At 38.4% G+C, this 144,179-nt stretch overlaps 1 protein-coding gene and 1 pseudogene across 4 annotated transcripts; one reads left to right on the forward strand and one right to left on the reverse strand.

The window, feature by feature from the left end:
* Window positions 1-12,141: 12,141 nt before the first annotated feature.
* Window positions 12,142-64,948, reverse strand: PLPPR4 (phospholipid phosphatase related 4). Of its 4 annotated transcripts, XM_002715841.6 has the most exons (7): window positions 64,591-64,948; window positions 39,629-39,814; window positions 31,603-31,732; window positions 28,770-28,965; window positions 19,424-19,481; window positions 18,539-18,712; window positions 12,142-15,978 (listed from the first exon to the last, which is right to left on the reverse strand). In XM_002715841.6, the coding sequence occupies exons 1-7, from the start codon at window positions 64,810-64,812 to the stop codon at window positions 14,656-14,658; spliced, it is 2,289 nt and encodes a 762-aa protein (XP_002715887.1). In that variant the 5' UTR covers window positions 64,813-64,948; the 3' UTR covers window positions 12,142-14,655. The 4 variants fall into 4 exon arrangements, with proteins under 4 accessions (XP_002715887.1, XP_017201546.1, XP_089193159.1 ...); XM_017346057.4 differs by lacking the exon at window positions 18,539-18,712; XM_089337033.1 differs by lacking the exons at window positions 28,770-28,965; window positions 31,603-31,732 and having other exon boundaries at window positions 64,591-64,775.
* A 333-nt stretch (window positions 64,949-65,281) lies between these two features.
* On the forward strand, window positions 65,282-70,758 carry LOC100356122 (adenylate kinase isoenzyme 6 pseudogene; annotated as a pseudogene).
* The last annotated feature ends 73,421 nt before the right edge of the window (window positions 70,759-144,179 follow it).

Raw genomic sequence — 144,179 nt, forward strand, 5'->3', positions numbered from 1 at the left:
CAGCCCAGATTATTATATCCTGCAAAGCTCTCATTTGTGAATGAAGGTGAAATAAAGACCTTTCATAGCAAACAGAAATTGAAAGAATTTGTCGCCACTCGTCAATCCCTGTAAAAGATGCTTAAAGATGTGTTACACACAGAAACACAGTCATCAATATGAAAGAAGGTAAAGGAAGAAAATCTCACAGCAAAAGATCACATGATGGTCAAAGCATATATTAGAAAATATCTTTGGGAAATGGCAGGGCAAAGTTACCACTTATCAATAGTCACATTGAATGTTAATGGCCTGAACTGTCCAGTTAAAAGACACAGATTGGCTGATTGGATTAAGGAACAAAACCCATCTATTTGCTGCTTACAAGAAACACATCTTTCCAACAAAGAAGCATGCAGACTGAAAGTGAAAGGCTGGAAAAAGATATTCCATGCCAACAGAAATGAAAAAAGAGTGGACGTAGCCATATTAATATCAGACAACATAAACTTTAACACAAAAACTGTTAAGAGAGACAAAGAGGGACACTATATAATGATTAAGGGATCAATTCAACAGGAAGATATAACAATTATCAATGTATATGCACCTAACTACAGGGCACCAGTTTATCTAAAAGATTTGTTAACGGACTTAAAGGGAGACTTAGACCAAATACAGTACTGGGGGACTTCAATACTCCACTCTCAGAAATAGGCAGATCAACAGGACAGAAGATCAAAAAGGATTCAGTAGATTTAAATGACACTATAGCCGAAATGGATCTAACATATATCTACAGAACTTTCAATCCTACAGCTAAAGCATTTACATTCTTCTCAGCAGTACATGGAACCTACTCTAGGATTGACCACATACTAGGCCATAAAGCAAGTCTCAGCAAATTCAAGAGAATTAGAATCATACCATGCAGCTTCTCAGACCATAAAGGAATGAAGTTGGAAATTAGCAAGTCAGGAATCCCTAGAGCATATGCAAACACATGGAGATTGAACAACATGCTCCTGAATGAACAATGGGTCATAGAAGAAATTAAAAGAGAAATCAAAAAAATTTTCTGGAAGTAAATGAGGATAACAACACAACATACCAAAACTTATAGGACGCAGCAAAAGCAGTGTTAAGAGGAAAGTTTATATCAATCGGTGCCTACATCAAGAAATTGGAAAGGCACCAAATAGATGAGATTTCAATTCACCTCAAGGGTCTAGAAAATCTACAGCAAACCAGACCCAAATCTAGTAGGAAAAGAGAAATAATTAAAATCAGAGAAGAAATTAACAGGATTGATTCAAGAAAAACATTACAAAAATCAGCCAAATGAGGAACTGTTTTTTTAAAAAATAAACAAAATCGACACCCCATTGGCCCAACTAACTAAGAAAAGAAAAGACCCAATCAATAAAATCAGAGATGAAAAAGGAAATGTAACAACAGACACCACAGAAATAAAAAGAATCATCAGAAATTACTACAAGGACTTGCATGCCAGCAAACAGGGAAATCTATCAGAAATAGATAGATTCCTGGACACATGCAACCTACCTAAATTGAACCAGGAAGACATCGAAAACCTAAACAGACCCATACCTGAGACAGAAAATGAAACAGTAATAAAGGCCCTCCCAACAAAGAAAAGCCCAGGACCAGATGGATTCACTGCTGAATTCTACCAGACATTTAAAGAAGAACTGACTCCAATTCTTCTCAAACTATTCAGAACAATCGAAAAAGAGGGAGTCCTCCCTAATCTTTCTATGAAGCCAGCATCACCTTAATTCCTAAGCTGGAAAAAGATGCAGCATTGAAAGAGAATTACAGACCAATATCCCTGATGAACATAGATGCAAAAATCCTCAATAAAATTCTCTCCAATAGAATGCAACAACACAGCAGAAAGATCATCCACCCAGACCAAGTGGGATTTATCCCTGGTATGCAGGGATGGTTTAATGTGTGCAAAGCAATCAATGTGATACACCACATTAACAGACTGCAGAAGAAAAACCATATGATTATCTCAATAGACGCCGAGAAAGCATTTGATAAAATACAACACCCGTTCATGATGAAAACTCTAAGCAAACTGGGTTTGGAAGGAACATTCCTCAATAAAATCAAAGCAATCTATGAAAAACCCACAGCCAACATCCTATTGAATGGGGAAAAGTTGGAAGCATTTCCACTGAGATCTGGTACAAGACAGGGATGCCCACTCTCACCACTGCTATTCAATATAGTTCTGGAAGTTCTAGCCAGAGCTATTAGGCAAGAAAAAGAAATTAAAGGGATACAAATTGGGAAGGAAGAACTCAAACTATCCCTCTTTGCAGATGATATGTTTCTTTACTTAGGGACCCAAAAAACTCTACTAAGAGATTATTGGAACTCATAGAAGATTTTGGCAAAGTAGCAGGGTATAAAATCAATGCACAAAAATCAACAGCCTTTGTATACACAGACAATGCCACGGCTGAGAAAGAACTTCTAAGATCAATCCCACTCACAATAGCTACAAAAACAATCAAATACCTTGGAATAAACTTAACAAAAGATGTTAAGGATCTCTAAGATGAAAATTACGAAACCTTAAAGAAAGAAATAGAAGAGGATACCAAGAAATGGAAACCTCTTCCATGCTCATGGATTGGAAGAATCAATATCATCAAAATGTCCATTCTCCCAAAAGCAATTTATAGATTCAATGCAATACCAATCAAGATACTGAAGACCTTCTTCTCAGATCTGGAAAAAATGATGCTGAAATTCATTTGGAGACACGGGAGACCTCGAATAGCTAAAGCAATCTTGTACAACAAAAACAAAGCTGGAGGCATCACAATACCAGATTTCAGGACATACTGCAGGGCAGTTGTAATCAAAATAGCATGGTACTGGTACAGAAACAGATGGAAGGACCAATGGAATAGAATAGAAACACCAGAAATCAATCCAAACATCTACAGCCAACTCATATGTGATCAAGGATCCAAAACCAATCCCTGGAGTTAGGACAGTCTGTTCAATAAATGGTGCTGGGAAATTTGTATCTCCATGTGCAGAATCATGAAGCAAGACCCCCACCTTTCACCTTACACAAAAATTCATTCAACATGGATTAAAGACTTAAATCTACGACCTGACACCATCAAATTATTAGAGAGCATTGGAAAAACCCTGCAACATATAGGTACCGGCAATGACTTCTTGGAAAACACCCCAGAAGCACAGGCAGTCAAAGCCAAAATTAACATTTGGGATTGCATCAAATTGAGAAGTTTCTGTACTGCAAAAGAAACAGTCAGGAAAGTGAAGAGGCAACTGACAGAATGGAAAAATATATTTGCAAACTATGCAACTGATAAAGGGTTGATAACCAGAATGTACAAAGAAATCAAGAAACTCCACAACAACAAAACAAACAATCCACTTAAGAGATGGGCCAAGGACCTCAATAGACATTTTTCAAAAGAGGAAATCCAAATGGCCAACAGGCACATGAAAAAATGTTCAAGATCACTAGCAATCAGGGAAATGCAAATCAAAACCACAATGAGGTTCCACCTCACCCTGGTTAGAATGGCTCACATTCAGAAATATACCAACAATAGATGCTGGAGCGGAGGTGGGGAAAAAGGGACACTAACCCACTGTTGGTGGGAATGCCAATTGGTTAAGCCACTATGGAAGTCAGTCTGGAGATTCCTCAGAAATCTGAATATAATCCTACCATACAAGCCAGCCATCCCACTCCTTGGAATTTACCCAAAGGAAATTAAATTGGCAAACAAACAAGCTGTCTGCACATTAATGTTTATTGCAGCTCAATTCACAATAGCTAAGACCTGGAATCAACCTAAATGTCCATCAACAGTAGACTGGATAAAGAAATTATGGGACATGTACTCTATAGAATACTATACAGCAGTCAAAAACAATGAAACCTGGTCATTTGCAACTAAATGGAAGAATCTGGAAAACATCATGCTAAGTGAAATAAGCCAGTCCCAAAGGGACAAATATCATATGTTGTCCCTGATTGGTGACAACTAACCGAGCACCAAAAAGGAAACCTTTTGAAGTGAAAGGGACACTGTGAGAAACAGTGACTTGATCAGCTCTTGTCCTGACTGTTGATGTACAATTTAATACTTTACCCCTTTTAGTATTTTTTTTGTTCTAGTTAATACTATTGGTTGAATGCTGTAATCAAAACACATTTATTCTTAGGTGTTGAAATTTAACTGAAAAGTGATCCATGTTAAATATAAGAGTAGGTATAAGAGAGGGAGGAGATGTGCAATTTGGGACATGCTCAATCGGACTTGCCCCAAATGGTGGAGTTAGAAACGTGCCAGGGGATTCCAATTCAATATCATCAAGGTGGCATGTACCAATGCCATCTCACTAGTCCCAGTGATCAATTTCTGTTCACAATTGATCACATTGATAGGTCTAAGAGTCAAAGGGATCACACAAACAAGACTAGTGTCTGCGAATACTAACTGATAGAATAAAAAAGGGAGAGAATGATCCAACATGGTAAGTGGGATACACAGCAGACTCTTAGAATGGCAGATGTCCTAAACAGCACTCTGGCCTCAGAATCAGCCCTTAAAGCATTCTGATCTGGCTGAAGAGCCCATGAGAGTATTTTAGGTATGGAAAGCCAAGACACTCTGGCAAAACAAACAAAGAAACAAACAAAAAACCGAAATGAAAGATCTCTGCAAGTGAGATCCCAGTAGAAAGAACTGGACATCAAAGAAGGAAGTACCTTTCTCTGAAGGGAGGAGAGAACTTCCACTTTGACTATGACCTTGTCTAAATAAGTTCGATGTCGGTGAACTCAAGAGGCTTCCATAGTCTTGGCAACTCATGACTAGAGCCTTGGGAGATTTCTGATGCCATAAACAAGAGCGTGAAATTGTTAAGTCAACAACAGGAGTCACTGTGTACTTACTCCTTATGTGGGATATCTGTCCTTTATATGTTGTCCAATGTGAATTAATGCTATAACCAGTACTCAAACAGTATATTATACTTTATTTTTTGTGTGGGTGCAAACTGATGAAATTTTTACTTAATATATACTAAAGCGATCTTATGTGTATAAAGATAATTGAAAATGAATCTTGATGTGAATCGAATGGGAGAGGGAGTGGGAGATGGGAGGGGTGCGGGTGGGAGGGAAGTTATGGGGGGGGAAGCCATTGCAATCCATAAACTGTACTTTGGAAATTTATATTTACCAAATAAAAGTTTTTTTTTTTTTTTTGACAGGCAGAGTGAACAGTGAGAGAGAGAGAGAGAGTGAGAGAGAGAAAGGGGCCGGCGCCGCGGCTCACTAGGCTAATCCTCCGCCTAGCGGCGCCGGCACACCGGGTTTTAGTCCCGGTCGGGGCGCCGGATTCTGTCCCGGTTGCCCCTCTTCCAGGCCAGCCCTCTGCTGTGGCCAGGGAGTGCAGTGGAGGATGGCCCAGGTGCTTGGGCCCTGCACCCCATGGGAGACCAGGAAAAGCACCTGGCTCCTGGCTCCTGCCATCGGATCAGCGCGGTGCGCCGGCCGCAGCGCGCCGGCCGCGGCGGCCATTGGAGGGTGAACCAACGGCAATGGAAGACCTTTCTCTCTGTCTCTCTCTCTCTCACTGTCCACTCTGCCTGTCAAAAATAAAAAAAAATAAAAAAAAAAAAAAAGAGAGAGAGAAAGGTCTTCCTTTTTGCCGTTGGTTCACCCTCCAATGGCCGCCATGGCTGGTGCGCTGTGGCCAGCACAGTGCGCTGATCCGAAGGTAGGAGCCAGGTGCTTCTCCTGGTCTCCCATGGGATGCAGGGCCCAAGCACTTGGGCCATCCTCCACTGCCTTCCCTGGCCACAGCAGAGAGCTGGCCTGGAAGAGGGGCAACCGGGACAGAATCCTGCGCCCCAACCGGGACTAGAACCCGGTGTGCCAGCGCCGCAAGGTGGAGGATTAGCCTAGTGAGCCGCGGCGCTGGCCAAATAAAAGTTTTTTAAAAAATAACAGTTGAGGGTTACATTTAGAATCTTAATAATATTAATTTATAATCTTAATTAATTCTGACAATAAAACAATAAATGAGGAATATTCAGCAACAGTCGCTGTCTTGGTGATGTCAGTTCAGGATTGCAGCCAGTATCCTCCATGTCCTCATTACTCTTTATAGGGGTGCCGTTCTCCATGTTTCACATGTTGACCTTCTCTGTGCAGGATCTGAAGGCAAGGCTACTTCTGGAGCAGATGAATCCAGGGCTAGCCTTAGGAAAGGTCAGATAATAGCTGTTGTACTAGTTTGCTAGGGCTACTATAAGTAACCACTGGGCGCTTTGAAACTATAAGACTTCCGGAGGTTAGATATTCAATTAATCAGGGTGTTATCTGAGCTGTTTCCTTCTGATGGTTGCAGAGTACACTGTTCCAAGCCCCTCTGTTTGGTTTGTAGATAACAGTCTTCTCTCTGCTTCTTCCCTGTATGAATTTGTTTCCATATTTTCTCTACTTATAAGCACACTAATTATGTAGGATTAGGGTCTACCTCAATTTAAGTTGATTATCTATATAAAAACCCTATCTCCAAGCATGGTCATATTCTGAAGTACAGGGAGATAGGACTTCAACACATTGGGAGCAGACAATTTAATTAATGAGCAATATTATCAAATGGATACATAGAATTGCATGTATTCAGGCACAGGGAAGAAAGGCGTATTCAACTTGAATGTAGACATGCTTAATATTCTGGGGTCTAGAATATCATTTAGCAATACTCTAAATCACTCTTTTAGCCTTAGTAGTGTAATGCTAGGGCGCTGTTGCTAGTTCCTTCAGCTTTTACTCTCTCTTATTGTTTGTCTTGACTGTGCTCACAGCTCTATATATAGTTCTTTCATCCAAAACCTCTTCAGTTACTCCCTTTAAGGATCAAAAAGTCATTCAATCCCTGCTGATATCATCACTGATATATTCCTATGTACCCAGTATCCTTGAAATCTGTTGTTCTACATTTCTTTTACATTATGTGATGATTTAAGGATATTCCTATGGCTATTCACTTGCCATTCACTTACCTGAGTCCTGATGGAATCTATACTGAATTGAAAAGTTAATCTTTGAAGACTAATTGTAAACTCGAAGACATTTTTAGGCAGCATCAAAACAGTCATGGAAAATGAAGGGAAAGTTATGCATATTTTCTACCAACTTTCTGAAGCCTTCTCATACTGTACTAACTTGGCTTTTCACTTCCACAGCCAATTTTCTAATAGTGTAACAGGAAATATTTATTGCTTCTTAATATCTACTCTAATCCTTTGTATTTGCAGCAATAATAGAAGGTCTGCCCTAATTACTTGACTGTGGTAACTATAATAAGTTTATGATGTGTTATTTTTCTAAGATATTCACTAAAGTTTTCAGAGATGTTCATATTTAAAGAACTATGATGATGCTGTGATGATTCTGAATTTACCAACCCATGAATAGCCTCATTTCAGACAGAAATTCCTATCTTTAAGTTTCAAAGGTTAAGCTGTATATAAGAGAGGCTCACCATTTCAATGTTTGTGACACATCTGTGCTTTGAGACTATGCACACTAAGTGAACTTTCATGTTTATCTTTTTCCTCCTCATTAGTTTGTGAGTCTTATGATGGAGAAAAACTGTCTTATTCATACTTATCAAATTGAGGTGCAGTGCCTGGTTGGAAACTGATGATGGAGGACTAAAAACAGAACATTTCAGAAAAGGTGCCTCACCAGTGTGTTGTGTGGGTAGCAGAAGTCCCTGCTATGTCCTGCAGGTAAATAGAGAAGAGCCAATTTGAGGGCTGGTGAGTCTGCCACAGGGCATCTGTGGAAAGAGATGAATGTGGTGTTCTCACAGCAGCATAGACTTATCTGGAGTAAGATGAAAGATGAGATTGAGATACAATGAAATGGCAACTCCAGGGTAATCACAGGAATCCAAAATACTGAGTGAAGAGACCCCACTTTTTCGTGGCTGCCCACTGCAGCAGCAGTGCCTTCAGCACACAGGGCATTTCATGGAAGCAAGCGAAGGCTCAGAACAAAATCAAGGCTCAGCAGAAGGACTGGTCACTTTCATCTGGGCACACTGGCTTTGTCTGGTTCCAAGAAGCCTTTATCCAAGACTGTCTTGTTAAAAAGGAATTGATATGCCTTTAGTTGGCAATTTTATTAACTAACATATCCCCTTTCCCATGGACACTGGATGCTTCAAAGAAGGCTGAGAGTAATATTGGGGGAAAAGTATTACCCATGTGTATATAGGGTATGAATTTTGGCTTTGTTTCATGTATCTTGAAGAATTTAAGTTTAGCATTCCTATAACTTGGGCATATATTTAAAGATACCTAGTTTTTAACAAAGTCGATGGGAATTAATAGAATTATACTCTGGAAGATTATGGTTTAAAAACACATACTGACTTTTCTTCCCAAATAAAGTGACATAGTTACATTGGGGATCTTTGAAAATCCATTTCTTATCACTGTGAAAGGACATTGGAAAATTTTAAATCTAGCAGATGTTTAGGACATAGACATATTGGATGTGATTAATAAGTATGAGTTGTATAACTAAAATTATTGTTTTGATGTCTCACTAATAATAGAACTGACTGATTAATTGACACATTAGCCTTTCTTGGATTTCACGGGTAATATGTTAAAGTAAATATGTCAGCTGCAGTCTTTTCTCAGTAGATCATTTGCTCAGATTGAGTTCACTGTACATTCTATCTTAAAGATAATATCACTGACTTTTGGAATTGACTAATAGGAAACTTCTATCTGCCTGAGGAGAGAGCTAGATACTCATACTGAGGTTTTAATGATTTCATAAAATGAATTTCCCTTTGTCAGTCCAGGAGTTTTGAAGGAGATCCAATTTACTGTGTGTTTTTAAGAACTTCACTCTATAGCAGAAATGGAAGCCCCAGGCCTGGATAAGACTCTCGGGAGTTGATGGGGTAGCAAAGGGTGACAGCAGTGGTATTAGAGAAAAAGGATCAGACTTGGTGTATGTTTTGTTGGTGTACCTGATAAAACATGGTTTGGGAGTAAATGAAGAGGTAAGGGATGGATTAAGCATATGATTTAGTATTTTTCTTGTTATTTGTAGTAGAAGGGTAGAAAGTTTGCTGTTACAAAGAGGGAAAAATTCAGGAATAGAGAGCAGAAAAGGTTATTTGAAAATATTAAATTTGAGATAATTATAGATATGAAGGAGAGATAAGGCTAGCAGGCACTTGTATGTTTGAGTCTAGAGTTCTAGGGAGAGATGAGGACCAGAGGTGAAAAAGTCGCATAATCCTGCCCAATAATATGACTAACGTTTACATTCTGCTAACTAAAGTCACATGGTATTTTAAACACTTTACCTGTGCTTATTCATTTAATCCCATTAAAATCTTAATTTATTATCCCCATTGTACAGCAAGAAAATGGGGCACACCAGAGACTCTTTCAATACTCTGTAATTCTAAGAAATATTATATCTTTGTCAGACTTTGGGTGGGAAAAATAAATCAGAAGTTACGACAGATTCAAAGAAATCACATACCTGACTTTGAATCCTGAATGACTGACTATGCAGAACATTTTGTGAGTTTTTTTGTTGTTGTTGTTTCTGTTGTTGTATTAAGTGACAGAATAAGATGATACAGAGATTACTGTGGAGGTGGGAACATTCGAAAAAACAACTGTTGCTAAATCATCTGTTTTGTGAGAAGACAGCTTGTTCCAAGAAATCTGGCTTAGCCTATGCCAGCACTCTAAAAAGATGCTTCAAAAAGAAAAACAAGAAAATACAAGTAATTCAAATTTGACTTCAGTGTCTTAGAGTGGATTTTTTAAAAAATTTTGAAACTGCAGGGCACAAACAAATGGGCAACCATTTCTTTCTCTTCAAAATCCCCTCAGACATTCTATAGTTTATTTATTTTAATAATTTTGTATTCTCTCACAAAAAATAGAATATTTTGTACACATTCAATTATTCTAATATTTCTTGGATGTTTATTGTGCTAGGTGCTACTAATAAAAAGTTCACAATTTAGAGTGAAGTAAACTTTAAATGCCTCATTTATCAAACTAATAATAAAAGGAATATGAAAAAAGTTCATGTAACTAAAATGTAAGTTTATTTTTATGCAAATAATTTAAAATCCATGCTTGACTTTTTTCATATGCATTTTACACAAACATTTTGGATATTTGCATCCATGTATTTCAGAATTACTTGCACCAAAATATACTTATCATTTTATTTCATTTTTCAAGAAACTTTGAAGTACTCTTGTACAAACTGTATGATTTTCTTTGATCACGCAGAACAAAGGTCTATAACTATTCTTAAAAAGGAGAGATTAGATTAATCCTTGAAAAATATTGAGAAATATGTTGACTAAGGGGTCATAAGAGTCATACATACACTCACTCAATCATCATTCATTTGAAAATATTTATTGAGGTTTCTACATTTTCCTTTTAGAGTAAACTCTCAATTCTTTTGGTTTCTTTCAATTATATTATTTTAATTAAATTATTCTCTGAATCATGTACAAATGTCCATCTTCATTTCAACCTGTAATTTGAAATGAGCCAGATATCAAGTAAAGACTTGAGCTATAAAAGACAGAAACAATATGGCCTCTGATGGCTTCTTATATATGTAACCAAGAATCTACTCACTTGACGCCTCATGAGAAAAGTACTATGATCAGGTATACAGAATACAGATTACCTATTATGATTTGTTATGTGGTAAAATGGTTAATATAGGTTGTTAGTAACCCCAATCAGCATGTTTCTTTTAACTTTGTGGTCAAATATGACACCACAAATTAGTTATTTTAGATAGCAAATTATTTCCTATTTTCTCATCAGTAGTCTTTTTCTCACTGGATAAAATATATAATGCTAGTTTAGAACTGACCTTAGATATTTTCAAAGTGATTATATGGCTGAATGTTCTCAGCTTAGAGTTGAAAAAAATCAGGACACAAAGAGGCATAATATTGCATGTTAGCCACTATAAGATGCATATTTTTTCATATATTGATTTCTTTAAAGCCAGAATATTTCTTACAGTTAATGGCATCTTACAGTCCAGGCAATCATCATGATTTAGTTGCCTGAACTTGTGCATGAACTGTGCATGAGCTTGGTGTTTATTGAACAATTGTAACCTCAAGTTTCATTCAATGAACCAGTAAAAGAGCGGAGCATATATAATTATACTCATATAAAAACCACTGCTTTTCTAATGTACGGATGAATATTGATGATAAAAACTTTGTATTGATGCTTTCTGACAAAAAATGATTGGTAGTACAACTCATAATCAGCATCAGTAGTGTCAAAGAAAATTCTGGAATTAATACTGAAGGAATCTTTGAAGAAAATCTGCAACATCAGTGTCATGGTGGCATATAGGGTGATAGTGTCTGGGGAAGTGCATGTATCGACTACTCTTAGTCAACAAATGATTCCTATAACTTGATCCTGACTCTTTCACATTTTTAAGTATACTATAGCCTTCATATGTGAAAAGAATATTTGTCTACGGGCTGGCTCTGTGGCGTAGTGGCAAAGCCACTGTCTGCAGTGCCGGCATCCCACATGGGTGCCAGTTTGAGTCCCAGCTGCTCCACTTCTGATCTAGCTCTCTGCTATGGCCTAGGAAGGCAGTAGAAGATGGCCCAAATCCTTGGGCCACTGCACCTGCATAGGAGACCCGGAGGAAGCTCCTGGCTCCTGGATTTGGATCGGCCCAGCTCTGGCCATTGCAGTCATCTGGGAAGTGAACCAGCAGATGGAACACCTCTCTCTCTGCCTCTGCCTCTCTGTAATTCTGTCTTCCAAATAAATAAATTAAATTTTAAAAAAGGAATATATGCCTAAGTGTAAAACAGATCTTTCAATAAACATAAAACACAAATTATAAATAAAAAGGAAACTTGTCATATTCAAAACTTTCTTAGTACAACCTTCCTTCTAAATAATTGATTTTATCAATTATAATTTGTTTTTATTTCAACACTTTTTATATCATCCAGGCTATTTTCCACCCATACTTTAAAGTAAAAACTCAAATATTGATTTGATGAAGAAATCTAATCTTTATTTCTATGATGTTAGCACAATATACTCACACAATAGCTTTAATCTGTACTTAACAAAATACATTTATAGCACTTTACAAACTTTATCAGTTTGGAAAACATTGCATAACATTTTATTAAACACAATACTTTTTATATATTATATATATATTTTCCATAATTTTATTTACTTTAAAAAGATAATTAACTCTCTTTATTCAATACTTGGTTTTGTCAATAAAGCACAGCCTAACAAAGGAAGAAGTGCTCCCATTAGCAAATAAGATAAATAGAACACTAAGAAGAGATACCACCTGTTAGTCTGAATTATTTAAATTAAGGTACCAGTGGAATGTAAACAAATTTTTTTGTAATTTTTTTACAAAAGATGTATTATCAAATATACATGCAGAGGTCTGAGTTCTAGTGTCTATCATGATATTTCCTTAACAATGTGGTACAATTTGTTAAGTCATTAAAAACTGTAGCCTTTGGCACTTTGAGTAGAAAAAGAATATATCAATATTTACGTAAAGAAAAAAAACCTCAATGACTAGAGAAGTATTTTAAAATCTGTTGTTAAGAAATAGGAAAGATTAGTAAATATCACACTGCACCGGAAATGCTGCAGCTTTTTGTTTTTTCCTTCCGAGTACTAAAACCAGCCGTGGTGTCACGATGGTGGCGGTGCTTAGAAGTGGGGAAGGCAACATTTCACTCCCACTTCTCTCTCTGAGAAGGAAATTGCCAGAAGGGATATCAGTTGAGTCTGTATTTTATTGCCAGAGTTTACAATTCTGCTGGTTTCAGCTGAATTCTGAATGCCTTAGGAGGTTGATTGCTCTTAAGAAGCTCTGCCCTTTTCGTATAGAAACTAATAATGATGTGATACTAGCTGTCTCTAAGCAGCTCCATCTGTTCTCATTGAAAACTGGAACTTAGATACACCAGGTCTGTTGTTTCCTAGTGTTATCACCTTGGCAATCATCAAGTGTATATTAATAGTCTTTAGAAATGGAGTAAAAAAGGCTTAATACCAAATGCCAAGAACCGAGTATTTCTTCATACTTTAAATATGTAAGTCAGAAAACACTTCAAAATGTTTTGTTTCTATGTCCTTATTATTGACAGCATTGGTTTCCTTTGATTTAGGCTCAAGGCTTAATTCAAGATAGGTAGCGAAAAATGTTGTTTGCATGTTAAGCACTAAAACTGTGCCTATTCAGATTTTTTGAAGAAATACATTCTTATTTTATACTGCAAGATATTTTTGCTTACCAATTTGCATTTTTTCTGATCTTCCTGTTGATGTTCAATTAGCAAAAATATTTGGTACAAAAAGGCTAAAACACCCTGGGATTTTAATTTACTGTTTTATAGTTAATAATCTGGAACCAAATAGAATTTTTGGATTACTTGTTATGATGGCAACCTAAGTTGGCTTGTTAGAGACATCTAAAGTTAGACTTAACCAACATTTCTGGCAATGTAATCCACAATGTCAAGTTTTGGCTCAGATTTCTCATTTATAAATTCACAGCAGCATATTTTGCTCAAGGAATGTCAATTGTAATTTTTGCTTTTGAAATAGGAGAACATATATATATATATATATAACCAATTTTAAATCTGTAAAAAAAGAAGTCATAAAAATGCAAAGTATGTTCAGAACAATTTCAAAAGATTCTCTAAAACAATAGATATTTTAAATTAGGCAAATATACTCACTAAAACAGATTCTTTATTAGCAGTACTGATATTTAAATAAAAAGTAAGCAGCAGAATAACTATGCAGGAAAGTACTAGTTATTTCCTTTCACTGAAAATACTCCTACATGATTTCTGATGTTGAAGAAAGCATAATTTTGAAGAAATGCACATGAACCCTTTCATCTCTTGACTGTGACAGAGCCACTAGGAGGAAGCTGCGGGGTGTCCTATTCTAACACAAAGTAGCCAGTATCTTCTTAATAAAGTAGTATTTCTTCAACAAGGAATTGCACACCACTACTTCACAGCTAAATAGAGTTTGAGAGTTTACATGGTACATGTACTATAATAATCAGCACCACCCATACTGAGCTTTTGGTGCAGATTCTGCAAAATGAATATATAATACTGCATGGCCTCTGCTGCAGGGAAAACCTGTGTTCTGGATTCCTACAGCTAGTACTAAAGAAAATTCCCCAAAGTTGGCACATTCAGAAAGTAAAACCGTATACACTGAAGGAAATCACTTTTTTGGATACTGTCCTCTGCAAAACCTTTTGAGTTTGATGACAGGTCTTAAGAAAACACATGATCACACTGGTTAGGTTCTTGCATTGTGCTTTTCCCTCCCCTTGGTAAAATCTACAAGTTCAGCCTAGTAGACCTCAAGAGTTAGAGTGCAGGGCTGATGGTGGACGATCCGGTGTGGTGAGAAGGCTTCCCAGTTGTCTGCAGCAGAGCGCAGGTAGGATCCACACACGGTGTCTGGGAGTGACCCAAAGCACTGAAGGGTCATCATCGCTCAATCCTTATACGCCCGAGTCGGGGAGGTTCCTTTGTAGAAGATATTTCTAGTGTTTTCAGGGCTGTTGCTTCTTTCAGGGATTAAGATGATGTTGCCCTTTCTCCGCAGGGTGGAGTCGCGTGAAGAAGAAATGGACAGTGTCTCTGAGCCAATTTCACTGCCCTCCACTGGGGTGACACGGATAGTGGTGATGCCATGGTGGTGATGCTCGTTAGTGTCAATGTTGCTTCTCTTCCGATCTCCGGAACCGAAACTGTCTTTCAGGGACTCGCAGCTCTCAGAGTCCCTGTTGAGGTCGTTGAGCTCGTAGGTTTGGCGAAGGCTGCTCTTCTCGGGGGCCTTCCATTTCCAGGAGCCACTGCCTTCGCCTTCGGTGGATGGAATCTGTATGATGGGCCTATTGTTCTCCGGGTGCGCCTCGACCCTCACGATCCCGCTGGGTTCGTGATCTGTCAGGGTTTTGTAGCGGATGGAGCCAGTGCAGGAGACCGTGCTGCCTTCCGTGTTCTTGGGGCTGCTCTGCAGGACTCCCTGCTGCTTGGACATGGCTATGACTTGCATGATGCGGGGCTGGCTGTTGCTCCTGTTGCAGGCCACAGTCTTCTCAGCAGCTTTCAGCCACTTGGCCCTAGCAGAACTGCTCTTGGGGGAGGTGCTTATGTTCTCCTGGGTCTCCTCGGGGATGTGCACCAACTGGGAGGACCCGGGGCGGGACTGGATGGATACCCTCGGCCCTCCCGGCATGCTGTTGTTGCAGGTGGGCACGGTGCCAGACTGGATCTTGAGGTACTGATTGGCAGGCCCGTGATGGTCTCCATTCACCCCCACCCTTGGCTCTGAGCTTGACCTCATTTCGATGGATCTGGGTGGAGACTGTCCGGGCTCATTCTCCATAACTTGCAGGGACAACTTGCGGCTTTCATTCTTGTTCTTCCACTGGGTGAGGAGCTGCTTGGATCGAGCGGAATCCATGGAAGCGTGAATGGTTGCGTTTCTCCTCACCGGGTCTTCCACTGAGGGAGTGTTGGCTCTCGGCAGGGTGTTGCTGAAGGTGACCATGTTCTCCTTCCCCATGGGGCTCCGTGGGGTGATGATCTCCACATCAGCGTTGGCCCTCTTGAGGTTTGTCAGGGAGCTCGCATCTCTGTGGTTTCTGTTGAGGATGCCCTCTGTGTGAGCAATTCCATCACTGCTGCTACCGTTTTTAGCTGATAAAACTCGGCTGGGGTCTTGATTGAGATCTGTCAGAGACCTGAGGGCTTCTCTGTGCTGAAACATGCTCTCTTCACTAGGCAGAAAATTCCCCACAGCATACAGGCCCTAGTGTTCAAGAGAGAGGGATAGGTACGTCATGTCCTGCAAGGCAGAGTTACTAACAGGTTCCCTCCAGTACCCACTGTAGTGCATAAGTAAGGCTTGTGCTCCCTATACACTAACACAAATAACACAAACCAAAAAGTACAATTACTGCGGGAAATAGCAAGTTAAAGCATAACTCATTGAACTAACGGTTCAGGACCACAAGACTCCACTTCTTTCCCCATTCCACAAAAACGTTTGCCAGTCTTATCCTGCACATACTTTCAGAAGAAAAGGCAGACAGTAAGAGAAATAAGGAGATTTTCTGCTTTTTAAAGCAATTCCTTTTTCTGAATTTAGGAACTTTTTGTTGAGTGACACCTCAAATGGCTTAAATGACTTATGTTTCCTTTCATTTTCAATCATGTATTATGACGGAAAGCAGAAGAAGTGCAGAATAAAGAACAATGGATTATCCATAAAACATGCTATCAGGTTCTAAAATGCGGTCAGAGACACATATTATCACAACTCAACTCACACTGGACATAGTATTGCTTATTCAGCATTGGACAGGGTGCTCTTGGAAGAAGGGGCAGAACCCAACAGACTAGGGATCACATTCTCCCTTGATTCAAACTTCGTCTTAAATTGGGAAATAGTGTTTGAGACAGATTTGATTTAATCTTGTCTTCATACTCTTTTAATATCTTGTTTGTGTTAGATTTGGGAAGCAACAACTTGGAAAAGGCTGGCGCTCGGACTGAAACTCATTACCCTTTTTTCACAAAGAAGAACTGATAACTGCTGGAGTTTTCAGTTTCTGGGATGCTTAAGCCAAAGATGAGATAAGGCAACAGAGATCTATTTGATTTCAGTGGATGGTAGCCACTGTCTTTTTGATTAAAAAATAAAGGAATGTCATAAATTTGACATTTTATAAAATGGTTAATAATAGACAGCAGCATTAGCTTAAAACTGATAAATTTCCAATTTCTGGGCATAGAATTCAAACAAGAGTAGAAAAAAAGGCAAGCTCCTGGCCCTCAGCTACTTTAATTCCTTTTTAAATAATATCTGTCTAAGCTCCGACCTTCAGAATTCAGCAGCATGAGCAGTTTCTACCTAATGTTTATTAATAATTGCACTTAAATTTTTAAATTTAGAAAATGTTTCCACTAAACTATAAGCTCTGCTGTATTGTTCAATATTCAGTGCCCAGAACTGTGATGTGCTCCTCCTTTACTAACAAGATCATGTGAGAATAAAATTTAAATGGCAATCTAGAGTGTGCTGATTTATAAAAAGAATATTAAATTGCTGCACACTTCAGTACTTTTACCATTTTTTGTAGTTACTTTCTTGTATACCTTTCCAAATACACTAAGGCCACATGATTAATATATACAGCTACGATTTTTATTTCTGTCAGCTTCTCTCAGTTTCCTTCATTATTGCCTTTTCCTCTACAGGCTATTTGCATATTGGTGTTCCCTAGTTCCTTTTCATTCTTAGGACTTTGAAGTTTTAAATACCGCAAATGACAACAATTATATACCACCAATATTATCCATGGTTTGAAAATCTATTTCTCCAGTAGTGATTGCTCTTTTGAACTCCAGACAACTGCAGATCGATTCAGCCCATTTCTGTTAACCAACATTCTTCCTCTGTCATTTACCTGGTTGGCTAATAGAGTCACCATCTTAATGGTTTTTCAGGCTAGAAACGTGGACATTATCTACATTATCTTTTATGTCTCCTGTTCCCTCACCTTCTACTTGCACATGCTGTTTCACATGTCTATCACTTTGCATGGGTGGTTTCCTTTAGAAAGTCCTCCCTCCTTTGTTTCCTTAAGAGACTTTCATATTTAAGCACAAACTTTACTGCCATGAAGTGTTCTCTAAACCCTTACGCAGATTGCTATTGCTAAAGAATTTTGTTCAAACTTTATATTAGTTAACATATTGTAACTATTTTTTTTAGTCTTTACATTGTACGCTTCTAAAGATGTATCTTATTTCACTGTTTTAATATTTGCCATAGTACCTGGCAAAGAGTAGATACTGAATGAAAGCAAAATGGACAAGTGAATGCATGCATGACAAAATGAAATAGACATCCTCAGGTTCCTTATACAGAGTATGTTTCTCTTGGGAGGAGATCAGGTATTAAAATAGAGTACTGTTAAAAATTAAATATTAATTGGATCATAATTACATTCATATCATTATTACAGTTGTGTTGTTGGGAAAGTTCACTTTTACTAACCTACCTTCACTAAGATACTCTTTCCTCACCTATAAAATTATAAAGTAGTAATACTTTTCTCTCTCTACCCCAAGTTATTGTAAAGAATAAATGTAATAATTTTTCTCAAATCATATTTCCAGTACATAATAAGAGTTCAATAAATTATTTTATTGAAGTTTCATATGAATTTTGTCTGAAAATAAAGATGATGCCAGAGATTTTCTCATGAAAAGAAAACATATTGCAGGTAAATTACTTTAGTGCAAAACGGTCTATGCATGCTTTCCATTTATGATTTATCAAATGATAATAATGAACTATTTACCAAGTATAGTGCAATTCCTCCTCCTATTAAAAAGCCACAATAAACATCCACTGGATGGTTCTTATACTGAGTTATCCGTGTTAGCCCGCAGATGATTCCACAGATGATAAATGTGAAGACCAAGAGGGGTTTCAGAAGCTTAGAGGAATCCGTTAATGTGGAATTGAAGTACATCTTAAAAATGAAAGAGGTGGCTTAAGTATGTTAGAATGGTCATTTTTATTAGTAAATTATAATCAAATAAAAAGTTAAACTCAGAAGCTTGATATGATTCACATCCATTTTACTTTATTCCCTCTGCTATGTCTGTGTTTGTCCTTGCCATGAAAGGTGTCTCATTTAATCACATGACTGCTTGAGAAACTTTGAAGCAGTTGAATTATTCAGATAACTGTTTAACCTCCATGTTACCTGAAACATAACTTCAGCCCATTTTTCTCACAAAAAGACTTCATTGACTATTGCGCTAACCAGAGCAGTGACTATTCATTGTAAAACACTTATCAAATTTATGACTTAGTACTCACCATTGTTGCACAGATACTAAGAGAAGTGTGTGTGTGTCTGTGTGAACTTAGAAGTCTTTCAGTTTAAATATTTGTAACATTGATGTATTCCACAATACTCTCCCAGAAATATATTACATTAAAAGGATAGTATGCTAAGTAAAAGTATCATGCATTGCAGAAATATTCTTTTACTGCATTGTATTTTATAAAAGTGTTTGATTTCTGCTTTTGATGGCATTGTATTGAAGGACTGAATTGCTAAAATTTACTTTCTGCTATTGCACAGTGATATATTCTAATTAGTTACCTGTAGACAACACCTATTCCTCTAATTTTCTACTGGATACAGCTTCCTGGAAAAGAACCAGTTACTTACCGAAACATACACAGCTGCAAAGGCAGCGAGGGTCGCATGTTGAGAAGGGAATGATTTTCTGCGAAAGAAAGACAGTCAAATTATGCCTTTTAGTTCAGATACTCTGTTAGTAATCATCTCAAGAATACTGGATGATTAAAGTGTTCACCTTAAAAGCCACAAGACAATGAGCAATAACTTTAATTTCTGTTTAGTTTTCTGGGTAATGATTTGAGTGATAGAATAACACTGCTAATCACCATTACTGTTAAAGAATAGTAGTAGTGAACTTGTGCAGTACAAATAAGTGCAAAATTCACAAGGGACTATTTGGTTACACCATTGGAATGATTATTGAAGCAAAAACTGGAAAATATTATAGTTCTTCCTTGCTACTAGCATTATGTCCATTTAAAGTGAAAGTTAATAAAACCTGGGGGTTTGGGGCTGGTATTGTGGTGCAGCAAGTTAACTGCTGTTTTGATGCCAATATCCCATATCAGAGCACCAATTGGAGTCCTGGCTGCTCTGCTTCTGGTCCAGCTCCCTGCTAATGTACCTGGGAAGGCCATGAGGATGGCTCAAGCACTACCACCCATGTGAGAGACCTTGATGGATTTCCAAGTTCCTGGCTTCAGCTTGGCCCAACCCTGGCTATTGCAGCCATTTGAGAAGTGGACCCACAAATAGATGATCTCTCACTCTACCAATCTACCTCTCTCTTTTTCAAACAAATAAAATAAATCTTTAAAATATTATGGTTTTAAAGATTTAAATTTTTCCTGTCATCCTAAGTATATGGTTTCAGCTACATAGAAATTTTAAGACAAACTTATTTTCTCACAGCAGTGGATGCAAATGCTTTTGTATACTCTAAAAAGCACAAGGAAAGTTCAATTTCAGCAAAAATTTTTTTCTGCATATGCCACCTTAAAATAATTATCAGCTTAAGAGTCACTGAGCATTTAATTCAAATTTAAAGAGCAGGTTTAGTAGCTGGCACTGTGGCATAGCAAGTAAAGCTGTCTGCAGTTCTGGCATCCCATATGACAACGGTTCGAGTCTTGGCTACTCCACTTCCAATCCAGCTCTCTTCTAGGACCTGGGAAAGCAGAGGAAGATGGCCCAGGTCCTTGGGCCCCTGCACCCACATGGGAGACCCAGAGGAAGCTCTTGGTTCCTGGCTTCAGATCGGCACAACACGGGCAGTTGAGGCCATTTAGGGAGTGAACCAGCAGATAGAAGACCTCTCTCTCTCTCTCTCTCTCTCTCTGCCTCTCCTTTTCTCTTGTGTAACTCTGGATTCAAATAAATAAATAAATCTTTTTTAAAAAAATCGTGTTTAGAGGGCCAGAGCTATGTTGCAGTAGGCTAAGCTTTCACCTGTGGCGCCAGCATCCCATATGGGTGCCAGCTGCTCCTCTTCTGATCTAGCTCTCTGCTTATTGTCCAGGAAAGCAGTAGGAGATGGCCCAAGTGCTTGGGTCCCTGAACTCATGTGGGATCCAGAAGAAGTTCCTGGCTCCTGGGATCCCATTGCACATCTTGAGCTGTTGCGGCCATTTGGAAAGTGAACCAGCAGATAGAAGATCTCTCTTTTTGTGTTTCTTACTCCATAACTCTACCTCCCAAATACATAAATAAATCTTAAGAAAATAAAATAAAAAGCAGGTTTAGAGGGCTGGAACATGAGATAAGGGTAGAGAAACAAAAAATGACAGATTATAAGAAAGATATTTCTTTGAGTTGACTAAAAATTGGAAAAAAAATAAAATTCACTCACATTAGTTCCCTTCTAACTATCTGGTATCATGCTAAAGAGTTTCAGCTTTCAGTGGAGACATGATAATGTAATAGAGTAAGAAATAATAGAGTACTAAGAAAGAATATAGAACATATGTCTTGAATATGGGACCCAAATTGTTGAATGACCCAATGATCCATGGGAAGCTGATTGTGTATGACATCAGCTATTATTTCTTCAAGTGAATCAAGTAACTTATTTTTGACTTGCTAATAGATTTTGCAAACTCCCTGAATGACAAATCCAATTCTTAGAATTATCATTTGTTGATTTTTATTCTTAGTAACTTTTTTTTATTTTTTCATGTATTATTTCTGCCACAGATGTTTATTTTTACTTCATTAATTGAAAATTGTAACTCAATGATAGTTTCTTTATCTCTTATTTTCTAAAGTAAAAGATAGAAGCTATATAGATGTTCTGAGTTCATTATTAAAAATAATAGTAGTATGCAACTCAAGATATTATCCTTTCTCAAATTCTGCCAAAAGGAAAATTCACATTCTTTTGACAAAACCTGGAGTATGGATAGAGGTATGATAGGTGTTAACCTTCCATTTAAGCCAGTACAAGACACATATTGACTGTAAGCCATGACTGACTACACATATTCCAAAGTAACCCCACAGTTGTAACCAAAAAACATATTGAATGCAGTATAGCATAGATCACAAAACATCAGTGGATGGGGGCAAGTGCTGTGATGTAGTGGGTTAAGCCACTTTGTGGATGCCTGCATCCTATATCAGAGAGCCTGGTAACAGCTACCCCTGTCGCTGCCTTTAATCTAACTTCTTGCTAAGGCACAGGGGAGGCAGCAGATAATGGCTCAAGTATGTGCATGCCTGCTACCCATGTGGAGAACCTTAAGTGGATTCCTGACTACTGACTTCAGCATGGCACAACTCCAAATACAGCAGGCATTTGGGGAGTGAACCAGCAAATAGAAGATTTCCATAACTCTGTCTGTCTGTCTCTCTTTCAGTCTTTCTGCTTTTCTAATAAAAAATTTGTAAAATGAACATAAATATGAGTGGAGTCTGCTGATGTGAGGACTAATAATAAGAAGGCAAAGCTGAAATTTGGAGACAGAGATAATTTGGAATGAGCTATCAATGGTTTCTAAGATATAGTCACTTACGAAATCACTGAATTGAGGAAGCAAGAAAAAGGAAGACATCATGACGCTCCCAAAACAAAATGACACTCCAATACAAGATTATGAAGATGATGAGATAGAAGAAATGCAATAAATGGAACTCCAAAAATTTATGATAAGAATATTAAAAATAATCAAAAACAAATGCATGAACTATTGAAATCCATGCAGGACATGACAGACAATCTCTCTTGTGAAAATGAAATCTAAAGGAGGGAAAAAAATGAAATGAGGAATTTAGTAGAACATGAAATAGAGATATTGAAGATAAATAAAAATGAAATGAAGAATTCAATGAAACAAATGAAAAACACATTAGAGAGCCTTAAAAAAGAATCAGTGAGATAGAAGAGAGACTGTTGGACTTAGAAGACAGAGCACAGGAAAGTATACAGAAAAACCAAAGAAAAGAAGAGGAAATTAGACATCTAAAAAATATTGTTGGGAATCTACAGGATACCATTAAAGAACCCAACATTCATGTTCTAGGAGTTCCTGAAGGCATGCAGAGAAAGGAGTAGAAGGCCTTTTTAGTGAGATACTAGAAGAAAACTTCCCGGGTTTGGAGAAAGAAAGAGACATCCAAGTACAGGAAGCACATAGAACCCCCAATAAGCATGACCAGAAGAGATCCTCACCACGACACATTGTAATCAAGCTCACCACAGTGAAACAGAAAGAAAAGATTCTAAAATGTGCAAGAGAGAAACATCAGATTACTCTCAGAGGATCTCCAATTAGACTCACAGCAGTCTTCTCATCAGAAGCTCTACAGGCTAGGAGGGAATGGCGAGATATAGCCCAAGTACTAAGAGAAAAAAACTGCCAACCCAGAATATTATATCCTGCAAATCTCTCATTTGTGAATGAAGGGGAAATAAAGACCTTTCATAGCAAACAGAAATTGAAAGCATTTGTCACCACTCATCGAGCTCTGCAAAAGATGCTTCAAGATGTGCTACACTTAGAAACACAGAAACACGGCCATCAATATGAAAGAAGGTAAAGGAAGAAAATCCCTCAGTAAAAGATCATGAGAAGTTCAAAGCATATATTAGAAATATCTTTGGGAAATGGCAGGGCAAATTCACTACTTATCAAGTCACATTGAATGATAACGGCCTCAACTCTGCAGTTAAAAGGCACAGACTGGCTGAATGGATTAAGGAACAAAACCCATCTATTTGCTGCTTACAAGAAACACATCTTTCAAACAAAAGTGCATGCAGACTGAAAGTGAAAGGTTGGAAAAAGATATTCCATGCCAACAGAAACCAAAAAGGAGCTGGTGTAGCCATCTTATTATCAGACAAAATAAACTTTAACACAAAAATTGTTATGAGAGACAAAGAGGGGCACTATACAATGATTAAGGGATAAATTCAACAGGAAGATATAACTATTATAAAAGTATATGCACCTAATTACAGGGCACCTAGCTATTTAAAAGATATATTAAGGAACTTAAAGGGAGATTTAGACTCCAATACAATAGTATTGGCGTACCTCAATACTCCACTTCCAACAATGGACAGATCAACCAGATAGAAGATCAACAAGGAAACTGCAGATTTAATCAACACTGTCGCTCAAATGGATCTAACAGATATCTACAGAACTTTTCATCCTACACAAAAAGAATTTACATTCTTCTCAGCAGTGCATGAAACCTACTCAAGGATTGACCACATATTAGGCCATAAAGCAAGTCTCAGCAAATTCAAAAGAACTCAATCATACCATGCAGCTTCTCAGACCACAGTGGAATGAAGCTGGAAATTAGCAACTCAGGAATCCCTAGAGCATATGCAAACACATGGAGACAGAACAACATGCTCCTGAATGAACACTGGGCCATAGAAGAAATCAAAAGAGAAATCAAAGATTTTCTGGAAGTAAATGAAGATAACAACACGATATATCAAACTTACGGGATACAGCAAAAGCAGTGTTAAGAGGAAATTTTATAGTGATAGGTGCCTGCATCAAAAAACTAGGAAGGCACCAAACAAATGAGCTATCAATGCATCTCAAATATCTAGAAAAACTTAAGCAAACCAAATCCAAAACTAGCAGGGGAAGAGAAATAATTAAAATTTAAAATTAGAGAAGAAATCAATAGAATTGAATTGAAAAAAAAAAAAAACACGATGAAAGATCAGCAAAATGAAGAGATGGATGTTGAAAAAAAAATTGACATCCCATTGGCCCAACTAACTAAAAAAAGGAAAGAAAAGACCCCATTCAATAAAATCAGAGATGAAAAAGGGAATGTAACAACAGACACCACAGAAATAAAAAAGAGTTATCAGAAGACACTACACAGAGTTGTATGAAAACATATTGCGAAATTATCAGAACTGGATAGATTCCTGGACACATACAACCTACCTAAATTGAACCATGAAGACAGAAAACTGAAACAGACCCATAGCCGAGTCAGAAATTGAATCAGTAATGAAGGCCCTCCCAACAAAGAAAAGCCCAAGACAGTATGGATTCATTGCTGAATTCTACCAGACGTTTGAGGAACTAACTCCAGTTCTTCTCAAACTATTCAGAACAACACATCAGAAAGATCATCCACCCAGACCAAGTGGGATTTATCCCTAATATGCAGAGATGGTTCAACGTTCACAAATCAATCAATGTGATACACCACATTAACAAACTTCAGAAGAAAAACCACATGATTATCTCAATAGATGCAGAGAATGCATTTGATAGAATATAGCACCCTTTCATGATGAAAACTCTAAGCAAATTGGGTACAGGAGGAACATTTCTCATACAATCAAAGCAAGTTATGAAAAACTCACGGCCAGCATACTATTGAATGCAGAAAGTTGGAAGCATTTCCACTGAGATCTGTTACTAACAGGGATGCCCATCTCACCAATGCTATTCAATATAGTACTGGAAGTTTTAGCCAGAGCCATTAGGCAAGAAAAAAAATTAAAGGGATGCAAATTGGGAAGGCAGAAGTCAAACTATCCCTCTTTGCAGAGGATATGATTCTTTATTTAGGGGATCCAAAGAACTCTACTAAGAGACTATTGGAACTCATAGATTTTGGCTAGTAGCAAGACATAAAATCAATGCACAAAATCAACAGCCTTTGTAAACACAGGCAATGCCACGGCTGAGGAAGAACTGCTAAGATCAATCCCATTCACAATAGCTACAAAAATAATCAAATACCTTGGAATAAACTTAACCAAGGACATCAAAGATCTCTATGATGAAAATTACAAAATCTTAAAGAAAGAAATAGAAGAGGATACAAAAATGGAAAAATCTTCCATGCTCATGGATTGGAAGAATCAACATCATCAAAATGTGTATTCTCCAAAAGCAATTTATACATTCAATGCGATACCAATCAAGATATCAAAGACATTCTTCACAGATCTAGAAAAAAATGATGCCGAAATTCATATGGAGGCACAGGAGACCTCGAATAGCTAAAGCAATCTTGTACAACAAAAACAAAGCTGGAGGCATCACAATACCAGATTTCAGGACATACTACAGGACAGTTATAATCAAAACATCATGGTACTGGTACAGAAACAGATGGATAGACCAATGGAACAGAATAGAAACACCAGAAATCAATCCAAACATCTATAGCCAACTTATATTTGATCAAGGATCTAAAACCAATCCCTGGAGCAAGGACACTCTATTCAACAAATGGTGCTGGGAAAACTGGATTTCCACACGCAGAAGCATGAAGCAAGACCCCTACCTTTCACCTTACACAAAAATCCACCCAACACGGATTAAAGATCTAAGTGTACGACCAGACACCATCAAATTATTAGAGAACATCAGAGAAACCCAGCAAAATATAGGCACAGGCAAAGACATTTTGGAAAAGACCCCAGAGGCACAGGCAGTCAAAGCCAAAATTAACTATTGGGATTATATCAAATTAAGAAGTTTCTGTACTGCAAAAGAAACAGTCAGGAAAGTGAAGAGGCTGCTGACAGAATGGGAAAAAATATTTGCAAACTATGCAACAGATAAAGGATTAATAACCAGAATCTACAATGAGATCAAGAAACTCCACAACAACAAAACAAACAACACGCTTAAGAGATGGGCCAAGGACCTAAATAAACATTTTTCAAAAGAGGAAATCCAAATGGCCAACAGAGACGTGAAAAAATGTTCAGGATCACTAGACATAAGGGAAATGCAAATCAAAACCACAATGAGGTTTCACCTCACCCCAGTGAGAATGGCTCACATCCAGAAATGTACCAACAACAGATGTAGGCAAGGATTTGGGGAAAAATGGACACTAACTCACTGTTGGTGGGATTGCAAACTGGTAAAGCCATTACTGAAGTCAGTCTGGAGATTTTTCAGAAACCTGAATATAGCTCTACCACATGACCCAGCCATCCCATTTCTTGGAATTTACCCAAAGGTAATTAAATTGGCAAATAAAAGAGCTGTCTGTACCTCAGTGTTTATTGCAGCGTAATTCATAATAGCTAATACCTGGAATCAACCTAAATGTCCATCAACAGAAGAGTGGATAAAGAAATTATGAGATATGTACTCTATCGGATACTATACAGCAGTAAAAAGAGTGAAATCCAGTCATTTGCAACAAAATGGAGGAATCTGGAAAACATCATGCTGAGTGAATTAAGCCAGTCCCAAAGGGACAAATATCATATGTTCTCCCTGATCGCTGACAACTAACTCAGCACCTAAAACAAAAACTGTAGAAGTGAAATGGACACTATGAGAAATAATGACTTGATCAGCCCTTGTCTTGACTGTCAAGGAACAACTTACTATTTTATTCCTTTTGGTATTTTTTTGTTCCACTCGATACCATTGGTTGAATTCTTTAATTAACAAACAATTAATCTTAGGCATTTAGAATTAATTGAAAAGTGATCCCTGTTAAATATAAGAGTGGGAATAAGAGAGGGAGGAGATGTACAGTTCGGCACATGCTCACTCGGGCTTACCCTTAATGGTAGAGCTAGAAATATGCCAGGGGATTCCAGTTCAATTCCCTCAAGGTGGCACGCACCAATGCCATCTCACTAGTCAAAGTGATCAGTTTCAGTTCATAAATGACCATAATGATAGGATTAAGTGTCAAATGGTTCATAAACAAGACTAGTGTCTGCTGATAATGGCTAATGTAATTAAAAAGGAGAACGATCCAACATGGGAAGCGGGATACACAGCAGACTCATAGAATGGCAGATGTCCTAAACAGCACTCTAGCCTCAGAATCAGCCCTTTGGGCATTTGGATCTGGCTAAAAAGTCCATGAGAGTTTTGCAGGCATGGAAAGCCAAGACACTCTGGCAAAAAATGACCTAAATGAAAGATCTCTGTGGGTGAAATCCCAGAGGAAAAAAAGGGGCCATCAAAGAAGTACTTTTGGGCCGGCGCCGCGGCTCACTAGGCTAATCCTCCGCCTAGCGGCGCCGGCACACCGGGTTCTAGTCCCGGTCGGGGCGCCGGATTCTGTCCCGGTTGCCCCTCTTCCAGGCCAGCCCTCTGCTGTGGCCAGGGAGTGCAGTGGAGGATGGCCCAGGTGCTTGGGCCCTGCACCCCATGGGAGACCAGGAAAAGCACCTGGCTCCTGGCTCCTGCCATCGGATCAGCGCGGTGCGCCGGCCGCAGCGCGCCGGCCGCGGCGGCCATTGGAGGGTGAACCAACGGCAAAGGAAGACCTTTCTCTCTGTCTCTCTCTCTCACTGTCCACTCTGCCTGTCAAAAAAAAAAAGAAGTACTTTTGTCTGAAGGGAGGTGAGAACTTCCATTTTGATCATGGGCTTGTCTAAATAAGATTGGAGTTTGTGAAATCAAGAGGCTTCCATCACCTTGGCAGCTCATGACAAGAGCCTTGGGTGATTACTGACGACATATATAAGAATGTCAAATGTTAAATCAACAACAGGAGTCATTGTGCACCTACTCCCCATGTAGGATCTCTGTCCTTAATGTGTAGTACTATGTGAATTAACGGTAAAACTACTACTCAAACAGTACTCTATACTTTGTGTGTCTGTGTGGGTACAGTCTGTTGAAATCTTTACTTAGTATATACTAAGTTGATCTTCTGTATATAAAGATAATTGAAAATGAATCTTGATATGAATGGGATGGGAGAGGGAGTGGGGGATGGGGTGGTTGTCGGTGGGAGGCAGGTTATGGGGGGAAAAGCCGTTATAATCCGAAAGTTGTACTTTGGAAATTTATATTTATTAAATAAAAGTTGAAAAAAAAGAAATCACTGAATTGAAAAAAAATGAAATAAATCTACATCATTATGACTGAAAAAGGGTTGAATAAGATGATATACTCTAGCCATTACTGAATAGGGAAGACACTGGACATGTTTCTAGATTTCAGTTTCTAACCTGCCACTGTTGATCACTGTAAGGTCAGATCCAGAACAAATATCTTCCACAATGTAGGAATTCTCTTTGCAAGACACATTGAGAGAGGTATAGTTTGGCTTGCACACAGTCAGAAAGTATGGTGCCTGATATCCTGTGGACAGTTGTATTATATCTGTAATGAGAGCTGTAGAGCATAGTCCAAATACATGAACACCTACAAGCAAAATGAAAGAAATTGTTACCAAGTTGGTCGTTAATGCTGTAGCATCAGCATCAAAAACATTCATCACATGTTAACAGGACAACCCTAAAATTTGTTGTGATTAATTTCTTAAAGAGTTAATTTCAGGAAGACAATATAAAAATATCTCTGAATTTCCAAATATATATTTAAGACCAAAGAAAGGGCTATATCTGCAAAGTGGGAATGTGGGGCATATTTGGTTAAAAAGGGCCAGAGGCCAGCACTATGGCCTAGTGGGTATAGCTGCTATCTGCAGTGCCAGCATACCATATGGGTGCTGGTTTGAGTCTCAGCTGCTCCACTTCCAATCCAGCTCTCTGCTTTGGCCTGGGAAAGCAGTACAATATGGCCCAAGTCCTTGGGCCCTACACCCATGTGGGAGACCTGGAAGAAGGTCCAGGCTCCTGGCTTTGGATAGATGCAGCTTCAGCCATTGCGGCCAATTGGGGAGTGAACCAGCAAATGGAAGATCTCTCTCTCTCTCTCTCTCTCTCTCCCCCCCCCCCCACTGCTCTGTAACTCTACCTTTCAAATAAATAAATCTAAAAAAAAAAGAAAGAAGAAGGTCCAGTTCTTAACATGGTTAACCATTGATCACAATTGGTCAGATACCTTAAGGTGGCCAATTCCATGACTGGAGAGGAGTTAGTTGGAAATGGAGGAAAATTTCAAATGATTTAAAAATGCTTAACATGTTAAATTGTCAGAACTCTTTCTACCTTTGGCCTGCTGTCTAACTCTAGCCACACTTACTAGCTGTGGATGCTAATCAAAAGAAGAGGGCAGGCAAACCCTGTTATGGAATCAATGATTATATTTTGGTTACATGGCAACGGGATCCTGCCTGAATGTTTGCAACTAAAAGATCATGTTCTTACATAAGGAGATTTCAAGAAGCTCATGGAAAAAAATGGATCTAAAACTTTTGAAACTAATGCATAAGTTTTTCATAGTATGTACTTTCCATGAAATTGTGAAGCTCTATCTTTCCTCCTCATCCAAATTCTTTTTATTCTTTCCTGGAACAAGTGTTAGACCATAAAATCACAAACTCTGAGGTACACCAGTCCACAGAAACTCCATGTTTTTTTGCAGCTGCTTGCTTGGTCTGTCCTTGGAAATGCAGCTTTCTGCTCACATACACATAATCTAGACAATGTCCATACCTGTCATGCTGTTTTAACACCCTGGATTCATTCTCACTTGATAATCTGGACTATAATTCATTAGTTTCTCATAGAAATCATTATGAAAGGCAGCTGGGTAATTCTTCACTTGATTCCTCTAGACCAAGTGTAGGGGGAAACACATTACCCTGCTTTGGAGTCTCGTTCTCTGCTTATTGTCAGCTAATCACCACTCGGCCATTCCCTTCCCCAACACATCTGGGATCCAGGACATAGAAATTTTATTTCTACATTCTCATTCCTAGAGCATGGAAGGCCTTGGCAAAGAGTTCAAATGAGAGGAGAAACCCACCTGTTTTTTAGTTTGGAAAATGATAATCTCCAGGCCTACAGAAAGTGGGAATTGTTGGCAGCTGACTCTGAAGCATTGTTCCCTAGGCTGGAACAATTCATTTCTACAGTTTGGTGGCATTTCAGAGAGCGTGCATGTCCCTTATGTCCACAACATTGCGTTATATTAAGGAATATTTTCTACGAGATCAGCTAAATATCTATATTTTCATTTCCTTGCTTCAGTTTGTGATCTTAATATGGGGGTCTATTTTCATGCTTTCTTGATATGGTGCTAAAAATAATCACTGGAGCAGATTTTAGGGCATGATTTAGATCAGGTTTTTCCTTTTGTGGGAATTTTGTATATAATTATTTACTAGGTATTAAATGAAGGTACTTATTCTTTTGGGCTGACATGTCATAGATAAAAAATAACTCTATTCTGACTTATTTGAAATGAATATCAGGTGTTCAGATTGTTGCACTGTATAGTGGGTGACTAACTCAAAACCAGTAAATAAGTAAAATAACTTGTGATTCAAACAGCATTATAATATTCCTATGCTAGCCAAACAGAAGAAGGCTGTGAAACTGATTTAATCCAAATGCTTTTCAGGCAAGCTTATAGATTTTCTACAGATGTCATAAAAATTAGGGAGAGTGTGAGGGGCTATAGCCTTAGAAAAATAGCCACTACACAGTGCTGGCTGGTGACATTTGCATGTACAATAACTTCTGGGTAAAGACACTCCAGGACATTTGAAGTGGAATCATTGTTGTGCCTAAAGTAATTTCTAAAGCACTGTCCATTCGTATTGGCCTGCTGACCTTCATTTTTCATTTTAAAAAGCTGAACACAGATGTGGTAAAACCTTTTAAAGTAATGCTTTAACCAAAGCTAAGACAAAAACAAAAATACTGAAATACATAGCTTGTTCACTTTCAGAACAAGTACCATAACAAAATAACACATTGCAGATACAAAGCCCAAATTTTGGTATTTTTAATGTTTCTTGGGTTATGTAAAACTCATCATGTACCAAAATTGTACTTTTAAATTATAGCTTCAAACACTTGAAATCTGTAATTAAATAAAACATTTCTATTTAAAAAGACAATTCCTTTCTCTGTGGTTTCCCACACCCACCAACGAATCTGACGGCTCTTCTAAGGAAAGAGTTGAAGTTGCAGCCTCCAGCGTTAATGTTAGGCTCCAGTCCAACCCCGTTTCTTCTTTTGGACAGGCAACAGTAGAGAATTCCTTCCCCTACCATGATCTGCAAAGCAAAGGGCATTCAGGCAAAAGAGTGGGTGTACCTGTTATACCAATGGGTAAAAGGGAGAAAGGGAGTCACATATCATCTCAACACATTGCTAATTCAGCAAATATATTATTCTTAAAAGATTTAGAGGTGAAGATACATCATGAGTATCTGAATGAGCTGTGAGAAGTAAGCATTCAGGACACTCTAAACAGATTTTGTTGGATCTTCTGTACTCCTGCCTGCCTATCAAAGGTGTGAGAGCATCCTGGTGTTTCAATATGACTGTAGCACTCAGGCCTTTGGTCCTCTGTCCAACAACATCCAGTGACATCTAACTGATTAGTCACACAGTGACTGCTTCTGCCTTAGCTCTTACAGTCTTAGCATTTCATTCCTAAACCTGTGAAACTAAGATGACTGGGAGGGTGTCAAAAAACAAGCACCAAAGTTAAGATCAAGAACCCTTTCTAGAAGATTAGGTCCCTAAAACACTTTGGTACTGAGTATAAGGATCATTCCATAGAAAGCATGCATGAAGGTGTAAATTTGCTATCTAGAGTGTATCTATACAATTAAAATTTCTATGAGAATGGAGACATGTTTTACATTGTCTATTACGGTTTCTACTACCTACAAAGTGAGTCCTCGAAATGTAGCTACTGCAAATGAGGGGCTGGATTTTAAATTTTATTTCACTACATTATATGAATTTTTTCATTAAATTATATTTAAAAAGATATTCTGTGTCTAGCTAGTGGCTATCTTTTTTGAGAATGCAGATCACAGAGAATTTGGGCAAGCAGGGTGGTATTTCTTAGAGACAAGGTATTGAGACAGTGTATTCACAATGGGCACAGAACGATACTGTGATTATCAGGATTGTCTCAGTTATGGAACAATAAACTTTGCTGTGGGATTTTTGGACAAATGGGGTAAGTGAAGTTAACACTGTTCAGGCATCATTTGCTTCAAGAGTTTTTCCTTCAATTCTTTTAGTGCACTCTAAACTGAATTGTGTCCACTTCATGTGGCTCTTTTAAAAATCTCCCATTCACCCCTCTATAGCAGCTTCATTGAAGTGAACTTTCATTTTTCATTTGATGGAGTCTCACTAGGCTAGGACTATCTCGAAAGAAGAAGTATTTCTTATTTACCTTTTTTCCTCTCACATTAATGACACGATTTATCCTTCACATGTGAGAAAATATTCTACTATTTGCATAAATTCTCTGACTAGCACAATGCCTGGCATTGTGAGATTAATGTCTGTGAACATGTGGAATTCATGTTTGCTAAATACCCTGGGTCTTGGAGTTATTATTTGTAAGGTGGCCATCATTCTGTAAAACACAAGCATGATTTGAATTTATGACTTATTTATGTAAAAACTTTTCAAGTATTTCAGATTATTGAACCTAAAAGGTTGTTGTGAAATTATATCATGATTGACAAAAATGTTTGAAATTGAGAAAAGTAAGGTTACATGATATCTAACAGTTACTCAGATACCAGTGGCCGTGTCACCATATATATTATAACCATAATGAGGACTGAAATAGCCTCTGAGTTCTCACTACTAATGTGACATTTATTTTATGAAATGTTTAAAATTGTAGTGTTTTGCATAATAACGGCAAGCCTTTGGCATTCTTCTTAGAATGTCCAAATTTTTATTTAGTTCTTAGGTAATGTGGTGTATGTACAACAATAGAGAATCTTAATTTATATAAAAATTAAAGAACTGGTTCTCTTAGTGGAACTCTGCCAATAGCTATACATGTGGATAACTTATGCAGGAGAAAGTCCTTCAAAATGCATTAGTAAAGAAATAATCAAAGGAATTTATTCCAAATCAGTGAACATGGAGTTAACCATTTACACTTCTTTTAAAATATCATCTTACATTAGCACTTCAAGTTAGACATGGAAATGCAATAGGTCCTATGCCCTGTATAGATAGATGGGACACAACATGTCACTCACACTGCACAATGTAATAGCTATTTCAAATTTTCAAAAAAATTAACCACTTACTACAAAGTACATCGTTGTGCAACTATAAGAGATTTATTTCATTTTTACTTATTCAATAACAGTTCTATTTTTCTCTTTTAATTTATTTGTATAAGAATTCACTTTTTCCCATGAATAATAAATTATGTAATAATTTATTTGTACAGTTCTCTTAGAGAAATGTGTCTTACAATACAACTTAATAGTCATTATCTCAAATGACATTCACATTTATGGAGTTTCATTTGATTTGTTTAACATGCTTAAAACTCGTATGTTAAGAGCATGTCAACACTATTTGGCTTGATTATGTAATATGGATAGAGGTTTCTTCTCAGTATTTTGACATCACCCAACTGTCCCTTTCACTAAGGGACGTGTTAATTTTCTCCTTATACTTCTATTCATTTAATATTGGTCTGTATGTCATTGCATGAATTTTCAAAATGATTCAATTGGGCTTAAAGACCAAATTCTCCTCAGAGTAAGGGAGAATGCCTCTTGACGTGTTTCCAGATCTTCTGTTTATCTCTGCCTTCTGAATGGCACACACATTGAGGAGCCAAGATTTAAGTTTTGACAACAAAATTATTTGTTGCTTTTGTCATTTGAAAACAGAAAATAGTTTGTGACAAGTGTTTTTTACAATACTCTTTTTTTGTTATACCCAAGCCTGAGAAAAACCAATACAAGTTTTTTGTTGTATCAAATATTATTGGCAGATTTAGGGAACAATTTCTTTGCTGACTCTGTTTTTGGGGATAAGTCAAGGGAAAATATGTTGCTTCTTATCACATGGCCACTGGCCTTGGAACAGTCACCATATGGAGAACTCAGAATCCAAAATATCTCCTTTGTAATACAAAGCAGAACAACAGAAGCATTGTAATATTTCTCATAGTGTTTTCAATGTTTAAACATTCAGTGAATGTCTTTTGGAAGTTCTAACAGGTTTAATATTCTACATTTTGGTTGTACAGTCTCCTAAAGCTAAGACTAACTTCTGGGAATGACAATTAAATTCCAATAGAAATCTCCTATAAAATTAGATGCAGTCACCTTTTAACAATATATAATAACAATTTTATTTCCAGGGAAGGAAAAATTACATATTTTTTCTATTTATGTAGACTTCATGAAGATTTATGATAAATCCAGATATTCTGTGTTGTTTTCTCTGAGGAATAATCTCAGAAGACCTAAACAAAATGCTTATTTTATATATTCTAAAATAAAGGAAAATTAGATATTAAGAAAGAAATTTCCAATGTAAGGACAATTTTAGAGAAACAAGAATACATATTTCATAGACATGAAAAGCATTTTTACAGTTTCACAGACAATAAAAAATCTCTCAAAGCATTAAAAACATGTAAAAAAAAAAAGTGCAAAATGTTTTGTATTTAAGTGCCGGCCTAAGTATCAGAGGATCTTCCATTTGTTCATGTGAAGGTCCTTTTATAGACTGTTGCTGCTATGGGCTTTTCCTCCATGAGAATGGACAGGTGAAACCCGTCTCCTCAGGCAATCTGCCCTAAAACCACTTCCAAACAAAGGACTCCTTCTACTTCTCTACCATCTTTAGCACCGCACATTGGGAATAGGTTTATGCAACCATAAAACCAACAACAACAAAGTGTCATGCATGAAAGTCAGAGACTAGAATCTGATATTTTCACTTTGGGAAAGTGGTAAAAGGAGTTAGAGCAGTGATTTACATAGTAAGATTAGAGCTGGAGTTATGATCCTTGAGAAGGATGACCACAGACCCTACAGAATCAATGTTGAAAAAAATCTGCTTGGGGAGAAGGCCTTAGAATCACAGAGAAAAATAAAATTAGAATGAAGTCTAGCGATATGGTGTGTGTTTGGAGAGAAAGGTGGGAAAACCAACATTTGGTATCAGCAAAATCAAGATGTGTCTCACTATCAAGGTGTTTGTCCCAAACCTAAGAAGGCAATATGATAGCAAAGAATTGCTGACATTGAAGTACCCTGCAGCTGTAAGAGGTAGGGGAGAAATTAGGGGTCCAGGGTACACATTGTTTCTTAATTTGCTTCACTTCCCATTAGAAGGCATGCAGAAGGTATAGAGACTCTACAAATAATGCAGAATTGAGTGGGGCCGCTGTGGAAGGAGTTGGCATGAGCTCCGCAGGCAAGTTTGGTGGAAGGTAGCCTTGTTGGATTTCTGTCTTTCCTTTCTTAGGGCTCAAGGAAGAGAGCTTCAATTCTGATTCTCCCAGAAAGCGTCCCCAAACTGCAAATTAGAATTTATTTTTGAAAGACAGGGAGTCAATAGAAGCAAGAACTCAGAGATGAAGCTAAGGTCATTGTCCCCAGGATATCTAACAGTGTCAGCAAAGGAACAACATGAGATAAATGGTGCTGACAGGGAGTGTCACAATTAGAATTGCTTTCGTAAGAGCTTGATAAGATACTCTAGGGAAGAAAGAGTTCTGGATATATAAAAAGCAAATTATTTAAATGATTGTACATCAACTCAGTCTTCTCAGAAAAATCATGAACATTTATGAAGTGTTTTATTTAAAATGCATCACTTACGATAAATTTTGGCACTTTATGACAACTAAAAAAAATGCTTTCCTGTGTGATAGATTTTTTAAAGATCTATTTATGAGTCTGGTGTTGTGGCATAGCAGGCTAAGCCTCTGCTTACACCACTGGCATCCCATATGAACACCAGTTCAAGACCTGGCTGCTCCACTTCCAATCCAGCTCCCTGCTAATGCACCTGAGAAATCAGCGGAAGATGGCCAAAGTGACTGGGCCCCTGCACCCACAGAGAAAACCCAAAAGAAGCTCCTGGCTCCTGGCTTTGGACTGGCCAAGGCCCTGTAGTTACAGCCATTTAGGGAGTGAACCAGCAGATGAAAGAGCTTTCTCCTCTCTTCCTCCTCCTTCTTCTCTCTTTCTCTCCCTGCTCTGTAATTCTGCCTTTTATAAAAAAGAGATTTATTTATTTATTTATTTATTTGAAAGTCAGAGTTGAGAGAGAGAGAGAGAGACAGAGACAGAGAGATGGAGAGATCTTCTATCCACTAGTTTGTTCCCCAGAGTGCCACCGGGAAACTGGAAACCAGGAGTTTCATCCAGGTCTCCCATGTGGGTAACAAGGGCCGAAACAATTGCACCATCTTCTGCTGCTTTTTCCATAGCATTATCAGGGAGTTGGATCAGAAGTGGAGCAGCTGGGACATGGACCAGTGTCCACATGGATTGCTGGTGTTGCAGGCAATGGCTTTACCTGCTATACAGCAATGCTAGCACCTGATGTGATAGATTCAAAGCTTATACAAAAATACTGCAAAAAGTTTGTGGAGAAGCAGACTTAAACAGCACAATTACTATAGAAAAAGTATTTTAAACTCCAAATTATTTTTCACAATATGCTTTTTTCATGAACCCTTTGAAGACCCTTTATATTCTTTATGCTTTGGTCAAATGTTTTTGTTTTAGAAAATGACAGAAAAATGCTGTTACTCTGAACAATACTAATGTTTTATTAGTCTCAGAGTCACAGCTATTTCCAAGTATATCATTTGTTGTTTTAATTACTTGAATAATGCAGTTCAAATAATTCATTACTTTACAGTCACTTGACATATTCTAAATATGGTAAAGTTTGTGGAAAGTTAAGTTTCAATTTTATTTTCTAATAATATTTTATGAGATTTATTCATGGTATAAATAGCGTGTTGATATTTAATATTGGGAAAATTTTATAAAAGTTCATACCAATGTAAAAGTATAGGGTTTATTTATTTATTTATTTATTTATTTTTTATTTTTTGACAGGCAGAGTGGACAGTGAGAGAGAGACAGAGAGAAAGGTCCTCCAATGGCTGGCGTGGCTGGCGCGCTGCGGCCGGCGTACCACACTGATCCGAAGGCAGGAGCCAGGTGCTTATTCTGGTCTCCCATGGGGTGCAGGGCCCAAGCACTTGGGCCATCCTCCACTGCACTCCCTGGCCACAGCAGAGAGCTGGCCTGGAAGAGGGGCAACCGGGACAGAATCCGGTGCTCTGACCGGGACTAGAACTCAGTGTGCCGGCGCCGCAGGTGGAGGATTAGCCTATTGAGCCACGGCATGGGCAAAGTATAAGGTTTAGAAACTCCTGAGTTTGGCCCCTGCCCAGGTCCAGTCTTTGCAGGAAGGCATTTGGAGAGTGAAGCAGAGGATGGGACCTTTTTGTCTATGTCTCTTTCTTTCTTTCTCTGTGAAATAATTTTTTAAAAATAAAATTTAAAAAAGTTAGAACTGTTGAAGTATTAAATATGAATAGGTCAATTTATTAGAGTATCTTGCAAAAACTCCATTTAAATAAAGTTTTCCATTTAAGAACCGCATCCTCTGACATTCACAAACATACTAAAAGCAAAGCAAGTGTTCCTACTGGTAGAAATGAATAGTATTACTTTCTTTTTTGACAGGCAGAGTGGACAGTGAGAGAGAGAGAGACAGAGAGAAAGGTCTTCCTTTGCGGTTGGTTCACCCTCCAATGGATGCTGCGGCCAGGTACTTATCCTGGTCTCCCATGGGGTGCAGGGCCCAAGCACCTGGGCCATCCTCCACTGCACTCCCTGGCCACAGCAGAGAGCTGGCCTGGAAGAGGGGCAACCGGACAGAATCCGGCACCCCGACCGGGACTAGAACCTGGTGTGCCGGCACCGCAAGGTGGAGGATTAGCCTAGTGAGCCGCGGCGCCAGCTAGTATTATTTTTGAAACATGGTCTTGGCCGGCACCGTGGCTCACTAGACTAATCCTCCACATGTGGTATCGGCACCCCGGGGTTCTAGTCCCAGTTGGGGTGCTGGGTACTAGTCCTGGTTGTTCCTCTTCCAGTCCAGCTCTCTGCTGTGGCCTGGGAGGGCAGCGGAGGATGGCCCAAGTACTTGGGTCCCTGCACCCACATGGGAGACCGGGAAGAAGTACCTGACTTCTGGCTTCGGATTGGTGTAGCGCCGGCCATAGCGGCCACTAGGGGAGTGAACCAATGGAAGGAAGACCTTTCTCTCTGTCTCTCTCTCACTGTCTATAACTCTGTCTCCCTCTCTCTCACTGTCTAACTCTGCCTGGCAAAAAAGAAAAAGAAAAAGAAAAAGAAACATGGTCTTGTCCTTTAGGGAATATTCTGGTGGCATAAGACATTGTGGAACTGCTTGTGTAATCTTATTTAGAAATGGATATATCTAAAATTGTGCTATTCAACAATGTGATTAACATGGAGGAAAAAACTAGGTTTTTAATTCAGTTCTAGTAGATTTGGGCATTTCTTTGCATGCATATTTTAAAGTGAAAATGCCTATTTTGCATCTAAAGCATATTATTTGTGTGTCTGTGTATGTGGCTGTATGCTAGCAATGCTACTTTTGAGTTTTTTATAATTACTGCTACTTAGTGCTCATAATCAATAAGAAATGCTGATTAAAAGATGCTGATATATAAAAAAACTGCAAATGTTATAACAATGTAGTTTTGAGAAGTCCATTGGCTATAGAATTGTTTTCCCACTAATTTTCCAGACTTCAGATACCAAATGAGCACAAGAAAAAAAATTTAAGTAGGAAGTGTATCACAAATGACATGTTAACCATTCTGAAAGAATTGTGCAGTTACAAAATTTTTCATAGTGATTTATGAAAGTTAACATTAGGAATCCATCATTTTTGAAATCAAATAAGCTTTAACTTTTAATGGCAATAATTTGTTACTATTTCCAAATAATGTTCCTAAAGTCTCTTTAAGACATGGTCTTCATGGTCCAACACTTAGAATTGATGTTTGATTTGTTTTTCACCCACTTATTACATAAACATGTTATGTTTCGTTTTGTGGGATTGACAAGTGCTATGTAGAGGGACATTCTTACCGTAATTGCTGGTCCAGCAAAAGCCAAGCTAAGCAACATGAGGAATGGAATTGCCTCCTGGGTTGGCTCAATGTATGGCATGCTGAGACTCCGGTCATAGCAGCTAAATCCAGAATGCACAGGTTTGAAGACATCCGTGAGTTCAAGGAAGTACAGGCTAACCACCGATGATGCCAATATAGGTAACTGAGAAGGAGGGACATAAAAGATCAATGGTTTCTTACATACAGGACATCCAAATAATCAGTATATTGTAAAATACAAAACTGGTGAGGTCATATGGCTTTCTTGACACCTCAAAGATGCTTTTTCACTGCTATTACTACTACCACTACTACTACTACTACTGCTACTGTGACCTTGGAAATGTTTCTCTTAATCTCAGTTTTCCTATGTGTGAAATAGGTATATTGAAAGTATCTGTCATCACTGGAAAGTTGAAAGTTTTAAATGAGGTTACTGCAAGAAAACCTCAACACTGGAACAAAAAGCGGATTATAAGTGTTAGTGCTATTGTTAGTCTTTTAATTAGCAAAAATAATATACCCATAAACTGTTAGCTTTTTCATAAAGCCTTACATGATAATCTCTTCTAGGAGTTGTCTCCTCACTCTTAATTCCCTAGCACATTGCTCTTTGTTTTACACATTGCTCTTTGTTGTAGATATCTACTGTAGTAAATAGTTAGATTTTACTTACTTCCCAGACTAAAATTTTACTTATTCCTATTTTTCCACTCATACTATACATCATAGGGGAAGTCATTGTGGTACAGCTGGTTGTCACTGTATGGGACCCCTGTATCCTCTACCAGAATGCTTGGTTTGGGTCCCAGCTCCTTCACTCCCAATTCAGCTTCTTGCCAATATGCTTGGGAGGTAGGAATGAAGGCCGACTACTTGCATTTCTGTTATACAAGTGGGAAGCCTGAATGGAGTTCCTGGTTCCTGGCTTTGACTTGGCCCAACACTGTTGTGGATATCTGGGACATGAAGTAGCAGATGTAAGATATCTCTCTGTCTCTCTCTCTCTGTTGCTCTAACTTTCAATTAGATGAAAAGAAATAAATCTTTAAAAAATATATAACATAGTGACTATTGAATCCATATGCATATTGTATAAAGTTCTATCAAAAGCACAATTAATTAAAATATATTTAACTACAAAATAATTTTGATATCTGTACATATTTGTTTCATGATATACAAAGCCCATCAACATTTTAAAGACCACTTGTGGTTTGTGTGTGTAAACATCATCTGAAAGATAATAATTCCTGTCACTAATGTTGTACATGTTAGTCCTTACAGACATTAGCCTTATTGAAACTGATAATACATTCTCAGTTACTTCACTTATCCATCCATGTATTAATGTCTTCTATACTTTTATAGAAGCATATTTCAGTCCCACTGTAGGTGGAAATGCAAACTAATAAAGCCACTATGGAAGTCAGTTTGGAGATTCCTCAGAAACCTGAATATAGCCCTACCATATGACCCAGCCATCCCACTCCTTGGAATTTACCCAAAGGAGAAATTAAATTGGCAAAAAAAAAAAAAAAAGAGCTGTCTGCAACTCAATGTTTATTGCAGCTCAACTCACAAAACCTAAGACATGGAATCAACCTAAGTGCCCAACAACAGAAGACTGGATAAAGAAATTAGGGGATATGTACTCTATAGAATACTATACAGCCAGCGCCGCAGCTCAATAGGCTAATCCTCCACCTGCAGCGCCAGCACTCCAGGTTCCAGTCCCGGTCAGGGCGCCAGATTCTGTCCTGGTTGCCCCTCTTCCAGGCCAGCTCTCTGCTGTGGCCCGGGAGTGCAGTGGAGGATGGCCCAAGTCCTTGGGCCCTGCAGCTGCCTGGGAGACCAGGAGAAGCACCTGGCTCCTGGCTTCAGATCAGCATGGTGTGCCGGCCGCGGCAGCCATTGGAGGGTGAACCAACGGCAAAAGGAAGACCTTTCTCCTTTCTCTCCGTCTTTCTCTCTCACTGTCCACTCTGCCTGTCCAAAAAAAAAAAAAAAAAAAAAAAAAGAATACTATACAGCAGTAAAAAAAAAAAAAAGGAAATCCGGTCATTTGCAACAAAATGGAGGAATCTGGAAAACATCATGCTGAGTGAAAGTGAATTAAGCCAGTCCCAAAGGGACAAATATCATATGTTCTCCCTGATTGCTGACAACTAACTGAGCACCTAAAAGGAAACCTGTTGAAGTGAAATGGACACTATGAGAAACAATGACTTGATCAGCCCTTGTCCTGGCTGTCGAGGAACAACTTACTATTTTATTCCTTTTAGTATTTTTTTTTTCTACTTAATACCATTGGTTGAATTCTTTAATTAACACACAATTATTCTTAGATGTTTAAATTTAACTGAAAAGTGATCCCTGTTAAATATAAGAGTGGGAATAAGAGAGGGAGGAGATGTACCATTCAGCACATGATCAATCAGACTTACCCCCCCTAATGGTAGAGTTAGAAATGTGCCAGGGGATTCCAATTCAATCCCATCAAGGTGGCATGTACCAATGCCATCTCACTAGTCCAAGTGATCAATTTCTGTTCATAATTGACCATAATGATAGGATTAAGTGTCAAAGGGATCACATAAACAAGACTAGTTCTGCTAATACTAACTGATAGAATTAAAAAGGAGAGAATGATCCAACATGGAAGCAGGATACACAGCAGACTCATAGAATGGCAGATGTCCTAAACAGCACTCTGGCCTCAGAATCAGCCCTTTAGTCATTCAGATATGGCTAAAAAGCCCATGAAGAGTTTCTCAGGCATGGAAAGCCAAGACACTCTGGAAAAAAACAAAAAAGCCTAAATGAAAGATCTCTGTGAGTGAGATCCAAGAGGAAAGAATGGGCAATCAAAGAAGGAGGTACCTTTCTCTGAAGGGAGGAGAGAACTTCCACTTTGACTATGACCTTGTGTAAATAAGATGGGAGTTGGCAAACTCAAGAGGCTTCCATCGCCTTGGCAGCTCATGACAAGAGCCTTGGGTGATTACAGACGCCATAAATAAGAGTGTCAATTGTTAAGTCAACAACAGGAGTCATTGTGCACCTACTCCCCATGTATGATCTCTGCCTTAATGTGTTGTACTATGTGAACTAACGGTAAAACTACTACTCAAACAGTATTTTACACTTTGTGTGTTTGTGTGGGTGCAGTATGTTGAAATCTTTACTTAGTATATACTAAGTTGATCTTCTGTATATAAAGATAATTGAAAATGAATCTTGATATGAATGGGATGGGAAAAGTATTGGGAGATGGGATGGTTGCAGGTGGGAAGGAGGTTATGGGGGGAAAAGCTGTTATAATCCAAAAGTTGTACTTTGGAAATTTATATTTATTAAATAAAAGTTAAAAATAGAAAAAAATTCTTCCTTTTTAATGTTTGTTTCTATCTTTTTTTTTAAAAAAAGCAGACATTGCTTTAAAAATCAATTCTGATGATTAAAAGGAGTTTTTGAAAAAATTATTCAGAAAATAAGTAACTTTATATATTGTTTTCTTATGTTGGATTTTATTACTCCAGTGTTGTAAATTAAATGACAATATCTATTTTTAACATAATTGCTTTCAAAGATACCTTTCATCTTTTGAATTACTTAATAACATAAAACTTTTGGAGTATAAGAAATTTAAAAGATGTGCTAATTTGGGCACATGTATAGAATCGATATACACATAGTAACACTACACAGACTTATTTGGATTGGATTTAAAGTAAAATTTTGAACATGAGATTTTAAAAAGTCTTTAAAGACAGGCACTGGAAATTGTTTTCTCTAGTTATGATGTAAACAAGAATGCATCAATACAGGGGAGGGAAATAAATTACCTGAAGATTAGGAAATGGGTTGTTAAAAAGAAAGGTTTGATTCCCATATTATTAATATTTGCTAAAGAACTAGTGAGGGAAAATAATAAATCAATTTTTAAAAAAAGTAAATTATAACTCTTTTAGAGGACAGGAGTAAAAAGAAACATCTCAAAAAAATCACATTTGCTAGATACTATTGATTTTTCTGATGCCAATTTAAAAAAAAGAAATCTATACTATGTATCCATTTTAGCATGGTAATAACAGGAAAAAGCTTTACTTCTTTCTTTACTTTGTTGTGAGCTTTTGTAGTTGTTGCTGGGGCAGGAACAAAGCTATTTCTCTTTTATTTTCAAAGTCTATGACTTCAGAATTTACCTCAAAGATAATCTGGTTGTTCTTGTCTTTGGCCATTTCACTTCTGAAAGCTCCATGTTGATTATTTTCCTTTATACTATTGTTCATTTAACAATGATAAGATATAAGAATCTTCAAAAACTTTGTGGAAAATGGAATTAAGAGAAAAAATTACCTTGGTTTGGAAAATAAATGCTTGAAATCCATGCATATGAGGAGTCATCAAAAAGTTCGTGAAAGTGTGTGATTAGAAAGAATTATGCATGGGTTAAAGAACTTTTCGGAACCAAAATAATATCATTCTTTTTAAGCATTTTTTTATTTTATTTTATTTATTTGACAGGCAGAGTGGACAGTGAGAGAGACAGAGAGAAAGGTCTTCCTTTTGCCGTTGGTTCACCCTCCAATGGCTGCCGCGGCCTGCGCGCTGCGGTGGGCACACTGCATTGATCCGAAGGCAGGAGCCTCCTGGTCTTCCAGGCGGGTGCAGGGCCCAAGCACTTGGGCCATCCTCCACTGCACTCCCTGGCCACAGCAGAGAGCTGGCCTGGAAGAGGGGCAACCAGGACAGAATCCGGCGCCCCGACCGGGACTAGAACCCGGTGTGCTGGCACCGCAGGTGGAGGATTAGCCTAGTGAGCCGCGGCGCTGGCCTTAAGCATTTTTATGAGCTTGTAATACTTTTACAGCTTTACCAAGCACAGTACAGTATTTCAATAGATGCATACATTGTAAACTGACCAAATCAGGCAAGCTGTATCCCTTCCTTCATATTTGGAGCCTATCAACTCCTCTCTTTGCTTCTTTATATAGTATATGATTCATTAATATGAATTGTAGTTACCCTATTATGTTGTGGAATACTAGTGAACAGAAAGAACTATTCATATAGAAAGCAGATAAAAAGTATGATCACATGGGAGAAAAAAAAAAAAGATTCAGTCAAAGAGGTAGACTTGGGACCAAAGATCACAGAGAATTGACATCCTTGGTAGAAGTTAAGATTGGAGAATTTTGCAGGATTTAAGCAGAAGTACAATATGATATTAATAAATACATTGTAGAAAAATTGGACGATTGGAGCAATTATAGTGGGTTGGATTATTGCATGTTGGAAGCAGAAGCAGGGTGAAAATTTGGAAGACTCTCTAAAACTCAACAAATATTTATTGAATGTCTAGTAGTTGTTAAGTACTTTTCTATGAGTTAGCAATCAACAGTAAACCAGAGAAAATCTTTTTTGCTCATGGATCTTACATTCTAGAAGATGCATGAAGTGTCACATGAAGGAAATCAGACAAGATAAGAGATGACTTTTAACAGGGAATTAAGGTGAAGAGTACTTGACACATTCTGGATATGGTTTTGGAGATAGAAATGATAGGGCTCATAATGGGTTGATCACCGAAGAAGAGAAAACAGTAAAGGTTTATTTCAAGGATAGAGGTTTGAGCAGTTTTTCAATTTGCTGGGAAGGAAAAAGCTAGGAGAAGCCTGGATAGGAAGAATGCAAGGTTTTGTTTTAGAAGTATTGAAGTCAAAGATGTCTCATAGTTATTAAACTGTAACTGTCAAGAAGAGATTAAGATGTTGGTCTAGAACTGAAAACAGAGTCCAGATTTGGATGTTTGAAGCTACAAGTCATTGGTGCAGGATAATTTAAACAGCCACAGTCCCAATTTTTGCAAGCAACACTTGCACAAGAGATGGTAACATATGCAGATTAGCTACAATAAACCTTAAAATATGGATTTTAAAAATACAGTAACATGTGTAGTGTCCTTAAAAGAAAGAATAGGACAAGTTGAGTCTGTAATGTTATTCAAAGTCTAGAAATCGAAGCTAGTTTTCATGCATAAAAGGATGCAGCTTATATGATAGCTAGGTGCACAAATTAAAACAGGCAGTGTGATTGATAGAAACCAATGTGGCCTGAGAATCAAGAGAATCTGCTTTTCTCTTCCTCTACTCTGCTACTCTCCAGGATTTAGGCAAATCACTTAATTTTTCTTGGTCTCATTCATTATTAGTGAAATGAGGACTACTGCCATCAAATTCTAAAATTCTACTTGTGCTACCATGCCTGAAGAAACATTTCTCAATTATGTCATACTGCCACTGTCCTTTGTAAAGGAAGGTTTTTCTGTTTCTATTATTTTCACAATTTATTTCATTCTCCAAAGTGTTTCCAGGCGAATTTTCTTAGAATTCACATCTGATAGTGCATTTAATTGGCCCTGCTAATAACAAAATGGAGTATAAATTTTTCACAATGAGGTTAGAGGATTATCATAATATGTTCTCATTCTGTCTTTCTTGTTTAATTTACTTTATAGCTACTGTCAACTCTCCCAATCCATAAATGTAGCCCATGTTCTGTTTATACTTAGATCCCCAAAATGGGTTCTTGTTTCCACTTTACATTGGTTATATTTTCACATGTGTTACCTATAAAAAATTGTCCTTATCCTTTCAGGTTGAGATCACATAGGTTGTTGTCCCTGAAACATTTCCAATGCTGTCCATTCAGAACTGAAAACCCTGCGTCTCCTATTTCACACTTACTTTAAAGAAGGATCTCTGTCTGTCTTTGGTGGAAGTTTTCTTGGATAATACCAGCTGTGAAATCTTTGCAACTCACATAATGCTTTAAATGTTTTAAATGTCCAGTAAACGTTCTCTGAATTTAATTGAAAGAAATCTGCAAGCTACTAGTAAATGAACTAAGAACCTAGAAAATTTACATAGTATATCTTCAAAACTTAAGTGCCCAATATTGAGCTTAACTTAATAGGTTGTTACTCTCCATACTTACCTTGTAGTATCTATTTGTATCACCGCTTACAGATGAAAACATTTTGGTAATGATAGGTTACATAAATTGTGTAACAGTCACAAAACAGGTAAGTAGTAACAGCCAGATTCAGGAGCTGAAGTCCAGGAACCATGCTCTAAACTGCTTCACCCATGGGTCTCAACCTGATTTCTCCCTCTACACTGATAGCTACAGTGCAATGACTGCAATCCTAAGTGGGAACAGGGTGTTGAGGAGATAACCACAGTCTGAAGAAGGCCATCCTCATCAAAATTGGAAAACAGGAAGTCAAATTACTCATGTTTGCAGATGACATGATGCTCTGCATGGAAAAACCTAAAGACTCAACCAACAAGCTGTTAGAAGTGATAAACTGATTTTGTGAAGTTTCAGGTTACAAAATAAGCTTCTTTATACACTAATGATGAGCTCACTGAAAGAGAATTCTCATTCAAAATAGCCACAAAAATAAAATATTTAGGAATAAAGTTAACCAAGGAACTGCAAAATCTCTACATTGAAAATTATCAAACATTGATGAAATAAACCAACAAGGACACACAACAAAATGGAAAGATATTCCTTCCTCATAGATGGAAGAATCAATATCATTAAAATGTCTATACAACCTAAAGTGATCTATAGATTCAATGCAATCTCTATCAAAACATCAGTGGCATTCTTTACAGAACTAGAAAAAAAATCATAAAATACACAGGGAACCACAAAAGACCCAGACTAGCCACAGTAATCCCAAGCAAAAAATATCAAGCTGGAGGCATCACAATACCTGACTCCAAAACATAATACAAAGCTATAGTAAATAAAATAGCATTGTAGTGGCATAAAACCAACACATAGATCAATGGAATAGAATAGAAAACCCAGAAATTAATCCAAATGATTTTTGACATAAGTGCTCAGAGGATATATTGGAGATTATCAAATGTGCTGCTAAAACAGGATGCATATATGTAGAAGAATGAAATTAGATCCATACTTCTTACCATATATAAAAGTCAACCCAAGATGGATAAAAGGCTTAAATTTAAGACCTGAAGTTGTAGGAAGAAAATATGGGGCAAACAATCCAAGAAATTGGTTTAAGGGATTATTTCTTGGACAAGACAAATAGAGCACAGACACCTAATACCCAGAATACTTCAGAAACTCAAAAACTTGAACAAAAAACAACCAATCCAGTTTAAAAATGTGCAAAGGACATCAGTAAACAATTCCAAAAAGAAGAAATACTAAAGGTCAACTAATACATGAAAAAAAAATGTTCTACATGGCTAGCAATCAGGGAAGTGCTACTCAAAACCACAGTGAGATTTCAGCTCACCCCTGTCGGAAGAGCTAAAATCCAATCCAAAATATAGAGAGTAGCAAATGCTGGCAAGGATGTGGAGAAAAGGGAACACTTACACATAGTTGGTGGGAATGTCAATTAGTAAAGCCCCTGGGAAAACAGTTTGGAGATTTCCTAAAAATTACAAGTAGTCTTGCCATATAATCAGTAATCCAATTACCAGATATGTACCCCAAAGATGTTAACATACTGTAGCAAAGAAAAACCTGCAACACCATGTTTATCACACCATTGTTTACAATAGCCAAAATATGGAATTACCAAAGTGTCCATCATCAAGTGAATGGATAAAGAAAATGTGGTATATATACACAATTGAATATTATTCAGCTATAAAAAATGAAATTCTACTATTTGCATCAAAATGGACACAATTGGAGGATATCTTGTGAAGTGCAATAAATTAGATATAGCTAAATACTGCATTTTACCCTTACATATGGGAGCCAAAATTTAAAAAAAAGAAAAGAAAAAGAAATCAAAACCATAAAAAGGAAACAAATGCCTGTGTGTATCAGCATTTCTGCAAATATGGTTTCATAAAACTTCATATTATACCTTTATCAAATCAATGGTTAAGAATGATATTCTATCATAGTTTATGCATGATTAAAGTTACTGTATGTGGGAGAAATGGTCAGTTTCCTGTTTAATAATTGCTTATATTCCTTGCCTACAGTCACACTAAACTAGGGTCTTTTTGCTTTTTACTTGTTAAACCTCTTATTTGATAATGCATTGTCATTTTTCTGTAATGTAAATTTAAAATATGTTATCTCAAAAACTTAATAAAGTAAACACAGACAGGGGGAGAAAGGAAGGTTGGGAGAGACAGAGAGCAGGAGCAGGGGAGGGAATATAATTATCTTAAAATTGTATCTACAAATTATTTTGAATCTGTTAAAAACTGGTTAAAAAAAATTTTTTTTGACAGGCAGAGTGGACAGTGAGAGAGAGAGAGAGACAGAGAGAAAGGTCTTCCTTTGCCGTTGGTTCACCCTCCAATGGCCGCCGCGGCCGGCGCGCTGTGGCCGGCGCACCGCGCTGATCCAATGGCAGGAGCCAGGAGCCAAGTGCTTTTCCTGGTCTCCCATGGGGTGCAGGGCCCAAGCACCTGGGCCATCCTCCACTGCACTCCGGGGCCACAGCAGAGAGCTGGCCTGGAAGAGGGGCAACCGGGACAGAATCCAGCACCCCGACCGGGACTAGAACCCGGTGTGCCGGCGCCGCTAGGCGGAGGATTAGCCTATTGAGCCGCGGCGCCGGCCAAAACTGGTTAAAATTTTAAAAATAAAAAATAAAAGTTCAGGACATGGAAACAAAACTAAACTAAAATAACAAATGCCTTAAATTGTATTGTGCAAGCAGGACTTTGTAAAGTATATGAAAAACAGAAGGAGAGAGAGAGAGAGAGAGAGAGAGAGAGAGAGAGAGAGAAAGCAATAGGCCATGCTGGTGCTCTTAACTTTTACACACTTCATCTACTGACTTCTTCATCATCACCTTATTACCTGTTAAAAGAAAGACTGAGACTAATTAAATTTTACAATATACTTCATGAAAAGACATTCTAGAACCAATCAGCATTCAAGAAGAAGCATGATTCAGAATATCCTATCCCAGCAAATGTACAGGTTAAATTTATAGCCAGAGAAAAGGAAGTGATACACTGAAACTATGATTGGCTACAACCAGCATTTGACTTGCATGGTCGTGTTTTGGTAACTTTCAGTATACAACTGGCTGAAGCTCATCTGTTGTGACTGACAGAGACTATTGCTTGATTGTGGAGGATATATTCTTAGGTTACAAGTTGTATACACATCAGGCTAAGGTACAGTCCACCATATTCAGAGGCCACTTTTGGTCAAGTTTATTATTCAAGAAAGATGGTTGGTTTATGTCAATTTTATTTGGTTCAACATACACAAACATGAAAACTAGTTCCTTAGTTCAAATCTAAGATCTCTCTTTTCTAGAATTTATTCAGATTTCAGTTACTGAAAGTAGTATTTATTGACCAACAATTTATACCTGAAAAGAAGAGAACATTTATTGGGTTTGTATTTAGACATTTCCGAGTGTCTATTACAAATCTCACAACCTTCTGTGGAGTTTAAGATAAAACTGCTGCCTTGGAGAAGTTGAGTAGCACGAGGGACTTCTAAGTGACAAGGCCAGTAATTGAAACCTGGTCCATTAAATCCCTAGAAGCACACACCCTGCTGCTTCTCTGCCACATGTCGCCATCTGGCACTGGTCTATTACTTTTCAGGAAAGAATAGCCCCAAGCTTTGCTGAAAATGCCAGCCTACAGGATGGAAAAATAGAGATGCTTGTGTGTGCAAGGGGTGTAAGTGACACTAAGAGGCATGGGACATCAAGAACTTTTAAATCATTCTGTTATTGATCCGGTATTCCAAAGTTGTAAATGTTCTTTCCTGTGCAGTTTCTCCAAATTCAACTTCTATTTTTATTTGAGAGAGGAAGAGGGAGGGGGAGTGAGAGGGTTCCTACCCACCGGTTCACTCATCAAATGCTTCACAGGTAGCATCCATCACTACTGTCTCTCAGTGTCCCCATTACTGGGAAGCTGGAGTAATTTGAAGCCTTATCTTATTTTTACTAATATCTTAAGAACATTTAATTCTATTGTGGACATGGTCTCCCTTCCCTTCATTTTTATCTTCCCTAGTGGATGATTTCTAATGTAAAATAGCATAAATTGGGCACATTTAAGGCTCCAATGTTTCCCTGCCTTTAGTGCTTCCTCGGGTCTTTCTCTGACTGCACAGTGATATCCAGATGAATGTCTTGATCACAGTAATTGTCATAACAGGTGGCAGTTGTTCCTTTACTATTCTCCCCTGTTCAACAATAAGATCTCTAAGAGTAGAGAGAAACTGTCTTATTCTCTTTATTCCTGATGTACTGGATGTCCTCTAAGTACTAAAAATGAACACATATATTGATGAGTTGAATAGAGATGTCAAATTTTTAGAGAGTTCTTGTAGTTTAAAGAAAAATTACCCAGTTAAAAGCATAGTAAATTATGTTTTTGCAAAAGTGAAAGAAAAAAAGAAGGAAGAAAGAAGGGAAGGAAGGAAGGAGGATTGAGGGAGGGAAGCATGGTTATCTTCTTGGAATTGTTCCTATAAAATACATGAAATCTGTTCCTTTTATATTAATACAAATTTTTGAGAAGTAAAAAGAAAGCAAAAAAGTATAGTCATTATGTATAGTTTTAAAAATCTGCAGTTAAAAGATACTCATTTGTTTCTATCACAAGAAAATATTTCTTGTTTTGAATTTCTAGAATTCTATTGAACATAAAAACATAAAAAAACGCTGGCGCCACGGCTCACTAGGCTAATCCTCCGCCTTACAGCGCTGGCACACCGGGTTCTAGTCCCGGTCGGGGTGCTAGATTCTGTCCCGGTTGCCCCTCTTCCAGGCCAACTCTCTGCTGTGGCCAGGGAGTGCAGTGGAGGGTGGCCCAAGTGCTTGGGCCCTGCACCCCATGGGAGACCAGGATAAGTACCTGGCTCCTGCCATCAGATCAGTGTGGTGCGCCTGCTGCAGTGCGCCGGCCGCAGCGGCCATTGGAGGGTGAACCAACGGCAAAGGAAGACCTTTCTCTCTGTCTCTCTCTCTCTCTCTCACTGTCCACTCTGCCTGTCAAAAAAATAAAAATAAATAAAAAAAATTAAAAAAAACAACATAAAAAAACTTAAATAGGATCCTCTAAATGGCAATGGTAATCAATAGAGAAAAGCTTCTAGATCAAAATATATGATACATCTAACAGGAAAACCCTATTCTTCTATGTCTACACAACTGTAAAATGACCAATTAAATCATTCAATGATCTGATAGTAAAGTCTAAGGTAATGATAGGTAGCTGTTTTTTTTTTTTTTAACCTGAATATTGATCTGGCATTAGGCTTAGGGTGGTAGGCTTTGCAGTCATCAGCCTTAACCTCAAGTACTGAAAATGTGTTCCTCTTACATAATTAGGCAGTGAATTGTATGCATTGCTGTGGAGAGTATTTTGTTTTTTAAACCAAATTGGAGACTAAAACCTGAGGCTGGGGACCTGTATTTCAATGACTGAATAAATTACTTTCAAACCCTGTCTTCCAAGTGTACTTTCTGTTGCTTTACAACATAAAATTGACTTTTACAAATATGGGTTCTAATAGTAATTTAATGTTACTAATGTTTGCAGGGTACTGTGTAAAGGAATTTACACATTTGAACTCATTTTCACATTACTCTTTCTTTGAAGAAGGCACCATTACTATCAGTGTCTTTCAGGTGACAGAACAGAGGTGCAGAGAAATTTCCTGATTCATATAGAATGTCAGCTGACTCCTGAGTTCATATTTGTAATCTTTTTATATACTGGATTTTCCTAGAAATCTCTACCACTGATCTATGCCTTCCCAAAGCCATTGAAAAACTGCAAAAATAAATAAATAAGGAGACTAACTTGCTTTATGCAAGAGTACTTCAAAACCTCATGGAAAAATGCTTAAAGTAAGTTTATTCCAGCACAAAAAAATTTTCAAATCTGTGCACAATTTTATTAAAGTATGGAATTGTTCATGAAATGTTTTCAAGACTCCTTGTGAATGACATTCTACCCTTTATACTTAATGACATTTTGCGTGTATTTTTTCCATGACTTCATATACTCTAGATAACATTTTGAGAAGTTGAAATTTTAACATAGAGAAGGCAAGTAGATATTCACCAGAATAAGTCTAAAAAGGAAATACCCAGTACTCTTCAATGCAATATATTTACTATTAAATAATAGGAATAAAGGAAAAGTATCATTAAAATAATATGAAGTGAATGAGAATTAAAATTTCTGTATTTTTGATATTATGGCATAAAGGAAGCAAAGCCCTGTCTTTGATATATAAAAGTGATATATAATCTTAAATTTTTATACATTGGAACAGCTGAATTATTGACCTTTAGTGCTTTGAAATTAATTACCTATATATCATTTACTAAAATGGAGTATCAGTTAATCACTGTCATTTTACTTTAGCAGTAGGAAAATCCTATTATGCAGTTATTAGTCTATTTATTTAACAAACCCCTATTGAATGTCTGCTATGTACTTGATAAATTTTACTTGACCTATTAATTATCCAGAGAAGGGATTTCTCTTGGATGCACACTATTAGTGTTCTTTCAAAATTAAGATTTTCCTGTGTCACCAAAGGTCTTACTAAAGGTGTTTATCCTTAAAAGGGATTGTTGCACAAGAAAGAGAAATTGAAATTCAATTATGGGGCACTGATAATGCATCTTTTATTTTCCAATGCCCTAAAGCTATACTGAATATGATTAGGCAGGGTGATATTGTGTGTTTCACTGTGAGTTACATCAAAAAATCAGATGAACAATCTATACAAACAAAATGAATGTAGCATGGGATATAAACACATCTGTTGAAAAATTCTGAAAATTGTTACTAAAGACAGAAGAAAAAATCTAAAGACTGATGAATTGCTTGAACAACACAGACAACCTGGGAAGCAGATAGGTTGGACCAAAAGTAAATGTCATTTCGATGCCCTTAAAGTAACTTGGACTTTAACCTGGTATCATGTAAAAGTCTGTAGCAGGTGGCTCCATATAATAGAGGAGTAGGCAATGCTATCACTGATGGATTGTTTCAACCAAACTCCCTGCCCATTTCAAGGAATCACCAACATTAGAGCTTCATTTAAGCTCTGGCCATATGCCAAGCTTTGAACAGCCTGTGATTTTAGCAACCCAACCATCAGGTACTTGGAGCTAAGCAGTCCTCTGTTGCTGTTGCAGAGGGGAAGTTTCTAGCTTACTCCCCAAGCTCAGGCTCTGCCCCTCTGTTAGAGTAAATGGCTGCTGCCTAGATTGGTGGCTGCTGTCTTCTCTGTCATTCTTTAACAAGGCCTGGAAAATGAAGAAACAAAATAGCCACGCAAGGAACCGAGGCATAGCTTACTGAAGTCTTTGTGTTTTGGGGATCTTCTCCTATGAGATTCCTATAGAGCCCTCTCCATTTCTCTTTTGCTCTGACCACTGCAATATTTAGGAAAGTTGCAGGGGTAGAGGTGGAGTCAAGAGACAGAACTTATTAAATCAGGTGGGCAATAGGACAGGCATCTTCTAAGGAACAAGCACTTGGCCCTTCTGGGTTATTTTGGAGCATTTATCTGGGCACTGAATGCTTACCAGTTTCTCTAAGAACTGTAAAGAAACTTAGCCTCCAGTATTAGCCACAGAAGACTGAGACCAAGGCCAAAGCCAAAGCTGAAATTCAGTCAAGGCTCTATCTCCCTATTTATATCACTTGTCCAGATGTATTAACCAACCCAACAATTAACGAATTGCAAATGCTTTAGGACTCCACAATCTGCTCCTTGCTGTTTGCATTGTTCCAGAAGCTGGAGTTTAAAACTGAAGGAATTCTTTCTTAATTATTTCCTATTCCAATCATCTATAAAGTCACTAAGACCAATATTATCCATGAAATGATCACATAGTCTGAAACTTAACTATCAAAGAATTCACCATCATCAAATAGTTTTTATTCATACACATAAATTCAACTGTAAGATAGAAACCTTAGAGTGGAAGGATTTGAAAAGTTCATCTGTTTATGGTTTATAGTTTACAACGGATTGCTGTCCATGTTTCTTAATATTTTCCCATGAAATCTTATGCCAAAATTTTCACAGTTAAATGTTCCCCATAGTTTATTAATTCATTCAGATATCAATTGCTATAATATAAACATTTCTGTGTCATAACCCAGGGTGTAAAACACCCAAGAGTATATCTAAAGAATTAGAGTATACGTCTCAAATACAAACTTCCCAAGACTCTCACAGTAATATACTATGTGAAGTCACTTATTCCCAAATATTGGGGTATCACTTGACTTTTGCATTGATTTTTGGAAAACATAAGATTCCTTATTTCACAGATGGCTAAATTGAAGCATAGAAGGATGCTTATTTTGCACTGGATGGTTCCTGATATTGACAAGTTTCTAGAGAGTACCACAGAACTTTGGAAAGAGGAGAATGGCAGGTGTCACAGAGCATGGGCCTACCAACATCTGGAGTAAGCACTTCTGATGGAGTGTTACATGAGTATTTGGAATGACCTCCATAAATGTGAATTTTTCTACTGACTAGGGTAAGTAAAGGTAATTAAAGCAAGTGGTTTGGATTTTGTGGATGTGTGTGTGTATCAATAAAATCTGAGCAGGCATTCTAATAAGGATTTGTTTATATATTATAATAAGTAGCTCTATAAGTACATTTTATAAAATATACCTGAATGTGTTATACCAACAAAACAAATGAAACCAGGAAAACAAATCCCTATCCAGGGAATATCCTAATATCTGAAGCCAAAAGAAAGTTTACGTCAGACAAGTTGGAGGGTAAGTCTCTGTGAATAGGGAAAGGAAAACTCACTTACTGATTTCACTTTAGAATTTGTTAGTCACATTATGTAACTTGTACATAATTAAAGGACCGTAAACATCCTAATCCAACCACAGTAGTTTCATCATTTTCAAACAAGGAAACAGAAGCTTTAAGGAAGTACGATACTTGTCCAAGAAAGAAATGATAGTAAGTAGGCTAGGTTTCTTTAAAAAAAAAATGCTATATTCATTTATACGAGTAAAAATGCATTATTAGTTTGTTTACCACAGTCACTCACAAAGAAATGGTGCCACGTGCAGTTTATGTAACTGAAAAAAATTTTCAGTGATAATTAAAACTGCAAGTTATTTGTTTTGATGATATCTTTATTAGAAGTCTCAAATCTTAATCAATCTATAAACATTCCCTGGATTAAAGAAAACATAAATGCACTTGAGAAACAAGGACTCATATAGACCTTAGAGATTGGATTTTAACCTGGTATCATGTAAAAGTCTGTAGCAGGTGGCTCAATATAATGGAGGAATAGGCAATGCTATCACTGATGGATTATTTTAACCAAACTCCCTGCCCATTTCAAGGAATCACCAACATTAGAGCTTCATTTAAGCTCTGGCCAAATGCCACAATCTTCAATTGTTAATCCATGAGGCACAGCAATGTCTCTGATGGGACATTCATCATCACTTACTTTACAAATAAAAATGTCTCCACCAGCTGATAAAACATAGCTACAGAAAAAAAATTAGGTATGTATTACTATTCCTGCTTTATTCCATTCATTCAGCAAAAATTTAGTGGGATTCTGCTGGAAATTAAGAAGTATGTTGGTAATGGCTCAATATTGTTCCCATCAATTTCACCTAAAGGCTCATAATAAGCAATCAATAATTATTTTTCAATGAATAAATGTTTATAAAAGTACAGGTTACACTCTGGAATTTCATTTTGGCACCCCTTTTGTAGAACACTTAGTAATGTTAAGATTGTTCTCTTTTACACCATATGCATAAGGTCACAGATTCTGAATCTTGCTTCAAGATTTTTAAATTAAAATGTACCTCTAACAATCCCACAGTGCAGACTTTTGGTGAGAGCATTACATTGTATATAACACATCCACATATATTTCCACTGTTAAAACTCCCAAACAATATTCTTCTAAATGTAAGCATTTCTATTCCACAAGCACAATAATTTTAACTACCACTATCCCTCTTATCTCCAATTTATGCCTAAAGGTCTAATGGCATTTTTAGAGTATATTGAAGTCATTTGTTATAGCACTAAGATAGTCATTATCCTCTTCCATGTTGACTGACATTATTTTGTGATTTAAAATTAGTCAAACAGCAGTGGATCCAAATGGCAATTGGTTCAGAATCTAATTAGTGACAGCAAAACAACTCAACATTATTTATGACAAAATTAGTGTTTCTATCCTTGGTATCTGCACTCCAAAATCCACTTGACTATGAAGACATTACTCCATTCTATAGCTGACACAAACATATTTCTCAGCTAATTGATTTTCGAGGAAATCACAACAAGACGAGATGTTAAGGATGCTGATAAGTAGACATTTCACTACTTCACTAGAAGCTTTTTTAGTTTTTAATGACCAAGATGGAAAAGAAGCTCTACTTGGGTTTTAGACAAGTTCTTAGACTTCTCTGAGTCCCAGTTACTTTATTTGTTAAACAGCGTTCGTATTTACTTATCAGCTGCATTTCAAACTATCAAATGAGATAATACCTATAAAATTCCTATTAAAATATAGTTTCAAATCATTTTTCTAGCTAATGATGTAAAGTGTATTCTTATTCCTTCCACTGTATTCTCTTTCCTGTATGCCAGAGGTTTCATGTCAAAAGAAGTAGTTGTGAAATTACAGGTGAGAAATCAGGCTACAAGAAGAAAAATATGATTTCCAAAATTTAGCTATCATCAAGATTCTAACAATTTTGGAAAAGTCCACTGATAATTATTTAATATGTTTAAAGCAATGTTGTGTCACGAAATCTGTAAGTTAACACAAAACCGTTAATACAATCAGTTCATATGTAGAGTTAGAATGACCTGTATTTTAACTGTTATAATCCAGAGGGGAACTTTCTAATATAAGGAATTCTAGAAATAGTAATAATTAGGAAAGAGCACTAGAACATGAGTCAGGAGACTTTGATTCTATTCCTGATCTGATATTAACTATGGTGTGTCTTTAGGTAACCCAGATAACTCTTTCAAGCCATAATGTTCCATCTTGAAATAGAAGAGTCAGATAAAATGTTCTTGGATCACATAATTTCATTATATTTATTCCCAGAATTAAGACTTTTTTTCTTCATTTTTTTTGAAAGATATTGCATAAGAAATGCCCTATGTTGATACCTGTGATGTAGTACAGCCAGTAAAGCTGCTGCCTGTGATGTCCACATCCCATATTGGATGTCGGTTCAATTCCCGGCTGCTCCACCTCCAATCCAGCTCCCTGCTAATGGCCTGGGAAAAGCAGCAGAAGGTGGGCCAAGTACTTGGGTCCCTGCTGCTCAAGTGAGAGACCTGGATGAAACTTCTGGCTCCTGGCTTTAGCCTGGCTCAGCCCTGGCCATTGCAGCGGTTTGGGGAGTGAACCAGCATCTGGAAGACCTCTTTCTGTTGCTCCCTCTCTCTCTGACTTTCACATTAATAAATGAATCTTAAAAAACAACAAGAAGAAATTGCCTAGGCTGTAAGATTCATGATACATTCCAAACCTTAACTGCAATAATTGTGTCTCAAATTCTGTTTATTTAACATGCCAGCATACACAATGCAAGTTGCTAAAGGGGTCTTAATGTGTTTCCCACAGATTGGGTCTATTACACTCAGAGGCACTCACTCCTACATTCAATTTTCTCATGATTTTTCTTCTAATTCTCCTTGGTATGGTCTCTTTGTTTCTATTATCTTGTTAATATTCTCTTTTTGATATTCTGTCATTTTCAAAGACCTATAGATTCTACTTTAATAAACTTTAGTTCACTCAAGTCTTTACTCTTATCCTACCCACAGCTCCTGGTTAATCTGCACAGGAGACAACAAGGCGCCATTTGTGCTTGACCAAAGAAAGCTTCTTTGTAAGTGGACAGTTACTGTATATTTAAGTCTCTCAGGTCAGAATTAAATCTATTACCTTTAAGTAAGAAACAGCACCAATGAAACCAAATTAAGAAGCTGAATGTAAAGGAAACTTCTTCAGTCAGAGCCCAAACCAGATTTCTTCAAGGTACGTATTTCCAGAAACCATGAATCTGATCAATTCCTGGTGAAGACAGCTCTCTCCATTCCACTCCTCATTAAGTTTAGTTTTGTCAATGGAAGAACAAGTGAGGCAGCATGTAATTATAACTCAAAAGCAGAATGGGCAAGTACTTAAATCTTGAATCCCTGGTTGAAATCCTGTATGTCTCTGGTAAAGAATATTTAGCTCTTTGAGTTATAGATAGCTGAATTTAAAAAAAAAAAGCATAATAATACATCTGGGTAGGGTGGTTCCCAGGAATAAAGATAATAAATGCACTAGATGTGTCATATAAAGGAGACTTGAAATTAACTATTTGACTATTATTACTATAATAACATTATTATTAAAATCCTTTTGAAGTTGGCAGAAATAAATGACATTTCTTCCCCATTAGAAAAAAGTCACAGAACATTTTTTTTTGACTTGGCAACAGAGACACAGTAAGATAGAGATGGTTCCTAGGACAGAATGTGTTCACTAATAGTGGGCTCTACATTCAATCTTGGTCTTTGTAGAGATGTCCTCATTTAACTCTATTCCCGAAACTTAGGAATTTATCATCTTCTGTATTTACTTTTTCTTTTGTGCATTATGACTCTAAAAGAGGAGGAAAGATTTGCCAGCTCATCTCATTTGGCAGGGTTCAGAGCACTTTTTTGAGCAAATTATCTTCCTGTACATTCTAGAAAAGGGAAAATCTACAGCTATTATTTTGGTACATGCAATTTAGAAACGTGATTTTGTAATGTTCTACCGATGTTAATGCTTAAGTAGAAGAGAATATGTTAGCTATATTTCTCAGCAAGGTAAAATGAGTTATATAATTTTCCTAAAGAACATGAGATAGAAGAAAATCTTGTGAAATAATATTGTTGCAATTAAGAATGTATGGACTCTTTCCAATGGGGAAAAAACCTAAAATCATATTAAGGTTTTGTCAAGACATCACAGTGTCATGTCATGGGTTTCAGATTAACTAACCAGAGGGTCTTTGTTCAAAGGCTTTTGAACTCCCCTAGGTAGAAGGCAACAGAGTAGCAATGACTTTTACTCCCAAATACAGTCTAGATAGGGGGTGCAATATAGTAATGAGGCTGAATTAACAAAATCCTGCAACATACCAATTGCTAAGTACACAATTCAAATGAAAGTATACTTTTAATTCTTTTGAGTTTTAAGTTTTCTTAGTCTTTAGAGTTTTGAGTTTTAAATTTTCTTAGTTTTTAACATTTCAGACTGTAAGTTTATGCTTTCTAGAGTGAAATTTGATATTCTTACTCTTATATACACACAGATGTGTGTATGTGCCTGTGTGTGTGTGAACCAGCTTTTGTGTGAAAAGCAAGAGGTTTCAAACTCTTACCAGTATCTAAATCTGTCAAAAATATCTTCTATATAGGTCAAACATAATTCTTCTCTCTCCATAAGTTTAGCATTAAAATTAGTAGCAAAAATGTATGTCACAAAGCAGAATGTTTATTGAAAATAAACTTTAAAATGTATTTTATATTAAGAATTTGTCTTTTATTCATTTAAAAATAATTTATCATTTGTTTACATTATGTAGTAAACTGATCTTGAGCAGAACCGCCAATAAGAACAAAATCACAAGTCCATGTATTGGTGGGATCATTACAATGCTCTGAGTAAGGTAAATGTGTTAGGCACTAAGACATCCTGCCTTAGCACCCGTAACATTGGGCTATAACATGTGAACAACCTTTTGTTGATTCTAGGTCTGCTGCTGGTGCAATTGCCACTGTAAGTGATACATCTGTGACTTGGAGAACACTGGAGCTTAAAAGCAAGAGAAAACTGTTTCTTTGGTGGAGCAAACCTTTTAACTGTCTTTTCTGTTCAACATAATCAGACTCTGGATATGTCTGTTGGAGAGTTCCTTTCACAAAATGATCTTTCTTTTCTGGAATTGAACAGTGTGGAACTGAATTATCAAGCTTATTCAAAAGATAAGGTGTTCTACTGGAGATCAGGCATTTTTCAAATTACCTTGTACTATTACTGTCAATTACAAATAGAAGCATAAACCAAAGATGTAAGAAAAAGAATTCAACCTGCTAAGTTAATGTTTTGTTCAACATCAGATTTGATGGTGAACTGGGACAAGCTTACTTGACGTTAGTGGCTGAACAGCTTAGTGCTCACAGGGATATAATGAAAGACACTTGACACTGCAGATGGACTGTCCATGTGCTCACATTTTTGCTGGCTATGGGCATTTGCTGAGGGGCACTCACTGCTAACCAAATCAGCATGGAGAGGATACCAGTCTGCATGCTTCTGGTTCTTAGAAACTTGCAGTGGCCGAGGGCTGAGGAAGCTGGTTTGTTGCCAGGGAATGTTGTATCACCTTTGCCAATATGTCCTTGTGTTATCACCCATGTCTATTTTTACCAGTGAGAAACCACAGGAAGCAATGTATCCTATATCAGCAAGTTGAGGGAGACAGTTACTGCCACGTTGGAGAGCTGGGTATCTGAGTGACCACCCCAGTCTGCCTCCCATTCTGCTTGAGGGGATTGACTTCCCATTTGTTTTGCACAAAATAGATAATGATGGCCTCTTTCCTAAAAAGAATCTCTGAAGGTTGAACAGGATGGTTCATGGAAAGCATTTAGCTTTACTCATAGTACATATGAAGTGCTTCAGAAATGCTTGCCATTATCATGGCACAACCTAAATAGCATGCCACTCTTCCTATTCATGTCTGTGAATACAGGTCCATTCCAGGAAATCAGGAATACAAGCCATTCTGGAAATTTGGGAGGAGGAGGATTTTTCTGGAACTCTCAGCTAAACCTGGTCAGGACTTGATCCCTAAACCTCGCCTGGAATAATCCATTTCCAGTTACAAGAAAGTACCTAGCTTCTCTCAGCATGATGTTTTAGCCTCATAATGTATTCTATATCTTAAGTGATGTGCTTAATACTTTCTATTATATATGGATATGCATGTATTTATATTTAGCTTATGTGATTAATATATGAAGAAACTGGGAAAAGTAGCATGGCTAGAATTATCCAAGTAATTTGCGGTATTGGTGGCATTTGAACCACGTCAATATGTCTCAAGGTTCAGGTTTTCCCCGAAATGTATCATAATTTTCTTGCCATAATTCAGTCTAACTTGATTCTATCCCCTCTGGTCTATGGGAACATTTCTCCTTCCTCAGTTTCCAACTAAAGACTCTTAGTTTCTTATACCTACCATGAATAATAGTTTAAAACTCCTTGGATGCCTTGAAGATAGACAATTTAAGTCATCTGTGGTGTCACTGGAGAACCAGCGACTTTTTCTCAAGGTCTGGTCCTTTTAGTTTCTTTATGCGACATAAGTTGTTATCCAATGTAACAGAAATGGACTGATATATATTATTTTGTCTGATATGTGATGGAAGAATATTCATTCATGTTTTACTCTCTCATTCTAATTACTTAGGTCTGAGGAAGCTATTTTGTAAAGCAAAATGTCATTATGTTAATTCAAGCTATGTGTATTGATCCTCCAAAGGAGATGTAAAGCTCATTCTCACCAGCTTCAAAATGAGTCGTTTCAATGGAGCTTGGTAGTACGTCCTGTCAACCTCTTTAAATAATTCGTGTATTAATGCCTTCTCCCATTCTCTGGAAACTCTTTATTGGTTTATCATGCATTTAAGTTTCAGAGGGATAATTTGCAATCCAATTTTGTAGTTCTCCCTTTGAAGTTGGTCACTCCCAAGATATAGTATCACAAATACTCATCCTAACTCTAAACTGTCTGCACATAATTGTTCTAGAGTTTGCCCTCCTAAGGAATTTCAGAGAGTCAAAGTGAAAATAATGAATTTGGGCTATTTCCACTCATGGAAAAGAAGTAATATTTGTGAGCTCTGTACTCTTAGAGACACAACTCAAAATGCATTGTGAAGTGCTTTTACTTTTAGAATTCTAGATTATGGAACACGTACACCTGTTAAAGTTACCGCAAAAATGCACATGCGGATTCTTAAAAGGCCCACCTTTAATTTTCTGTTTTACATCCTGTTTTGTGAAAATATTTCCCTTGAAGACATTCAGCTACAATCCACACATAATCTGCCTCCAGCTGACCTCAGGTGTGTGCCTTCCTACCCTTCTAGGGGTCAAACCTAACAATTCACTGATTTCTTCTAAACAAATGTAATGGAGCCAGACTTGAATGAAGCTGTTTACTTGAAAACTACAGTGGATTAGTAATGCGACAAGTGGCCTGACAGAGTGAATTTGAAGGCAGGTATCCCATCTTTCTATTCCTTCACTCTATTCATCATAGAATCCCCAGCCCACATTTTTCTTGAGAAAGCTCTTCATTATCTTTTGACAAAAATTGCCTACATCACGGTCTCAAAATCTCTTGTGAGCAGAGGAAGTACCATAAACGAATCAAGAAACTATTTTAAATAAACATGGATTACGTAGAAAGGGTTACCCATCATTTCTCTGCGATGTATGCAAGTCACATACATCTTTCTTAAAACAAATCATTTTCAAAATTTATGATGCCTAAAAAAACTTTCATATATACTGTTACCTATTAGAACAGTCTGACCATGTCCCTTCCTCCAAATTTCAAGGCAAAGACTATTGCTCACCCAAATAAGCTTTACAGTCATCAAATACCAAATCTAGTATCTGTACTTGGAATTGCTAAACCTCCATATTTGGCTGAAAAGACAGGCAAGGAAGGAGATTCATAATTCAGCAAAAGCCTAATAATTCTCTATGCAACCTGGACTCTCATTACACAGAACATAGCTTGACCCTTAATGCCATATGATTTCCTGAAACCTATGTATTAATCTCTTCTCTACCTGTAATTTAATAAACCTCTTGTTTTAAAATGTCTTCCTGATGCAATGGATTACAGTGTATGGAATCACTGTACTTGTCAATCTTTATAACCCTCCCATAAATTATCCTTCCCTCAAATACTGCATTCAGTAAGTTAGAGATTGATTATGAATACATATGCATGTGAATTGTTTAACTGTAATGCTATTAAGCACAGAAGAAATGCACAGACACAAATCATGTAAAATCAGATGATGTCATGTATTTAAAATATATAAAAATGTATATGTGCACATCAATATAGTATATACACAACATATATGCATTTAAAGGTGTATACTTGTGTGTGTGTGTGTGTGTGTATATATATATACAATATATTTATCATGAAAGAGGACCAGTAGGTTAATGATTGACACCTAAGGATGCAGAGCCAATTTTAGAAGCAGGCAGTGAACACCAGAGTAATTATAATAAGATAAGGGTGGGGCGGAGGTGATAACAGCAATCAATAATCCCAATCCTCTAAACACCTAGGGTCCTCACATGGTCTGGGCGTAGCTGTGTGCACCTGAAATCTTACCAACAGCTCACAGAGTTCTAGATATACAGTGGACAGGTTGGAGACACAAATCCCGAAGTGTGGGCGTCATGGCCCTTCTGGGGCACTGAGGGACGGACTCTGTGCACACATGCACCACAGGAGGCCTGGGGAACTAGACCCACACTCACTCACACAGGTATCCCTTCCCTGCAGGTCCGCCCAGCAGCGACACCTCTATGGCAGTCACCCCCGCCTAGCGGGTGTTTACAGGCACACTCGGGGGAGTTTCCGAGAAACCTGGGGGGAAATGGGAGGGTCGGGCATCTGGGGACAGCGGCGCGCCCCCTGGACTGTCTGAGCTCTCCACACAGCCCAGGATCTGAATTCGCACCCGAGCTTCCCGTAGGATCTGCATTACGCCAAAGGCGCCGGGCCAACTTACCTCCACAAAATAAAAGCAGGGCAGGAGGGTGACGCTGTCCTTGATCACTTTCCCCTTTGGCCTCTCCTTCGCCGACATCCCGGCCGCCTGCCTGAGTCTGCGTCCTCCCCCGGGCGAGGTGTGCACAGCACAGCCCAGGCGAGCCGCCTCCTCCAGCCGCAAGCGCCGGGCGCCGCTGATGTCACATTCCCCGCGGGCGCCGCTGGAGCCAGCGCGCTGCATGCAGCGCCCCCGCCTTCTCCCCGCCCCGCTTTGCAGCAACCCAGCGGCTCCTGGAGCCGGCAGGTCCGCGTCTTCCCGTGCTCAGGCTCTAGCCCCCTCCTGCTTTTCTGGCGAGAGACCTCCAGCTCCCTCTTCCAAGCTGTTGCTGCAATGGCTTCCTCTCCCTGCTGGTCTTCCTCTGCTCTCCAACGTCCTGGCGAGGCTCCCCTGCTGTCGGAGCTTACGTCAAGAATCGGAAAGGGGGACGCACCCTTGGTTTTTGCAGCAGCAAGGCCAGGGAGCCAAAGCACCTATTCCAGCTCCTGGGAAGCCTCCTGGGTCACTCCCAAGAGCCAAATGCAGGAATTAGCTCCAGCGTGCTGCCCCACAGCGAGAAATTCTAACCCTTTCCGCGAGAAATTAAAACAGGGTTAGCATACTGAAAAGTAGGACGTGGTGTGAGATCATAAGAGCTGGCTGCCACCCGGGAATGGCATCCCTCCTGAGGATCTCTGCCTGGGGGACTCCCAGTGATCATTGCTCCCTGTCAGCTGTCTGGGAATGGGGAGGGTTCCCCGCCAGAAGAGTGGCAGATGTGGGAACCCGCAGGGGGCGGGCATCCTCACTGAGCCCAAAGGTCAGAGCATGTTCTCACTTCACTATGACACCCCCAGAATACCGTGACTATTACAGCCCTATCTGCAGAAAGAGCATGTCTTCAGACTTTAAATTCTCAATAAAGTCATTTGCCTTTTGGGTCGTGTACAGGGCTGATTTCAACTTGGTGATGATTTTAACAATCCAGAGATCTCCAGTGGCCTGGAGGAGAGAAACACCTAGCAAACACCAAGGTTATATTGTACTCGAGGAGATAACCCATTTCTGCGCTCTCACACCGCAGGCCACTCCCAAAGTCTCTATTTCAAGCACAGGATGGCCAATCCCCCACCCACTTTCCAGCTGGCTGCCTCCTTGCTGCTCCAGTAGGTCTTGGCCAGCAAGGAGGCTGTGGGACCCACAAATGCACGTTTCACCACCATTCTTACCTCATATCCTCACTTTCCTCTGCCACACCTGCATTCCAGAGGTCACAGAGTAATCTCTCTGTTGTCCCCCAATTCACCATACTCATGGGGTAAAATCTTAACACCAGGAAAACCCAGCACTCTGTTCTGACCAGAACAACTGAAGAGTGGCTGGAGGCAGACACAGCCACACTGTGTTGTCTCACGTCAGACTCAGGAGCACAGCTTTAAGCCCACACCACCATCCCACAATCCCAGTATTGGTTCCTTATTCTGGGCACTCTCTCATCCATGCTTTTTCACATCTCAAATGTCATTCTCAGCTAATGACTTCAACTGTAGTTTCCCTAAGAAGATAGAAGTAATCAGAAGAGAGCTATGTCATCTTCTGATGACTCGTCCCATACACCACGGCTATCTCTTGCCTAGACCAGCACAATAACCTTCTGAGTATTCTACAAACTATTCTCTACACAGCAACCAGAATTATCTTTTGAGAAGGAAATCCAGTTGGGTTATTTCTTTGCCTAAACCTTCCGAGAGTTCCCACCATTCAGCAAATTCAAATCCCCATCTCTTCCTAGAAGCCCTCCAAGATGAGGGCTGGGATTGTGAAACAGCACAAGCTGTCACTTGGGATACTGGCATCCCGTATTGCAGTGATTTAATTCCCTGCTAATAATCCTGGGAAAGCAGTTGGAGATGGCCCAAGAGCCCTGCTTGTTGTGGCCATTTGGAGAGTGGAAAGGTAGAAGTTCCCCTCCCCATCTTTCTCTCAGTGTCTGTGTTTGTGTGTGTGTGCGTGTGTGTGTCCTTCTCTCTGTGATTCAACCTTTCAAATAAATAAGTAAATAAATAAATCTGTTTTTAAAAAGAGGAAGAAATTCAACACAATGATCTAGCCTAATTCTTGGATCTTGTTGACATTGCTTTGTGCCTCAGTGTGTCTGGTAGCTTTTGAGTGCCCAGGGAACTTTGTATATAATTATTGTTCCTTGGTCCAGAAACTCTATACTGCCACCTTAATCTGACTTAGACCTTCATTCATACTCCTGCTCAAATTTTAAATGCTTGGGGAATGTTCTCTGACACATCCTTGAAATAACATTCGTGACTCCACGCCTCCATTACTCTGTATTCTTTTACATTATTGTATTTCTCTTCATAGAACTTATCATTGTTTGATAGTTTATCAAGCATTTCTTTGTCAAGTTTTTTCATTGTTTGTCTTGTCCACTAGAATGTAAACTCCATAAGGTCAACCACTTTTCATCATCTTGCAATGAGAAGTGTGCCTGGCAGAGAGTTGGTGGTCAGTAAATATTCGTTGAAGAGATGGATGGTTCAGACAGACTAAATGATGTACATATCCATATCTGATATGTTCAGTAATTATTGGATGATTCTATTTACTAATTATTGCATAATTAATCAGAAATACTTCTTAATACTATCAAAGTTATTTTGTAAACAAATGTACTTCCATTTTCAGTTTTCTTGGTGCCACAAGAAAATTTTCCATTTATAATAGAGGTAAAAAGAAAAGTGAGAACATTTCTAATTTGTTAGAATTTATCACCATGAAAACTCAGCATTTCTATATATGGGGGTTACATACAAGAATAAAATTGCGGCTCCTTAATTTCATTGGTAATACACTGAAAACATGTGATAACATAACGAAAATGCATGCTGATCACATCTCAGCAATTCAAGACAGTGTTGAAATCTCATAAAGGAACTCTTTCCCTCCCTTGCTGGTCTGCCCAGCTTGACCTGCCCATGTCATCAGGGACCAGGAAATGATTCAGAATTCAAAGCCTGTTCCTTTGTAAACCCTTTATTCCCAGGCCAGATTCCTCTTCCTTCACTCCATCTTTTAAAATGATACTTTTCTGATTTATATCACTTTACAAAACAATTAGGCTACTTTATAAGTTCATTTAAATACTAAATAAATAATATCTTACATATTAGCTTTTGATGTTGAAAACAATGCATTGAAGTGAACAGGGTGAATTATCATTAAAATAGATTAAAATGGAACAAAGAAAGAAACAAAAGAGAAGCAGAAGACTGCATGAAGTCTGAAGTCAGAAAACTTGAGTGCAATCCAAGGATTTGTTGTGTTTGGGCTCTTCTCTCTAGCAAGTCTCTCCATATCTCCAAGCTTCAGTCTTCTAATATGTACAATAAGAAAATACTGGTACTATCTGACAGCAATGTTCTGTAGCTCAATTAGGACAATATATATCAAAGCACCTAGCGAATTTTAAAACTGTCTCAGCCATTTACCTCTATACACTCAATCTACAAACCTTTTGTTGATCCCTTATTACATAGGAGAAACTTTTTCCCACCTGACAACCATTGGGAAAAATAATAGATATGGTTCCTGGTATCAAAGAATTAATAAGCTAATGAAGGTGGAGAGAGAAGATGCAGACAATAAATTAGTCATAGAAAGCACTGTTAAAAATACTTCGAAGGGGGATATTTGGCACAGCAGTTGGAATGCTGCTTGGGATACCCACATCCCATGTTGGAGTGCCTGGGCCTGAGTGTTGGCTCTATTCACAATTCCAGCTGTCTGCTACTGCACACCCCTGAAGTCAGCAGGTGATGGATTAAGTACTTGGGTCCCTGCAACCCACATGAGAGACTCAATCTGAATTCTGGATGACTAGTGAGGCATAGCCTAGTCCTAGCTTTTGTGGACATTTGGAGAGTGAGCAAGTAGGTAGAAAATCTATGTATGTGTGTGTCTTTGTGAGCATGTATTTGTGTGTCTGCCTTTCAAATAAAATAAAAATAAATATTTAAAATTTTTTGTGTGTTTTAATGACATTTTATTTATGAAATGGAAACTTGAATTTCTGCAGTTTTCATGTGTTAGGAAATGCTCTTTCCCTCACCCCCAATCTTTAAAAGATATAAACACCAAAAATTTTTAGCCGCGAGCCATAGAATAACCAGTCAGCTGGATTCGAACCGTAGGCTGTAGTCTGTCAACCTCTGAACTAGACGGCCATCTTTGTAACTGAATAATCAGAACTTTCATGCTAATGGAAAGGCATTTATCCAAAGTAATAATGTTATGGTCTCCTGTATAAGTAAAAGTTAATAGTTCAAAGAGAAAAATGGTAGGAGACTTGACAAACCACAGGCTTTTCAGTAATACAGATCTCAGCAAACCCACAGGACACCTGAGCCACAGGAGTGTAACAGGTATAGTCAGCCTGCAAGCAGCAAATTAGTTTTTTGAAGAATATGATCAATTCTTACTTACCTCTGCCCAAACAAATACTATCCCCTCAAAGCCTGCCTCTAATTCTCGGTCTGCAACAGTACTGGAAGGCTGTGTCTCCCAAACAAGTCCAGTGGTGATGCTAGCGACTGTTCACTCAAAGGTGAACTGAGACAAATCAGGGTAACAAAGAGAGTTCTTTGTGAGCAAAACAGAACTTCAGCGACCTCATGCCAGACTCCTACTGATTCATGAGATCAAAAGTCTGAGGGGGTGGGGCTGGGCTGGCGCTGTGGCTTAGCGGGTAAAGCCGTCGCCTGCAGTGCCATCATCCCATATGGGCATCGGTTCGAGTTCCAGCTGCTCCTCTTCCAATCCAGCTCTCTGCTATGGCCTGGGAAAGCAGCAGAAGATGGGCCCAGTCATTGGGCCCCTGCACCCATGTGGGAGACCTGGAAGAAGCTCCTGCCTCCTGGCTTTGGATTGGTGCAGCTCTGGCTGTTGCGGCCAAATGGGGAGTGAACTAGTGGATGGAAGACTTCTCTCTCTCTCTGCCTCTCCTTCTCTCTGCAACTCTGACTTTCAAATAAATAAATAAATAAATGTTTAAGGAAAAAAAAAGTTTGAGGGCAAGAACTGTGGTGCAGAGTTAGGCTGCTGCTCAGGATGCCTGCACCCCATATCCAAGTGCCAGCAGTGCTGGTTCCCTGCTTTCAATACAGCATCCTGTTAATGTCCCTGGAAGGCAGCAGACGATGGGTTCCTGCCACCTACGAAGGAAATCCAGGTGGAGTTCCAGGCTCTTGGCTTCAGCCTGGTCCAGTCTGGCTACTGAGATTTTGCTTTGTGGTCTCTTCTAGAAAGCAAGCACACAAAAAGCAGGAATTTTCCCCCCATCCTTTATATTCTCCTGAGCAGGTGCTCAGTAAATATTTGTCGAGTGACTAGGGTGAGAACTCTCCCCATCTTTGTGCCTCTTTTTAAAAGTTGACCCCTTCCATATAGAAGTTTCCTATCAAGTCTTGGGGTTTGCAGCACAGTCTACTTGCTGATGACGCCTGTGGAAAGTGAATGGTTTGAGCGTAGGACGCGCAGGAGGAGGCACCTGGAGTCTGCGCCGGGAGGACTAAGCTGCTGCAGAACATTCTGCTGGCCAGTAAGCCAGGGGTTGGGAAAACCACACTGGGCAAAGGACTTGCATCAAGATCAGGACTGAAACATGTTAATGTGGGTGATTTTGCTCAAGAAGGGGAATTATATGATAGCCTTGATGAAGAGTATAATTGTCCTATTTTAGATGAAGATAGAGTAATGAGTTAGATAACCAAATGAGAGATGGTGGAGCTATTGTTGATTACTACGGCTGTGATTTCTTCATGAACACTAGTTTTATATAGTTTTTGTGCTGAGAACAGATACCCGTGTGTTGAACAAAGACTGGAGACAAGGGGTTACATGAGAAGAAACTAAATGACAATATTCAATGTGAGATTTTTCAAGTTCTTTATGAAGAAACGATGGAGTTGTGCAAGGATGAAATTCGGCATCAGTTGCCCAGCAATAAACCAGAAAAACTAGAAAATAACTTAAGTCAGATCTTGAAATGGATTGAGCACTGGATAAAGGATTATAACTCTTGACTTACAAAGCTGGCCCTTTCTGGGGCCGGTGCTATGGTGCAGCAGGTTAACACCCTGGCCTGAAGTGCCAGCATCCCATACGGGTGCTGGCTCAAGACCCGGCTGCTCCACTTCCAATCCAGCTCTCTGCTATGGCCTGGGAAAGCAGTAGATGTCAGCCCAGGTCCTTGGGCCCCTGCACCCACGTGGGAGACCCAAAAGAAGCTTCTGGCTCCTGGTTTTGGATCGGCGCAGCTCCGGCCATTGAGGCCAAAGGGGAGTGAACCAGCAGATAGAAGACCTCTCTCTGCCTCTCCTCTCTCTGTGTAACTCTTTCAAATAAATAAATCTTAAAAAAACAAAAAAAAAAACAAAAAAAAAAAACCTGGCCCCTTCAGTCACTCTTGTTGCTGTCTCTGCTCACTTTGTGGAAATTGCAGATGGATGACATAAAGGTTTATGCCTGGAATTCTTTTTCTCCATGAGAAAGCTGAACAGTCTCAAATATCATGAATATAATATTAAGAATTAAGATTGTCATTGTTTAATGCTTTGATTGCCAAATAATAAGCAAATCTGAACAAATGGGTGCATAACTTTTAAGTTTTTTTTTTTTTTTTTTTGACAGCCAGAGTTAGACAGTGAGAGAGAGACAGACAGAGAGAAAGGTCCTCCTTTTTCGGTTGATTCACCCCCCAAGTGGCCGCCACTGCCGGCGCGCTGTGCCAATCTGAAGCCAGGAGCCAGGTGCTTCCTCCTAGTCTCCCATGCGGGTGCAGGGCCCAAGCACTTGGGTCATCCTCAACTGCCTTCCCAGACCACAGCAGAGAGCTGGACTGGATATTTTAAATTTTAAAGAGCTTTGTACATTTAATTCTCACAAGATCCATGACCTTAGAATCACAATTCTTTACTTAACATGGAGTTAATCATATGTGTATAAAGTCAACTGAAAATAGATCTTGGTAAAAAATAAAAGTGGGAATAAGAGAGGGAGTAGGAAGTTTGTAACTGTAAAGCTGTATAGTTCTGCATACATTCCTATGGACTTACTTCTAATAGTACAGTTTAAAAACTTGTCATAGGACTCCAAATCCCTTTAAGCTTGATGGTAAAATATGCCATCTTAATTGTTAAAGTTAACATATTAAGTGTTAAAGTGAACATATAGATAGGTTTAGGTGTTAAATATATCCTAAAATTAGGATCAAGTGCCTTGTAATAATAATAGGTAGAATTAAGAAGGAGAAAGTGTTCCAACATGGGAAGCAGTCTACCCAGCAGACTCATAGAATGATAATCACTTTAAGCAACACACTGACCTCAGAATCAGCCCTTAAGGCTTCCTAGTCTGGCTAAAAAGTTGATGAAAGCACGTCAGGCATAGAAAGCCAAGACACTGTGGCAAAAAATGTCCTACATGAAAGATCTCTATGATTGAGACCCCAGGGGAAAGAAGTGGCCATCAAAGAAGGATGTACTTTTCTCTAAAGTGAGGAGAGAACTCCCACTTTGCTTGTGGCCTTTTCCAAATACTGATGGACTTTGTGTACTCTTCTATATCCTAGGAAGTTCATGTCAAGAGCCTTGGGTGGTCACTGACATCATACATAAGAGTGTTAGTTGTTAAATTAACAACAGGAGTCACTGCACAATAACTCCTCATGCAGGACCTCTGTCCTCAATGAGGTGTATTATGAGAATTAAGTGTAAAACTAGCTCTCAAACAGTGTGTGTGTGTGTGTGTGTGTGTGCAAATTGTTGAAATCTTTACTTAGTATAGGATTGGTCTTCTGTGTACAAAATTAATTGAAAATGAATCTTAATGGAGTATTGGACTGGGAAGGGGAGAGGAAGGAGGAGGGTTGTGAGTGTGGGTGGGAGGGCTGGTATGGTGGGAAGAATACCTGTATTTCTAAAGTTGTACTTAGGAAATTTGTATTCAGTAAAACATATTTTTTTAAAAAAGGAACATCTTACAAATTAAAAAAAAACTCTGACTCAGATTAACTATTATTGTATGCACTACAACAAATATACCATTAGTGAAACTGAGATGTAAAGAATATAAGTTAATTCATTTTCATTTATTTTAAAGGCAGATACATACTTGCACACACACACAGAGAAAGAGAGAGAGAGAGAGAGAGAGAGAGAGAGAGAAAGAGAGAGCGCACTATCTGCTATTCACTCCGCAAATGCCCCACAAAAGGACTAGGCCAAGCCAAAACTCTGTGATTTTAGACTTATACATACTTTGTCTCTTAACAAACATATAATTATATGTTGTGATATAAAGAAACAATTATGTCACAGCTGTAACTACAATAAAAAAAATTCTTCAGTCTGATGGCTGCTATGGTTTTGATGTTAATTTTAACACTGAATGGCACTCAAATGCTCATGTGTTGAATGAAACTTTCATCTTTAGATTAGCACTTTTAGAATGTATGTGATGGAAACCTTAGGAGATGGGGCTGTAGTGGAAACTCCTCAGAGCACTAGAGACAATGTCCTTGGAAGGCACTTTTCATGAAAGAGGTTTTATCTTTAAGATTTATTTATTTATTTGAAAATCAGAGTTACAGAGAGAAGGAGAGAGGGAGAGACAGAGAGGGAGATCCTCCATCTGCTGGTTCACTCCCTCAGATGGCCACAACAGCCAGCATTATGCCAAGACAAAGCCAGGAGCCAGGAGCTTCATCTGCTTATCCCACGTGGGTGGAAGGGACCCAAACACTTGGGTCATCTTCTGCTGCTTTTTCAGGCAATTAGCAGGAAGCTGGATCAGAAGTAGAGCAACAGGGACATGAACTGGCTCCCAAATGGGATGCCTGTGTTGCAGGTGGGGCCTTTACCTGCTGCACTATAGAGCCAGCCCTGAAGGATTATAATAAAAGCCAGAGTTGGGTCCAGTAGCTCACATATGTGGTGCCACTTCTTGGGCTTGCTGAATTACTGCAGATGCCTAACACGTGGGGTTCCCAATATTGGATTTCAACCTCCCAAACTGTGAGCTAAATAAGCCTTTATTTCCTTCATAAGTAGCTTGCATCAGACTTTTCATTGTAGTAATTAAGAGGTGACTAATATAGTAGTTAAGGATGGCTTTGGGGGGAGTTGACCTTCAAGCTGTTTATAGCATTGAGGCTACTAGGGTATGTTCTTGAACTAAAAATACACTCCAGACCATCTTAGCTTTGTAAATCCACGTTTGGGCCAAGGGCAGAACTTTGATGTTGGATCTGGCTTTGTGAATGGTAGCTGTAACTCCTTAAAATAATGGTGATATTAAAGACAATTTAATGTACCTTGCAACTAGAAAGTTTCAGTGGAAATTCTGTTCCAGTGCATTTAAATGAAAAACACCATCCTGTGAAAAAGCAGCACTCTGACATTTCACAAGACAGAGAACTTCACAGCACAAATAACGTGGAAAAATATGCCTGAAAATGCTTTTGACATCATTATTAAAAATGTCAGAAGCCTTGATAAGAAAGAAGCATTTGTCCTATGTATTAATTTGAGGTTTCCACAGTCAAACACAAACTACTTTAGAGCTTCTTGTCAACTAGTCACCCTCAAGTTGTTTGCGTGACATTTATCCTTAAGGTCATAAAAAAGTGTATTTAATTTAGCCGTGCATTTCCCAGGCACAGCCTACTCCACAGCATTGTAAGGAGAACAATGTAAGATTTCAGTGCATTTGTCTAAAATGAAGAGACTTGAGAGAAGTGAATATGCAGATGTGTGAAGCAGGAGAACTACTGAAATGAAAAGGAAATGGAGATGGAAAGTAGTGTTGTGTCTCTGGCTTCTTCATTGAGGATGTGCCTGTGGGTAAGAACATTTTATCTCAGGATTCTGTGTCTCAAGCTAGAATGGAAGAAGTTAAATGAGTGAGATGGGCATCTGTTGTTTGTATCTGTCCAGGCTCATCTTTCCTTCTTCACATGGCAGCTTCTTGAATTTTCAGGATGAACTGTTCTTCTCTCATAGCTGAAGCGGGGTTGTAAATGAAGACAAACAATTGAACTCTATTCCCCAGGAATTTGAATCTTGAGTCAGTGAAAGAAAATTATTAGTGTTGATTCATGGCAGAAGCACAGAGAATGGTGATTAATGCCGATCTTCTGATTCACAGGACGTCCCTAGCTTCCTTTCCTTCCAGAAGTTTAATTACGTCTCTCTCTCTCTTCTCTCTCTCTTTCTTCCCTTCTCATTTCTTTGTGCATCTCCTCCATACCCTTCCAGATAAATGCCCTTCCATTCCTTTCTTTTTTCACCCTTGTATTGCATTAATTTATCCAGAATCTTTTTTCTGTACCTGCAACCAACATAAAACAACTAACACAGAGATCACAAGACATGCACTTACTAAATGATAACACATTTTGAATTTTTAATCTAACACAGAATTTGCTTAACAGCAGTTAGGTAAAATACATAAAAGATTTACCTAACTTATTTTTCAAAACAAAATTTCATATTTTCTCACTACATCTGACTTTCGTCCTCTGTGATCCCCTGGGATTCCTTATCAAGGCATGGAAAAAGGTGATTTACACAATTTTGTTGAGCCCTATCCCATGGATAGGTCTGGAATCCAGAAATCCCATAGCAAGAACACAGAGACATAGTGAAAAGGTGGATGGACTGTGGAGTACATTGGAATGTGTTAGGATTGGAGAACAGCTGTTCTCCAAGGTACTGATGGTCTCACAAAGCTAGCAGGCTCTGCACATGAATCTCAGTGCAGGTTGCTTCTGATGCAACAATCCTAGTTCTAGCTGTAGCTGTAGCTGACAGTATGCCAGGAAGGCTGCAAGCTGGGAGAGCAGAGAAACAGCATCAGAACTTTTTCTGCACATCCATATACCAAATAGCTATGAAAGAGCCCCGCCACCTGGAGACCCACTGCACAGATCATTTGGACATTAGGTTCCAGAGCATGGTACTGTCCAAGGGGCACGGGGCACAGCCCCAGGTGTGCCCTTTCTGGGGTACTGAGAGAGTAGCAAGTCCCAGGAGTTCTCCTTATGGGTACAGCTAGAAACAATGGCTATTATCTCTGTGTTGCAGCCATTCATCTTGTTGAGAAGTTTTGCATCTGTGTTCATCAGGGATATTGGTCAGTAGTATTCTTTCTAAAAGATAAAAGTTACCCTGGTTTGGGTGTGAGGATAATGCTGGCTATAGTGCCTAAAGTAATTTATAGGTTCAATGCAATCTCTATCAAAATACCAAGGACTTTTCAAAGATTTGTTTATTTATTTGAAAATCAGCATTAAAGATTTATCTACCTATTTATATGTCTGTCTGTCTGTCTATCTATCTATCTATAGAGAGAGATAGAGACAGAGAATGAGAGAAAGTGGGAGAAAGAGAGCAATTTCCATCATCTATTCACTCCCCCAAATGGCTGCAATGGCCACGGCTGGGCCAGGTCAAAACCAGGTGCCAGGAGTTTCATCCGGGACTCCCCTATAGATGGCAGGGACCCAAGAACTTCGGACATTCTCGGCTACTTTTCCAGGCCATTCTCTGCTGCTCTCCCAGGCCATTAGCAGGGACCAGGATTAAAAGCGGAGCAGCTATGCATCGAACTAGTGCCCCTATGGAATGCTGTTGTGACAAGCAGTGGCTTAACCTGTTATGCCACAACACTGCCTCTCCAAGGGCAATTTTGACAGAAAATTTTATAAACCCTAAAATTCATATGGAACTATAAGAAACTTTGAATAGCTAAAGAAATCTTGAGCCAAAAGAATAAGACACCAGGCATCACAATACTGACTACAAAACACATTACAATGCTATAGTAATGAAAACAGCATCGTACTGGAATAAAAATTAGCATATAGACCAATAGACAGAACATAGAACCTAGAAATGACCTCATGAAACTAATGTGAGCTGGTTTCCAACAAAGATATCAAAAACATACAATAGAGAAATGAAGCTCCTCAATAAATGGTGCTAGAGAAACTGAATACCTATATGTAGAAGAACGAAACTAGATCTGTATCAATCATCATATACAAAGCCAACTCAAAATGAATGAAAGACTTAAATTTAGCACATAATGAAGAAAACATAGGGAAACCACTGCATGACAAAAGAGGTAATACTTTTTTGGATAAAACTCCAAAAACAAGGCAGCAAAAGCAAATATAGACAAGTTGGATTATTTTAAAGCAAGGAAATTCTGAATGAAGATACAACCTGATGAAAGAAAGAAAACAATTGCAAATGGTTCATCTGATAAGGGATTCATATCCAGAATATATAAAAAAACTAAAACATTCAACATAAAAAATATGTGATTGAAAACTAGGGGAATGATCTGAATAGACATTTTGTAAACAATAAGATGCAAATAGCCAACAAGTATGTGAAAAATGCTGAACATCATTAATTGGAAAATTTAAGTTAAAATCATAATGAAATGTTATTGCACAGCAATTAGAATTGATACTATAAAAAAGACAAGCAATATCAAATGGAAGCAAAAGTGCAAAGAAAGGAGAACTCTGTCTCATACTCTGTTAGTGTGAATTTAAATTAGGACAACCATTTGAGAACAGCATGGAATTTCCTCACCAATGAAAAGCAGGGACTGGTGCTATGGCGTAGTGGGTAAAGCTGCTGCTTTCAGACCAGCATCCCATTTGAGATCTGCTTTGAGTCCCGGCTAATCCACTTCTGGTCCAGCTCTCTGCTGTGGCCAGGGAAAGCAGTGGAAGATGGCCTAAGTCCTTGGGCCCTTGCACCCGCATGGGAGACCTAGAAGCTCCTGGCTCCTGGTTTCGGATGGGCCCAGCTGCAGCCATGGCGGCCATTTGGGGAGTGAACCAGTGGATGGAAGACCTCTCTCTCTCTCTCTCTCTGCCTCTCCTTCTCTCTGTGTGTAACTCTGACTTTGAAATAAATAAATGAATCTTAAAAAAAAAAAAAACCCTAAAAGCAGATCTATTATATGACCCAGCTATCCTATGCCTGCTTATATTTTTGAGGGAAATGAAGCCAGCACATGAAGATGTCTATAATTAGTGTTCACTAAAGTACTACTCATATTAGTCCAGATAGGGAATCAAACAAAGTGTTCATTGATGGATAATTGGATAAAGGAAATAGAACATATATACACAATGGAATACTATTCAGGCACAGAAAAGATGAAATTCTGTCATTTGTAATGACAAAGTTGGAACTAAAGGACATTATGTTAAGTGAAATAAATCAGATACAGAAAGAACAGAGCTGCCTGTTCTCACTCATCTGTGAAAGCTAAAAATATTATTTTATAGAAACAGAGAGATTAGAAGTTGATAGCAGCTAGAAAGGGTAAGGGTGAGAGGGGTAGAAAGAGGTTGGTTTTCAGGCACAAATGTAGTTAGACAAGAAGAATAATTTCTAGTGTTCTTTAGCACAGGAAGATGGCTATAGTTAATAATGATTTGTTATGTGTTTCAGAATAGTTAGAATGTGCACCTTGGGAGTTGGCAATACAGTTGATGTGGTGGGGTCCCTGCCAACCAGGATTGAGTTCTGAGCTTTTGGCTTCCCCCCAGGGCCAGTCCTAGCCATCGTGAGCATTTGGGGGAGAGAACCAGCAGATGGGGAATCTTTGTTTCTCTGTTTATTGCTATCTCTTTGCCTTTTGATATAAATAAATAAAGAGAAACTGAAGCACAATTTCTTTTTTTAATATTTATTTATTTATTTATTTGAAAAGTAGAATTACACAGAGTCAGAAGCAGAGAGAGAGAGAGATAGCTTCCATCTGCTGGTTCACTCCCCAAATGGCTACAATGACTGGAGCTGGACTGATCTGAAGCCAGGATCCAGGAGCTTCTTCCAGGTCTCCCACATGGGTTCAGGGGCCCAAGGATACTGCTTTCCCAGGCCACAGCAGAGAGCTGGATCAGAAGTGGAACAGCTGGGACTTGAGCTGGTGTCCATATGGGATGCTGAAGCTGCAGGAGGCAGCTTTACCTGCTACACCACAGTGCTGGCCCCAATAGTGTGTTTTATTTGTTGTGCCCCTGAAGCACAAGTTCTCATATATTTTCCTAATTTGAGTCTCATGATGATAATCATTATGTTTCATTACCAAAAACAAGAAAAATCAGGGGAGTCCAAATGATTTTAGAATGAATTAATAAAAGGAAACAACTTCCTGGATATGAAAAACAGCATAACATGACACAAAACAGTAGTTCTTGACCTTTGGTCAGGTGATATATTTCAGAAGCCTGTGGGGAGCAACTCGGACTAGACTGTTACTGGAATTAAGACTTATTCTATGCATCTGCTCTCCCACAATATGGCGCTGAGAAGGGAGTAACAACTTCTACGCAGCTGCCTCTCACCAACTTGAGTGATGACCTGCAGGAGCTGATCCTGCTCCTGATTGGAGGAGAGCAGCGTACTCGGCGTGTGGGTAGCAGAGTTGGGATTGGTGGAAGAGGACTATAAAGGAGGAGAGAGACAACATGCACCAGGAACATCTAAGGGGAACACCTGAGGAACATCTGAGCAGCCCCCGAGAGAGCCGGCCGGCGGTGTGCCACTCCCCCGCGGAAGTGGGGAAAGTGGCAGGGGGAACCGCCCCTCCACGGAGGTGGAAGGGACGGTAGCCAACCCGGGAAGAACCAGCAGCAAACCCGGGAAGGGCCGAGCAGACAAAAGAACAGCGCAGGGTCCTGTGTCGCTCCTCCACGAAGAGGGGGAGCGACAGAAGCCCTTACAAAAGGCTAAGGTGAGGTCATTCCTAAAATTATTTAAGGTCGTTCCTAAAAGTAAGCACTTCAAAAGTTAAAATAAAACACGTAGAATGATAGTTTATTTCTGTTTCACAATAATATACAATATCCTTGAAACGTATACATTTAAAACAGCTGTATCCTTTTGGTTTCTGCATTGGTATAGATTTGTTCACTGTATTTGCAAAATGGCTACTTTTGTATTGGAGTTTGATGTACAGAAGTAGTACAAATAGATTTCACACAGGTGATCTTCTGTATATAAAGAGAATCGAAAATGAATCTTGATGTGAATGGAAGGGGAGAGGGAGTGGGAAAGGAGAGGGTTGCGGGTGGGAGGGACGTTATGGGGGGGGGGAAGCCATTGTAATCCATACTCTGTACTTTGTAAATTTATATTCATTAAATAAAAGTTAAAAAAAAGAAAAAAAATAATTGACAAGAGTTTCCGCCATTCTGTCTCTGTAAATATGGAGATGTTACTTAAATTCTAAAATCCTGATTGATTGATTCACCCTTTACCTTGAATTATTATTAATTTATAATTCAATGAAGTATTCTTTTATAAGATTTTTAATTTTTGATGGATTCCAGGTATCAGAAACTTCTGCTGCTCTGGTCTGCATGGACCTCTCCAAAAACTAGGTAATAAGTCTCCATTGGCGTTTTCTGTTGATTTCACCTTCCTAGTTATAGAGTGAGCACGCAACTGAAGTGAGGCCTGTCCTGTATGACACCTTATATTCTCTAGCCATGGAGATTTGTCAATAGATGTCCATAAAATCAACAGGAACCTGTCAGAGCATTCCTGGAGTTTCTCGCTAACTCAAGAGTGAAGAGCATCCTTCCTATTTTGTTGGCAGGACTAAACATGTCTAAGTTCTAAAGTACATGTGGTTCATATTTCCTCAGTCACCTAAGAAAGTCTTATACGATAGCAGAAGAGAGTAAACATAGGGAAGGAGTGATGAGAAACATGGGATTCCTGAGAGGCTTTAGTCCTTGAATTCAGTTATCCACAAGGAGAGCTGCATCATGACCTTCTCTGAGGTTCAGCTGCATGAGTTGGGTGTCACCTCCTCCTCCAGCCATTTTTGCCTAAGTCCCTTTGATTTGAGCTCTTGGCACTTACAACCAAAAATCTCTACATAATATATACATTGTAAAGTGCAAAGAAAGAATGTTTAGTGGTTAATATGCTGGTTAAGATGCCTGTGTCCACACTGGAGTGCCTGAGTTCAATTCCTGGCTCCACTCTTGACTGTAATTTCCTGCTAATGCAGCTCCTGGGAGGCAATGTAATGGATGAAATGACTGGGCTCCTGCCACCCACATGGGAAACCTGGATTGAGTTCCTGACTCAGAAGTTTAATCACTAGGCCACTGTGGGCATTTGAGGAGTGCACCATGGATACAATAAATCTCAATTGCTTCTCCCTCTCCCTCTGCGTCTCCCTCTCTGTCTTCCTGCTTCTAAAATTGAAAAATAAGTAAATACGTTGAGGAATAAAGTACAGAAGTTAGAATTAGAGTGTTTATGTTGGGAGAACTTTTATGTGGGAGTAAAGTAAGAGGTGTTAACAATCAGTATCTAACTGATTTCAAGCTACAGTTCTAACACATGATCATTCTGAGCTGTATTGCGATAGATTACAAATTAAGCATTCACACAAGTTACTCACCACTGCATACTTTGGTGCCACCCACACCTTGAAGGCAGTGGTAATGACAAGGCTGTCCATCAACTCCTCTTCGACTGTGATTCTGGAGCTTTCTTGTGACTTGCAGGCAAATACAACTTGCTGTGTGCCCAGCTCATTGGCATCAGCTGAAGCTGGCAGATTTTGATTAGTGAATTATGTTAGTTATGTGATGGGCTAGCACCTGTGAAGTGCTGCCCGAATAAAGACAAGTAGAACACCCAAAATGTAAAAAATCAAGAAACAAGTGTTGGCTTAATTCACATTTTGAAAAATTGAGCTTTTCTTCAATTTAGAAAGGGATTCTTGCATCACACACACACACACAAATAACCTCACCCGGGGAGAAGCTTCTGTTAGACAAGGTAAATTTTAATTTTATGAAGATAAATTGCAAGCTCATTCCAGGCAATGAGAGAAGTAATCTTGGAAGGACCTCTATATCTGGCTAGACTGACATAGTTTTGTGCTTTGAGCAACAGTGAATGAGCGTAAGATAATGAAATGAGAGGTCTTTGACCTGGTAATTCATAGCAGGTGTTGAAAGAGCCTGTGCAGCATTCCAAGTCAATCAGAAATTCCCAGCAGCCTTGGGCTAACTTACATTGGACCATGGAGGACCAGGTTGTGGCAGCTAATGGAGCCAAAGTGCCACAGGAAAAATGAGGTTTTCCAATTTTTTCTCCTCTGGCATTGGACATGGACTGAACTTTTTGAGAAACGAATCAGCCCTTAGAGATTTTAACCCCTTTAGAGCCTGGGTTAGTGAATGTTAACCTTCTGGTCAAACTCAGCTTGTTCAATTTCCCTTACTCCTTCTGTCCTGATTCTGAGCTTATTCTGAACTCACATGACCAATCTTACTGTCCCCAGAGTATATCCCAATATTTTCCTCATATGCAGTGGGTCTCTAATCTCTCTCGTGGCTGAGTTCTTGACCAACAATCTACCCGACCACAGTATCTAATTCTTGTCTCTGTATTGCCCCACTCTATCGGCGTGCACTCATTGAGCACAGAGGATTTCTAAGACAATTCCTATCCTACAGAGAAAAATGAGCAAAGCACAATAAGAATTTAAAGTGTACTTCTAAAATATAGTGGACAAAAATTAGAAACAGTCTAATACGCATAAGATACATCACAATATCTTTTCAATATTTAACTTTGCAATATGTTTAATTTACAGTTCTGACATCCATTTGTCTTTGCAACTATTATTCATAGAAAATTTAAACCTTAAAATGTCATAAAATAACAAAATTCACATGACACAAGTATCTTTCATTTGTTCAATCTGTGCTAAGTTCTTTGAAAGATATTTAAAACAGAATGCAAATCAGAGTACATTAGCTAGCATTTCAGGAAAAACAGATGGAACCATGATATTCATGTCATTTGAACATTGAAACCAACTTTCATATGGATTAAAAAGAAATTTAATTTAATTTAATGGAAAAATTTTAATGGAAAAAATTTTTCCATTGTTGATCCATTACTCATTACCGTAATCACATAACATGATTTCAAAAAGTATATACCATGAATATTTATATATGCTTGCATATGTACATATGCATATGTAAATTTACATGCACATATAAGAAAGAGGTAGCTAGATGCTGGTGTATATCTATGTGTATGTAATTAAATTTGGGATAAGACAAAAATTATTTATTTATAATGTTTATATATCTATTGAGAGACTGCTCTATATAAGGTACTGCATGGGCACTGAGAGTTGCAGAGGGAAAGGAGCACAGCTCCTATTCTCAGCAAGATCACACTACTACATCAATAGAATTCACGTGAAATCAAATACTTAGAAAACAGATGGGTAGTCTTCAAAGCTTTTTCTCATATGCCCCTTTTAAAAATACTTAAAAATACTTTTCATTGAACATTTTATATTAGTATCGTGGATTTTAAGACACATTTAAATGATTATAAATATTTGATATATTGTAAATACTGATATTACATAAATCTCTTTAAATTACTTTTAAAAATAGGTCTAGCAGCATTAAAATACCATTGTTATTTAATGCCTACCTGTATCCATTAATAATATAAATAAAAAAGATATGTGTTTTACATGGCAATTTAAGTGATTCAGATCAACAGTTTTGAGCAGAAGGAAAAAAAAAAAAACCTACACACAACATAGAAAATCTCCCCTCTGGGTGGATGTTTGAGATAATGGTTAAAATGCAGCTTGGAATGCCCACACCTCATGTCGAGTGTCTGGGCTTGCATCTCACTGTACTTCCTATTCCATCTTACTGCTAATATGCCTTGTAGGAGGCAGTAGGCACTTGCTCAAGAGACTGGGCCTGGTCTCCCACAAGTCATACCTGGACTGCATTTCCTTTCCAATTACCAACTTCAACCTGGCCCACCCAGCCTAGCAGACAATGTGGGCATTTGGAGATTGAACTAGCAATGAGAGTTCCTCTCTCTGTCTGTCACTCTCTCTTCTTATCTTTCAATAAATATAATACGTATTCAAAACTATTTATTTTAAAAGATAATCATCTCTTTTGGAATTTTATTTTATTTCTTTTATTTTCCCCAGAAACCTCATATGTTTCATAATTACAACTGTAGGAACATGGTGATAATCATCTTAATAGCATGAGAGCACCTGACAAGTTAATAAGGAATAACCGATTTTAGACTAGGGAGAGTGTAGCATCACAAAGAGGTGAACTGTGGCTTAACACCAGGGGACTTGCCTACAGAGAGGAGGTGACTTATTAGGATCACTAGGCTTGCTAGTGGGATTGCTGCAGCAAACGGACAAGAGGTAGTGTGCTCTGAGGCTGACTTTTGGAGATGGGCAGCTCAGTCTGAGTTCTATAACTGACAAGGAAGAAACCAAGCTTAACATACTCTTATTTGGAGCAAATATCTCACAGGTTGAATTCTGGATCAGTTTGTAAATATTACTCTGGGGATCGATCATCTAAGAAGCTCAAAGAACCCTAGTTTCTGGACCCTTTCCTATGGGTGCCCACAGGCAACTGGAAGCAAACAACCAAACTCCTCCCTGAAGAAAATAAAAGCACTAAGTCACAAACTTTATCTAAAGATAATTTTTCAGATAAGTTTGGCCAGCAAATAATTCAAAATTATAAGACACATAATGAGATGATTATGATTCTGCCAAAATTAGCTGAAGCAAGAGACAGGAACATATTCAAAGGAATTCCAGATACTAGATTTATCAGATAGATATTGGGATAAAACAAACATTTATATTCATAGAGATAAAAGCCAAACTTAACTTTTTTTCCCAAAGGAAACCAGGTTTGGAAATTTGAAAAGCAGCCAGAGCTGTGGTGCAGTGTATAATGTTGGTGCCTGCAGGGCCAGTATCCCACATGGGCGCTTGTTCGAGTCCTGGCTGCTCCACTTCCCATCCAGCTCTCTGCTATGGCTTGGGAAAGCAGTAGAAGATGGCCAGGTCCTTGGGCCCCTGCACCCACATGGGAGACCCCAAAGAAGCTCCTGGTTCCTGGCTTCAGATCGGTGCTGCTCCAACAATTGCGGCCTTCTGGGGAGTGAAGCAGCGGGTGGAAGACCTCTTTCTCTTTCTCTCTCTCTGCCTCTGCCTCTCTGAAACAACTCTGTCTTTCAAATAGATAAATAAATCTTTATATAAAAAAGAATTTAAAAGATAAATTTAGTAGGAGATTAGATCCTGAGAAAAGTGTAAAGATGGGAAAGAAAAGATAGCAGGAGTGAGTGGCTCCACAGTAAGATGCTGCATGAGTGCATGAGGTACCAGCAGAGTGCCTGGTCTGAGTGCTGGCTCTGCTTCTGATTCCAGCTTCCTGCTAATGAACACCCTGGGAGGCAGCAGATAATGGCTGTAGCGTTTGGGTCCCTGCCACCCTTGTGGGATACCCAGATTAGGTTCTGAGCACAAGCCATTGGCCCAGCCCAGCTCCAGTTGTAGACAACAACTTGGAGAATTAATGAGCAGATGGATTATCTCGCTCTTTCTCTGTCTTTCTAACTTTCAAGTGAAGTAAAAATAAAAAGTAAAATAAGAAACATGTTAAAGATAACAGGAAAGTCAAGAGAAAGTCAAATAGTTCTAGAATACTCTAAGGCCTTTGCATTGTGTGGTAGGAGGAAAAAAGAGAAGTTAGAATACAACAAGTAGAAAAATAAAAAGTACATAAAATGGAAGAAAATATATAAGAGGGAGGAGGAAGAGGGGTGGGAATATGGGTGGGAGGGCAGGCACAGTGGAAAGAATCACCATGTTCCTAAAGTGGTAATTATGAAGTCTATGAAGGTTATAACAGTAAAGCTGTATAGTTCCGCATAAAAAGTTATGTTAAAAAATAGGTAATATGCATAATGTGTATAATGCGTAATTATATTTATAATTTCATGACTTTAAATTGGCTGTTTAGTTACAATGCAAGAATTAATACACAGGATTTAAAAATTAATTGTATCCTATTTACAGAAGATTATTAAAATTTGAAAATATATGGAGGAAAATAGTACAAGTGAGCTTCAAAAAATTCACAGAAAATTCTCATGGTGTTTTAGTTTCATTTTTTAACAAACATTTGAGGTCTCCTTGTGAACAATCCAAAAACAGCCAAAAGAAACTGATACTGCTATATTAATTTACAATGATATAAAAGCATTAAACAGTTCCTAGGAATTAACCTGAAATTTTGCAAGACCTCTACAGTAATAAAAGCCTTAATAATAGGAGAACATAACCATGTTTACAAAGCAGAACACTCAATAATACAAAATTGTTAATTCCCTTGAGCTCACCTATAATCAAGGAAGGCCCAATAAAAACCCCAAAGCATTTCTTTGAACAATTTGGTAATCTGCTTTTAAAATTTATGTAGAAGGGACCAGTGCTGTGGCATAGTAGGCTAAACCTCTGCCTGTGGCACTGCCTGCTGCACTAGCATCCCAAATGGGCACTGGTTGTGTCCCAGCCACTCCTCTTCCTGTCCAGCTCTTTGTTTATGGCCTGAGAAAGCAGTAGAAAATGGCCTAATTGCTTGGGCCCCTGCATGCACGTGGGAGACCCGGGGGAAGCTCCTGGGTCCTAGCTTCATATTGGCTCAGCCATTGCAGTCATTTGGCGTGACCCAGTAGATGGAAGACCTTTCTCTCTGTCACTACCTCTCTCTGTCAGTAACTCTACCTTTCAAATAAATAAGTAAAAATCTAAAAAACTGCAGAAATAGAAATGGCAAGTATTCTGTCTGTATTGAAAATGAATCTGTTAATTATGTATTGTGGGTCATTTGCTTCCCCATATTTTTAGAAGTATACCAAAAAGACATTACCAAAACATATCAAAGGAGACTAACTTATCTTACTTAGTTAGAATCACTTTGTTGGGCTAGAATTGTGGCATAATTAGTTTAGTTGCTGCCTGAAATGCCAGCATCCCATATGGGCACCAGTTTGTGTCCTAGCTGCTCTACTTCCAAGCCAACTCCCTGCCAATGGCTTGGGCAACTAGTGGAAGATTGCCCAAGTGCTTGGGTACCTGCAATGCACATGGGAGACCTGGAAGAAGCTCCTGGCTCCTACCTTTTGGTCTGGTCCAGCCCTGGTAGTTGCAGCCATTTGAAGAGTAAAACAGCAGAGAGAAGATGTCTCTCTCTGTGTCTCTCCTCCTCTTTCTGAAACCCTGAGTTTCAAATAAGTATATAAGTCATTTTTTTTAAAAAATATCACTTTTTTTTATCAAGTACAATTTATGTGATACTGGAGTAAAATTAACTAAAAAATGAGATATTAATTATATTTGGAGTTGCCCATTAAGTAAATAAAAATTTATACATTCATGTAAAATCTGCTTTAAGTGCTTTTCCACATACTTTAAAATATGTGACAAATGAACAAATAAATAGAAAATTGAGAATTATACACAAAAATTGGTAACTTTTCATGGTTAAAAATTATTAGTTACAATTATGAATTTGATCAGTATACTTCCACTTGAGGAAGCTAAATCAATCATAATTCATTAAAGCCAGTTGTTCAAATTTCAACATACTAAATGCTAGATTGAATTTTGAGACCTGACACCACAACAATTCAAAGTGGCTGTAAAAGTTGGTATAACATAAGAGAAAATTGTTTGCAATGAGCAGAGAGAAAAGAGAACAGCATTTTCTCACGCAACCCAATTTTAGGAAAGAGTTTATATGACAATTAGAGACTTGGAAAGGATGTTTTTTAAAATTACTTTGTAAAAAGAAGTCTTCGTATATCCAGCAGGATACCCATTCTTCAATTTGAAGATGTCACATATAAGTAGTATGAAGAAAGGAAGTATATGGTATGATTTACCACCAACAAAACAAAACAAATGCACTTCCAAGATCCTTGGCCTTACTCTAACTGCTCTCTCTGTTATCAAGACTTTAAATTTAGTCTGGCCTCAAAATGGAGGTAAATCATGGAGGGTCGTCCCCAGACCAACTAGGGCTGTGGCTGCTGTAGGCAGGGGGACGAGAGCCGTGATCCAAAGGAGCCAGAGCAAGTGAGGAAGCTGTTTATTGGTGGTATGAGCTTCCAAAACACAGATGATAGTTTGAGGGGACGTTTTGAGAAATGGGGCACACAGATTGTGCGGTAATAAAAGACCCTCAAAGAAAACGTTTCGGGGGCTTCGGTTTGGTGACTTACTCGTGTTGAAGAGGTAGATGCAGCAGTGTGTGCTCGACCACACAAGGCTGCTGGGCGTGTTGTGCAACCGAAGAGAGCAGTTTCTAGAGAGCATCCAGTAAAGCCTGGTGCCCATCTCGTGGAGAAAACTTTTATTGGTATTATTAAAGAAGATTAAGAGGAGCATTATTTGAGAGACTACTTTGAGAAGTGACAAGACTGAAACCGTGGAAGTTATGGAAGACAGGCAGAGTGAATAAAAGAAAGAGGACTGGCTTTTGTGACTTTTGATGATCATGATAGAGTTGATAAAATTGTTGTTCAGAAATGCCACCTATCAATGGGCATAGTTGTGAAGTGAAAAGGGCCCTTTCTAAACGGGAGATGCAGGCTGCTGTTGGCCGCCAAGAGGCGAGGGAAGAAGATCTGGCAATGTATGAGCTGTGGAGGAAACTGTGGAGTTGGTGGAGGTTGAATAAGAACCCTCTTGCCTCAGTGAGCAATGTCTTTCCCACCAACTTAAATACGAAGGTTTCTGGCTGGGTAAAGTTGGTAGCTCACAGTAAAAGCTGACAACACCATTTTTTCCCTACAAATTTATATTAGAAATTTTAAAACCATGGCCCCCAGTTTAGTAGGTCAGTTGGCAATATTTTCTGTTGAAAACTATCATGGTATGTCCACTATGTTTTAAACCTAAAACATTTTAAAATTCCCACACAGTAGCCAGAAGTATTTGCCTTAAGTCAGATGTGGCACTTTTTGATGTATAAAATTCATTGTTAGTATCTGCAACATGAAGTCAATTTTTAGAGAAAGAATAACCTCAACTTTAAATTACAGTAGTTTCTGTAATAAGCATGACTTACATAGTGACACGTAGCTGCTAATAGCCTTCATGCCAGGAATAACACTTTCAAATGAATCTTCATAACTATCAGATGACACAGACATAAAAATAAGCTCCAGATGTGCCTTACACATGTGAATTCTCTTTCATACAATTCAGGGAGTAATTGTGGTTCTTGTTTGGTGAAGCTTTTAATCAGAAGCAATGGAAGTCCAATTACCTGATGTTCCTTTTTCAAAACATCTTTTCCAAAAGAATAATTTCTGAGTTACTTCTTAGTTGTTGACCCTAAGGGCGATTTTTGCTGCCCTAAAAGAGTTTAATAACACTTCTTTAAAGTAACTTTTGGGGAATACACTCAAGAGAAAGTAATTTCTAACTTATAAATGCATTTTTGTGTGAGTAGTATGTGCCATAGTTTATTCTCAAAAATGTATGCCTTTGTGTATAAATCAAGACTCAATCTCTACACATGACCTTGGCATGTTACCTCAGTGAGGTAACAGCTTTTTAATAATGCATGCCTTTTACAACATGGTCTCAGGGAGTGAAATTTCTGAAGAAAGGAAACTTTTTTTAATGGTATTGTTCTTTCCAGCTCATTGCATTTCTTTATGAAATAAATTGTTTTATTAAAATATGTTCCATTGTCATTTCTGATAAGTACCATGTTCTCAAGTTGCAGTACCAACAAAATGGGAGATGGTTAAACATGCAAGTTACTGCTTTCAATACACTTCTTAAAAAGCTGACTTGATCTTCACATCCTATAGGAATATTTGTATGATAAAGTCCACTCACTACAAATCTATAAAAAGACTTTAAATTTTATGCAATGACATTTAATCTTTTATTTTTAGCTGCTAATTGAAATACCATTTGAATGCTCCCTCCCTCCCCTATACTGATATATTTTATTCTTCTTTCTGTATTTCATTGTTAATTTCACTCCACTATTGAAGACATTTTCTTCATTTACCTGTCTTATCTATCCCTAAATCCTGTGCATTTCTTGAGGCATCTTCCTCTTTATGTCACAATTAAATGTCCTAATCATATCTCCCTGAGAGTACTGACAAATCCTTCCTGCTTTCAACCTTGCCTCAAGTTTTGCCTCTGTATAATCATCTTACTCTATTGTCAGAGTGCTCACCTAAAACAAAAAACTTGTCTGTTCTTGAAAAAACTTGAAAAACTTGATGATTGCATTTTAATGCTGCTCCATTACATAAAGCAGTAGTTGTCAAACTTTTCTCTTTTTCCATAGGACAATGAATTTCTATATACTAAAGGATAAATACATTTGAAGACTCCCATTGTATTTTATTTTTCTAATTCATGTCAATTAAGATGTTCCTCTATGATACAATGATGTGTGATGTGCACATTAATTATTATCACTTTTAATTATTGTCACTTAAATCTTTTCAGCCCCTCCATAGCCCTCCATGCTTTCATTGATCTCTTCGCCTCCCCACTGCAATATATTGAAACATAGGAAATTGTCCCAAATTGAGTCATCTCATGACTCATAAGAAACTTTCATGTCACCTTTAAACCCTTATTTATTTTTATCTTCAGGAAAGGTGCACACCTACAGAGAGAGAGGGAAAGAGAGAGAGACAGAGACAGAGACCTTCTACCTACCAGTTCACTCGCTAAATTCTCAAAATACCAAGAGTTGGGTCAAACTAAAGCAGGATCCCAGAACTTATTTTTTTTGGGACACCCATTGGGTACAGGGATTCAAACATTTAAGCCATCATCTGCTGCCTCCCAGGATGTGCATTAGCAGGAAGCTTCCAAGAGGAGTAGCCAGGAATTGGATCAGACACTGGTAAGTGATGCAGGTGTGCCAAGTGGTGACTGTGTTCTATCAAAAGCCCACCTCTCAAATATTTAAGAACAAAGAGTCTACAAAAATAAATTCAAGATTTTACTTATATTTTTGTTCCATTTTAAATTCATGAAATATTAGGTTTCTATATGGAAAAATATAGAAGACATATGTATCACTTTGTGAATTATAATAATATTAAGGAACTCCTGAGTAGCCATCAGGTCTAGAAATAGCAGTTTGCCAATGTACCAAAATTTTCCATATATGCCTTCTCTTGAGTCTTTATTTTACTCAATATGATGATTTTAAGATTCATCCAGTATGATATCTAAATATAGTTCCTTATTCTGTTGTCCTACAACATTTTATTATGTGAAAATTTCACAATGATTTAAAAATTACAAAGGTTAGAGATATTGAGGCTAGTTTGTATTTCAAATGATTATTATTAGTGTTTCCAAGAATATTCTCAACATGTCCCCCAGTGCACATGTACACTACATTCTCTTGGGTATACACCTAGGGCTAGAGGTGCTAGTCTTGGACAATCAGCATTTTGATTTTTACTGTGTGTTGACAGTGTTTTCTAAAGTGGCAGTACCAGCAGTGTGTGAAAATTCCTTTGGTCCTCATGCTCTCTAGTCTAAGACTATCTACTTTTAACAAATATAATCAGAATTTTTTTTTTTCTTTTCAGTTTATCTTAGCATTTCCTAAAATTTTCATGAAAGCAATCACTTTTTCATATGTTTTTTGGCCACTGGGATAGACAGTTTTGTGTTGTATCTGCTCAAATCTTTTTCTTTTTATTTATGGAAGTTTTCATCATTTTTTACAAGATTTATTATTATTTATTTGAGAATCAGAATAATAGACAGAGAGAGGGAGAGACAGAGAGAGAGGTCTTCCATCTGCTGATTCACTCCCCAAATGGCTGCAATTGGTGGAGGTGAACTTCCAAGTCAGGATTAGGGGCTTCTTTCAGGTCTCCTACATGGGTACAGGGGCCCAAGCATTTGGACCATCTTCTACTGCTTTCCCAGGCCTTTAGCTGGATCTGAAATAGAGCAGCTGGGTCTCAAACTTGTGCAATACGGGATGCTGACACCACAGGCAGAGGCTTAACTTATTATGCCACAGTGCCAGCTCCCATCATTTTTTTATTTGCAGAATTTTTAAAATATTCTGATTGGGGGGGGTGCCCATTTTGTCTTGCACTCTCCCATTTTTTTTTTATTTTCTCTAAGTGATATCATAAGTTTGTAAATCTTTTTTTTTCAAGATTATTTATTTATTTATTCATTTGAGAGATAGAGTTACAGACAATGAGAGGGAGTGACAGAGAGAAAGGTCTTCCATTTGCTGGTTCACTCCCCAGGTGACTGCAATGGCTGGAGCTGCACTGATCTGAAGCCAGGAGACAAGTGCATCTTCCTGGTCTCCCAGGTGGGTGCAGGGGCCCAAGGATTTGTACCATCTTCTGCTTTCTCAGGCTACAGCGGAAAGCTGAATTGGAAGAGGAGCAGCCAGGACTAAAACCGGTGCCCATATGGGATGTTGGTGCTGCAGGCAGAGGATTAACCAGCTGCGCCATGGCGCCGGCCCCTTAAGTTTGTAAATCTTAATGAAGACCAATTGGTTAACTCTTTGACTTACAGTAATGGCTTTTTGTATCCTGTTCAACAAAGATTTCCAAGAAAGCATTTCCAAGAAAATACTTGTTAATGATGTACTAAAATCTCCAATATGTAGGTCCATATAATATTCCTGAAATTATTTGTGTGTGCAATGAAGTACAATATTTATTCTTCCAACACTGTTACTGTAGCATTATGTACTGCGAAGTCGTTTTCCCTTTCTTGTCAGTAATGTCTTTTATATAAATCATATTTCTATATGTACACCTATCTTTCAGAAAACTCCAGTCTATCTGTCTATCCAATCACCATTGTCATGCTATTTTTATTGCTACCATATTATAATAAATCTTGATATAAGGTAGAGCAATCGCCTTACTCATTGTTCTTTTTCTGCTGCTTTACTTTTTCTTCTAATTTTTAGAAGGAACTTGTCAGTTTCATCAAAAATACAATCAAGCATAGGGAATAATTAATTAGAAAAAGCATTGAATCTATAGATAGAGTTGGAGAGAACTGAGCTAATTACAATACTGAGTTTTCCAACCCATGGGTATCGAATGGCTTTCGATATATTCAGTATGTCTTGAATAGTGTTCAGCAATGAGTTTATAGTAAAATTTTTGACAAAGTTTAAAAAAAATATTTCTTTCGGGGAGAGTGTTGTGACATATCAGGTTAAGCCACAGCCTGCAATGCTGGCATCCCATATGGGCAGCAATTCAAGTCCTATCTGCTCTACTTCCAATCCAGCTCCCTGCTAATGTCTGACAAAGAAGCAGAGGATGGCCCAACTACCTGGAATGAAGCTCCTGGCCCCTGGCTTCAGACTGGCCCAGTCCAGGCTGTGAGGTCATTTGGAGAGTGAACCAGCGGATGAAAGATCTCTCTATCTCTCATTTTCTGCCTCTCCTTCTCTCTCTGTAACTCTGCCTTTCAAATAAATAATAAATAAATCTTTTAATAAAATATTTGTTTTAAAATTCATCTGAGGCTTTTGACAATATTCATATTACTGCATTGGTATTTTTATTGGTTTGAGACTGTTATCTATAATTATAAGCCATGCATTTTTATTAATTTTGTGTTCAGAAACTTTGTAGACTCTATTATTATTCTCATGATTTATCTGTAGTTTTTTTCATACTCCCTGAAAATAATAACAGTTTTCGTCTTCATCCTAAACTTTTTAGGGACTTTTAATTTCTTTAAATATTGAAAATCCTGATGTTTTATAATGTGCCTCTGGTATTCCATTATTTGAAATCCCACGTATCTCTATTTGTTGTTTTTGCTTCTCTTTGTTCTCATCATCAATTTTTGTAGGTCTGATTGTTTATATGTATACTAGTCTTTATAATTAAAGTTGTTTTTCAATATGCTTAGAGGTGTATATTTAAGGGTAAATTATGATATAATGAATTTACAATTGCTTCTACTTTGTAGCATTATCAGTCTAAAATCACCTTGAACTAAATGAAAGTTGAGATTTTTCTGACTAGACAATTTAAAATAGGTCTGAAATTCCCTGCAAAGGTTGTTCTATGTTTGGTTTGTCTATATTCTAAGGATGTAGCCTACTGTGGCCCCAGCTTATTGGGGAACAAGTTTTGCTTGTTTTACTTGTGAGAGTCTGTCTCTGTCTCCATTAGCTATCAACATCTGGGTTCTGGCTTTCCAGTACCAAAAACTGCCCTACAACCAAAGGTAGTTTCTATGTTCTGGGTTCTTGATTCCTTTTCCTTTTTAGCCTAGTAAAAAATCCCTTACTCACTATTAGCTCTTTGGTCTTTTTATGGATGGATAGGTGAATAAGCTAAGAGTGTTTTTGGCTGTGAGTAATAGAATATACATATACGAAAGGTCATTAAGCAAATGAAGAGTTTGCTATTTTTCCCAGAGCCTATCAGAAACCGAGGTTTCATTTATTCCCTAAATCTTGCATTCTTTACCTTGATGTTGTGTAGTTGCAACATGATTTTGCCATCTAGAAGCAGATGAAAAGTCCTAATTGCACTGCAGACAGGATAATGTAGTCTTTAGCTGGGCACATTGCTTTACCCAGAGGAATCACAATTCTGATATTTGAGTAAACAATGTGTAGTTTCAGGTAAACATTAATGAAGATAATTTCTGAATGCTAAATAAGAAATAAATGTAAATCAACTTTTTCTATTTCTTAAATAAGGTTCATTGAATCGATTTTAGATATATTTACTGTAAGCAGCATATGAAAGCTGGAAGAAATTATATGTTTTCCCTCATTCAAACTAAATCCTGGGTGTGGTATTTTTTCCCCTTTGACTTCATTAATGGATGTTTATAGCTTTTCCAACACAATTTCTGATGTCAGAGTTTAAAAATCACCTGGTTAATGAATTACAAAACAGCTAAGTATGTTTTCCAAGAAACATACCTGTGAGAACAAAATCTTTATGATGAAATAATGAAAATACCAACACAAAATCGTATCTGTCAATCTTCTGCTAAGATGAGGGTGGTTTTCCATTTAACTGAGCCATGTAATAGATTACTTTCCATCTCAAAGATGGTAGAAACATTCTACATTCCTTTGCAAATAAATAGCTCCTGACTCAAGTGATAGTTTTGCATAAACCAGGAAACCGATGAATTATTCTTTCTCTTTGAAATACTTGTGGGACTATCCCAAGGTTCTTCTGTTCATTCAGAGACTATGACTCTCAGAAAGCAAGCAGGGCAGACTTTATAATGTTATACCAAATTCTGGAAAATTGACCTCCTAAATCAAAATAAGTCACTCCTTGCTATACTTAGCTTTTCGACTGTTGCTTTTTATGTTTTTTTTTTTTAACTTTTACTTAATGAATATAAATTTCCAAAGTACAGCTTATGGATTACAATGGCTTCCCCCCCATAATGTCCCTCCCACCCGCAACCTTCCCATTTCCCACTCCCTCTCCCTTTCCATTCACATCAACATTCATTTTCGATTCTCTTTATATACAGAAGATCAGTTTAGCATACATTAAGTAAAGATTTTAACAGTTTGCTCCCACACAGAAACATAAAGTAAAAAATACTGTTTGAGTACTAGTTATAGCATTAAATCTCAAATGTACAGCACACTAAGGACAAAGATCCTACATGAGGAGTAAGTGCACAGTGACTCCTGTTGTTGACTTAACAAATTGACACTCTTGTTTATGGCGTCAGTAATCACCCTAGGCTCTTGTCATGAGCTGCCAAGGCTATGGAAGCCCCCTGAGTTCACCGACTCTGATCATATTTAGACAAGGCCATGGTCAAAGTGGAAGTTCTCTCCTCCCTTCAGAGAAAGGTACCTCCTTCTTTGATGACCCATTCTTTCCACTGGGATCTCACTCACGGAGATCTTTCATTTAGGTTTTTTTTTTTTTTTTTTTCCCCAGAGTGTCTTGGCTTTCCATGCCTAAAATACTCTCATGGGCTCTTTAGCCAGATCAGAATGCCTTAAGGGCTGATTCTGAGGCCAGAATGCTGTTTAGGACATCTGCCATTCTTATCCTGGTGTCTCCCCTGCCAGGTAAGTATTAGGACAACTGCCATTCTATGGGTCTGCTGTGTATCCCACTTCCCATGTTGGATCCTTCTCTCCCTTTTAAATTCTATCAGTTAGTATTTGCAGACACTAGTCTTGTTTATGTGATCCCTTTGACTCTTAATCCTATCTTATGATCAACTGTGAACTGAAATTGATCACTTGAACTAGTGAGATGACATTGGTACATGCCACCTTGATGAGATTGAATTGGAATCCCCTGGCACATTTCTAACTCTACCATTTGGGGTAAGTCTGATTAAGCATGTCCCAAATTGTACATCTCCTCCCTCTCTTATTCCCACTCTATATTTAACAGAGATCACTTTTCAGTTAAATTTAAACACCCAAGAATAATTGTGTGTTAATTACAGAGTTCAACCAATAGTATTAAGTAGAACAAAAAAAATACTTAAAGGGATAAAGTATTAAGTTGTTCATCAACAGTCAGGACAAGGGCTGATCAAGTCACTGTTTCTCATAGCGTCCCTTTCACTTCAACAGGTTTCCTTTTTTGTGGTTGGTTAGTTGTCACATATCAGACAGAACATATGATATTTGTCCCTTTGGGACTGGCTTATTTCACTCAGCATGATGTTTTCCAGATTCCTCCACTTTGTTGCAAATGACCGGATTTCAAGGTTACTGTTGCTTTTTCACAAATTATAGGTTTGTGGCAACCCTATATTGAGCAAGTCTACTGGTGTTGGTTTGCCAACAGCACGTGCTCACTTAATGTCTGTGTGCCACATTTTGGTAATCCTCAATATTCCAAATTTTTCCATTGTTTTATGTCACAGTGGGCTGAGAACAGTGAAATTTGATGTGACTTTTGTAATTAAGGAATTACACAAATTGCAATTATAAAGATGGTGTTCTCTGCCTCCTTTATTGATTGGCTAATCCCTCATTATCCTTTCTCTCCTTAGAAAAAATGGCATCAATGCTAGGTGAAATAATAACCCAACAATAGCCTCTAAGTGTTTAAGTAAAGGGTCACATGTGTCTCACTTAAAATCAAATGCTAGAAGTGATAAGGGAATGATTAAAGAAGATATGTCAAACAAAACTGTGATCAGCCAAAAGCTAAGCATCTTGCACTAAATAGTCAAATTGTGAATGAAGAAGAAAAATTCTTGGAGGAAATTAAAACAGTTCCCTGGGAACTGTTTCCCTGGTATTTAGCTTAGTGTTTGGGATACCTGCATCACATATCAGAATGTCTGCTTCAATGTCCAGTACTAGCTCTTGTCTCTAGCTTTTGATCAACTTGGACTCTGAAAGGCAGGAGCAGTGGCTCAAATAAATGAATTCCTACCACCCATGAGAGACACCTAGATTCAGTCTCCAACTGCCCAATTAGACCTGGCCCTGTCCACGCTGTTTCAGGTATTTGGGTAGTAAACCAGAGGATGAGAGCGGGCTCACTTGCTCTTTCTGTCTCTGTCTAAACAATCCTGCTACTTCTGTGACAACATGAATGATAAGAAAACAGAACAGATTTATTGCTGATATGTAGAGAGTTTTAATAGTCCACATCGAAGAGTAAAGCAACCACAACATTCCCTTATCCTAAAACCTAAAGCAGAGCAAGACTCCCACTCACTTCAATGTCAGGAGGTGTAGAACAAGGAAGGAAGCTGCAGAAGAAAAGTTAGCAGATGGTGGTCCATGAGGTTTAGGGGAAGAAGCCGTCTCCATAACACAAAAATTCAAAGCAAGGTGCTGATGTAGAAGATGCAGCAACATTATCCACAGGTTGAACTAAGATAGTGGATGAAAGTGACTGCACTAAACAACAGGTTTCCAATGCATACTAAAAGAACCTTCTATTGGAAGAAGATTCTGTCTAGGACTTTCACGACGAGAGGAGAAATCAATGCCTGGCTTCAAAGCTTCAAAAGACAGTCTGACCCTTTTGTTAGCTGCTAATGTCATTTGCAATTTTGAACTGATGCCAATGCTCATTTATCATTCAAAGAACCTAAGATTCTTAAGAACTATACCAAATATACTCTGCATGTGTTTTATAAATAGAAAAGTAAGGCATGTTAATGTAAAGTATTTTAAAATGCTTAAACCCACTGCTGAGACCTACTACTCAGAGGAAAAGATTCCTTTCAAAATATTAATGCAACTAACAATGCCACAGCTCATGCAAGAGTTCTGATGGAAATGTACAAAGACTAATGTTGTCATTTCTGCTAACATGACATATATTCTGTAGCTCATGGATAGAGAAAGACTTTCAACATTCAAGTCTTCTAAGAAACATATTTCATGAGGATTTAGTTGTTATAGACAATGATTCCTCTGATGAATCTGGGGGATATGATTGCAAATCTCCTCAGAGGCTTCATCATTATACATCTCATTAAGAATACTCATGATTTTTGCTAGGAGTTTGAAATAAGAATATCAAACTTGTTTGGAGGAAGTTCATTATAACCTCGATGGATGACTTTAAGTAATTCAAGACCTCCGTGGGGGAAAGTAACTGTATATATGCTGGAAATATCAAAAGAACTACAATTAGACGTGGAACCTAAAGATATGATTGAAATGCTGCAACCACGTGATAAACCTTTAACAGATTAGAAGTTGCTTCTTATGAATGAGCTAAATAAGTGGTTTCTAGAGAAGAAATTTACTCCTGATGAAAACGATATAAACATTGTTGAAATGACAATAAAAGACATAGAATATTACCTAAACAGATTAGATAAAGCAGTGGCAGGGTTTCAGAGAAGCAGCTTCAATTCTGAAAGAAATTCCTCTGTGGGTAGAGTGACATTGTATGCTACAGAGAAATCTTTTGTGAAAGAGTCAATTGATGCCATAAATCTATTGTTGACATATTTGGAGAAATTAGTAGAGCCAACCCAGGCTTCAGTAATCACCACTCTGATCAGTCAGCAGACATCAACATCAAGGCAAGATCCTCCATCAGCAAAAAAAGATTACAACTCTTTGAAGGTTCAAATGATTGTCAGCAATGTTTTCCATGACATATGTTTTTTAAAGATTTATTTATTTGAAGTCAGAGTTACAGTGAGAGGGAGAGAGACGGAAAGAAATCTTTCATCCACTGGTTTACTTCCCAAGTGGTTGAAAACTGCCAGAGCTCAGGCAGGACTAAGCCATTCATCTAGATCTCCCACTTGGGTGATGAGGGCCCAAGCATTTGAGTCATCTTCCACTGCTTTCCCCAGGCCATTAGCAGGGAGCTGTATCAGAAGAGGAGCAGCCAAGATACAAACCTCACCCACAGGTGTTGCTGGCTTCACAGACAGAGGCTTAACTCGCTATGCCATAGTGCTGGTCCCAACAATGTAGTTTTAAATTAATATACAAACATTGGTTTTTTAGATATAATGTTATTCCACGCTTACTAGACTACATTATAGTGTGCATATAACTTTTATATGCATCAGAAATCAACAAGTTCATGTGGTACACTTTATTGCAATGTTTATTTTATTGCAGTGCCCTGGAACTGAACTCACAGTGTCTCTGAGGTAGGCCAGCACTGTGAGCAGAAGTAAAAGAAGTGTGGAAAGCTAGGTAAGAGTACATATTGAGGACTGAAGCTTTTCCTAGATTCTGTTAAATACTGTGGGGGAAAATTAGATAGCAGCAATTGAGAAGACTTACCTCAGGGTAACAGACCTGCATAGAAGGGAAGTTTTGTATACAATGAAAATGGTTAATGTGGTATAATTACACCATTTCTCCACTAATTCATCTATTTAGCAAATATTAATTGAATATCTAATGTATGTGAAAATAGCTTAGGTATGGGGCATACAGCATAAACAAAGACTCAGTCTCTATCATTCAAGAAGTTAACATTCTATGGAGGGAAACAGACAAATATAAAAATAAAGATAAGCCTAGATAGGTGATGGGTTAAAAACTAAAGGATAGAGCTGCTGCTGTGGCATAAAGGGTAAAACTTCTGCCTGCAGTGCCAGCATCCCAGATGTGCACCGATTGGAATCCTGGCTGCTCCACTTCAAATCCAGCTCCCTGGTAATGCACTTGGGAAAGCGGCAGAAGATTGTCCAAGTGTTTGGGAACATGTCCCCATATAAGAGATTCAGATGAAGTTCCTCCCTCCTGGCTTCAGCCTGGCCCGGCCCTGGCCCTTGTGGTTATCTGGGGAATGAATCAGGGGATGGAAGGTGTTTCTCTCTTCCTCTCTCTGTGTGTAACTTTGACATTCAAAAAATAAACAAAGAATAAGCAAGGGTGTTATGTACAACAGGATAAGAAAAGGTCATTATTTTATCTATGGGTTACTTGATAAATTATATTTGAGAAGACATCTATGGGAAGAAATCCAGCAATCTTTGTCAGAAATCCAGGAATCCAGAAATCTATGTTAGTTTTTCTCTTAAGAGGAAGCCTGAGTGCTTTGTGTCTGCTGATTTCCTGCCTGGCATGAGTGTCCCTGAAGTACTTGCTTGGTGTCTTTCTCACATTCTTAGGTTTTCAGGAAGAGAAAGCAAACTGTACACACACACACACACACACACACATACACACATACACTGAATTAGAGCATTGCATACAGACTGTTCAGGAGAAAATTGATTAACTTAGTACCAGGGTCTGAGTGTTCTTCCCTACCCCCACAATACACACGCAAGCGCAAATTCATTTTTTGAAATGTTATTCCTTAAATCATCATACTAATAAGTGGGGCTTTAGGTCATGAGGCCAGAGCCCCAATGAGTAGAACTGGTGCCCCTATAAAGCAGACAGGGTGTCTGTTTGCTCCTCCCATCATAGAAGCCCCTGTAAGAAAGGTAGCATCTGTGTACAGGAAATGGGCTCCCTCCAGACATCAAAGCTACTGGTGTCCTGGTCCTGGACTCCTCGGTCTCCAAAAGTGTGAGAAATAAATTTCTGTTATTAATAAGTCACCTAGTTTATGGCACTGGCATTTTCATAGTAGCTCCAATGCACTAAAACACTAACCTTCAGTTTATTTGTAATTTAGGATAATGATGTCTTCATTTCATAAATCACACACTTAAGACTTTGCACTCAAGAGCATTAATAACTGGTAGGTCTAGAAGTGATGCATTCAAAACCACAGGTTGTAGGTCTTGTAATGTTCTGAAAGACATGGTAATTCCCTTTTGCAGAGATGTCCTGCTGTGTAACTGGAAGGGACAGTGTTCACAGTGTTTTCTATGTCCTGACCAGATTGTGCAGTGATTCTGCTTTCTAGCCATTGCATTATTACCTAAAGACTCCAATTAAAAAAGAAAAAGCAATACACACTCCATTGTACATTTGCACTTTATCATTTTCTCACATCTTTTTCCATAGCACTTATTTCATGGTTGTACAATTGTGTGCATATTGGTACCTCTCATTTGATTGTAGGTTACATAAGGACACACACAGAATATAACTCATCTTCGGTTTCTCAGTCTTACATAATTATTGTTAGACAAGTAAGGCAATAAATTAGAAAGTTAGAAATTTTGTTAAACTTCCATATCCTTTTCTGTGTGCCTCTTTTCTCACATATTCTGAGTCTGTCTAAAACACTTGGTAGAATATAATTTATCTTCCATTGCCAAAACAGCTTCAAAACAGTTTTGTCCACTTAAGTAGGGCATGCTTGTGAATGTCCTTTCATCTGATTTAAATAGTCATTCTTTAAAAGAGGATGCAATTGAAACCATAACCATATCTCTGGCCAGACACAGACAGCCCATTGTTTTCCTAAAGCTAAGTCAAGAGCTTTTCAAGCTGTTTGTCAGAACCATTGAAGGCAGTCTTTGAACTTAGCTTTGGCAACAGTTATATGACAAAGAAAATGCAAAAAATATTTAACAATTACAACTTTAGGAATCTTATATTCTTTATTCATAAATACATGTTAGTTTCATAAATGTTCAATGCTAAAATTTGGCAAATATGAAATAATCCACCATATGGTGATAATTATTGACATCTTAATACACAATGCGCATATTCTACATTTTGTTGGACATTTTAGTTTTTCTCATAAAAAATCCACAACTATGATTATTTCTTTAGGATGAATTTCTAAGAGAGCATGAGTTTGATTAATTAGTACTTTGCAAACCTAGTTCATGATGCTTGGGAAATTTGACTGTCCTAGCCAATTTGTGTCAAGTCTTCCATGACTGCCTGCATAGCTGTGTGCCTTTCCACATCCCATTCCCCTGGGCTAGTGTCACTACAACTGGGGTTCTAGTAGAAAAGAGCGACTCTTACTGGTGTATCATCTCTTTTCTGGGCACAGTACAGGTTGAAGTTCCTCCCTTCTGTATTATCTCTGAATATTATTACACACAATTTAAGATTTCCAGGGACTGGCATTGGTGCACAGCAGCTTAAGCTACCTCTTGCAGTGCCTGTATCACATATCAAAGCAACAGTTTGAGACCTGGCTACTCCATTTCCAATCCAGCTCCCTGCTAATGCACATGCGAAGGCAGAATAAGATGGCTCAAATACCTGTGCCCCTATCACCTATGTGGGAGAACTGGATGGAGTTTCTGGCTAGTGGATTTGGCTAGGCACAGCCACGGCTGTGACAACCATTTAGGGTGTAACCAGTAGATGGAAGATTCTCTCTCTGTCTGTTTCTCTTTCTCTATCTCTCTCTCTGTCTCTCCCCCTGGCCAACTCTCTTTGTATCCCTTTGCCTTTCAAAAAGTATATAAATAAATTATATTTAAAGGAAATATTTCCAAATGTTCCAGAAATAGTATTATTGTTTCTGAACACTTATCTTTAGTAGTGATACAGACTTTTTAAAAAATCTGTGTTATTCAGTCTCAATGAAATCTTGTCAACGAGGCCGGCGCCACGGCTCAATAGACTAATCCTCTGCCTGCGGTGCCAGCACACCAGGTTCTAGTTCCGTTGGGGCACCAGATTCTGTCCCAGTTGCTCCTCTTCCAGTCCAGCTCTCTGCTGTGGCCCGGGAGCGTAGTGGAGGATGGCCCAGGTCCTTGGGCCCTGTACCCACATGGGAGACCAGGAGAAGCACCTGGCTCTTGGCTTCGGATCAGCGCGGTGCGCTGGATGCAGTGCGCCAGCAGTGGCGGCCATTGGTGGGTGAACCAACTGAAAAAAGGAAGACCTTTCTCTCTGTCTCTCTCTCTCACTGTCCACTCTGCCTGTCAAAAAAAAAAAAAAAAAAAAAAAGAAAAGAAAAGAAAAGAAAGAAATCTTGCCAACGAGAGTAAACAAATGCATGCCCTCATCCTACCATCTTTATTCTGCAACATAGAGCTGGGATGGTGGATGAGAAATGCTGATGACCCGTTCCTTCTGAGGACAATCAGTATTCCTTAGACGGACTGTGTGAAAAGAGCCTTCATTCTCTGCTTCCCCACCTGAACTGGAGCCTCCAGCTTGCTGAGAAGAGAGGGAGGGTACCTGCTGAGGCACAGATGCAACAGAAACAAGCTGTTTTACAGAAGTTCAGGACATTTTTGGCTATTTTTCCATATAGTGGATGTGTAAAGACAGTTTGTAGATATTTTAAGGACTTTTTTTGTATAAAGCTGCCACCTCACCACCAGCATCCCACATTGGCGCCTGTTCAAATCCCAGCTTCTCCACTAATTTTTTAAAAAATTTGACTGGTAGTTGTAGACAGTGAAAGAGAGACGGAGAGAAAGGTCTTCCTTCCATTGGTTCACTCCCCAAATGGCTGCCACGGCCAGAACTGCGCCAGTTCGAAGCCAGGAACCAGGTGCTTCTTCCTGGTCTCCCTTGCGGGTGCAGGGGCCCAAGCACTTGGGCCATCCTCCACTGCCTTCCCGGGCCACAGCAGAGAGCTGGACTGCAAGAGGAGCAACCAGGACAAGAACCCGATGCTCATATGGGATGCCAGTGCCACAGGTGGAGGATTAATCAAGTGAGCCACGGTGCCAACCCCTAAATGCCTTTTAAAATAGAATTTTCCCCTAGTTATTTTTGTTTCATTGAGAAGATCTGCTGATTGTCTTACACTGCCATTTTGAAAGGAGCTTCTAATCATTGTAATCATTGTTTTTTTTTTTTTTTAAATCTCTAAGTTTGGCACAGTTCTTATCGAGCAGAGGGTATCTGAGACACTGATTATTATCATGATAATTGCTACTATAACCATTTATTTCACTAACTAGATCTATGATGCCCTAAATCAGTACTCAACACAGAGAGAATATATATAATAAAAATAGAAAACTCCTTATTTATGTACACATTTAACAGCTTGATTTATGATTCAAAAGATGTTTATGAAATATTGAATGATGGAATTCTAAGAATATGATAATATTTTCAATTTAAATATAAAGAAAATGAAACTCAGAAGTTGGAAAGTTTGTTCTCCATGTCAAGTTGAAGTTATAGCTGAGCTTCAATGTTTAGCTGATTAGAGTCAATGATTTTCTGACAGGTTAGTAGTGATCAATCAACAAACAGAAGTCAATATGAAAATGAATTATACACAAGTCTACAATATAAATATAGGTTTCACAAGAATTTAAATAAAGAAAAGTCTATTTGAAGCTAAAATCTTACAAAATATTAATGAATTGATTAGGAGTTGGATTTGAATCAATATTAATCAGAAAAGACTTTCAAAGACATTTATTCTGGAATAGGAACACATTAATAGTACACACGGGGACAGAACAATTTGTTTATGGAAGATAGTAGGATGTTATGGTTAGAATTAATATTAAGTTATGTTGGATGTTTCTAGATATATCAGTTTCTGAATCAGTACTCAGAGAATAGCAGAATATATTCCATTTGCTCATCAATACAGGACTTATTCCTTGCATAACAAATGTGAAATTCATATAAAAGTGGGCAGGAGATAAGGACCAGTGGTGTAGATGCAGGAAAATATGATGGAAAACAGACACTGCAAAACTACATTAGTTGTGACTGATGTTTAAGTGCTTATATTTTATTATTTTATTGGAATATATTTCTGTTGATTTATAGGGTAAGTATTTACTATAAACCATTTATCCCTCTGAAGGAGAAGAGGTAATAAGATTGTCCTATGGAAATCCAACATATTTAGTCAAAAAACAGATATAAGAGCATGACCTTTAAACACCAAAGGGTATTTAGGTATAACACAGTTAGTTATCTTACTTGCTACCTTAGTCCTGTTTTTTCTCCTTTGTAATTTCTATAATATAGAGAACAGATTTCATGTATCTCATAGGTACAGTTCTAAGAAGATAATGATATTTCTTTCCCACCTTCTTTCCCTCCAGCAACCCCCTCCTAAATTCCTTTTCTTTTCTTTAATTTTTGCTAAGACATACTATCAATCCATACTATAAGCATAGGCTTAATTCGCCAGTAACCATAATATTCAATGATTAAAAGTAGGAGGACCACAGGTCCACAAGAGAATAAACAAGGGCTAAAAACAACAATCATACCACAAGACATCCATTTCATTCCTATACTTTTTTTGTGTGTTCTATGTTAACTTCCATATATCAGAGAAAATATGATACTTGTCTTTTGAGGATTGGGTTATTTCACTAAACATGATGGTTTCCAGATGCATTCATTTTGCTGCAAAAGACAAAATTTCATTCTGTTTTTTGGCTCAATAATATTGCAAAGTGTATATATACCATGTTTTCTTTATCTAACCTCCTTAGCTATTGTGAATTGAGTTGTGGTAAACATGGGAGTAGAGATAACTCTTCCATATGCTGATTTCATTTCATTTGGGTGAAATCCAAGGAGTGGTATGGCTGTGTCATGTGGTGATGTATTCTTAGATTTCTGAGGAATCTCCACATTGTCTTTTGTAATGATTATACTAGTTTACATTCCAACTAATAGTGTATTAGGGCACCTTTTTTACCAAATCCTTACCAGCATTTATTTTTTTTCTTAATTTTTGGATGATAGCCACTCTAGCTTGTGTGAGGTAAAACCTCATTGTGGTTTTTATTCACATTTTCCTCATGGCCATTCATCCTGAGCATTTTTCTGTGTATGTTGGCATTTTGAATTTTATCCATTGACAAGTGCCTATTCAAGTCCTTTGCCCATTTCTTAACTGGTTTTGTTGTTCTTGAGTTTCTTGAGCTCTCTCTATATAGACAATATTTTGAATATCTATATACTGGATATTAATCAGTGACCAGTGCATATTTTACAAATATTTTCCTCATTCTATTGATTACTTTAACTTTGTTGAATGTCTCCTTATCTGTGCAGAACCTTCTTAACTTGATGTATTCACATTTTCTTTTGCTTTTATGGACAGTGTTTTATCCAAGAAGGTCTTATCTGAGAAGTCTTTGCCTATGCTAAAGTCCTGCAGAGTTTCTCCGATATTTTCCACTAGTGATTTGATGGAATCCGGGTATTAATTTAGATTACTGACCCATTTTGAGTTGATTTTTGTAAAATTTTTAAGGTAGGGGGCTTGCTTTATACTTCGGCATGCATAGAACCAATTTTCCCAGCACCATTTGCTGAAGATAGTGTCCTTGCTCCAGGGATTAATTTTAGTTTATTTGTCAAAGATTAGTTGGTTGTAACTGTGTGGATTAATTTCTGACCTTTCTATTGTGTTCCATTGGTCTATATGTCTATCTTAGTGCCTGTACCAGACTTTTTTGATTATAACTCCCCTGTAGTATGTCTTGAAATCTGGTATTCTGATGTCTGGATTCGTTTTTTTAGTTTAAGATTGCTTTAGCTATTTAGGGTGTCCCCTGTTTCTATATGAAGTTTAGCATTGTTTTTTTCTATGAGAATAATATCATTGGTATTTTTATTGGAATCACATTGAATCTGTAAATTGATTTGGGTAGTATGGATGTTTTGATGATATTAATTCTTCTAATATATTAACATGGAAGATTTTTCCATATTTGTGTCTTCTTCTGTTTCTTTCTTTAATCTTTTTTAATTTGCAGTATTGCACTCTTTCACATTATTGATTAAGTTTAATCCAGGGTATTTAAATGTTTTGTAGCTATTTTAAATGGTACTGATTGTACAAGTTCTTAGCCATGGCATTGTCTATATATACACAGGCTACTGATTTTTGTGTGTTGATTTTAAGTCCTGTAACTCTATCAAACTCTGAGTTCTTCTAGTATCTTAGTGGAGTCTTTGATTTCCATATATATGGGATCATTCCCCCTAGATAAGGGATAATTTGACTTCATCCTTCCCATTTGTATCCTCTTGATTTCTTTCTCTTGCCTAACATCTCCATCTAAAACCTCTGGACATCTATTGAATAGCAATGGTGAACCTGGACATCCTTGTCTGTTTCCAGATCTTAGTGGAAATCCTTCCAACTTATCCCCTTTCAATGTGATACTAGCTGAGGGTTTGTCGTAATTTTTTTTTTCATTTTTGATTCTCTTTATATGCAGAAGATCAGTTTAGCATACATTAAGTAAATATTTCAACAGTTTGCTCCCATACAGAAACATAAAGTGAAAAATTCTGTTTGAGTACTAGCTATAGCATTAAATCTCAAATGTACAGCACACTAAGGACAAAGATCCTACATGAGGAGTAAGTGCACAGTGACTCCTGTTGTTGACTTAACCAATTGACACTCTTGTTTATGGCCTCAGTAATCACCCTAGGCTCTTGTCATGAGCTGCCAAGGCTATGGAAGCCCCCTGAGTTCACCGACTCTGATCATATTTAGACAAGGTCATAGTCAAAGTGGAAGTTCTCTCCTCCCTTCAGAGAAAGGTACCTCCTTCTTTGATGACCCATTCTTTCCACTGGGAACTCACTCGTGGAGATCTTTCATTTAGTTTTTTTTCCCCCCAGAGTGTTTGGCTTTCCATGCCTGAAATAGTCTGATGGGCTTTTCAGCCAGATCCACATGCCTTAAGGGCTGATTCTGAGGCCGGGTTTGTCATAAATTACACTGGTTGTCTTGAGGAACAGTCCTTCTATACCAGTATTCTAAAGGTTATTATAAAAGGATGTTGTATTTTCTCAAATATTTCCTTTGCATTTATTGTGATAATCATTTAGTTTTTATTCTTCAATTTGCTAATATGATGTATCACCTTTGTTGATTTGTATATGCTGAACCATACCTGCAAAACAACGATAATTCTCACTTGATCTGGATGAGAGATATTGCTGATGCACTATTGGATTTGATTAGCTACTATTTTGTTGAGGATTTTTGCATCTATGTTCATCAGGAATATTGTTCTATAATTCTGTTTCTTTGTTGTATCTTTTTCTGTTTTTGGAAAAAAGTGATGCTGGTTTTATAGAAGGAGTTTGGGAGGATTACCTCCATTTCAATTGTTTCGAATGGCTTGAGCAGAATTGGAATTAATTCCTCTTTAAGAGTTGGTAGAATTCAGTAGTGAAGCCATCAGTCCTAGGCCTTTTTTGTTGGGAGTACCTTTATTACTGATTCAGATTTCTTTCTTCCTATGTATATAGAATAGTTGACTAGTGTCAAATAGTGAAATTAGCAGGAGAGACTCACAATCTGGAAGAGTCACTTTAAAATAATTATTAATTGATTAATGCCATAAATGAGCTGTTAATTCAAAGATATTAATTGAGCTCCTTATTTGGCATCCACAGCTCTATTAGGTATCCTGAAAGCATCATCTCCTTCACTCTTTTCCCCATACAATAAATTAGGTGCTATTATTATTCTCCACTTATTGAAAAAAAAAGCCTATATACCTGTCTTTGGAACTTTCCCTCAAATAAAAAACATGTGAGAGAAAAGGTTAAATTTCTACTGTTCTACAGAAGAAAGGCATTTGTAACATTGTTTGGAGTACTAACCTCATTCTTTGCCAAAACATTTCTCACTATGTATGGATTCTGTTTTCTTGTTCTAAATAATATTTTAGTAAATATATCACCATAAGATATGTTAAATTTATTAATGGAATCTTTTTAGATTTATTTTATTTATTTGAAAGACAGTATTACAGAGAGAGAGTGAGAGAGAGAGATTGATCTTCCATCTGCTGGTTCACTCAGCAAATGGCACCAACAGTTGGGACTGCACCAGGCCAAAACTAGGAACCAGTCACAACTTTTGGGTTTCCAAAGTGGATGCAGGGGCCCAAGCATTTGGGCCATTTACAGTACATTCCCAAGAACATTAGTAGGAAGTTGAATCAGGACTGGAGCAGCCAGGACTTGAACTGGCAACTAAATGGTATGCCAGCATCACAGGGAGTGGCTTTACCCTCTATGCCAAAATGCTGGCCCTTAGAATTGCTATTGACTCAACATCTTGACACACTCATAACAGAAACTGGCAAATGGTTAAACTTTAACCAAGACAAGGTTTATTGGCAGTGTATGCATTAGCACAAGGGAGAAAGCAAGGTAGAAAAAGCTTCCACATTCTGGTTCATTAATTGTAACTGAATAAACAATTTTACCAAATTAAGAAGGCATGGCCATGCCATCTCTGTCTCTAGCTCCTCCCTTCTACCCCCCTGGCACATGGCACTCTGATTTGCATTTGTCTTGGTGTCCAGACAGGTATTGCCACATGAGGAGCTTGAAACGGCAGTGTTGCTCTCTATCACAGCCCCCAGGAACGTCTTGTACCCATTGCACTGGGCTATTCCAGGAAAGTTTGGGCCGGGAAAGTCCAAAAGGGCACTGAATGTGGTCCTTTAATTAAATATAATGTAATTTTTGAAAGAATTTGTATGTATTATAATTATATTTCACAGGCAATGGGGAGGGAAGGGGAAAGAGAGAGAGAGAGAAAGAGAGAGAGAGAGAGAGAGAAAGGGAAAGAGAATCTTTTAAACACTAGGTCACTGCAATATGTTCTCAAAAGCTGGAGCTAGGTCCAGATCTCCCATGCAGGTGACAGGGAACCAATGATTTGAGCCATTATCTGCTATCTCTCAAGATGCACATTAGTGGAAAGGTAGATAAGTAGCCAGGAGTCACACCAGGCATTCAGACATGGGATGCAAGTATCTTAAGGGTCAGTCACAGCTGTGCCAAACTGTTCCCTGTAGGAGTATTTTGTAGTTTTGGTGTAGAAGCTTCTTCCTCCTGATTGGCTAGATGTTGGGTGGGCTAGACTGTGGTTACAGTTGAGCAAATTGTTAGCAGCGGCTTCATTATATGAGTTAAGTGCTGTTTCTATCCTGTCTCAAAACAATGCTAAAAATAAATAATCATGACATCTGGTAGCAATCATCTCTTTACTTTTGAGACGAAGCCAAGAGGACAGTCTTAGGGGACATAGGTGATCTCCTAAGTTGACAAAAGTCCATTTCCTTGGGAGCCAATGAAGTGTTATCTACATAAACCTATTGTTATTTGTTCTTATTTTTCTCCATAATTATATCACAAAATACCATTCAATGACTTTTCAATTCTAGAAACAATTTCTGCAGTATTCCTATCATCGGAAACTCAGATATGGCCTTGGTGAAGAAAAGAAAAGAAAATTGTGCTGTATGGCTTTTTAATAACTCCTCAAAGAAAACAGAATATCACTCTTTCTGCATCTCAGATATACACTTCATCTGTTTGTATTTTTGGATTTCTTCCAGAAGCATTCAATTGTAGGATACTACTCTTGTTTTCAAAATGTATGACATTCTGTGTTACTTTAAACATAATGAACCAGATTATTTTTGCCAGAGAACTTCCCTTAAGGACCAAAAGGGGCATTTTGGGAAGCTCCACTAACTCACAAAGCCTGTTAGGACACCACTCCTGAAATTGCCTCAAGATGCTTAGGAATAAAAAGCCTTAATGGCTTGAAGTAATAGTTTACAAAATGGTACCTTGGTGATCCAGGAATATTTATGTTGCAGACAGGGCAGAATTTACCTGATAGCTCACTGGCTAGGCGTCAAGCTCCATTATGTCTAGACCAGCCTTTGTTGTTAACTGGTTATGGGACAGTAGGCCAAATATCACCCTTTATAGCTGTCTGTTTTTGCATATGCAGAGTAGAAGGGTTGGATCACCTTATCTCCAAGAGTCCATTCTTGCTCCAAAAGTCATAATTCAAAGACAAAGACATACACAACCTTGATATATAGCAAAATCAAAGGATTACATAGCAATGCTATGAGTGTACATGTCTATATATTGTGGCACAGTAAAGTTTTAAATGTAATTTTAGACAGATCTTCTGAATTATGCTCCTCTTTCAAAATGTCTTTCCCAATGTCCTCCACTGGATTGCTTCCCTACTACTTGCTTATCTAACATTCTTTTTATTAATATTGTACCTTTTGACTGCAATGATAAAACAGCTAACCACAAAAACACTTCATAGAATATCAAAAGGAACAAAGGAAAATTTTCATCACAGATCAGTTTATAATATTACTTATCACTGATGAAAAGTTTGAGAGTGGCAAGGATGGAAGAGATTTGCGACTAATAAGGTAGGTATTCTGTATGCTAAAAAAAGTTTTACATAGTTAATAAACAATAGTTAAATTCTAACTTGAGCTTACTAGTTTCTGAAGACCTCAGGTTGAAGTTGTGGAAAGATTGTCCACCACAGATTTCACAAATTTCTCAAGACTCTATCCAGGAAGCTGCTTGCCATAGAATTAATTGATTCTATTTATTTCTACTCAGAGACTTCAAAATGAGTTGTTAATGCCAGTATGTGAAATGCAGAGTTTTGTGCAGCTACTGAAAGACAATTTTCCTTCTCCAATGGTTGTTCTGCAACACCATCTCTATTTGCAAATATTTAGAAACAATAATGATATTATTGTATGCTCTACATGCTGCCAGATGTATGTTGCACAAAAACTAGATTATTTTTGTTTCATCTCCATCCCTGGGCTAGAGAAACTGAAAATGCACACAACCAAATGCAGCTACAAAACTTCTGTTTGCTAAAGAGAAACCCTAAGGTTTGCTTTGTAGGGCTGGTATTGTGGCATGGCAGGTAAAGCTTCTTCCTGCAATGCCAGAGTTACATATGGGCACTGATTCTAGACCAGACTGTCACTTCTGATCCAGCTCCCTACTAATGCACTTGGGAAAGCAGTGAAAGATGACTCAACTACTTGGGCCCCTACACCCATGTGGGAGACACAGATGAAGCTACTGGTTCCTGGCTCTGAATTAGCTCAGCCCCGCTAGTTGTGGCCATCTGGGGAGTGATCAGCAGATGAATGATCTCTCTCTCTCTCTCTCTCTCTTTAACTCTGACTTTCAAATAAAATAAATAAATCTTTTTTAAAAAATTATGGATTTGCAGAGATTGGCTTATCAGAAAGCTACTCTCCTGTTGTCTCATAGATAAGCTGATACTACATATAAAGTCTTCATGGTTTGCAAAATGTGTGAAAAACATGAAGATGATAATTTCAAGTGTGCAAAAGCATCTACAATAGATTTTATAAAAAATCTGCAGTCATTCAGGCAGTGTTTACAATAGGTGCACTTGGTTAATCCTTTACCTGTGGCACTGGCATCCCATATGGGCACCGGGTTCTAGTCCCAGTTGCTCCTCTTCCAGTCCAGCTCTCTGCTGTGGCCCGGGAAGGCAGTGGAGGATGGCCCAAGTGCTTGGGCCCTGCACCCGCATGGGAGACCAGGAGGAAACACCTGGCTCCTGGCTTCGGATAGGTGCTGTGCTGTCCATAGCTGCCATTTGGGGAGTGAATCAATGGAAAGAAAGAAGACCTTTCTCTCTGTCTCTCTCTCACTGTCTAACTCTATCTGTCAAATAAAAAAAAATTCTGCTTCATAAATTGTTACCTGAATTTGTGTATGACTGCTGTTGTAGTTTTAAATATTGAAGGGGAAGATTTTAAAAGTATTTTGCATCAGCCATAATGGATAAGTTAATTCTGGGGTAAGAGTTATAATTTCCCAGGGATAAATGATAGAATTTTTAGGAGCCTGTGTCTGGGGCTTGTATTGTGGCATAGTGGGTTAAGCATCTACCTGGAACACTAGCATCCCTGTGGGCACTGGTTTGAGTTCCAGCTGCTCCACTTTCAATCCAGTTCCCTACTAATGTCCTAGGAAAATCAGTGGAAGATGCCCAAGTATTTGTGCCCCTGCCACCAATGTAGGATACTTGGAATAAATTCCTGGCCTCTTGCTCTGGCTTGGCACAACCTTAACCATTGCAGTCATCTGGGGAGTAAACCAGCAGATGGAAGATTTGTCTCTGTCTCCCTCTCTCTCTAACTCTGACTTTCAAATAAATAAAACATCATGCTGAGTGAATTAAGCCAGTGCCAAAGAGACAAATATCATATGTTCTCCCTGATCGGCGACAACTAACTGAGCACCAAAGGGGAAACTTGTTGAAATGAAATGGACATTATGAGAAACAGTGACTTGATCAGCTCTTGTCCTGACGGTTGATGTACAATGTAATTCTTTATCCATTTTAGTATTTTTTTGTTCTAGTACCATTGGTTGAACTCTGTAATTAACACACAATTATTCTTAGGTGTTTAAATTTTAACTGAAAAGTGATCCCTGTTAGGAATTTGGAAAACATTATGCTGAGTGAAATAAGCCAATCCCAAAGGGACAAATACCACTTGTTCTCCTTGATAGGTGACAACTAACTGAGCACCAAAAAGGAAACCTGTTAAAGTGAAATGAACACTAGGAGAAACTGTGACTTGATCAGCCCTCACCCTGACTGTTGATGAGCAACTTGATATGTTATCCCTCTTAGTATTTTTTTGTTTGTTTGTTCTACTTAATACTTTTGGTTGAATACTGTAATCAATACATAATTCTTCTTAAGTGCTGAAACTTAACTGAAAAATGATCACTGTTAAATATAAGAGTGGGAATAAGAGAGGGAAGAGATGTGCAATTTGGGACATGCTCAAGCTGACTTACCTCAAACGGTAGAGTTAGAAACATACCAGGGGATTCCAATTCAATCCCATCAAGGTGGCATGTACCAATGCCATCTCACTAGTCCCAGTGATCAATTTCTGTTCACAATTGATCATAATGATAGGACTAAGAGCCAAAGGGAGCACATAAACAAGAATAGTGTCTGCAAATACTAGCTGATAGAATCAAAAAGGGAGAGAACGATCCAACATGGGAAGTGAGATACACAGCAGACCCATAGAATGGCAGATGTCCTAAACAGCACTCTGGCCTCAGAATCCGCCCTTAAGGCATGCGGATCCGTCTGAAAAGCCCATGAGAGTATTTCAGGCATGGAACCCAAGACACTCTGGGGGAAAAAAAAAACCTAAATGAAAGATCTCTGCGAGTGAGATACCAGTGGAAAGAATGGGTCATCAAAGAAGGAGGTACTTTTCTCTGAAGGAAGGAAAGAACTTCCACTTTGACCATGGCCTTGTCTAAATATGATCAGAGTCAGTGAACTCAGGGGGCTTCCATAGCCTTGGCAGCTCATGACAAGAGCCTAGGGTGATTACTGAGGCCATAAACAAGAGTGTCAATTTGTTAAGTCAACAACAGGAGTCACTGTGCACTTACTCCTCATGTAGGATCTTTGTCCTTAGTGTGCTGTACATTGAGATTTAATGCTATAGCTAGTACTCAAACAGAATTTTTCACTTTATGTTTCTGTGTGGGAGCAAACTGTTGAAATCTTTACTTAATATATGCTAAACTGATCTTCTGTATATAAAGAGAATTGAAAATGAATCTTGATGTGAATGGAAAGGGAGAGGGAGTGGGAAAGGGGAGGGTTGCGGGTGGGAGGGACGTTATGGGGGGGAAGCCATTGTAATCCATAAGCTGTACTTTGGAAATTTATATTCATTAAATAAAAGTTAAAAAATATATAAATATTTAATTTTTTAAAAAGAAACTTGATTTCAAAGAGCGATAAATGAAGTCTTTGCAAACAGATAAATAAAAACCATTTTTTAACTTCCTCATTTATGATTTTGTATTTAACTGTAAGAAAAGTTACCATATAAGCAGAATAAAATTTTAACAAGAATGTTTTGGGAAAAATACAGTTTGAGTTGAAATTTTTGGTGCAGTATGAGCATTTGTTTCAATAGCATACATTGAGAAGACTCAACAGGTGTATTTGCAGCAAAAATTCTACTAGCCTGCCCCTATTTTCATGTTAAACTGAATTTTTGCAAAGTAATGACAATACCATTGGGTTCTTAGTGGTAGAAAATACAATAAAGGTCTAAATTGCCCCAAACTAGTATCCTGAGAATCCAGATTCAGTGCCCATAGTTTACTGTAGTTTATTACCTTTGTAATAAAACTTACCAACCATATACTTGCTGGCAATGAGTTAATTCCATAATGGTGTTGGCTATGATACAGTTAAAGGGAAATTACAGAGTAGAATCTGTCAGCACAAATCTTGAGTAGGAGGAGTAAATGTTTCTTAGCACACTGTGTGCTTCCATATCCATCTGGTGTCCTGAAATAAGAAAAGTCAGGGAAGTCTGCAAAATGTGTTCGATGGCAAATTTGGGAAAGAGAAATTCAGATTATAATGCTTACTCATATTTCTTGATTTATTACAATATTTATTAGTAAAAGACACTGGACAGGAAAGGTTATGACTTAATTTTGCTTAAAAAATTTTAGAAACGTTTTGCTTCCCTCTTGATGAAAGCAAAAATTAATACCACATGCACAAATTTTTAAAATTTTTTATTTGTTTGAAAAGCAGAGAGATGTAGAGGATGGAGGGAGGAAAGTCTTCCATCTGTGGGTTCATTCCTCAAGTGCACAGATTAGCCAGGGCTGAGCCACGCAGAAGATAAAGAGTTCAGAATTTTTCTAGTTGCTTTTGAAAATAATCTTTTTCTTTCTTGGATGCATCCCACATCTCCGACTGGAATAAAGAGATATAACTTCACAATATTTCCTTCAGGGATATCTTGATGTACCCAAAGGTCCTTCCACCTGTGTACCCACTGGATAACTGATGAACTACTTGTGGGCTAAATTCTGATCAGGTGCTATTTCCTGGGACAAGACCCGCAATGGCTAGGATGTACCCAGAATCAGAGAAAGACTTTACAGATTTCAAATGATTATTGACTCGGAGCTTTGCTCAGATCAGGGTTAATGGAGATGAGACAACAAAAGCCAAGAGTGCATATTCAGAGACGTTTCCATCTGAGAGCAGGACTTGATTGGAAAAGCATTAAGTTCAATGTCCTAAGCACCTCTGCTATGATCTGAATGTTGGTGTACCCCTCCCCCAAAATTAGTATGTCGGAATTCTAACCCCCAAACTATGGCTTTAGGAGATGAGGCCTTTAATAGGTAAGCAGTTTCTGAAGACAGGCCCCTCATGAATTAAATCAACAGCAAAGGAGCCTCAGAGAACCTTTACCTCTCCCACCAAGTGACCAGGAAATGGATCCCCAGTAGTCACTGCAGGAGTGGCTCTCTCAGCATCTAATTGGGTCTTCCAGTTTCCAGAACTGTGACAAATAAGTTTCTACAGTTTTCAAGCCATGCAATATGGCTGAGCAGGGTGGCAGAATTGCATTTTCTGTTTTAGAGCTGTTGCTTCAATTTTAGTATCTATTCCCTATGTATTCCAGATACAAATTGCAAAATGCATACAATAGCTAGAGCTCAGCCAGGCTCAAGCCAAGAGTTGGAAATCAATCCACATCTCTCTCATGGGTGGCAGCAACCCAACAAATGAGCCGCTTTGTTCCTTCTATACCCAATTTTAAAGGTTATTTTTTATCATGAATGAATGCTGTATTTTATGAAATGCTTTATCTACATCTATTGAGGTAATCATATGGCTTTTAATCTTCAATTTGTTTATATGATGTATCACATTTATTGTATTGCATATGTTAACCATCCCTGCATCCCTGGGATAAATCCAGCTTTGTCTGGGTAGATAATCCTTCATTTCACTGATCTTTTGCATGCTTTTTATTATTTTAAGTTTGTTTATTTCTTCTCTGATTTTTATTATATCTTTCCCCCTACTAATTTTGGGCTTACTTTGTTCTTGTTTGATACCTTTCCAATTTCTTGATGTAGGCATTGATTGCTATAAACTTGCCTTTTTACACTCCTTTGGCTGTGTCTCATAAGTTTTGATGTGTTGTCATTTTCATTTGTTTCAAGGAATTTTTTGATTGCCCTTTTGATTTCTTCTAAAACCCATTATTCACTCAGGAGCATGCTGTTAGTCTCCATGTGTTTGTATATATTCTAGAGTTTCTTATATTATTATTTTCCAACTTCATTCCATTGTAGTTAGAAGAGATACATGGTATGAGTTCAATTAATTTTTAATTTTTTGAGACTAGCTTTACACATACACATAGACTAGTGTATGGTCTATGCTGAAGAGTGTTCCATGCACTGATAAAAAACAATGTGTATTCTGCAGCTATGGGATGACATATTCTGTAGATATTGATTAGATCCATTTGGTCAACAGTGTAGATTCACTATATTATTGTTTTGTTGATATTTTTGTCTAGTTGTTCTATCCAAAGATGAAAATCAGGTTTTGAAGTCGCCCATTGTTATTGTATTTGAAGCATATGTCTCCCTTTAGAGTCATTAGCATTTGCTTTAAATAGCTGGGTGCCCTAGCACTAGATGCAAATACATTTACTCTAGTCATAGCTTCCTATTGAGTTGATCCCTTTAATCATTATGTACCCCCACTTCATTGTCTCTTTTAACAGCTTTGCCCACAGTAAGACAAAATGCCTTCATACTAGACCCACTCAGATGTAGGGACTACACATAGTCCCTAAGCACTCTTTAGTGTGAGCATTGAGCCCTCCACAAGATCCCTGCCAGCACTCAGGGAGTTTGAGATTTCCATAATCAGAATGGGCAAGTGCCCTGAAACCCAGCCACAGCAGTTTATGGCCGTTGCAGAACTCACACAGGCACAGGATTCTCCCTGTCACTGGGTGCCAGGGATCAGTTTTATGCCCTTCAAGCTGCCTTCTCCCCTGAAGCCAGTCACCAGACTGAGGTCAGGGAGCTCCACCCAGTATGCTCACTCTGGCACTTTGGTTGGAGAATGGGAGGGAAGAAGTGTGATCTCCCTTCTGGGAACTAAGTGGACCCCCTGCATACTGCCCGCTTTCCGGGTCAGACTCAGAGTCAGCTGGGACTCTTGAGTTCTCTCTGAGACAAAATCCCCAGTGGTGCACAGGCCATTGCAGTCTTTTCCCACCTTGCTTTGAGAAATGGCAGTCCACCAGCAGCCGGGCGCTTTGGGGGGGGAAGGGAATGAAGGAGTGTGGCTTCCCTTCATGGAGCTAAGTGGACTGTGGTCCCCCAATCTTTTAGGCCTGACTCAATGTCAGCAGGGACACAGAGTTCTTCCACTGACCAAATCAGTCACTGCATGCAGTCCACTGCAACCACCTGGGAAGATGGTGTCTCCCCAGCCAGCTGCAGTAGTCCTGGGAGCACACTGCTAGCTGCTCCTTGTTCTACAGAGACTCTTTTCTCTTCTGTAGGTTTTCCACTGCAAATTTCTCCCCACCTGTCCCCTGGGAATGTGGACCTTCTTTTGTTTCTCTGGTATCTTCCCATAGTTAAAATCAGTGTGTCGACCCTGTATTTAGCCATCTTGAATCTTCCTCTACCAAATCGTGCCAATTTTACACTTCACTCTTCAGCTTCAGAGATTTTTTTCTTTTTTAATTCTTAGTTTCAAGTACAGGGCCTGGCTCACAGTAGAACGTCTTGAATTATTTGTGAAATGAATGACTGAATGAATGAAAAAAATGACATTAATACAAAACATATAAACATCTAGTTTTGCAATGGCAAGCTTTTCGTTTCAAGCATTATTCTGAACTCTCTCAAATCATATGAGGCGTTTTGTGTAAGGTCATACCTGTATGACTGCTATAGGCTTGGCAATGTCACCCCATTGGCAACAGACCTCAATTAATGCTGGAAGCTTAATAAAACAACTTCCTGTTGACATATTTCAAATATAACCACTAAATAAATCTCAAGAGCATTTTTTTCATTGTCTGTGCCATTTCTATTTTGGTGAGGTGAAACTGAAAGCTGTTGAGTCCACCAGGCAGGCCCTCTCATTTCTAGGGGACAGAGAAGTAGCTCTGAATTGTCAATCTACAAAAAGAAATATGAGGGAATGCTGGAGATTACAGTGATACATCTTGCCTTCTCCAATAAATCCTTGCGCCCAGTTCTGCTTCTTTTAAAATTACTTTTTATTTTAACTTTTAATTAGTTTTTGACAGACTCAATGGCGTTTGTAGATACAACTCTAAGAACATACTGATATTCCCTCCCTCCCTCCCTCCCCTGTCCCCCTTCCATCCTCCTTTCTCCCTTTCTTTTTTTAGTTTGTGAGATAACATATTTTAAATTTACATTATAGGAAAAAGGTTTAATACTTCATCTAATAAGAAATTTAACATGCAAAAAGCCAAAGGCCCTAGTTTAGTGGGAATATAGAGAATGGTTATAAACAGTAATTGAATGGAAAAATGACCATTTCACCAATATCAAATAAATTTTAAAGTAATCCCAGATCATTAAAACTATAGTAATATAACATTTTAACCACTAGATTGACAAAGGCATAAAGCTAATTTCACAAATCTGTATTTGCAGCAATACTGATGCACATAGCATTTTTTGTTTTTAATTTTTTTTTTTTTAATTCTTAGCTACCACATATAATGGAGAACATGCAGTGTTTGTACTGGCTTGTTTCACTCAACATGATGTCCTCTAGTTGCTTCCATTTTGCTGAAAATGGTAGAATTTCATTATTTTTACAGCTGAATAATATTCCTTTGTGTGACTATATATATATATATATATATATATATGTATATATTACATTTTCTCATCTGATGATAGACACTTGGTTGATTCCAAATTTTGAGTATTATGAACAGTGCTTCTATAAATATGGTGGTACAGTATCTCTTTTATAATTGTGTTCAAGTCTTCGGGGTACATACCCAATAGTGGGATTGTGAGACCATATTGCAAGTCTATTTTTAGTGTTTTAAGAAATTTCTATATAGTTTTCAGTGACTGTACTAACTTACATTTCCATCAATGTTGTGTAAGTGTTCCCCTTTCTCCACATCCTAGCCAGTATTTGTTACTCTCTGTCTTTTGGATTTTAGCCATTCTGACATTTCCATGATTGTTAATGATGTTGAGCTTTTTTTTCATATATTTGTTTGCCACTTGTATTTCTTCTTTTGAGAGCTGTCTATTGAGGTCCTTTACCCATTTCTTACCTGGATTGCTTGATTTTTTTTGTTGTTGATTTGTTTTGTTTTTAAGTTATTTATATAATCTTGATATTGCTTCTCTACCAGACAGGTAATTTGCAAATATTTTTCCCATTCTGTTGTATGTCTCTTCACTATCTTGATTGTTGCCTTTGCTGTGCATCTGAGTTTGTTATAATATAATATAATATAATATAATATAATATAATATAATATAATCTCCTTTGCTTAGTTTTGCTTTTGTTGCCTATTCCAATGTCTTGTGTTTCCCCTACATTTTTTTCTTCCAGCAACCTCAAAATCTCAGATCTTAAATTTATGTCTCTGATCATCTTGAGCTGATTTTTGTATATGGTGAGAAGTATGGATCAAATTTCTCTCTCTCTCTTTCTACACACACACACACACACACACACACACTCAAACACAGTTTTGTTAGCACCACTTGTTGAAGAGATTATCTTTACTCCACTGTATGGTATGAGCAGTTTTGTTAAGAATCAGTTTCCTGGATAGATGTTGATTAACGCCTGGGCATTCTATTCTGTTCCATTGATTGATATATAGTTTTTCTGACAGTACTATGCTGTTTTAATTACTATAGCTATGTAGTATGCTTTGACATGTGGCATTGTGATGCCTTCAGTTTGATTTCTCTTGCTCAGGATCACTTTGGCTATTTGGGGTTTTCTGTGATTTCAGGTGAATTCTAGGATTATTTTTTTCTAATTCTGTAAAGAATGTCCTTTATATTTATTTATTGGAGATTGCATTGAATCTATAAATTGCTGTAGGTAGTGTAGACATTTTAATGATACTGATTCTTCTAATTCATGAGCAAGGAAAATCTTTGCATATTTTTGTGTCCTTGATGATTTATTTCAACAATATTTGATAATTTACATTGTAGAGATATTTCATTTTTTTGGTTAAATTTATTCCTAAATATTTAATTTTTTGTGGCAATTGTGAATGGGATTTCTTTCTCAATTTCGGTGAGTTCATCATTAACATATAAAAAAGCTACTGGCTTTGTATGTCTATTTTGTATACTGTAACTTTATTGAATTGATTTACCAATTTTAATTGCTTTTTGGTAGTGTTTATATTTTTCCATGCACAACATTACGTCATCTGCAAACATGGATAATTTGACTACCTCTTCCAATTTTGATGCCTTTTATTATTTTCTCTTCCCTAATTGCCCTTACTAAAACTTCCAGTGCTACATTGAATAAGAGTGGCAAAAGTTGACACCCTTGTCTTGTTTCAGATCTGAAGAGAAATGCTTTCAGCTTTTCCCCATTCAATATGATACTGACTGTTGCTTTGTCTTTTTTTCTTTGACATGCACCATTAGATCGTTTTTAAAAGATTTATTTATTTGAAGGTCAAAATTACACAGAGAGAGGAGAGGCAGAGAGAGAGAGTGAGGTCTTCCATCCGCTGGTTCACTCCCCAGTTGGTTGCAACGGCCAGAGCTGCACTGATCCGAAGCCAGGAGCCAGGAGCTTCTTACGGGTCTCCCACGCGGGTGCAGGGACCCAAGGACTTGGGCCATCTTCTACTGCTTTCCCAGGCCATAGCAGAGAGCTGGATAGGAAGTGGAGCATCCAGGTCTCAAATTAGCACCCATATGGGATGCCAGCATGGCAGGCAGAGGCTTTGCCCTCTATGTCACAGTGCTGGTCCCATTAAATCTTTGAGACAATCTATCTTTTTAATGTAAGCACTTAATGCTATGAACTTACCTCTTAATACCGCTCTTGCTATCCCACAGGTCATGATATGTTGTGTTTTCATTTTCACTTATTTCAAGAAAGTTTTATTTCTTTTTTTCATTTCTTCAATTACAAATTAATCATTCAGTGCATATTTTTTCATTTTTAAATATTTAGGAATGTTTTATTGTTCCTCTTGCTGTTAATTCCAGGTTTTATTCCTTTATGGTCTGTGAAAGTGCATGGTATGATTTCAGTCTTTTTAGATTTGTTAGACTTGATATGTGGCCCAATATATAATCTGTTCTAGAAAATGTTCCCTGTGCTGATGATAAGACTCTGTATTTTGTAGCTGTTTGATGAAATGTCCTGTAAATGTCTGTTAGGTCCATTTACTTGATAGCATGTTTCAACTCTGTCATTTCATAGATTTCCTTCAGTTCAGGATCTAATTCTGGAGCATTATCAGGTTCTTTTGGAAACTTCATGCTACCTTGCTTCTTTATGTCACCTGTATCCCTATATTGATGTCTTCACATAAGGTGTAATTGTCGCTTCTTATTTATCGAATGGGTTTTATTAGAAAAGAGTTTTTGGTTTAGCTAGAATGAAGGATATCGCTTGGATTGTTACTTTGGTTTCAGTTGTAGGTGAACCCAGGAGTGTAGTCTCTAAGTGATTTCTTTTGTTTTAATCAGTATCAATTGTGTCTATAAGTGACACAGTGGTCTAGTCTGTTACAATTCAAAGGGAGTTAGTGTAGCTTTAAGATGAATATGGATTTTTCTAGAGCGTGTATTTTTGGTCCACATGGAGTTAGTTCAGTGTTGGTCTCCCTGGTGATTGTGGTAGCCAGGACCTTGTTTTTGGTGTTATGGGAGACAAGTATGGCTGTCCCCTTGTCCTACAGGCAAGCCTGAGTGATGCTGGGACTTGTGGAACTGATTTCTGTGGCTCCAGGGCTATGTGATGTGGATGGACCTTTACTCAGATCCTACCAGGAGAGTCTAATTGGTGCTGTGGATTATAATACCAACAGTCCTAGTCCTAGGACTAGGAGATGTTAATGGAACCCTGCTGCAATCCTACAGGTTGACTACAAGGTACAGGGGATTTTGCTCTGGAGGGTGAGAGTCCAAAGAAGTGGAATGCAGGTAGGTTCGTCCCTAAGCCCACTGGGTAGATTCCAGTGGCATTGAAAAATTTAGAACTAACTGTTACTCTCCTGGTGTGGCAGGGTATGGTGAGGTCCTTATCCAAATCTCCCTGAGTTGTAGCAAATATCTTCATGAGCTGTTTCTGGTGTTAGCCCCCAGAAGCACACTCTGGCTCACATTGAGTGTGTGAACATAGCTCTGGGGCTAATGCTCCAAAACTCCCACAGTTGCAGGATGCAGGGTGTCTGTCTTTTCCCCACACTTTGCCTTGATTCTGACTCTGATGCTGGTAGGAGATGACTAGAGGCTTGTTGCACTACTTTTAGCTGCCTAGAATGGCAAGCTGTGGGAGTAAGGGATGCAAGGAAAGCAATGCAACTTCCCCGCACCAAGCTCAGCAGTTTCTCAGACCTAAATCAGGCTAAAGTAAAAGTCAGTGGGTGAGTATGGACTTCCCTCTCAGCTAGAATTGTGAGTGGCAGGGCATGCAGCAATTCCTTCCTACCTTGACATAGTAATATGGTGTATCACAGCAGGCAGCTGGCTGTGCCATGCGGCTTGCTGCAGCAGTGTCTCTATCTTCCCCCTTCTTGTCCCACAGAGTCTTTGCTGTTTTTTCACTTTTTTGCTGATAATTTCCATCAGTCAGACCCCTGGAAATGGGTCTTTTATTTTTCTTTTTCTTTGTAAATCCAAGAGCAGCTGAGGTTATCTGCCCATACCCTATTCAGCCATTTTGGATCCCCCCAATTCTGCTTCTAATGACTTTAGAATGGTATATTTTACTTGATGGTGTAGGAGTACCCAAAACAGTGCACACCTTTTGTAATTTACCATCCACTGGCTGTGTTGTGCTTCCTATCTTTACTTCGTAGCTGGAAATCGATCTTTTCTAAGAACTCTGTTTTATTCAGTATCATTTTACCTTCTCGTAGAGAAGCGTGTAGTATGTAAGAAGGATTCAATAAATTCCTTCTCTTAAATGATTTAGAACTTACCAGCTCTTTCCTATCCAGAGCACTGCCATTAAAAGAAGAGAGCTTCTTTTTCTTTTGTTAGATTATTTGCTATTAGAAAAATAAATGATTTCTGTTGTAATAATAATTGTTTTCCCTTTTAATAGTTTTTATTTGACTTCAAGGAAGTAGACATCACGGCACGCTTTAATGAAAATATTCATTTTATAATCTTGGCAAAAGTCACGTTACTATACACATAGATCAACTTAGTCTCCTATAAATTTATTTATTTATTTATTAGTTGGGAAAAAGAGATCTTCCACTTGCAGCTTCACACCCCCAATACCCCTAACAGTCAGAGCTGCTTCACAGTGAAATCAGGAACAGGGTCCATGTCCCCGCTATGGATGACAAGAAATCTAATTACTGAAAGTGTCATTTGCTGCCTCCCAAAGTACACATTAGCAGTAATCTTGATTATAAGCAGAGCCAAGACTTGGACCCAGGCACACTAATATAGGATACAGATACCCCAACCAGCATCTTAACTGCTAAACCAAAAGTCTACCCCCAATCTAATCTTTTTATCAAGAATATTTAGCCATCCTTTATCTCTTCCTCTCTTTCCCAATAGTCCATCCACCCTGGAATTTTTTTACAGATATATAATTTGTTATTTCTAAATTTTTAAAGAATGAGTCAGTAATTATGAATGTACTCCTGAGTTCAAGATACATGACAAAAGCTCAACAAGTGGACCTTGACTCTCCTGGTCTAATGTATAATATTAACAGAGTCTCTTTTGAAGATAAGAAAAGCCACACAGAACACAGGGTAAGCAGAAAAAAAGCAACAAAAGTAAGGCTGCAGAAAGTATTTTGTAAAATTTGGAGGTTATGTCCTATTATATAAATAGCATCATATAAATAGCATCAAGTGCCTGGTAATAATAATAGACAAGATTTAAAAAGGAGGGAATGTCCAACATGGGAAGAAGTACACATAGCAGACTCATAGAATGACAGTCACTTTAAGTAATACTCTGACCTCAGAATGAGCCCTTAAGGCATTCAGATGTGACTGAAAAGCCCATGAGAGCATTTCAAGCATGGAAAACCAAAACACTGTTGTAAGGAATATCCTACACGAAGGATTTCTGTGAGTTGGACCCCAATGGAAAGAAGGAGGCATCAAAGAAGGAGGTACCTTTCTCTGAAGGGAGGAGAGACTTTGCTTATGGCCTTGTCTAAATACTGACGGAGTTTGTGGTCACAAAGTCTTCCATAGCCTTGGTAGCTCATGGCAAGAGATTCGGGTGATCACTGACATCATAAATAAGAGTGTTAATTGTTGAATTAACAACAGAAGTCTCTGTGCACTTACTCCCCATGTAGGACTTCTGTCCTTAATGAGTGTACTATGCAAATTAATTGCAAAACTTGTTCTCAAACAGTACTTTTTATGTTGAGGGGGTGCAAACTGTTGAAATCTTTACTTAGTACAGAATTGATCTTCTGTATATAAAGTTAATTAAAAATGAATCGTAATAAAGAATAGGATGGGAGGGGAGTAGGAGGTGAGATGGGAGTAAGGATGGGAAGGTGGATATAGGAGGAAGAACCACTATATTCCTAAAGTTGTACCTATGAAATTTGCATTCATTAAATAAAAGCGTTTAAAAAAAAAAATTTGGAGGTTACTTTATAGGCAGAAAATTAAATAGAGAGCAAGGTCTCTTCTTAAACTCAACTCTCTTCTCAAAGAAAAAACACATGAGAAGGAGAAAACAAATCCACAATACCTATGTTTATTCTGATTAATTTAATTCCTATAGTAATCAGCATGCATTGTATAAATTACTTATTTGGGAGTATCAAAAGAAATGTAAATGTATGAAGCAACATAACAGATTGAGTTCCTAGGTAGGAGAATATGAGTTTTACTCACTCTAGATCTTGTTTCTAAACAGTAGTAGAGATATGTGTTAACCTAGTGAGGTCTTAGGAGCTATCTCAAAAAATGATTGGAGCTCATGGACAGTTCTTTATCTGATGACAATGCTCATTTATTATTAGTGTTCATGTGAGTTACTTATACCTTTTGAAACAAGGAAATTTCATTGATGCTTATTTTAATGTAGTTAAAATGTTTTCATCTTCCTGCTTTTTATTCCTTTTAATGTTTACTTATTTTCATGTATTTGAAAGACAAAGTACAGAGAGAGATGGAGAGATCTTCTATCCACTAGCTTACTCCCCCAAATGCCCATAACAGCTAGGACGTGGCTGGACCAGGCTGAAGCCAGGAGCCCAGAACTCCATCCAAGTCATCCATGTGGTTAGCAGTGACCCACACACTGAAGCCATCATCTGTTGTCTCCAAGTATGCATTAGCAGGAAACTGAATTGGAAGTGGTGCAGCTGGCACTTGGAACTTACACTCTGATATAGAATGCAAGTGTTAAAAGCAGTGGCTTAATCTGCTGTGCCACATTGCCTGCCTGCACTCCTGTCCTCTTAACACTGGAAAAAACATTTTTTCTTGATTTTTCAATTAGAATAGCTATAAAATTAAAAGCCAATGACTGGGTTGACACTGTGGCATAGTGGGAAAAGCTACCGCTTGCACTTCCAACATCCCCTGTGGGTGCTGGTTTGAATCCTGGCTGCCCCACATCTGATCCAGCTCTCTGCTATGGCCTAGGAAAGCAGTGGAGGATGGCTCAAGTCCTTGTGCCCCTGCTTCCACGTGGGAGACCCAGAAGAAGCTCCTGGCTCCTGGCTTCAGATCGGCGCAGTTCTGGCTGTTGCAGTCAGATGGGGAGTGAGTGAGCGGATGGAGGACTTTCTCTCTCTCTGCCTCTGCCTCTCTGTACCTCTGCCTTTCAAATAAATAAATAAATAAATATTTTTTTAAAAAAAGCCAATGATGGGCCGGTGCTGCGGCTCACTAGGCTAATCTTCCACCTGCGGCGCCGGCACACCGGGTTCTAGTCCAGGTTGGAGCACCGGATTCTGTCCCTGTTGCTCCTCTTCCAGTCCAGCTCTCTGCTGTGGCCCAGGAAGGCAGTGGAGAATGGCTCAAGTGCTTGGGCCCTGCACCCGCATGGATTGGTGCAGCACGCCAGCCGTAGCGGCCATTTTGGGGGGGGGTGAACCAACGGAAAAGGAAGACCTTTCTCTCTGTCTCTCTCTCATTGTCTAGCTCTGCCTGTCAAAAAAAAAAAAAAAAAGCCAATGATGAAAAATTTTGAATTTAAAATACCACAAGATACATTTTTAATTCAAAGGCAATATGTAAATGACACATCCACATGAAGCTTTCTGTGTAGTTTTTATGCTTAGTAGTCTATTCAAGCTAATTAGTATTTTATGTAGAATTTGTAGCTATTTCATAACTTAAAGCATTTATTCTGAACAGTAATTTTCAGTATATTCCTTTTTACACTGATAATTTTGACTCCAAAATGTTTCCTTAACTTAAAGATGTATGATAAACAGATGGGAAACAAACTTTGACAAAGCCCTACAGGTGGGAAACCATCTCCTTCATGTAGCTATTGTTGCAAAATTCTTTTAACCCAGAGTTACTACACTTGAAGAGATTTCTTTCACAATAATAATATGTGTTGTAGTTTTTTATGGCTGGGAAATATATGAAGCATTAATATATTTTTTTTTTATTTTTTGACAGGCAGAGTGGACAGTGAGAGAGAGAGACAGAGAGAAAGGTCTTCCTTTGCCATTGGTTCACCCTCAAATGGCCACTGCGGCCAGCGCGCTTCGGCCCGGGCACCGCGCTGATCCAAAGCCAGGAGCCAGTTGCCTCTCCTGTCTCCCATGGGGTGCAGGGCCCAAGCACTTGGGCCATCCTCCACTGCCTTCCCGGGCCACAGCAGAGAGCTGGACTGGAAGAGGGGCAACCGGGAAAGAATCCGGCGCCCCAACCGGGACTAGGACCCGGGGTGCTGGTGCCACAGGTGGAGGATTAGCCTATTGAGCTGCAGTGCTGTCCTTAATATTGTTTTATAAGGTTGTATCTGCTCTAGACAAAAATAAATGAGGAATTTTGAATAATTGGTAAATTCAGGAACTTGTCGCTCAGGACAAGCCAATTGTAGATAAAATCCTCTACTTTTAATAGATTTCAGATGCTGGCAACACATAAATATGTATCAAGCCAAAAGCATTATAATTTTGGGCCCCAGATGGAAGTTGTTTATGAGCAACTAGGGAACATCCAGTTTATTTATAGTACAGAAATCGCCAACACTTGAAAAACAAAAAGCAATTACTGTATTTCCAACCATGTAATGACCATGGTAGATAAGGAGAATCACAAATTTAACTTCATCATTCTTAAATCAGAAGCTGGATTGTGGAGGTTATGACTGCATTTGGAAAATTAGAGAAAAATAACACTTTCAAAATTACAACACAAAAAAGAAAATCAAGCTGTTACCATTATTTCTCAGTACAATAAAGTTGCAAATGTGCTCAGACCATACACTGGAGCAAGGATAATCTCTTCAATAAATGGTTCTGGCAAAACTGGATGTATTTATTAGATATCTTCCTCTCAAATGGCAACTCAAGACGGATCGAAGGCCCAAATTTTAGACCTGAAATAATGAAAATGGTGGAACAAAATGTAGGGAAAACACTTCAAGCCATTGGTTTAGGTGATGACTTCCTGGATAAGATGCCCAAAGCACAGGGAACAAAAGTGAAGCTAGACAAATGGGAGTACATCAGACTCAGAAGTTTCTGCACATCAAAGAAACAATCAATAGAGTTAAGAGACAACTAACAGAATGAGAAAAATATTTGTAAGCTACTTATCCAACAAAGGATCGATAGCCATAATACATCAGTGACTCAAAAAACTGAACAACAAAACAATCAACACAGCTAAGAAATGGCAAAGGATGTGAATAAATGATTCTCAAAAGACAAAATACAAAGGGCCAACAAGTATATGAAAAAATGCTCAATATCACTAGCTATCAGAAAAATATAAATCAAAACCACAATGAGATATCACTTCACCCCTGTCCAAATGGCTATTATCCAAAAGACAGAGCGCAAATGCTGATGTGAATTTGGAGAAAGGAGAACATTAAACATTGCGGTGAGAATGTAAATCAGTGCATACACTGTGGAAAACAGTATGGAAACTTCTTTAAAAAAAAAAAAAACTAGAAATAAGGGTTAGAATTCTGGCATAGTAGATAAAGCCACTGCTTGCCTGCAATGCTGGCATCATATATGGATGCCAGTTTGGGTCCCAGCTGTTCCACTTCTGATCCAGCTCACTGCTAATGTGCCGAGGAAAGCAGTGAAAGATAGCTGAAGTACTTGTGCTTCTGTACCCATACAGGAGACCCTAAGAAGCTCTTGGCTCCTGGCTTCAGACGGGCCCAGGACCATTTGCAAGTGAACAGGTGGATGGAAGATTTTCTCTTTCTTATTCTCTCTCTTTCTCTCACCCTTTCTCTCTCTCTATGTTAACTCTACTTTTCAAATAAATCTTACAAAAAAAAAAAAAAACTGAAATGAACGCTATGAGAAACGGTGACTTGATCAGCCCTCACCCTGACTGTTGATAAGCAACTTGATATGTTATCCCTCTTAGTATTTTTTTGTTTGTTCTACTTAATACTTTTGGTTGAATACTGTATTCAATACATAATTCTTCTTAAGTGCTGAAACTTAACTGAAAAATGATCACTGTTAAATGTAAGAGTGGGAATAAGAGAGGGAAGAGATGTGCAATTCGGGACATGCTCAAGCTGACTTACCTCAAACGGTAGAGTTAGAAACATACCAGGGGATTCCAATTCAATCCCATCAAGGTGGCATGTACCAATGCCATCTCACTAGTCCCAGTGATCAATTTCTGTTCACAATTGATCATAATGATAGGACTAAGAACCAAAGGGATCACATAAACAAGAAGAGTGTCTGCAAATACTAGCTGATGGAATCAAAAAGGGAGAGAACGATCCTACATGGGAAGTGAGATACACAGCAGACCCATAGAATGGCAGATGTCCTAAACAGCACTCTGGCCTCATAATTAGCCCTTAAGGCATGCAGATCCGGCTGAAAAGCCCATGAGAGTATTTCAGGCATGGAAAGCCAAGACACTCTGGGGGGGGGGGGGGACCTAAATGAAAGATCTCCACGAGTGAGATCCCAGTGGAAAGAACGGGTCATCAAAGAAGGAGGTACCTTTCTCTGAAGGGAGGAGAGAACTTCCACTTTGACATGGCCTTGTCTAAATATGATCAGAGTCAGTGAACTCAGGGGGCTTCCATAGCCTTGGCAGCTCATGACAAGAGCCTAGGGTGATTACTGATGCCATAAACAAGAGTGTCAGTTTGTTAAGTCAACAACAGGAGTCACTGTGCACTTACTCCTCATGTAGGATCTTTGTCCTTAGTGTGCTGTACATTGAGATTTAATGCTATAACTAGTACTCAAACAGTATTTTTCACTTTATGTTTCTGTGTGGGAGCAAACTGTTGAAATCTTTACTTAATGTATGCTAAACTGATCTTCTGTATATAAAGAGAATCGAAAATGAATGTTGATGTGAATGGAAGGGGAGAGGGAGTTGGAAAGGGGAGGGTTGCGGGTGGGAGGGACGTTATGGGGGGGAAGCCATTGTAATCCATAAGCTGTACTTTGGAAATTTATATTCATTAAATAAAAGTTTAAAGAAATAAAAAAAATAAAAAAACTAGAAATATACTTTCCATATGATCTGACTATCCCACTACTGGCACTACTGAGAATATACCCAAAATACAAGAACTCATTATATCAAAGAGATACCTTCATCACCATGTTTATTGTATCACTGTTTGCCATAGCCAAAATTTGGAATCAACCAATGTGCCTAACATCACATGAATGGCTAAAGAAAATGAACTACATTAAATCTTTTCTCTTTATATACAAAATTAATTAATTGACAAAAAATTGGGAAAAAAGTAAAAGTAATTGACAAAAAAATTATTCCTTGTTTCTTTCTTTTCATCCTATGGAGAATATCTTCTTGTATCCTTTTCCTTTTTGCTTCAGAATCACAATTTTCCATCCCCTTTAAATATTTAGTCATTTTTTCTTTATGAATTATTTTAATTGACACATGATCTACCATCCTTTCCACTATTTTATCTCTTTGTACAGAGATGCCATCATTGGAGGAAAAATTAAGGAAGAAGCATTTTTCTGCACAGAAAAGGAAGAACTTTCTAAATCTGAGCATTCTCTGAAATGGATGTGCATGAAAATGATGGTGAGTTGTTTATCTGAAAAATTGTACAGAAACCATGAATTATTGAAAAATTGAATTAAACAATCTCTAATTTCCTTTCAGTATAAAATAATAAACAATATGCATAAAATAATATGCATTTGGGACCTGCACTGAGGCATAATATGTTAAGCCTCCATCTGAGCTGCTGGCATCTCATATAGGCACCAATTCGAGTCTCAGCTGCTCTTCTTAAGATCCAGCTCTCCGCTAAGGCCTGGGAAAGCAGTAGAAGATGGCCTAAGTGTTTGGGCCCCTGCACCAGCGTGGGAGACCCAGAAGAACCTCCTGGCTTCTGATCAGCCAAGCTCTGGCCATTGTGGCTATTTGGGAAGTGAACCAGCTGATGGAAGGCCTTTCTCTCTGTCTCTTCCTCTCTCTGTCTGAAGCTCTATCTTTAAAATAAATAAATCTTTAAAAAAAAAAGCATTATACATGTGACCCTCTGTTTCTTGACCAAAGCAGACAAAAAAACTTCCATGACACTGCATCATTCTACACTGTTTACAAAGGAAAACAATCATTAAGATCTGCCATTTCCTCTTGTTAGGAAAGTGAAAACATCTTCCACCAAGACCCCTTGATTATTGTACAATTTTCTTTTTCTGTTCTGCTTTCCCATTTTCATTTTATCATAAATCCTCCCCTTTCTTTTCTCCCTTGCTTTGTTCTCTTTTTCTTGCCATATGCCCATTTCCTCTGCTTCCTTCTTTCCTCTTCTTACTCTCTTTGCTTTTTCCTCTTCCTTCCTTTCTTCCTCTCCCCCTATGGATTCCCCCCTCATTTTTGCATTCTTGTCTTGCCCAGAGCAAGTATGCTGTAGGCCTTGCTAGTCAGTTCTAAGGCTCAGAAGTCATCAGTTATTAGAGGAGGGAAGGAGATACTTCTCAGGCCTCCCTCCCTCTTCACCCCTACCTTCCATATCCTTTTCCCCCTTTTAAATATTAATGAGATCACACTAGCAGCCTCCTAATGTAACTGTGGCTGGCACTCTGCAGAGGCAAGGGGAGCTGCAGGTTCCGTAGCAGGTAAGAGACTAAAGGCATCTTTGCCTTCTATCTGTTACTGCTCTTCTATGGTCCCAGGACCTCGAGCTTGCCAAGGACAGAAAAGCTCATGTGCCGGTCAATAGATTTACTGCTCAGAAAGAAGCTCCACTTCCCCATGAGCAGTAAATGTTCTGGACATTTATAGAAGGTGCAAAGCCTTGTCTGACAGCAGGAGGGAAGGTCAGCCACTGTGCATCAGGGGAGGCGACTGTGCAGTCCAGTTTCTAGATGCTGATGTCTCTCATTGTTTCTGATTGAGAAACAAAACTCATTCAGGGTGGAACCTTTGCTCCCAAATGTTGCATATTCACACCCCATCCTGAAACACTCTCTCTCTAGCCAGCCCTCTCCTGGTTCACAGTGCCCAGAACAAGGGCAGTGTGCTGTCTGATTTCAGTGTAGCAGCATCAGGTCCTGGAGAATTATGAAACAGCTGAGTGCTTCAATGTGTACCACTTAATTATATGCCACATGTAATTTCAGAGCAGCTCTATTTATAGCAGGGCTTTATTTTTAAAAAGCTTATATTTCGGAGTGGGAGGTGCTGCAAATCATTTTAGACCCAGTAATGAGCCTGAAAATGTGACTCAACAGAGCTGTAAAATTGGCCAGCATTTCCAGTGGGTCACATTTAGATCAAGAGGGCCAAGAATGCATTCATCACATAAAAACAAGCCCAGTGTTTCAAACTTGGAGACTTTGCTTGGTGGATGAGTGTAAATTGTGGAGTGTGTATTTGTGTTTTTCAAGAAGTCAAAGGAAATTCAGGACAAGTAACAGAAATTAAGAACTTACATGAATATCAGTCAAGGTCAGGTTGAGTCGGATACATATTCAGGATGAATTCCAGATTGGGAAGACATCCATGAGCTGTGACTATGTGAGAAAAGGTGGGAGGAGGAATCCTCAGGGAGCTGATGTGAAGGAGGAGGCATGTCTGGTTGCCACTCATGAAACAGCAGCCAAGGGAGAGAGGAGATCCTGAGACTTCTCCTTGCTAAAGCCAAAGTGTGTGAGTGTGTTTGTGTGTGTGTGTGTTTGTGTGTGTGTTTGTACATGTGCATGTGCTTGTGTGTGTATATGTGTTTGTGTGTGTATGCATTTGTGTGTACTGTGTAGATGGGTGACAGCTGGCTTATTAGAAGGCCCTCAGTGTCTTGTGGGAAGAATGAATTCCAGCCTTCTCTGCTTTGGTTATAGAGTACGACTAAAAAGGAGATACATTTTTAGTGAAGAACACTAAATAAGACAGGGGTGATTGAAGCTTTAAAGCATTTTTAGGGTGATGGATTTGGTTCAGCAGTTCAAACAGCAGCATCTGCACTCAAGTCCTGGCTCCACTGCTGATTCCAGCTTCTGCTTCTGCACACCTTGGCAGGCAACAGGTAATGGCTCAATCCCCACCACCCACATGGGAGGCCCAGGTGGAGCTGCAGGGTCCTGGCTTTGGTCTGGCCCAACCCTGGCTGCTGTAGGTATTAGGGATGTGAACCAGTGGCTGGAAGATCTCTGTATCTCTCCACCTTTCAAATAAGTTAATTTTTTTTAAAGTAATTTGAAGGTACCTGGAGTTGTACCCAAAAGTACATTCGTGTGTTCTATGAGTGGCTGTGGCTCTTCATCTGCTGGAGTCTTATCATTTGCTCTCTGTTCCCACCCTGCCCACATTCTGCCCACAGAGAATGATGTGGTTCTCTTTAGCAGTTCACGAATAGATGAAGATTGTGTGTAACTTCAGAGCTGGCGCGATGCCTACACAACTGCTTGCCATAGGACCAGGCCTGTGGGGGAAGTTGTGATTAGGGCCATTCAGTGAAAACAGTCTCAGAAGCATGATAACCAGTGGGATGAATGTTTCTACTTTCTGGACCCGATAGTCACATTGGGGAGATACATCTGCTGTTTTCTCAGTTTACTTGACAATTCTCCCTTTTGCATATCTCCAGTTCCCTAGTGCAGTTACATTCAGCCTAATCCTTGCCCCTGCTGTCAGACACAAGCACATTTTCTCACCAAGGCTGAAAGCTCACTCCCACCTCCCACCCATGTTCCCACTGCTTTCACATTGATGCCCACTAACTGTCCCCCAACTAATGTTGCCAAAGCAGAGGACAATAGCAGTTGAAAAAATTCTTTTGCAGCCAAATAATAGCCTAGAAATAAAACATATGTTCAAAGTCTATAAAATACACTTTAGAAATATATTAGTAAAATGCTTAAATGTAGAAGCTGACATTGTGGCCCAGTGGGTAAAGCTGCAGCCTGCAATGTCAGCATCCTATGAGTGTTAGTTCGTGTCCCAGCTGTTCCACTTCCAATCCAGCTCCCTGCTAACGACTTGAGAAAATGGCCTGAATGCTTGGGCCCTGGTATCCACAAGGGACACCCGGATGAGGCCCAGGTTTTGCCTGGACCAGTCCTGACTACTGTTGTGAACCAGCAGATGGAAGATCTCCCTCTTTATGTGTCTCTCCCCCTCTCTGTAATTCTGAATCTCAAATAAGTAAATTCATCTTTTCAAAGAATGACTAAAGTTATTTGTAGGGTCTGCAGCAAAATATAAATTTTTTGAATAAAAAAGTCAATTTTTTTAGATCTGGCCTCAAGGCCTAGAATAATATGCTGGAAAGATAAAATCATATCTTGTAGGTTGTATTAATTAGTTACCTCCTTATTATTTGACTTTTTTGTACTCATAAGAGAGAATATTAGTTTGAATATTAGTTAAAAGTTATTATTATAAATACCACTATTAGAAATAAATAATATGGTATTGACAAGAATTACTAATAACAGTAATATAACATTTTGCTTGATTAGGGATTATAAACTTGGTGATGGCAGGGAGCATGTTTAACAAGTGTTTATTTGGTATTTATAGGATAATATATGTATTTCACATATATTCCCTCTTGGTCCTTGTAACAGTTCATGAATCCTATCTTATTCATGTCTGCATCTTTAAAGTGCCTGGTACTGCAGTTCAGAATGTACACCCATGTTCTAACCATCATCTTACCTAACACAGCCTTCTTTGAAAGCAAACGTATCTACTCCTAGAGTGAACAAATGTGAAGTTGAATTTTTTTTTTTTTTTTTTTTTTTTGGACAGGTGGAGTAGACAGTGAGAGAGAGAGACAGACAGAGAGAAAGGTCTTCCTTTTCCGTTGGTTCACCCTCCAATGGCTGCCGTGGCCGGCGCGCTGCGGCCGGCGCACCACGCTGATCCGATGGCAGGAGCCAGGTACTTATCCTGGTCTCCCATGGGGTGCAGGGCCCAAGTACTTGGGCCATCCTCCACTGCACTCCCTGGCCACAGCAGAGAGCTGGCCTGGAAGAGGGGCAACTGGGACAGAATCCGGCGTCCCGACCGGGACTAGAACCCGGTGTGCCGGCACTGCAAGGAGGAGGATTAGCATAGTGAGCCGCGGCGCCGGCCGAAGTTGAATGTTTTACATAAAGGGTATGTTAGCTATGATTCCAAGCCAATGTTTTATTTTGTCATGGCCACATCTTTGTAGATTTTTCTTATACTATTTATAAATAATATAAATCATAAATAATAAATATGCTATTTATAACTAGTAGATATGGTAACTAATATATTTATACTATATATTGATACTTAAATACATTTTATATATTCATACAGTATCAATATATAGTATAGGTAGTATAAAACCACTGAGATTGGAGCAGCAATGGTTGACTATAAATGAAGAATTCTGCCTAAGAATTCAACTTTTCCAGATGTGGCATTCACACTTGAATAATTATCCAATCTCCTCACTGGTCACTGGGATAATGATTGGGGTTTCAGATCACATCTGCCCAAGTGAAGAGTTCTGAACAGATGCTAATTTATCTAAACTACATTTAAAGTATTTCTGTGATCCTTTAAAAATGATCAGGGGAGATGATGGTATTCCTATAAGAGCGGTGCCAAGGATAAACACTTGTGGGCTTGCCAAATGAGTGGCTTTCTGGAGTCCTACTGCCTTCATTGGCAAATCTGAGAAGATGATATGTGCCTTGTTCAGATGTCAGTGGGAAGACAGTAAAAGCACCTAGTAAGCTGGAAAACACTATGTAGATGTTAATTGATACTATTATCTGTAAAATATGGAAGGTTACAATAGCTAAACTAGCTTAGAAAGTTTGAGAATGAAGTAAGTAATGTGGAAACCTATTTTGCAGAGGACAAGTTGTGTTATTTGGTCCATAATGAAACTATTATTAAAATATCTTCTTCAAGGACATCACTACTGTTCTCTTATGACTAAAGTGAGGGCAGTTCTTTCTGCAGAGTTCCATGGCACTGGCATAACTGGAATATTTACTGTCATTATGTGCTCATTGATTGAGAGCTATAGGCTGCTTCTTCAAGAGTAACTCTCTGTGAAGCAATGGACATGATTTGGAAAAACGCCATCACAGTTATAAAACCCGATGCCAAATAAATGACTTATTTCTTTAGCATACTTAAGCATTTTTAAGGAGTTGCTAACTGCAAACGCTGTCACCTTAGAACATAAATCATTATAATTGGAGCTTTGGACATAGTAAAATAGCTAGAGTGATGAATAAAGCACAGTTGGAAAGTTTCAAGTATGACGGTTTGTATTTCCAATAAGATCTTTCTTATTAAAAACTAGGAAGTCAGGCCGGCGCCGTGGCTCAATAGGCTAATCCTCCGCCTGCGGCACCGGCACACCAGGTTCTAGTCCCGGTTGGGGCACCGGATTCTGTCCCAGTTGCCGCTCTTCCTGTCCAGCTCTCTGCTGTGGCCCGGGAGTGCAGTGGAGGATGGCCCAAGTGCTTGGGCCCTGTACCCGCCCTGGAGACCAGGAGAAGCACCTGGCTCCTGGCTTCGGATCAGCGTGGTGCACCGGCCACAGCGGCCATTGGAAGGTGAACCAACGGAAAAGGAAGACCTTTCTCTCTGTCTGTCTGTCTCTCTCACTGTCCACTCTGCCTATCAAAAACAAACAAACAAACAAACAAACAAAACTAGGAAGTCAGACAATATCTGTAACGAGTACTTGTAAAAGAAATCCAAGAAATCCAATAGAGTGTCAATGATTTTTTTTTACCAGGTAAAAAGTCCCTGCAGGAGTAGATTTCAATTTGCCACAAACAAACAATAAACGTTGCTTTAATTATATGGTGTTTACCTTCTTAACTTTAAGGGTCAGACTAACCCTCCAATTCTGAGAAGCAGCTATGCAGCACTATGTTTATGAACAATGTCTCCAACATTCTCATTGCTTCTGAGCATACAGGCGATGCTTTCACCATGAGGTCGTTAGAAGGAGCACTTAGAGGGTCAGAACCAGTTCCATTGGACTTATTTATGGAGCAGAAAGGAGGAGAGGAAAGAAAAACAATGTTCCTATCTGAAGCAGTCATCCTCCCATGGACTGCTCCTCCCACAATGTACCTTCTTTCCTTATCAGGCCTGGCAATGGGAGAGGTTAACTTTCATTCTCTTTTTCCCACACATTCAGCTTTGTGGTTAATGATAAATCCCTGCAAGAGAACAAAAGCTATGGATACAAATACGACATAATAGACAATGAGATGAATTGTCTGCAAACACTTGAACAAAGTATGTGCAACATTGGCTCCTGGTCTCTTCTGAAAGTATCTTTCAAGAGATTAACAACCGGGGCTGGTGCAGTGGTGTAGTGAACTACACCTCCTCCTGAGGCACGATCATCCCTTATGGGTGCCAGTTCTAGTCCCAGCTTCCCCTCTACCAATCCAGCTCTATGCTATGGCCTGGGAAAGGAGTAGAAGATGGCCTAAGCGCTTGGGCTCTTGCACCCACATGAGAGATCAGGAAGAAGCCCCTGGCTTCAGATTGGCACAGTCTTGGCCATTGTGGCCATCTAGAGAGTGAACCAATGAAAGAAAGACCTTTCGCTCTGTCTCTCCCTCTCTCTGTCTATAACTCTACCTCTCAAATAAATACATAAATAAAAAGAGAGACTAACTGGGGCCAGCTCCGTGGCGCACACAGTAGGTTAATCCTCCACTTGCAACACTGGCATTCCACATGGGCGCCAGTTCAAGTCCTGACTGTCCCTCTTCCAATCCAGCTCTCTGCTATGACCTGGGAAAGCAGTAGAGGATGGCCCAAGTGCTTAGGCCCCTGCGCCTGAATGGGAGACCAGGAAGAAGCACCTGGCTCCTGGCTTCAGATTGGTGCAGTTCTGGCCGTTGTGGCCATCTGGGGAATGAACCAACAGAAGGAAGACCTTTCTCTCTGTCTCTCCCTCTCACTGTCTGTAACTCTACCTGTCAAATAAATAAATAAAATCTTTTTTAAAAAAAGAGAGAGACTTACAACCATTAGCATTTTAGGGTATGAAGTAAAAGGCTTCAGTTTTCTTTTCCAATGGCTTTCAGAAATCAGTCTAGTTTTAAATAATTCTAGGTTGTATAGAAATCAACTTTATAGTTGAATAAGTATTTTTTGTATATTAACTACATGGAAGCCAGCAAATTCTTGCTTGTCCACATGGTTGGAGTTAATTTTACTATATAAGGTTGATTTTTTTTCTTTTGGTGAACTTTACTGGATAATATCTGCCTCTGTTCCTTTCTTTCCCCAGGACCCTGTGTGAGTTAGCGCCAGGGATAACTTCCAGTTCAAGCAAATGGTGAATTTCACAACCTACCCTTAACACTTCTGTATTACCCATTCTTACCTATGATCACTTGAGCCAGAGTGTCCTGAAAATCATATTTTCCTGTAGGCATTTCACTGGATTCAGTCCCTGATTTTCATCAGTTAGTCCTCTCCCAAAGATTCAATACGTTCCCAGATTCCTCAGCTCCCAGTTCCTTCCTTATCACTTTTCCACATTGTTCTTGTTCACATTCTCCATTTCAAATCAAGCTCCTCACCCACTAGCCTGCCACATCACATCTGGAAGTTGCTTTTTACTTATTTAAAGTTGCAACGTTATTGCATTAACCTATGGATGACTTTTGTCAGAGCTGAACAAGCTAAGTAGGTGTTTGATGTTTGGGTTAATCAACACATACATCATTCAGAATGGAGAAATTTCCCATTTATTTTCATCTGGAATTTCTTTCAGGAGTGTTTTGTAGTTTCACGTATATGAGTCTTTTACCTCCTCAATTAAATTTATTTCTAATGTCCTATTTTCTCAACACTATTATCAATGGGATTGCTTCTTAATTACCCATGTAGACTGTTCATTATTGTTGTATAAAATACCAGTACTTTTTTTTTGTTGAATATGTGGCCTGCAACTTTGCTGAATTCATTCATCAGTTCTGATAGATTTTGGGGAATATTCAGGATTTTCTATTTATGAGATCATATCAGCTGTAAACAGATGTGATTGTAATTCTTCCTTTCCAACTTAGATGACTTTTATCTCTTTTCTTGCCTAATTTCTTAGGGAACAATTTCAAATATAATGTTGAATGAAAGTGGAGTGGTGCATATCTTTATTTTGTTCCTAATCTTAGAAGAAGAGCTTTAAATTCTCCTTCAGTTAGGATTGTGCTAGTTGTAGGATTTCCACATATCACATCATTTTTGTTTTTTATTTTCAATTAATTTTATATACATACAATTAACTCCAAACTAAGTAAAGAGTTCAACAAGTTGTATGAAACAAACAAACAAACAAACAAACAAAAAACTGTTCCTCAGCAGTCAAGACAAAGGCTGTTGAAAGTCATTACACCTCCAAATGTGAATTTCACTTCTATAGATTATTTTTAAGTATTCTATTAATTATCACAGATCAGGGAGAATATATGGTGTTTGTATTTTTGGGACTGGATTTTTTCACTAAGTATGTTTTCCAGTTTCTTCCATTATGTTACAAGCAAGAGGATTTCTTTTTGCCACTGTGTAGTATTCCATGGTGTACATATCCCATAAATTTTTATGCAGTCTTCAGTTGATGGGCATCTTAACTATTGTGAATTGAGTTGTAATAAACATAGGGGTACAGATAACTTTCATATTCTTATTTCATTTCCCTTGGATAAATTCCCAGTAGTGGGATAGCTAGGTCATATGGTAGGTCGATATTCAGATTTCTGAGACATCTCCATACTATCTTTCACAGTGGCTGTACCAGTTTACATTCCCAAAAACAGTGGATTAGGGTACCTTTTTCCCCACATCCTCATCAGCATTTGTTGTTTGTTGATTTCTGTAGGAAAGCCATTCTAATTGGGGTGAGGTGAAATCTCTTTGTGGTTTTGATTTGCATTTCACTTATGGCTAGTGATCCTGAGCATATTTTCATGTCTGTTGGCCATTTGGATTTTCTCGTTTGAAAAATGCCTGTTTAAGTCATTTGCCCATTGATTAACTGGGTTGTTTGTTTTGTTGTTGTTGATTTCTTGAGCTCTTTATAAATTCTAGTTATTAATTATTTATCAGTTGCAGATGTAGATAATTTCTCCCATTCTATTGGTTACCTCTTCGCTTTGCTGAGTGTTTCCTTTGCAGTGCAGAAGCTTCTGAATCTGATGTAACCTCATTTGTCAATTTTGGCTTTGATTGCCTGTGCCTCCAGGGCCTTTTCTAAGAACACTTTGCCTATGCCAATGTCTTATAGGGTTTCTCAAATGTTCTCTAATAATTTGATTGTATTGGGTCACTGATTTAGTTCTTTAATTCATTTTCAGTGGATTTTCTATAAGGTATAAGTAGGGGTCTTGCTTCATACTTCTGCATGTGGAGATCCAGTTTTCCCAGAACCATTTATTGAAGAGATTGCCCTTGCTCCAGAGATTAATTTTAGCTCCTTTGTCAAAGATGAGTTTGTTGTAGATATCTGGGTTGATTACTGGCATTTCTATTCTGTTCCATTGGTCTATCTGGTAGCTTTGGGATCCGCAAGGAGGGAAGGCCTACACTTACAGGAATGGAGAGGCCTACTTTCAGGGAAGAAAGTCCTTGTCAAGGTCCCTGCGGGTGCCTAAAGGTCAACCAATGAGGATCAGACCCGCCTCAACCTTTAACTCCCATGCCCTGAATCTATAAAAGGAGCTCTCCCAATCTCTGACACGTGACTTTCCCAGCCCCTGCTCTGTTGCTTTGTTGGGACCAGGGAACGTCGCCCGGGAGTGGAACCCCAATAAAAGCCTGTGAATTAATTGATTCGTCTGCCTGGGAAGATATGTTACGCACTGGACACCTTACACTATCCATCTGTTTCTGTAACAGTATCAGGCTATTTTGATTATAACTAACTTGTAATATGTCTTGATATCTGGTATTGTGATGCTACCATTTAGTTTTTGTTGTATAAGATTGCTTTAGCTATTTGTGGTCTCCTGTGTCTCCATATGAATTTCAGCATCATTTTCTCTATATCTGAGAAGAATGTCCTTGGTACTTTGATTGGAATCACATTGAATCTGTAAATTGCTTTCAGTAGTAAGGACATTTTGATAATATTAATTCTTCCAATCCACAAACATGGAAGATTTTCCATTTTGTGCCTTCTATTTCTTTCTTTAATGTTTCGTAATTCTCATCAGAGAGATCTTTGACATCCCTCATTAAATTATTCCAAGGTATTTGATTTTTTTGCAGCTATTGTGAATGGGATTTATCTTAGAAATTCTTTATCAGCTGTGGCATTTTCTGTGTATACAAAGGCTATTGATTTTTGTGTGTTGATTTCAAATCTTGCTAATTTACCAAATTCTTATATGAGTTCCAATAGTCTCTTAGTGGAGTTTTTTGGATCCTTTATATGCAGAATCATGTCATCTACAAAGATGTCATCTACAAAGATGTTTGATTTCCTCCTTCACAATTTGTATCCATTTAATATATTTTTCTTGGCTAATGGATCTGGCTAAATCTTCCAGGACTATGGTGAGAGTAGGCATCCTTGTCTGGTTCCAGAACTCAGTGGGAATGCTTTCAACTTTTCCCCATTTGGTAGGATGCTGGCAATGGGTTTATCATGAATTGCTTGAATTACATTTAGGAATATTTCTTCTATATCTAATTTGTTTAAAATTTTCATCATGAAAGGGTGTTGTATTTTATCAAATGCATTCTCTGCATCTATTGAGATAATCATGGTTTTTTTTTTCTTCATTTTTTTAATGTGATGATTCATATTGACTTGTGGATTTGATTTGTTGATTTGTAATTTGAACCATCCTTGCATACCAGGAATAAATCCTACTTGGTCCTGGTGAATGATCTTTTTGATGAGTTGCTGGATTCCATTGGTTAGTATTTTATTGAGATTCTTTGCATCTATGTTCATCAAAGAAATTGATCTGTGGTTCTCTTTCTCTGTTGTATCTTTTTAGGGTTTAGGAATTAAGTTGACACTGGCTTCATAGAAGGAGTTTGGGAGGACTCCCTCCCATTCCAACATTTTGAATAGCTTGGGAAGTATTGGAGTTAGTTCTTTAAATGTCTGGTAGAATTCAGCAGTGATGACTTCTGGTCCTGGGCTTTTCTTTGCTGGGAGTGTCTTTATTACTGATTCAACTTCCATCTTGGTTATTCATTTTTTAGGTTTTCTTTGTCTCCATGGCTTGTTGTATATATCCAGGAATCTATCCATTTCTTCTAGGATTCACGATTTGTTGGTATACAGTTCTTTGTAGTAATTTCTGATGATTCTTTTTATTTTTGTGTTGTTGGCTGTTACATTTCCTTTTACATTTCTAATTTTTTTTTTTTTTTTTTTTTTTTTGACAGGCAGAGTGGACAGTGAGAGAGAGAGACAGAGAGAGAAAGGTCTTCCTTTTGCCGTTGGTTCACCCTCCAATGGCCGCCGCTGCAGCCGGCGCACCGCGCTGATCCTGGCAGGAGCCAGGAGCCAGGTGCTTTTCCTGGTCTCCCATGGGGTGCAGGGCCCAAGCACCTGGGCCATCCTCCACTGCACTCCCTGGCCATAGCAGAGAGCTGGCCTGGAAGAGGGGCGACCGGGACAGAATCCGGCGCCCCAACCGGGACTAGAACCCGGTGTGCCGGCGCCGCAAGGTGGAGGATTAGCCTATTGAGCCACGGCGCCGGCTTACATTTCTAATTTTATTAATTTGTGTCTTCTCCCTCTTCTTTTGGTTAGGTGAGCTAATGGTGTGTCAATTTTATTTATATTTTCAGAAAGTCAGTTTTTCATTTTGCTGATCTTCTGTATTTTTTATTTAGTTTTGTTTATTTTTTCTCTAAATTTAATTGTTTCTTTTCTCCTATTAGTTTTGGGTTTGGTTTGCTGTTGTTATTCTTAGTTCTTGAGATGTATTAAAAGCTCATTTATTTGGTGCCTTTCCTATTTCTTGATGTAGGCACCAGTACTTATAAACTTGCCTCTTAACACTGCTTTTACTGTATCCCATAAGTTTTGATATGTTGTATTGTCATCCTCATTCATTTCCAGAAAATTTTGATTTATCTTTTGATTTCTTCATTGACTCACTGTTCATTCAGGGGCATGTTGTTCAGTCTATATGTGTTTACATGTGTTCTAGAGATTCGCAAGTTTTGATTTCCAGCTTCATTCCATTGTAGTCAGAGAAGATACATGATATGATTTCATTTTTTTTTAATTTGCTGAGACTTGCTTTATGGCATGGCATTTGGTCTATCTTAGAGAAAGTTTCCTACATTGGTGAGAAGAACATGTATTCTGCATCTGTAGGATGAAACATTCTGTAGATAACCATTAGGTCCATTTGGTCTATAGTATTAACTCTGTTATTTCTTTGTTGATTTTCTGTCTGATTAATCTGTCCATTACTGAAAGTGAGTATTAGAGTCCCCCATTACTATTTTTTGTAGTCTATATCTACCTCGAGATCCATTACCATTTCTTTTAAATACCCAGGTGCCCTGTATTTGGGTGCATATACATTTATTCTAGTCACATGTTCCTAATGAATTGATCCCTTAATCATTACATAATGCCTTTGTCTCTTAATTTTTTTTGTGTGTGTGTTAAAGTATATTTTGTCTTGGCCGGCGCCCTGGCTCACGAGGCTAATCCTCCACCTTGCGGT

Source organism: Oryctolagus cuniculus, chromosome 7, assembly GCF_051225735.1.
Source record: "Oryctolagus cuniculus isolate XC-2025 breed Fujian yellow rabbit chromosome 7, ASM5122573v1, whole genome shotgun sequence".
NCBI lineage: Eukaryota > Metazoa > Chordata > Mammalia > Lagomorpha > Leporidae > Oryctolagus > Oryctolagus cuniculus.

Excerpts from the sequence above, each read along its gene's own strand:
- PLPPR4 (XM_002715841.6), bottom strand. The coding sequence starts at position 64,812 with ATGCAGCGCGCTGGCTCCAGCGGCGCCCGCGGGGAATGTGACATCAGC. Across the intron at positions 28,966-31,602 it reads AAGAGCCGTCAGATTCGTTG|GTGTTCATGTATTTGGACTA; the intron begins GTGGGTGTGGGA and ends TTTTGCTTGTAG. Across the intron at positions 19,482-28,769 it reads ACAGTGATCAACAGTGGCAG|AAAATCATTCCCTTCTCAAC; the intron begins GTTAGAAACTGA and ends TTTCTTTCGCAG.